Source organism: Trichosurus vulpecula, chromosome 4 (assembly GCF_011100635.1).
Source record: "Trichosurus vulpecula isolate mTriVul1 chromosome 4, mTriVul1.pri, whole genome shotgun sequence".
NCBI classification, from domain to species: domain Eukaryota; kingdom Metazoa; phylum Chordata; class Mammalia; order Diprotodontia; family Phalangeridae; genus Trichosurus; species Trichosurus vulpecula.
Genome location: NC_050576.1, coordinates 439,404,762 through 439,546,282, shown reverse-complemented (window position 1 = coordinate 439,546,282; position 141,521 = coordinate 439,404,762). Strand labels below are relative to the sequence as shown.

Here is a 141,521-nt window from a genome sequence, read left to right as displayed (position 1 = left end):
GGAGGAGGAGGGGGAGGAGGAGGAGGAGGAGGAGGAGAAGGAGGAGGAGGAGGAGAAGGAGAAGGAGGAGGAGGAAGAGAAGGAAGGGGAGGAGGAGGAGGAGGAAGAGGAGGAGGAGGAGGAAGAGAAGGAAGGGGAGGAGGACGAGGAGGAGGAGGAGGAGGGGGAGGAGGGGGGAGGAGAAGGGGGAGGAGGAGGAGAAGAAGGAGGAGGAGGAGGAGAAGAGGAGGAAGAGGAGGAGGAGGGGGGGAGGGGGAGGGGGAGGGGGAGGAGAAGGGGGAGGGGGAGGAGGGGGAGGAGGAACAGCCATCTCTATAAGTTAACAGGAAAAGGAGGAGTCCGTGTCCAGACGTAAGAACAAGGACAGAGATTAACACCGGATGAGAAGAAAGGACCAAGGCCCTGCAAGAAATCACAAAAGCTTAACTCCGACTCATTTAAATAATGTTCACTTTGAAAGTTGGAAAGTGGATAAAGTAAAGACATTGATTCTGATTATCACCATTTCCCAGGAAAAGAATCCTACCTCCGATACTCAACAGCTCTGTGACCCTGTGCAAGTCAGCTAGATACTCAGCGGATAGAGCTGGTGGCCTGCAGTCAGGAAGGCCCGAGTTCAAATCTAGCTGCAGACACTTCCTACCTAGTTGGGTGACCCTGGGCAAGTCATTTAAGTCTGTTTGCCTCAGTTTCCTCATCTGTAAAATGAGCTGGAGAAGGAAACAGCAAATCCCTGCCAAGAGAACCCCAAATGAGGTCATGGAGAGTCGGACGTCACCGATTGGGTGACAGCCCCAGCTTCTTCATCTGTAAGATGGAACGAGATAATGCACACAAAGTGCTTCGTCAATGCTAGCTACTGCCATACTGTCCCAGGCCCAGGGTGGCCTAGCACAGGGACCTAGAGAGGCAGATGGCTTTACAGGTGAGGAGCAGAGAAAAGGCCCCACCACTCCGGACTTGGCTCTCTTGGCCCACACGCTGTAGAGGAGAGGTGACGCTGCCAGTAAGGCTGGGAAGACTGGCTGCAGCTGAGGAGGCTTAAAAAGCAAACAAAAGAAAGGATGGGAACAAGCATTTATTTAGCGCCGAGTGCGTGCCAGGCTCCAAGCGAGGAGCTCTACAAATATTACCAATCCTCATGACAATTCCCATTGAACCATTAAGGAAACTGAGGCAAACAGAAGTACCAGCGAGTGTCTGGAGGCCAGGTCTGAACTCCGATCTCCCTGACTCCTCTTCTGGTTGCTATCCCACTCGGAAGCCTCTGGAAAGGGGCCGATGCTTGGAACTCCGGTAACAAGGAGCCATTGGGTTGTCTGAGCAGGGGAGAGATGTGACCACATCTCTGCCAGAGGAGAATCGCTTTGGAAGCCTCCATGAGGGTGGGCTGGGTGGGGAGAGACTCAGGAAAGGGAGGCTGCTGAAATCATCGGGCTGTAGAGGGCCTGATCTCACTCAGCAGCTGGGTGACCACCTTAGTCTCCTGACACCAAACAGTGTCAGGGTTGGGGGTGGGGTGTCTTTCTCTGTTGACTTGATCCCTCCCCCTCCTTTCCTGGTCATGAGGGAACCTAGAGCTCTGGGCCTGGAGTCAGGAAGACCTGAGTTCAAATCCAGCCTTAGATCCCTATGCTAGCTGTGTGACCCTGGGCAAGTCACTTTTCTCATCTATAAAATGGTGGTGACACCAGCACCTCCCTCCCAGAATTGCTGTGAGGACCAAATGAGGTCATATTTGTGAGCTGCCCAGCACAGTGCCGGGCACATGGTCCACGCCATAGAAATGCTGCCGTTTACAAATCTCACCATTTACAAAATGAAAGAGCCGGACCAGATGGCTTCCGCGGTCCTCCGGCTCTCAGTCTCCAGCCCCAGGTGCTCAGGAGGGTGCAGCTAGGTAAAGATTCTGACCCTACAGGCTACTGAAACCCACGGACCCCCAGAATCACTTTGTTAAATAAAGTAAATTCTAAACTTCAGGTAGAGATTAGTAAAAAGAAAGATTTAATTTTGTTTCCTCTCCAAGATCACAGAGCCCTAGTTAATGACCCCGAGTAAGGGAAAGGATAGAGATGGAAAGAAGGACCTACGTCAGGAAGCCTCAAGTGACTCAGCTGAGGCACGGCGACCCTTTCTGAGGTGACTCTGACAGGTGCAAATCACAGAATTCTTCAGCTGGGACAGACCTCGGAGGCCATGGAAGCAAGTATGAAACGGGGCCAAGAATAACTAGCTCAATCTTGAGCTACACTTTGAAGCCCGGAGAAGCAACAATCAAAGAAGTGACAAGCAATCATACCGTGTGGCTGGAGCTATGATGGGTTCTGGGAATACCAAGGGAAGAAGGAAGCTTCCCTCATCCTCAGGGAGCCTCCAATTTATCAGGAGACACATCCCCGCACACATATAAATGGACAGATGGAGAGAGAGAGAGAGAGAGAGAGAGAGGGGAGAGAGAGGAGAGAGAAGAGAGAGGAGAGAGAGAGAGAAGAGACAGGAGAGAGAGGAGGGAGAGAGGGAGAGAGAGAGAGGGAGAGAGGAGAGAGAGAGAGGGAGAGAGGGAGAGAGAGAGGGGGGGGGGGGAGAGAGAGAGTGAGAGAGAGAGAGAGAGAGAGAGAGGGAGAGAGAGAGAGAGAGAGAGAGAGAGAGAGAGAGAGAGAGAGGAGAGAGGGAGAGAGGGGAAGGACAGAGAGAGAGACAGAGGGGGAGGGAGGGAGAGGAAGTCAGAGAGACAGAGACAGCGAGAGAGAAGAGGGAGGGAGAGAAAGTCAGAGAGAGAGAGTTAAAGATAGATGGATAGGTAGATACACGGATAAATAAATGAATATATAAACAAATAAATGAATGTAAAATATATGCAAAATATGTAGTCCCCAGCATTTCCTGTAAATGCAAAGCTCCTGAGTTTCCCTTGCCCCAGACTCGATCATTTGTAGGGCTTCATACAGATCCTGCCTGAGTTCTGAGCCAATGAACATTCCTAGCCAAGGCAATGAATCTATCTAATCTCTGCTCATTAATTGAGATGCAGGAAATAAAATGAAAAATGGAATCAGAAACCAGTTTTCTCTTAGGCTTAGAAAATCAAACCATGTCCAGGTATGTCATGGCAAAGGATAACATTTGAAATCTTCATCCAGGACAGTCCTGGCTGCTATCCCCATTGTCTCTGGGGATTCTCTGGGGACACCATTGTGTCCATCATCTCAGAAGAGTGCCAGTGAAGGGCTGGGAGGAAGGGGGCCATGGAACAGATGGGTTTGTGGACTAGAGCAGCTGGGTCAAGTGTCTTTGAAAACACTAGGACAGTTGATGCAATCAGCAGAGTCATTCAAGGTCCCTCCTCCCTAAATGTCACCAGTATTCCAGTACAGCTTGACACCAGATGGACATTGAAGCTTTTGTCCCTCCTCCCAGGCCCTGGAGCTCAATCACAGGCTGGTAGGTGAAGGCTGGTTGGGCACAAACTGCATTCCATAGAGCCCATCTTGTGCCTGCCTGAGCTCTCGAGGAGGACTTCCTGGTCATACTCAAGCTGTCACCACACAATACACCCACTGTCCCACAATCCCAGGAAGAGGAAGGTGATCCAAGAAGAAACTTTCAAGACAAAGAGAGGAGTGATGCACATAGAACAGGAAACCAAAGCAGTGACTACAACAAAGAAATGCAAAGAAGAATCTGAAGAAGCTGAAAGCAGCGTAGGTACAAGGACCAATCTTGAGCCCCAAGGAGAGATGAAGGCACATGCCTCCTTCCTTTCCCTGGGGAGGTCAGGGACTCTTGGTGGGAAGTGGGGCAATTGGAGCAGAGTGCTTGATGGGTAGGTTGGGGTCGGTGCTCTGGTTTTTTGTTTGGTTTTTTAACCTTTTAAAAAAAATTCTATTCATTTTTTATTTTTATTTTTTTGAAGAGGGAAGGCTCCCTGGCCATGGTGGTGAGAGTGGGTGGGATCTTCATAAAAAGTGGATATGCCTTAATTAACAAATAAATAAATAGACTGAAAAAAGTGGGCATTTAAGAGCAATACGTCGGGTGACTGAACTATGTCCCTCAGACTCATTAAATGCAGAGCTAGAAAAGACTGGAGGGGCCACCTAGGCCAACTCCCTTATTTTATAGATGAAAATTTGTCAGCCTTGGTCAGATGGCATCTGGAGGACTAGGCTTCATGCTGGATGCTGTATTTTAAAAGGGCATAAATAAACTATGGCCACCCCACCCCAGTCCCCAGTGGTAAAGAGGAGCCAGGTAAAGGAAGTGAGCCTGAAAAAGAGAAGCCTGGAGTGTTGGAGGGGCAGAGTTGGGGTGGTATGAGGCATCGGAAATGCTGTTGCCAGTGAGAGGGAGTACACCAGCCCGTTTGGCCCCAGAGAGCAGCACCAGGAGCTATGGGTGGGAGTGGAACACGGGCAGATCTCTCTGCTCAATACAGGATGTCCCAAAAGCCTTACTGAAGTTTTAAGCTTTAATAGTTTAAACTGTGCTAAAAAATTTGGGGACACTGCACAAGCCAAAGAAAAGACAACTTTCCAATAGTTAGCAAGTACCCTCCAGTCCAGTGAGGTGCCTCAATCAGCAGCGGCTTTCCCTCCAAGGTGGGGCCTACATGAAAAGGCTGCCACGAGGTAGAAGGAATTCTGCAGGATGGCTTGGTCTGGGTGGCCACTGAGCCCTTCCCAGAACTTGGACTCATAAATCTTCCCACCTGAGGGCAGCACTGTCAATGACTGACTGCTGAGGAGGGTTTGGCAGCAGTGGGCATGTGCTGGCATATGACTTTGTGCATTCCCTTACGTTTTTCTCCTGGGTGCATGACCCACCCCACTGGCTGATAAATTCCTCGAGGCCAGGCTCTGTTTTCTTTTTCTTTCATGTCTCTCTCACATTGCCCCAGAGGGGGTCTAGACCCAGGAATGTTCTGAACACCATGGGGGCACAGTCTGGCTGCCAGCTGCCTTACGGGCTGCTTGACCGACTTTGCAGAAGGTCAGAGAGCCCAGGCACCCCCAAGCAGGTGATCATTCTACCTGGCTTAGATCCTAAGGAAGGGGAAAGTGGCTCTGGAAGCAAGGGCTGATCGCTCGGAAGCCTACCAGTGAAATAGCCCCAGCATGGGGACTGGATCTGCCGGTTCTGTTCTCCATTTTTAGGAGAAAAGTGTTTGAAGCACAACCCACGCAGGAATGCTCTCACTCAGGAGCTCGTTGTAAATACTGTTTCTGGGAGGGAAAGGCATCTTGTGGTTGGTTGGCCTTGATGAAAGGCTTTATGTTGGTCCCAGAATGGTAAAAATCTTATCATGGAAAGGGGACTGCAGAGGCTGGGCATCGTTCCACAGAAGCTGCTACCTCCAAAGTCAATGATGGTCTCTCCGCCAAATCCAGCGGCTTTTTCTCAGTCCTCATTCTCCTTGACCGTCTTGACCTTTGACTGTGCCGATCACCCTCTCCTCCTGGAGACTCTCTTCTCTCTAGGTTTTGGGACACCCTTCTGTCTCTCTTGGTTCTCCTCCTTCCTCTCTGACCCCTCCTTCTCTGTCTCCTTTGCCGATCTTCCACCAGACCACAACCTCTAACTGTAGGTGTCCCTCAGGCTCTGTCCTGGGCCCTCTTCTCTTCTTCTCTATACTTTCACAGATTTAATTATCATCTCTATGCTGATGATTCTTAAATCTACCTCTCCTGCCCCAAACTCTCACATCTCCAACTGCCTGTTAAATACCTTGACCAGGATGTCCAGTAGACATCTTACACTTAATATGTCCAAAACCGAGCTCATTATCTTGTTGTTCTTTGGCTGTTTCAGTCACACCTAACTCTCAGGGACCCCATTTGGAATTTTCTTGGCAAAGATATTGAAATGGGTTGCCATTTCCTTCTCTAGCTCATTTTACAAATGAGAAACTGAGGCAAACAGGGTTTTAAGTGACTTCTCCAGGGCCACACACCTAATAAGCATCCTATCTGTGCTGGGCTGAACTCATTGTCTTTCCTCTTAAATCTCCCTCCTCCTACCTTACCTATTACTGTAGAGGGCAATACCCTCCTCCCAGACCCTCAGGCTCCCAACCCAGGAATCACCCTGGACTCCTCACTCTCTCTCAACCTCACCCCATCCAAGACTCATCAGCTTCACCTCTGCAGCATCTCCCCCACCCCTCCACTCCAGTCCATCCTCCATTCAGCCACTAAAATGATTCTTCTAAAGTCCAGGGCTGCCTAGGTCACCCCTTACTCAATAAACTCCAGTGGCTCCCTATCACCTCCAGAATGAAATACAAAATCCTCTGGCGTTCAAAGACCAGACCTCTTGTACATTATTCCCATCTTAGTAGTCTATGTTCCAGGGACACCAGCCTCTTTGCTGCTCCTCACACAAGACCTTCCATCTCTTGACTGGGGCATTTTCTCTAGCTGTGCTCCATGTCTGGAATGCCCTCCCCTCTCTCTGACTCCTGGCTTCCTTGGCTTCTTCCAAGTCTCAGCTGAAGTCCCCCCAGCCTCCCTTAATCTTACTTAAAGCATTCCCTCTGAGGCAGTCGGATTAACCTCCAGTCTGCTCTGCAAAACACACCACACACACACACACACACACACACACACACCACACACACACCAGCACCACACCCACAAACGCTCGCACACACACATACACACGTACATACCACACACACAAACATGCGTGCGCACACACATACACACATATACACACACCACACATACACACACCACACCCACAACCACATGCGCGCACACACATATACACACCACACACAGACACACACACACACCAACACCAGCACACGAAGGGGTGGGTATCTTTTTGTACATAGCTTTTTGCCTATTGTCTCCTTGTTAGATGGTGGACTCCTCGAGGGCAGGGACTGTCTTCTGTTTGTCTGGTTTGTTTTTGTCTTTGTTGGCATCCTCAGTGTCTAGCATAGGACCTAGCACACAGGTAGGTGCTTAATAAATGTTGACTTAACTGAGTGATTGACAGACTTAAGGTCCACACTGGTGTTAAACTCCATTAGGAATCCTATATAAGGATCCCCACAGGCTGACTTAGAAAACCACAGATGAACATTTCCTATATTATATTAAGGGGCAGTTAGATGAATCAGTGGATAGAGTGCTGGGTCTGGAGTCAGGAAGATCTGAGTTCAAATCCAGCCTCAGACACTTATTGGCAGTGTGACCCTCTTCACTTCTGTTTGCCTGAATCCACCAGAGAAGGATCTTTGCCAAGACAGTCCCAGAGACAGCAGGATGCACTGGGCGCCAAAGGGTTGGGGAATCGACTGAACAACATTATATTATGTTTTTAGGTGTTCTGTTAAATATTTCCCAATTACATTTTAATCTGGTTCTGGCCAGGGGTGCTTCGAGGCTCACTAGTCCCCGGGGGTGTGCCTGACCTCACACTCTGAGTCCACACAAGCCCAAGGCCAAGGCTCTAACCTGTTTTGGGTCTCAGACCTCTTTGATAGCCTGATGAAGCCTGTGGTCAGACCTTGCTCAGAACCGTGGTGTTAATTGTATAAAGTAAATATAAAAGATTTCAAAGGAAACCAAATGTATTGAAATACAGTTATAAAAAAAGAGATCCGCCGATCCCTGGTTAATTACTCCTGTACGTGAGACATGCCAGGAAGTTGGCTGCCTAGCCTCTGTAGAAGCATTTCTAGTAACAGGGAGCTCACTACCTCACAAGGCAGGACTGTCCAAGCTGCATTTCCAGTTCTCTTTGCCCTGAGTGCACTGCCTGGCATCACCTACCTGGCACCTGGAGGCTCTGGGACCATGCCTCTCCTCCCTGACGGTTGAGCTATTTAATCGACCTTCTCCAAGCCTTTGCTGTTTTTCTAGATGGCCCTACTCGTCCTTCTCCTCTGCTCATGCTTAGCACCTCCTGAAGCCCACCAACCCAAACTCTGGGCAGTCAAAGGGACCCCAGCAGCCTCCTGACCCAACCTGCCCACCAAAGGACCCCCCACTACCCCAGCAACATGCTAATAAGGCACAGTCAGAGCTTTTCTGGGGGCCTCATGGTTAGGAAGGTCTTTCCAACATCAAGCCCAGCCTGGCCCCTTGACCACATCCACTCATTGTCCCCTGTTCTGCCCCTGGGTCCAGACAGAACAAACCTAATCTTCCCTCCTGTGACAGCCTTCAAGGTCAGGAGCAGGTTCTCACCTCTCTCTTGTGCTTTCTCCAGGTTCAGCAGTTCCTTCGATGGATTCTTGTGGGTCTTTGCTGCCTCCTCTGTACACATTCCAGCCAATCAGTGCCCTTCTTAAACTGCGGAATCCAGAAATGAACACAATATTTCTGAGGAGATCTTACCAGGGTGGGGTGCTCCTAGAAGCTCAGCCCAAGATGGCATTGACTATATCAACAACTCATTTTACACGTGAGGAAACAGGCCAACAGCGTTAAGTGACTTGCCCAGGGTCACACAGCTAGTAAGTGTCTGAGGCTGGATTTGAACTCAGGAAGCTGACTCCAGGCCTAGCCCTCTGTGTACCATGGTGCCCCCTAGCTGCTTATTCTTCTCATTAGCAGACATTTAACAAAGCATTGCACTCAATTGTTATTAATATGTTTTTAATTTAATTAAAACATTTGTGGAAATTTGCTTTTTCTAATCATGTGTAAGTACCTGCATAATGTCCTCAGTTTCACCTCTAGGCCCATAAAGCCTCGTGTCTACTCTCTGACTCTTTCCCAAAAGCTTTTCGAACCCCTGCTCTATTCCACTTTGACTTAGAGTTAGAAAATTTCTTGACTTCTCGTTTAGCCCTCATGGGGAATCCTATGCTCCCAACACTCACTGGGGGAGGAGGAATCTGTACCCCACCCCCAAGCCATTGAGGCTGGGCAGGGAAGCCCAATTCTAGTCTCAAGTTTTAGTTGGAATGCATGTGTAGTTGAGTAATACCCAAAGCTAATGGAAGCAGGTGAGGCATCAACCCTCAACTTTCTTGCCCCTCCTCCTCTGGTCTTCATCACAGTACATCTGTCAACGAGGAAAACCCCTCCCTTGGATTCTGGCTGGAGCAAAACCTCCTGGCTTCCATCCTGGGAATCCCCTTGTGACTTCACAAAGCCTATCTTTTCTTCTCCAGGATGTGAAACTCTGCGTATTACCCCCTCTCCATGAATGTGTCATATCCCAGGTCCTCAGGCTCTAGTAACAAACCCTGCAGGGTGAGCCCACCTCCAACACCATGGACTTCCTCTGGCTCCTTCCTTCAGTATCCCCTCCACCCCCCATGTTCCCCAGCTGCCTTCAGGCTCTAAAGTCCAGCTCCCCAACTTCCTTCCTCTTCCCTTTAATACCCCAAACTCCTGAATTTCTGCTCCCATCAAAACAGCCATTCTGCGCCCCTGTTCCCTGAGGACTTGAATTATTTCTTGGTAACAATGATAGGATGGGAACTGGTTAATTAATCAAATTCAAATTAGCTAATGTTGACTGATGTTTAGTAGCCAAATGTACATATATCCTGATCTCAATCATAATCCCTGACATTGTATAAGGGAGATGGAGATGATGTTGTGTGGAGATATAAATGATATAAACAGAGATATAGACCTATATGTAGATGTAGATACAGGTGTAGATGTGTGTGCATGTATATATGTGTGTGTGTGTGTGTGTGTGTGTGTGTGTACGCGTGCGTATGTATAGACCTAGATATAGACATATTTGTACACGATATAGAAACCTAGCTATAGGTACAGATGGGGACAGCTGCATGCCACAGTGGATCAAGGGCTGCCCTGGAATCAGGAGAACCTGAATTCAAACCCAACCTCAGACACTTCTTAGCTGTGTGACCCTAGGCAAGTCACTTCACCCTGTTTTCCTCAGTTTCCTCATCTGTAAAATGAGCTGGAGAAGGAAATGACAAAACCACTGCAGTGTCTCTGCCAACAAAACCTCAAATGGGGTCACAAAGAGTTGGACGGGACTGAAAAACAACAACAGATAGATGTAAACACAGACTTGGGTATAAGTAGAGACAGAGGTATACACACTGATACAGACACAGACATAGATACAGGTCTAGGTATAGACACTGATACAGACATAGACATAGATATAGGTCTAGGTATAGACACTGATAAAGACACAGACATAGACACTGATACAGACACAGACACAGATATAGGTCTAGGTATAGACACTGATATAGATGCAGACATAGATATTGATATAGACACAGACATAGATATAGGTCTAGGTATAGACACTGATACAGACACAGACATAGATATAGGTCTAGGTATAGACACTGATATAGACACAGACATAGATACAGGTCTAAGTATAGACACTGATATAGACACAGACATAGATACAGGTCTAGGTATAGACACTGATAAAGACACAGACATAGACACTGATACAGACACAGATATAGGTCTAGGTATAGACACTGATATAGATGCAGACATAGATATAGGTCTAGGTATAGACACTGATAAAGACACAGACATAGACACTGATACAGACACAGACACAGATATAGGTCTAGGTATAGACACTGATACAGACACAGACATAGATATTGATATAGACACAGACATAGATACAGGTCTAGGTATAGACACTGATACAGACACAAACATAGATATAGGTCTAGGTATAGACACTGATATAGACACAGACATAGATATAGGTCTAGGTATAGACACTGATACAGACACAGACATAGATATAGGTGTAGGTATAGACACTGATATAGACACAGATATCGATATAGGTCTAGGTATAGACACTGATATAGACACAGACATAGATATAGGTCTAGGTATAGACACTGATATAGACACAGACATCGATATAGGTCTAGGTATAGACACTGATATAGACACAGACCTAGATAGAGATATGGACCTGGATAGAAAGACATGGAAATGGAAAATAAATTTCATTGTCACCACACTCTTGTCTTCCTCTTGTGCCCATTTCACAAATGACAGACTGAAGCCCAGAAAAGTGAAGTGGGTTCAACTGAGGTGATAGGACTGAGCAGAAGATCAGGATCTCAGACTCAGTTATTTGGGTCTCCAGGCCCGGAGCTATTGGACCACACCGAAGGGTGGGAACTTCAGACCAATATTGGGGCACCAGTACGTCATACTGAGGTGGGGGGAGGCAGCTGCTTACATCTCCTGCACACAGAACCAGGCCCAGAGGCACAACCTCAGACCAAGCCGAGCAAGGAAGGACAGGACCTGTCTTCCTGGAGTCTTATCACTGGTGTGGCAGTGCGGGACTTGAAGCTGTGAAAGCCCAGGTTCAAATTCTGCCTCTAAGGCTCATTAGCTGCCTGTCCTTTTCCCTCTCAACCTCCAATTCCTCCTCCCTAAAGCTGGGGCAAACACCCCTGCTCATCTCCCCTTTAGGGCCAATCACAGAGCTAGAGTTAGAAGTGACCCCAGAGTCCAGACTCTCTATTTAACAGACGAGCAAATAAAGCCTCAGACATAGCAAGTGACATGCCCAAGGTCACACAGGTGGTGAGCAGCACAGGGAGCAGGAACCCCCTGTCTGTGACTCCAGAGGAGGCTCAAGGGAAACAGGAGAGCTAGATGATAGAGATGGACAGATGGATAGATAGACAGACACAGAGACAGATGGACAGAGAGATAGACAGAAAGGCAGACAGATAGATAAGCAGACAGAGAGAGAGACAGACAGAAAGAGAGAGACAGACAGAAAGAGAGAGACAGACAGACAGATAGATGGACAGACAGAGAGACAGGCACAGAGAGACAGACAGAAGGATAGACAGACAGACAGAGAGAGAGAGAGACAGAGACAGACAGAAAGATAGATAGACAGATAGAGAGACAGAAAGGCAGACAGATAGACAGAGACAGACACACAGATAGAGACAGATAGGCAGATAGACAGATAGAAAGACAGATAGACAGACAGATATATAGATAGACAAATAGACAGACAAAGATGATAGATACAGCATGTATTAAACACTTACCATGTCCCCAGCATTGTTCTAAATGCCTCAGATATAGGTACAAGCCAGCAAGACAGCCTCTGGCCCCAGGAGACACATTCTAATGGAAGAACATGATACACAGAGGGGACTTAGAGGATAAGAGGAGGGGATCCTCACACCGGGAAGCAGAGGCTTGGGCCCCAGGAAGAGAAGGCCAAGCTCCCCTACCCCAGCCGAGGGATCCAGGGGCAGTGCCTGGGTTCCTGGTGGGTTGGAGGTGGGGGGTGGTCTTGGCAGATAAGACTTGGCCTGGAGCAGGTCAGAAAGTGGGTACTTTGTAAACCTAAAAGCCCACTACAGTAGTGGGTGATCTGTGTTGTTATTGTGATTAGCTGGGGATGGGAGGTCCTGGCCAAAGGCCTCCATGGAATACCCCAGAATGCGGTAAGAGCAGGGGGTCCCTCAAGGCAGGCCACTGGCTCTTTTCTCTTGGACTCCACTTCCTTGTGTGTGTTCAGGCAGAGATCTTTGTGAGGAATGGTCCTGTCTCTGAGCCCTTGGGGGAAGGGGGTGAGGAGGCTCCTCCGGTATTCCTCTTGTGTCCTGGCTTCTTCAGTCCCAGCCAGTCCTGAGCAGGGTGTCCTGTAGAGACCTTGCCTGGGTTGTGCAGGGCCTCTCTCTCCTCAAGGCCAGAATGGAGCCCACCAGTAGTACACTGAGAAATAAGGATGTCTGACCCCAAGGGAAACATCCCAGCCCGGTCTTTCTGATTCAGGGAATGAGAATAGAACAGTTAGAGCCCATCTCCAGCTCCAAAAATGCCAGGTACCACATTAGCCCCCACAGGCTTGGCACTAAAGGGCTGGTTCCTTGTTTGGCTTGGGTTTTTAAATAAAGACTGAACTGACTTTTCCTTCAGAGGAGGTCACCGCCCAAGAAACCCCATGTCCTGCCTTGAAACAGCCATGGGAGCCAGGCAGGAGCATGCCCAGAGGGCCCTGTATGACACCTCTCCATGCATTCTGGGGGTGGGAGGTGCCTGGGAGAGAAGGTTCTGTAACTGATGCTGGTCAGCTAAGCGGGTGGTGATCATCTGTGAGGCTTCCTTGGCCTCTTTGTCTTCAGATGCTCAGCTTCTCTTGACCTCATTTGGGGTCTCCTTATTCATATCATCCAATGAGCCACAGTGCCATAAGGGGAGAGATCAGTGGAGGGGGTCTTCTCCCCTCTGAGACCATATGGTCCTGGGAAAGCCCCTTGCTCCGTGGCCACAGCTTCTGTCTTTTTCCTTTTCAGGTGAAGGAGATTAGAGTCTCTGACCTTGTGAGTTTGTAAGGTCAGGAGAGCGTCCCAAGCCAGGTTTTACAGCCAGCACAGCATCAATGAGCAAGGAGTGACCTTCTGTCCCCAGGCAGGAGAAGTGAAGAGGAGAGCTGATTCGGCAGTGGTGGCCTCTCTGGACATAAACAGTCCCACGGAGGAACGGAGCTAAATTCTGAGCCTAATTCCCCCACCCTCACACAGATCCAGGTAGCCTTGGGAGGGATTACAACCCCAAAGTGTTGGTAGACGTTTGTACACTTGTTTTTACTGTCTCTCCGAAGTAAATATCCCTTTGTAAAAGCTCGTTCCTAGCCCCTAGCAATGACGGGGGACCCAGCTAATGGGGCCCAGGCTGGTGGCATTGCAGAAGAGACCCCTTAACTCCTCAGGCTTACTGGAGAGGCAGATATAGCAGCAGCCTGGCTCTAGGAGAGAGGGCTAGTTCACTCACTGTGTTGGTAAGCAAAATGGGCTCTTAGCACTTGGCCTTTGTTTCCTTTGAGTAATTCAGTGTATTTCATTGAGCCTTACTAGGTGCTAAGCCTCAGGCCCAAACCCCTATTAGGTGTGGAACCTATGTGGGTGTGGATTGGTGACTGGGGTGGGGCTGGCTAAGGGGAGGTGTTAACTCCAGAGCCATGCCTGTCTTGAGTCTTACTAAGTGCTAAGCCCCAGGCTCTAACCCCTATTAGGTGTTAACCTAACCTATGCTGATGTGAACCTCTCAGGGTCCTAAGGGGAGGGGCTAACTCAAGATCCAATCATAGCAGCCTAAGTTCTGGTCATTCAGATGATGTTTGATGATGTCTGAAACCCTATAAGAAGAGAAGACAGAGCCATTTGCACAGGGCTCTCACTCGTGGTGGTGCTGAGGCGGAGACTCTGGGCAGCTGTAACTAGGACCCCTTCAGCTTGTAACCTGGATGCTGAGACTTTGTTAAACTCTGGTAACTATGTACTGGGATTTGAATCAGACAAGGTCTGTCTGTCCATGTTTGTACTTTGTATTTATTCTGAAGTTCAGGGTGCTGGATTTTTCCCCCTGAACTAAGTGAATGATATTTGTATGCTGAATTAAAGTAAGCTTGTTAACCCCTTAACGTTGCTTTCCTTACTAAAGCAGATCAAAAGAACCTGTGCTTTTGCAGTGTGTTGACAGCTTTCTGGGTGCTGGGCTTATGTTGGTCTTTCACCCCCACAACAGCTGCCAGCCAGATTGTTGAAACACTCACACACACCATAGAATAATGAAATGGGTCAAAGATGACAAATTTGCCTCACTCTGCATCCAGCGGCCTTATCCCTCTGGGTGAGGGGCATAGTTTGTACCCTCTCTGCCTCATTAATGTTCTTTCCCTTAGAAGGAATCTAGAAACTGGCCTCCCCAACCCTGCAAAGGATTGATCCCCAGTCTTCAAAGGAGCCAGGCATTCTTGACCTAGGGTCTGGGCACTTAGCCTTTTTCTATTTTGATGGCTGCATTGCAATACGATTATCTTCCTTTGCAATCTTATGTACTTAGAAGCATGACGGAGAGACTAGGTCTTTACCAGCCTGCCAAAAGAAAAGGCGACAATCTCCTGCTCTATATGACCTGGAGAAGGCATTCTAGCCTGGTCCTTGGCATAGGCAAGGTAGGCAGCTGCCTCTTTGGGAGGACTTTAGAGGTGCCAAAGGGCCCACATATTCTGACCAAACTCAGGGAAGTTTGGAAGCTTCCTATTTCCACCCTTTGATGTAATTAAGATTTAGTAGAAAGAGCCTTGGATCTAGGAGTCAGTGTGTCCCTGGGCAAGTCACGTAACCTCTGAGTTTCATGTTTGTTTCTTCATATGTGAGACGGAAACCGCTTTCCCCTGCCAATTGCAGGAATGCATTATGGTCTCCTCTGGAGAACAGTCAGGTGCTTGATGTGTTAGGCTCATTATACTTTCACTAGGACAGCTCTCTTACAGGGAGTGGTCAAATTAAATTGAGCACAGGAGAATATCATGTTGAACATTAAAAATTGTTTTGACTTCAACTCTTAGATACCACATCTCTCCTGTCAGATTGGCTAAAATAACAAAACAGGAAGATGATAAATGCTGGAAAGGACGTGGGGAAATTGGAACATTGTTGCATTGCTGGTGGAGTTGTGAGCTGATCCAGCCACTTTGGAGAGCAGTTTGGAACTATGCCCAAAGGATATTGACCCAGCAATACCACTTCTAGGGTTGTATCCCAAAGAAATCACACAAGCGGGAAAAGGACCCATATGTACAAAAATATTTATAGCGGCTCTTTTTGTGGTAGCCAAGAATTGGAAATCAAAGGGATGCCCATCAATTGGGGAATGGCTGAACAAGCTGTGGTATATGAAGGTGATGGAATACTATTGTGCCATAAGAAATGGGGATGATGCAGACTTCGTAACAACCTGGAAAAACCTACATGACATAATGCTGAGTGAGCGGAGTGGAGCCAGGAGAACGTTGTGCACAGCCACAGATATATGGATTCCGTGAGGACCAACCCTGACATACTGCGCTCTTCTCAGCAACCTAAGGGGCAAGGACAACTCCAGGGGACTCACGATGGAGAATGCTATCTTCATCCAGAGAAAGAACTATGAAGTTTGAATAGAGATCGAGGTGCACTACATGCTCGCCTTTTTTGGTTCTCTTTTGTTTTTGTTTTTGAGTTGGTTTTTTTTTTTTTGGTTCTGTTTCTTCTTTCTCATGATTCATTCCATTGGTCAAAATTCTTCTCCACAGCTTGACTAGTGTATAAATTAATTCAATGCGAAGTTATACATGACAGTTATATGAGATTCCATGCCGTCTTGGGAAGGGAGGGGGGAGGGAGAGGAGAAAATCTGGAACTCAAAACTATGTAGAACCGTGTGTGGTAAACTAAAAATAAATAAATAAATTTTAAAAAAATTGTTTTGACTTAAACTAATTTTCACAGATGCAAGAAGCAGAAATGGTCTGAGTTTGGGCTGAATACACACACATCTAGCAGCCCTGTGTGGGAGAACTGACCTCTTGGGATTGGTGTACCCCTAAAGTAGATGGAAGATCATGACCAAAGCCAGTGTGGACCTCCCTCCAGGCTCAGCCCAGCCAGGGCTTGTGGCAGCTGCAGGAGCAGACACCCATATCCAGAGGGAGGAAGGTGCTCAGCTTGTGCCCAGGCACTATCTCCCAGCATGCTCACAATGGTCCTGTGAGTAAATACTACAGACTTTATAATCCCAACAGTGAGGTCATTGATTCCCTGGAGAACATCCAGAAGATGGCAATGAGCGTGGCAAAGGCCAGCGAGCTCTTTTAATACAAGGGTAACCCTGATTGAGATAGTCTTTCTCATAGACCATAGCCCTTCACTTTCTTAGAACCTGGGTAGAGAATCGATCAGGAAATGAACCAGTATGTAGTTACAGTAGAGTCAGCTAGTTAAATGCATTTCAAAGAATACCTGGCTATCATCTCTATAGAGCTTCACAGATGTCTCATTTCACCCTCACAACAACCCTGGGAGGGAGGTATGGCTATTATCCCATTTTACAGATGAGAAAACTGAGGCTGGGAGAGGTTAAGTGTCTTATCCAGCAGCAGGATTTGAACGTGGGTTTTCCTGACTCCAAGTCAAGCATTCTTTCCACTTCAACACCTAGCTGCATGCATTCAACAACTTAGGATATGCCAGGCATTGTGTGCCGAGTATCAGGGATACAAAGAAAAGCAAAAACACAATCTCTGCTCTCAAGGAGCACCCAGTCTAATGGTGGAGAAAATATGCAAACAGCCAGTACATCAAATAAGAGGCATACACGAGTAGGTGGGAGGCAAACTCAGGGGGAAGGTACTGTCCATGGTGGAGGAGGGGGCCTGAGGAAGGTTTCTTGCATTCTAGAATTTGGGCTCCATCTTGAAGGAATCCAGGAGGCAGAGCATTCCAGGCATGGGAGACAGCCAGAGAGAATGCTGGGAGTCGGGGGACAGAGGGTCCTGGTGGAACAGCCAGGAGGCTCGGGCAACTGGACTGAAGAGAACATGAAGTGGGGGGAGTCAAGTGTGAGAAGACTGGAGGGGTGGAAGGGGGCAGAGCAGGTTAGGAAGGGCTGGGAGTACCAAAAGGTTAGTGGATGTGACCTGAATAAATATCCAGCAAAGGAGATGGAGGGGGAGTGGTCAGAGAGGCAGGGGGAGAACCAGGAGAGAATGGAGGGTCCTGAAAATCTCGAGAGCAGAGAATATAAGAGGAGGGAATGACCAACAGTCCAGAAGGATGAGGACTGGGGAAAAGGTAAGAGATTATTGGGAACTTTGGAGACTTGGGAAGGCTGATTGCAGAGAGTTTAGAAGAGAGAAGAGAAGAAGGGAGGAAAGGAGCTGCTGATCTCAGGAAGCTTGGCCGGGGAGGGAGAAGAGGCATGGGACAGTTCTTGTACAGTCTACAGAATGGATAATAAGGGATCATGGCTAGGAGTCGCATAATTGGTTACCCCCAATGGCCACAGAGAGCCTTCGAGTGCGGTGGGGTGCTACCATCGTGGATCTTGCCTTCAACCTCACTCCCATGTAAGACATTGCTTATTGCTTCTGGCCCCCCAGCTCCACGACCAGTGTTCTTGGGGACTGACCATGGCTTATTTGCATGAGGGTCCTTCCTCTCTGTGAAGGAGGCTCCTGCCCATGGTGTCCTGCCCTGACTCCTTATAGCAGCGTGGAGTAGTAGGAAAAGTCCAGGTTTGATCCCGGCTACTGGCTAGGCTCCCTGGACTCCAGCTTCCTCATCGGTAAGATTGGGGCAGGGGAGGATTGATGCCTAAGGGCCCTCCCAGCTCCAAATCTAAGAGCCTGTGTATGGTAGAGAATTGAATTGGAGTCCGAAGGCTTGGATTTAAGCTCTTGTTGTAGGACTGACTGCGATCTTGAGTGAGCGTCTCTCCCCCAGGTCTCACTTCCTCCCAGGTGAGGGAGGAGCAGACAACCCACCACAAGAGGCTCAAAGGAGATGCTCTAGCAGGGAGGGAGGGCTCATGGCCAGCACCTGGTTCAGAGGCTGTTGGGGAGCCCCCAGGTCTCTGGCTGCCCCCCAATACCCAGGAAGGCTTAGAATTCCCTGAGAATCTCATGTGCATGGACTAGTCAGAGCAGGGAGTGATTCCTGGGAAATGTGCCAATGGCATAAACAGGTTTATGAGCCACACACCTACAGAAAATACATTCTGATCCTTAACTCAGTAAGCCAGTGATGAGCGAACATTTGGTTGAGTTTACATGGCAGAGGAAGAAAAGACATGTTTGAAGTAGGGAGGAAGAGGAAGAGAAAAGATTTATCACAATGGGGAGGAAGAAGAAACAATCACATCTCCAAGGGTAGGGACTGAGGCTCCTTCAAGGCTGTAGCCCCTCAGCTCCGAGCACAGGGGCTGGGACTCAGGCAGAGCTCAATCAAGGACTTTTTATTTTTAATTTTCTAACAGTATTTCATTTTTTCCCAATTACATATAAAGGAAGTTTTCAACATTCACTTTTATAAGAGTTTGAATTCCAAACTTTTTCTCCTTCCCCTCCCCCTTCCCCAAGACAGCAAGCAATCTGATATAGGTAATACCTGTACAATCATATTAAACATATTTCCACATTAGTCATATTGTGAAAGAAGCATCAGAACAAAAAGGAAAAACCAAGAGAAAGAAAAAACAAAACAAAATGGTAAAATTGGTCTGCTTCAATCTGCATTCAGACTCCATAGAACTACGAACATGGATTTGGAAAGGATTTTAGGTCAAGAGTCCTTTGGAATTGCCTTAGGTCATTGCATTGCTGAGAAGAGTCAAGTCTATCAAACTCGATCATCGCACGCTGCGGCCGGTACTGTGTACACTGTCCTCCTGGTTCTGCTCCCCTCACTCAGCATCAGTTCATCCAAGTCTTTCCAGGTTTTTCTGAAATCTGCCTGTGCATCATTTGTTATAGCACAATGGCATTATATTACATTCATACACCACAGCTTGTTCAGCCATTCCCCAGTTGATGGGCATCCCCTCAACTTTCAATTCTTGGCCACCACAGACAGAGCTGCTATAAATATTTTTGTACATGTGGGTCCTTTACTCTTTTTTATGATATCTTTGGGATAGAGACCTGGTAGCAATGTTGCTGGGTCAAAGAGTACGGACAGTTTTATACCTTGTTGGGGATGGTTTCAAATTGCTCTCCAGAATGGTGGGATCAGTTCACAGCTCCACCAGTAACACATTGGTGTTCCAATTTTTTCACATCTTCTCCAACACCAATCATTCTCCTTTTCTGTCGTATAGCCAATCTGAAAGGTGTGAGGTGGTATCTCAGAGTTGTTTTAATTTGCATTTCTCTAATCAATAGTGATTTAGAGCATTTTTCCATATGGCTATGGATATCTTTAATTGCTTCATCTGAAAACTGCTTGTTCATATCCTTTGAGCATTTATCAGTTGTAGTCTTATAAATTTTACTCAGTTCTCCCTATGTTTTAGAAATGAAGTCTTTATCAGAGACACTGGTTGTAAAAATTGTTTCCCAGCTTTCTGCTTCTCTTCTAATCTTAGTTGCATTGGCTTTCTTTGTGCAGAAACTTTCAAATTTAATGTAATCAAAATTATCCATTTTGCATTGCATAATGTTCTCTATCTCTCCTTTGGTCATAAATTCTTCCATTCTTCATAAATCTGACAGGAAAATTGTTCCTTACTCTCCTGATTTGCTTATAGTGTCAGTCTTTATATCTAAATTCTGTCCCCATTTTGACTTTATCTTGGTATATGGTGTAAGATACAGATATTGGTCTATGCCCAGTTTCTGCCATACTGGTTCCCAGTTTTCTCAGCAGTTTTTGTTATATAGTGAGTTCTTATCCCAGGAGTTGGAGTCTTTGGGTTTATCAAACCATAGATTACTATAGTCATTGACTACTATGTCTTGTGTACCTAACCTATTCCACTGATCCACCACTCTATTTCTTAGTACCAAGTAGTTTTGATGGTTTCTGCTTTATAATACAGTTTGATATCTGGTTAAATAAATTTTTTAAAACCTCCTGAGCATAAAGTCAAGATGCTTAGCCCTGGAAGAGATCTGAGGCTGAGGAGGCCACGTGGCACGTAAGTAAAGATCTACCCCGACAATATTCCTCAGTAGTGGCCAGCCAGTCTGGTGCTACTGGTGCTGGTGCTGCTGCTGGTGCTACTGGTGCTGCTGCTGCTGGTGCTACTGGCTGCTGGTGGTGGTGGTGGTGGTGGTGGTGCTGCTGCTGCTGCTGCTGCTGCTTCTGGTGCTACTGGTGCTGCTGCTGCTGGTGCTACTGGCTGCTGCTGGTGCTGGTGCTGCTGCTGCTGGTGCTGCTGCTGCTGCTGCTGCTGCTGCTGCTGCTGCTGCTGAAGAATACTGTATTTGGAATCCAGAGGCCCTGAGTTAATGGCTGGCCTTGCTCCTATCAGTCTAAGAGGCCTTAGGCAGGTTACTTGACCTCTCTAGACCTGTCTTGTCTTCTGCAAAATGAAGCGGATGGATTGAATGAGCTCCAAGGTGTGTCCTCTAGATCCTGGATGCTGTGAGTGACTGATGGAGGATGGACTGGAGAGAGGAGAGACCAGAGGCAAGGGCATTTCGACAGTCCAAGTGAGAGGTGATGATGGCCTCAAGATGGTGGCTATGGGAGCAGAGGGGAGGGAACATATGGGAGTGTCCAGATATTAGGAGACTCCCATTTTCCAGAGCTAAGGTCCCCCAAGCAGCTGCTCCTGAGCTTGGCATAACAACAATCCTTTGTGCTCACCCTCTGGATGATCTCAGCCATAGCAAAATCCCAGAATCGTTTCATATAATTGTTGCATCACTTTGACCAGCACTGAGTGTTCTCTGAGCTCAGACAAGCACCGGCAGTGCCCATGTTCTGGCCATGAAGTCCTGCTATGTCTGTAGCCCCTCACTGTCAGGGCTATGGCTCACTGTGTAGCCTTTTGTGTAAGTGTTGAGATCTGGCCACGATAAGGTGGGTCCCATACTAGGGGTGAGGCGCATGAGTCCTCACTTGCAAGCCGTTGCCCTCACTTTGAAATTAAACTTCTGTTTGATTCTTGACTCTCCCATCTCTCGCCTGCTCTGTTCAGCCCCAGACACCCACAGGTTTGAGGCCAGTTTGGTCCAGTTGACAAGAGAGATGTCATGGAGATAGAAACAGCAAGATTGGAGTATGAGGTGAAGGAGAGGGAATCCTGAGAATGGCTCCAAGGTCATGAACCTGGATGACCAGAAGGAGGGCAGTACGATGCCAAGAACAGAGAGGTCAGGAGGAAGTGCACATTTGGGGAGAAGATGACAGGCTCCATTTTGGACATGCTGAGTCGGAGATACCCACCAGCCGTCTGACAGCTAGAGATGTGGGATGGCAGCTCTGGAGATGGAGAAGCTAGATGTGGACACCACCTGCATAGAGGTGATGATTGAACTGATGGGAAGCATCAGATGAGAATGTATGGGAGCTGGGTGGGGTAGATAAAGAAATAATATTTATATCTCTGTGCTGAATGTCATTTACAGACCCCTTCACTTTCACACATTCAACCAATTATCTTTGATCTTGACAACAGCCCTGTGATGGAGCCATCTACCCATCTATCCATTCATTCAATGAGCATTTATTAAGCACTTGGTTTTTTAAGTAATGTGTTTGGCACAGTTTCTAGTAATATTAGGTGCTTAATAAATGCTTGGTGACTTGACCTGTGTCAAGCATTAGGGATACAGAGATTAAAGTGAAATAGCCCCTGCCCTCAAGGGGTTTATGTTCTATTGGGGTGAAAACACATACTCTAGTAAGTGAGTTTTAAAAATATGTATGGTGTTATTTCACAGAGGCACAGAAACCATTTCAGATAAAGACATATTTAGATAAAGAAAGTTCCATTCAAATAAAGAAGTTGAAGCTAGGAGAGGTTAGGTGCAGAGTAGTATCACCTCTGGCTTCATACCACCAGCCGGTCTTTCCTCTGTCCCACACTCCAGTTTGTCAGAGAATAGAGTCCTAGACCCAGATGTTAAAGCACCTTTATTTACAGGTGAGGAAACTGAGGCCCTTCTCAGTTGTTATTGTAGAAGCCTGAGGTGTGCAGTCAGGGCTGATGTAAGCCAGGCCAGCCACACCAGCAGTAAGCAGAGCAGGTGTGACACAGGACACTCTTCTGTAAATCCCAGGCTGTCAGGGCCCAAGACTGGAATGGGAAGGGCCCATCTCCAAGGAGCGGCCCCTGTGGGCTGCCACTCTAGAAATGAGAAACAGGAAGCGAAACCAGGTCCTGAAGCTGTCACCACCTAGGGCACGATGGATCCAGTTCTGTGGGCACAGCCCACGCCCTCTTGTTACATCCATGCTGGCTCCCGGGGACTCTGGCCTCACTCACACATTCCTCCTTGGCATCCCAGGCTGGCCTCACCCAGGGCCTTCCTGTTCCTAGGCCACGTTAACCCTGAGTCCTGCATGGGCATCTTAGGGAGCCAGAGAGCTCCAGGCTGGGTGCCCAAAGCTGAGCTCCTCCAAGGAGCTTCCAGAGCTGGTAATAAGCACCTGCCGCTGAGGCTGCCAGCCTTCCAGAAGGTGCCAGCCTGCAGCCGTCCACAGGAACTAAAAATATATTTGGGATAGAATGAAGGATGACTCATCCAGGCTAGGTGTCTCACAGAAATAAATGCCTGCTGACGAATGATTGATTGATTGCTAGCACATTTAGAAAGGCCCTCTGGTCTAGACAGGCCTCGTTTGATGCCACAGACAGCCTCCTAAAAGACTTCATTAGAATTTGTGTAAAGTCAGTTTTGTTCTAAATGCTCCCAGGGGAGCACGCATTGGGCTGGATTGAGCTCGCCCTCTCAGACGTGTTTCTTCTTACTCCCACTAACACCCTCTGGCTTCCACCCAGACTGCTATGCTCCCTGCTCCCCAACTCATCCTTCCATCGGTCCCAACTTTGCACTTTTGCACTGAATGTCCCTCATACCTGGAATAATCTCCGGCCTCTTTTTCTTTCTTTTTTTCTTCATGAGAAACATATTTATATATTAGCCACATTGCAAAAAAGGGGGGGGGGGGATAAAGTGGAAAACAATAGACTTCAATCCTCACTCAGAGTCCATCAGTTCTGGAGTGGAGTTCAATCTCTGGAGGTAAAGAACATTTTTCAGCATGGGTCCTTTGGAGTTTTCTTGACTCATTGTATTGGTCAGAGTAGCTGAGGCTTTCACAGTTGATCATTACAATGTCACTGTTACTGTGAACAATGTTTCCTAGTTCGGCATCAGTTCATACAAGTCTTCCGAGGTTTTTCTAAAGCCATCCTGCTTATCGTTTCACAGTAGTATTCCATCACGATCACAGACCACAACTTGTTCAGCCATTCTCCAGTTGATGGCCACCCTGCCAATTTCCAATTCTTTGCCACCACAAAGAGAACTGCTATAAATATTTTGTATATATGGATCCTTGTCCTTTTTCTTTGATCTCTTTGGGATACAGCCCTAGCAGTAGCATTGCTGGGTCAAAGGGTATGCACAGTTTTATAGCTCTTTTGGGCATCATTCCAAATTGTTTCCAGAATGGTTGAACCAGCTCACAACACCAACAGTGTCCCTATTTTCTTTTTTTTTTCAGTGTCCCTATTTTCCCACATCCCCTCCAGCATTTGTCATTTCCTTCCTCTGTCATGTCAGCTGTTTTCTACTTGGTGTGAGGTGGTACCTCGGAGCTGTTATAATTGGCATTTCTCTCATCAATAGTGGTTTGGAATATTTTTACATGACTACTGATAGTTTGACTTCTTCTTTTAAAATCAGCCTTTTCATATCCTTTGACCATTTGTCAACTGGGAAATGACTCTTATTTTTACTTTCACTTTTTAGAATTCTGGACTCCCTTCCAGCAGAGCTCACCTGCACTTCCCGTAAGAAGCCAACCCTGGTCCCTTCACATGGGAGTGTTCTCTGTCTCCTCAGATCCCTTGGTATTTATGTATCCCATAGGATGTAAGCTCCTGGAGGGCAGGGGCTGTCTTGCATGATGCTTTTTGTAGGATCCTCTGACCCCTTAGCCCAGTACCTGCCAGGCAGCATTCCAGGACCATAGGTGCAGAAGGGGCAGGGATCTCAGAGGCCAACAAAGTCCTTTTACAAATGAGGAAACTTGTCAGATTGGCTAAAATGACAAAACAGGAAAATTATAAATGCTGTAGAGGATGTGGGAAAATTGGAAAATTGTTACATTGGTGATAGAGTTGTGAACTGATCCAGCCATTCTGGAGAGCTATTTGGAACTATGCCCAAAGGGCTATAAAAATGTTCATACCCTTTGACCCAGCAATACCACTTCTAGGGTAGTGTCCCAAAGAGATCACACAAGTGGGAAAAGGACCCATATGTACAAAAATATTTATAGCAGCTCTTTTTGTAGTAGCAAAGAATTGTAAATCAAAGGGATGCCCATCAATTGGGGCATGGCTGAACAAGTCATGGTATATGAAAATAATGGAATACTATTGTGCTCTGAGAAATGTGGAAGACAGGGACTTCATAATAACCTGGAAAAACCTACATGATATAATGCTGAGTGAGTGGAGCAGAACCAGGAGAACATTATACACAACCACAGATATATGGATTCTGTGAGGACTAACCCTGTTAAACCTGAAAATTTGGTTGAAGGAAACAACAGAGCTAGGTGATAGAAAAATCCATGTTGTTTATTATTTTCCCTTAAAGCATAGCGGAGCTAGCTTACTTGTACGTACAAGGAGTCAGAGTATAAACTCTGGCTGCCTGAACAAAGCAATGAGAAAACTTATATACGTTATTTTAGCAGAGCTGGCAAGCCTGTATGACCTCATTTTTATGACCCCCATGTATGTTTAACCATGATACAAGAAGAGGATTTTCCTTAATGGAATAGATTGTAAATACAACAAATTAGATAGTTGTCAAAGTGTCAATTGGATTTGTAGCCCCAGGATCTCTGTGTTTAATTGGCCATTAACATTCCACCACATAGTATATGCCCATAAAATATTAAGATAAGGAAAAGTCACATAATTCAAGATAGTGTCTGGGCTCAAGGTTTTCACCCTTAATGGCCATGGACAGAGCAAGAAATGCTCCATCTGGATTTGTTGATACAAGAGAACAAAGAGACTGTTAGGATCAGGCTTTTCTTCTGGTTAAGTAGTTCAGGCCCTGAGTCTTATTTAAATTACAAAAATGATATAAAATAGTATAATATTTTCCACAACCCTGATGGACTTTGCTCTTCTCAGCAACACAAAGTGCAAAGAAAACTGCAAAGGACTCAATGGAGAATGCTATCTACATCCAGAGAAAGAACTACGGAGTCTGAATGCAGATTGAAGCATACTCTATGCTCTCCTTTTTTTTCCCCTTTGTTTTTTCTTTTGTTTTTCTTTTGGGTTTTTTTTTTGTTCTTTTGTTCTTTCTCATGATTCATTCCATTGGTCATAATTCTTCACAACTTGACTAGTGTGTAAATAAGTTCAATGCAAAGTTAGACATGGAAGATATATTGGATTCCATGTCATCCTGGGGTGGGGGAAGAAAATCTGGAACTCAAAATTATGTAGAACTGAGTGTTTTAAACTAAAAATAAAAATTCTCAAAAAAAACCAAAAACAAGTGAGGAAGCTGTGGCCCCAGATGTCACAGGGGGATCTGTGTCAGTAGAAGGTGAGCTCCTTGTGGGCAGGGACTAGCCCCAAGCCCAGGACAGAGTACTCCCATTATCCCGGTGCTGTGGGAACCTCGTGGTTCCTGCCCCAGCCTCTGCTCACCTTCAATCTCGCACCTCCAGCTGCCTCTCAGACATCTCCAACTGCACGCCCAGTGGATATCTGAAACTCAACGTACCCAGACCTGGACTCATTCTCTTTCTCCCTGCACCTCCCCCACCCTTTCCTTCTCACAGTGGAGGGCACCCCCTCCTCCCAGTCCCTCAGGCTCCCTACCTAGGAGTCATCCCGGTCTCCTCACCATCCAATATGGTGCCATCTCTCCAATAGCCCCCTCCTTGACTCTGCCCCTGCCACCCCCTGGTGCAGACCTTCCTCACCTCTTGCCCAGACTATGACAATGGCTCAGGGCTGCTTGCCTCAGGGCTCTCCCCACTCCAGCCCATTCTTCATTCCTCCGCCAAAGTGATTTTCCTAAAGCCCAGATCTGACGCATCGCCCCCCTACTCAGTAACCTGCAGGGGCTCCCTCTCGCCTCTCACATCAAATACAGAATTCTCTGGTTGGCATTCAAAGCGCTTCACCACCCTTCTTGCACCTGCCTCTCTCAGACATGCTCTTTGCCTCCTTGGGCTGTCCCACTGGCTTCCTTCAAGTCCTGGCTGAAATCCTTCCCAGTGCCTCCCCTCTGTTAAGTCTGTCCTCTTTGTCCTGTATGTCCCTTGCTTTGTAGATGCTTGTTTGCATATTGTATCACCCATTACATTGTGAGCTCCTTGAGAGCAGGGACCTCTTGCTTCTTTCTGTATCTCCAGTGCTTAGTACAGTTCCTGGCACACAGTAGATGCTTAATAAATGTAACAAAAATGGGCCCCAGTGGTGTAGAAGGTGGAGCCTCAAAGGGAGTCTGAACGGACATCTCCAGCCTCTTCTCCCTCCACCCTTTACCAAGGGAGACTTTAATCCCTGGCAGGAGTGGAATTGGGAGCTTGGGCCCAGGGGCCACCACTCTGCTCCCCTCAGAGAGAGGGGCTACCGGGCTACAAGTGACTCCATCTGCTCCCTTAAATACTGTTAGGCAAGGGCCTGTGATCAGGTCCAAGCTGACTCTGATTGATTTGTCATTATTTGGGGGAGGCAGGGAGAGGGCCCAGGTTCTTACTCAAGTTGACCCATTTCCCACCAAAAACCAGTCCCACAATGAGCATCCATAGTGAATAATCAAGAAGCCCATTTATCCAGATTGTGGTGAAAGAGAAATCAGAGAAGACACACGGGGGAGTGGAGGCCAGCAAATAAAAGGGAAGGAACTCTCCCACTGGGAGCAAGGTAACTCAGCTCCACTGAGTGAAAGAGGACAGAGAGAGGGAGGGACAGACAGACAGACACAGAGACAGAAAGAGAGACAGAGAGAGACAGAGAGGAGAGAGAGAAAAGGGAGGGGGGAGAGAGAGAGAGAGAAAGAGAGAGAGAGAGAGAGAGAGAGAGAGAGAGAGAGAGAGAGAGAGGGAGAGGAGAAGAGAAAGACAGAGAGAGAGAGAGAGACAGAGACAGAGACAGAGACAGAGACAGAGACAGAGGGAGAGGAGAGACACACAGAGAGAAAAGAAAGAGAGAGAGAGGGAGGGAGGGAGGGAGGAAGAGAGGGAGAGAGAGAGCCCTGGATCTTAAACTAGAGGAAACTCCCCAGTCTCTAGGGATCCAGCTGGGGTTATAGAGACATGATGCCACTTCTGCTTGTCTCCCCACCGACCATGTAGGGTTGCCCTTGTCCCTGCTTTGTCCTGAAGAAGACTTGAAGCTTGACCAGTTCCAAAGGGGCCTGGCCCCCAAAAGTCCCGAAGGGCCTGAAGAAGGCTGGAGCCAACCCTGGTGCAAGGCCGGGCATTCATGTTCACCTCCAAGGAGAAAGTCCATAACAATGGGCTTTGGCCCAATATTGACTGAATGAGTGAGTGAGACTCCTTGCATCCAAGGAGATCAGCAGCTCTTTGGTGCCAGACCATCTTGAACGGTCTCCTGGGGTCCTAAGAGGTAAATCATCTGGTCCATCAATGTCCGGCAGGGCTCTGACCCACCCCAAGGCCACCTGGACACTGCCTTCAAAGATCAGCCCGAGGACTTTCCCAGGCCTCCCTGCCCCCTGCCAGCCAGTGTCGCCCTTCTCAGGCATCTTGTCTGTGCCTGGTGTCTGTGTGTTGTCTCCCGCATCAGAGTGTAAACTCATGGGGAGCAGGGACTCCCTCCACCTTTCTTGTATCCCCAGAACCCAGCATGATGTTCAGCACATAGTAGATGCTATTAAATGCTCGTTAACTGCCTGCCTCCATCATCCTGTCTCTAACTGGGATATTGGAGGCTCTCGGGAACTGCTGAGTTGTACGACATTGTAGCAAAGGCATCCTACAATGAATCCTTTTGTAAAGGGAGAATATTTTTGGAAAGCGAATCCTTTAAGGATCCCCCTTGTCATGATTGTGGATGCTCTCTCTCTAACCTGGTGCCCACTGCACCCCTCTCTGCCTTAGAGAAAGAGCTTCAGAATTCTCTGAGACCACCTGAGGAGACCCTGGCTGATGAAGTGAGCTGGGCTCCTCCTGTGATCATAGGGAGCTGTCCCCTCCCCCCCACTCCCTGCTCAGTAGGACCTTTGAGAGCCCCCAACCCCCACAGGGGGCTTCATGAGAAGACAGTTGAGCACAGTCATCATTTTCTGGTTTTAGGCTCTGATTTCCCCACGTAAGGCTTTCTTCAAGGCAAGCCCCTCCTGGGAGGCCCTGGATGCTCTGTCTGGGTGGCTGCTACGTGAGGGGGATGGTTAATAGAGGGAGACCTTCTCTCCACTTCGAATATTTGGGAAAGGTTTCACCACCTGTGCATTCCTGCACATGTCGGGGGATGGTCAGATGTCCCAGAGGCCCAAAGAAATAGAATCCCTTGTACTCTCTTCCATGTTGTGCATCCTTCCCATAACATAAATGTGAGTCCAGGCTTGGAGGTAGCATTAACTATGCTGCCCAGCTTAGACAGCAAACAGCTGGACCAGAACCGCTGGCCTTCTTGTGGAAGAATGACAATGCACCCATATCTTTGACCAGTGAACTGAGGCCAGTTTCCTAAACTTGGACAATTCTGTAAAAGTGCGGAATTAATGAGCGAGAGAGTCAGAACCAGGACCCACAAGCTTCTCCCAGGAGAGGCATCACATCAGGCATCCACAGCCTTACCCCACCTAGATACCTGATTCCACAGGTCTATGTGACTCACTGATTTAACTCACCATCCTGGGCTGAGTCACTAACTTCTTCTGGAACTTCAGCTGTCTTTGTTCCTCAGTTTGCCCACCTGTAAAATGAGATAATAACATGGCCCCATTTTAAGGCATCTTTGGGGACTTATTAAAGATGGTTAGTCTGCTTTGAAAAAGCTAAGTGGAGTAATAATTAACTCTTACCACTAATGGGCACCTTGGGTGCAGAGCCTGAGCTCTGAATGGGCTAAGGATGAAGATTAAAGGACAATCCCAGATTTTGATCCACCATTTTATAACCAACCACAAGGATGTGCTTCTGACACAAAGCAGTAAGAGTCAGCTGGAGTTTGCTGAGGTCCAGGTTTTTGCCTGACCCTGGGCCAGGTGAGCCCATGGGGGCTCTTGTCCTCACCTGCCATGGCCATCCCTCTCTTCTGCCCATTCCCAAGAGCCAGCCCCTCTGTGAAGCCTTTCCCAGGAGCTCCAGCTGGCCTTGCCCTCCTCCTGCCCTTCCTCATTCTGCATCCCTCTGCCTGGATCATACATCTGAGAGCCAGAAAGAACAGCAGAAGCCTCGTAGTCCAGGACCCTCACTTTAAACCAGAGCAACAAACCCAGAGGGTACAGTGACTGCTCAGCTCACAGAGCTCATAAGTAGATGAACCTGGGATTTGAACCCAAGTCCCAAGCACTCAATCACATTGAATTCAGTACTTCTTGTAGCCCACCCTCCTTCATGACCCTGCTGCCATTGTCATCTCCTAAGGAGGCTAGGTGGTGCTTGAGGGCAGCAAATCTGCCGCCATTTTGTGGGCGCCACCACTGAGCTGAGGCGTTCTGGGCATGTTCCAGGTATTCAATGAATACTCTGAGTAGAAGGAAAAAAGGAAGGGAAGAAGGGAGGGAGGAACATTTATTAAGTGCTCACTGTGTGTATTTAAAGGCTCAATACATGGAGGGATCCGAATTCTAAGTGGGCCAAAGCTCTGACTTTCCAGTAGCAGTGTTTGGCTGTGAGGGTCGGATTAAAGGAAAAATGAGCACTGCTGAGTTTATGCTTCCAAGTTGTGGTCCTGAGGAAGACCTTTGACAGTGGCTTGGACAGCAAGGAGATTAGATCAGTCAATGCTTAAAGAAATTAACCCAGGCTATTCATGTCAAATACAGAAGCTGAAGCTTAAATACTTTGGCCACATCATGAGAAGATGGGACTCATCAGGAAAGATGCTGATGTTGGGAAAGATTGAAGGCAAAAGGAAAAGGGGCTGGCGGAGGATGAGATGGACGGAGAGTGTCATGAAGACAATGAACACAAACTTGAACAGATTTGGGGAGGTAGCGGAGGATGGAAGGGCCTGGTGTGCTGTGGTCCACGGGGTCACTAAGAGTCAGTCATGACTGAATGACTCAACCACAATAATAACGAAGAAGAAGTAGAAGCAATGGGTGGAATTTGCAAAATGGCTGATTAGGCTTGATATCAGCTCATGGGGAGAGCTGTGCCCAGGCGAGAGTGGCTCCTGAGGGAGGTCATGGACTCCCTGTGGCCCAGCAGAGGCTCACTTTGCTGAATTGTAGAAGGGATGATTGTTCAGCCCCTCCAGACACCTTGGGGGTCCTCTCCAGTGCTTGGGGACCCTCTCCAAGGGTCAGTAACTCCTCAGTGTTTTGGAGAATCTCCAAATTGAGCGGGACATTTGGAATCCCAAGCAATCACTCCACATTGTCCTCCAGGTGCTCACCACACAGGTGGAGAGAGGCTAGTCAAAGAAGCCTGGAATTGAGGAACTTTCTTAGAACAACAAGAAATGGACTCTGCCAACACGTGACTCTCCTGAAGCCCCTCCTGCCCATCCAGGTCATGCTGTCTACACTGGCTGCTTAGAACCACAAAGACAAGCTCTTTGTTGCCTGGTGCCTTAATACACCCATTATCTGACATAGCTTAAGTCTCTGCCTCAATGTAGCCTTTTCTGAAATGGGTCCAATAGCGTGCCTTTGCTTCCTGATGTGTTCTAAGACTTAATTGGCTAATTGAGGTTTACAAAGTGCTTTATGGAAATCTTCAGTGACTAGTATGGAGATTATAACTAGGGTGAGGCTGCGCACCTCTGGGTCAGGCGCTGACATCCTCGGGGGCAGATAGCCTCACTACTGTGGGGGAGGAAGACTCCAGCTTCCTGGCAATTCGGACCCAAGGGAAAGAAGAGATAGGAATAGAATTCACTGGAAAGGAGCTTCTTCATGTGATCTGGGGTAGAGGGGTAGCAAAGATAATGGGGAACCACCTAAAGAGAAATAAAAGGTCCTTGAGGCACATCTTCCAGGCCACTCTGGCCTCTAGAGGGTTTTCCTTTTCAAGAAAGGAACGTTTCTCTGCATCTCATTCCACCCAAGGAGAGAGGGCATTTCAAAACCAAATGCCAGGTCCCCTTGTGTCTCGTCATCGTGTTTCTCCCCACAAGAGCCCAATAGCAAATTCAGGAGGACCCATGGTCAGCTGACATTCTAGTGAGACTGAAAAGACTTGTTTCAGGTTCTGACGGAGGCTGAAAATGGCCGAAAGCACTGCGGGTTTTCCCCAGGATATGGACACAAATAGGAATGTGACCGTGAACATGAAGAGGAGGAGGAGGCCTTGTCAAATTTCAAAGCCTTTTCTCTCCCTTTTAGCCCTTCAAAAGGATTCAGATGTCAGCTGTGCTTCACCCTGATTTTCAGTATCTGCCCAGCAGCCTCTCACTGGGGATCTCAAAGCACCACAAAGCCTAATTAATAACTCGGCAGCATCCTTGGGAATCACTTTGGGGATTTCCCTTTCAGACAAAGTGACTGAAGTGTCAAGAGCCCAGAGACCAATCCCAGAAATCCCTCCCCTGCTTCGATGGGGGACTTTTCAATCATATTCTCCAGTCCCTAGCGAGAATGGAAACCTCCCAGCCAATGGAACAAAGCACAGCAGAATGGCCAGAGCAACAACTCTTTTGTGATTTCCCTGGCCAGAGCCATCCATGAAGTGGCTGACAAGCAGGGAGCTGCCTGCCACACAGTCTAGGAGGCTAGGCGCTGAGCAAAGGGCCTTCATCTGCCTACCTCAGCAACGCAGGCCGGGAAGTGCTCATTGGTATGCTGGGGTGCTTGATAAGCCAGGCCTTTCCTGGGTATCAGGAGTGTGAAGGGGTAAGCCCAGGGATTTTTAAGGTTTCACCCAGTCTAACCATCCTGTGGAACTCTGGTGCCTAGAGACATCTCTAAGTCTTACGGATAAAACCCAGCATAGCCTCATATTTCTTTTAATTTTATCCCAGAAAATATGAATCTTATACAAATCATTTTCTTTTTTGGAGTCTGGTTTTCTGTAAGGCAAATCAAGAAGTCACCAAGCATGGATTAACCATCCACTATATGCCCAACATTATGCTGAGTGTTTGGGACACAAAGAAAGGCTAAAGAAGATGAAGAGAGAAAGAGGGGTGAGTTCCAGGGCAGCTAGGTGGCTCGGTGGGTAAAGCACCGGCCCTGGAGTCAGGAGGACCTGAGTTCAAGTCCAGCCTCAGACACTTGACACACTTACTAGCTGTGTGACCTTAAGGAAGTCTCTTAACCCCAATTGCCTTGCCTTCCACCCTGCAAGAGAAAAAAGAAAGAAAAAGATAGGTGAGCTTTAGGTGTCTTTCAGAATTAGCTAGTCAGTCAATAAACATTCATTAAATATCTACTCTGTGCCAGGTACTGTGCTAAGCTCTGAGGATATAAAAAGAAAAAGAAGCAAAGACAGTCCCTCAGGGTGTTCACAGCATAAGCAGGGAGATAACATGCAAACAAACATATACAAAGCAGGCTCCATATGGATAAATAGGAACTAATTAAGAGGGAAGGCCCTGGAATGAAGTAGGCTTGGGAAAGTCTTCCTGTAGGAAATGAGAGCTTAGTTGGGGCTTAAAAGGAAGCTGGGGAGGTCAATGGAGAAGGGCGAGCATGCCAGAATCTGAAGATGGAGGGTCTTGTTCATGGAATAGCCAGGAGGTTCATGTCACTGGATTGAAAAATATTTCTAGGAGAGTAAGGTGTAAGACAACTGGAAAGGTAGGAGGGGCCGGATTCTAAAGGGGTGATGAGGCCCTGCCCTGGAATGAGAGCAGAAAAGAGAACATATTTGAGAGATGTTGCAGAGGTGAATCAACAGACCTTGGCAGCAGGTTGGATCTGGGGGTTGAGAGATAGTGAGGAGTCTAGGATGACTCCTAGGTTGGGAGCCTAAGGGACTGGGAGAAGGGTGTTGCTCTCTATAGTAATAAGGAAAGGTAGAAGTGGGAGGAAGGGTTAGGGGGAAAGAGAAGGAATTCTGTTTTGGATACATTGAGATTAAAATGTCTACTGGGCATCCAGTTTGAGATGTTTAAGTTGGAGGTGCAAGGCTTCAGGTCAGCCGAGAGATCGGGGCAGGAAAGGTAGATTTGAGAATTGACAGCATAGAGATGGTCATTGAACCCATGGGAGCTGATGAAATCATCAAGTGAAGTGCTCTAGAGAGAGAAGAGAAGAAAGCTCAGGACAGAACCTGAGGGCCAACCATGGTTAGAGGGTGTGATCTGGAGGAAGATCCAGCAGAGGAGGAGCAGTCAGAGAGGGAGGAAGAGAACCAGGAGGGAGGTGCACCTAAAAGAGAGAGAGAAGAGAGAATCCAGGAGAAAAAAGGGTAATCCACAGTGTCAAAAACTGCTTAGAGGCTGAGGAGAATGAAGATTGAGAAGAGGGCATTAGGCAGAGCCAACATGGCAGAGAAAAGTCAGGAAGTTGCCTGAGCTCTCCCCAGTTTCCCTTAGAAACAATATCAAATGAAGCCTTCTAAACAGATCCTACAGTGACAGAACCTACAAAAGGATGGACTGAAACAATATTCCAGATCTAAGATAACTTAGAAGGACTTCAGGAAAGGTTGGTCTTATTTGGGTAAAAGGAGAGTTCAGCCCAATGCAGAGTGTCCAGGCAAGCCAGTGGGAGGCTCTTAGTCACAGTGCAGATCAGCGACTGAGGCCCCTGGGTCCTAGCTCAGCAGCCTAGTAAGACAGCAGGCCAGCTGTGAGGCCTCCAGCCCCAGCACAGAAGGCAGACTGCCAGCCCAGGAAACCATGGCACAATAGGCACAACTAGGCCAGGTCACTCCAGCGCAGTGGGCAAGCCACCAGCACCAGAGGCCCTGGTGCAGAAAGCCAGAGACAAGGCTCCTGGACCCCAGCACAAGAAGCTTAGGACAGTGCTCCCTGTGCCCCAGGAGCAGAGCTCAACTTTATAAGTCACAAAACAGGCTAAACATGGAGTAAAAAAAAACAGAAAAGAGATGTGGCCATAGAAAACTACTGTGGCAACAAGGAAGATCAAAACACAAACTCAGAAGAGGACACCAATGTGAAAATGCCTACATGCGAAGCCTCAGAGGGGAAGATGAATTGGTGTCAGGCCATGGAAGAGCTCAAAGAGGATTTGGAAAAGCAAGTAAGAGAAGTAGAGGGAAAATTGGGAAGAGAAATGAGAGTGATGCAAGAAAATCCTGAAAAACAAGTCAAAGACTGGCTAAAGGAGACCCCAAAAAATACTAAAGAAAATAACACCTTAAAAAATAGACTAACCCAAATGGCAAAAGAGCTCCAAAGAGCCAAAGAGGAGAAGAATGCCTTGAAAGGCAGAATTAGCCAAATGGAAGAGGAGGTCCAAAAGACCGCTGAAGAAAATACCACCCTAAAAATTAGATTAGAGCAAGTGGAAGCTAGTGACTTTATGAGAAATCAAGAAATTTTAAAACAGCACCAAAGGAATGAAAAAATGGAAGACAATGTGAAATATCTCATTGGAAAAACTACTGACCTGGAGAATAGATCCAGGAGAGATAATTTAAAAATCATTGGACTACCTGAAAGCCATGATCAAAAAAAGAGCCTAGACATCATATTTCAAGAAATTATCAAGGACAACTGCCCTGATATTCTAGAACCAGAGGGTAAAATAGAGATTGAAAGAATCCACTGATCACCTCTTGAAAAAGATCCCCAAAAGAAAACTCCTAGGAATATTGTAGCCAAATTCCAGAGTTCCCAGGTCAAGGAGAAAATATTGCAAGCAGCCAGAAAGAAACAATTCGAGTATTGTGGAAACACAATCAGGATAACACAAGATCTAGCAGCTTCTACATTAAGGGATCAAAGGGCTTGGAATATGATATTGCGGATGTCTGTGGAGCTAGGATCAAAACCAAGAATCACCTACCCAGCAAAACTGAGTATCATGCTCCAAGGCAAAATATGGATTTTCAATAAAATAAAGGACTTTCAAGCTTTCTCAGTGAAAAGACCAGAGCTGAATAGAAAATCTGACTTTCAAATACAAGAATCAAGAGAAGCATGAAAAGGTAAACAGGAAAGAGAAATCATTAGGGACTTACTAAAATTGAACTCTTTTGTTTGTATTCCTACATGGAAAGATAGTGTTTGTAATTCATGGGACCTTTCTCTATATTAGGGTAGTTGAAGGGAATATACATATATATAGACAGAGGGTACAAGGTGAGTTGAATATGGAAGAATGATATCTAAAAAATAAAATTAAGGGGTGAGAGAGGAATATATTGAGAGAGGGAGAAAGGGAGAGATAGGATGGGGTAAAAAAGCAGTTCTGGTGGAAGGGAAGAAGGGGCAGGTGAGGGGGAATGAGTGAATCTTGCTCTCATGGGATTTGACTTGAGGAGAGAATGATACACACTCAGTTGGGTATCTTACCTCACAGGAAAGTAGGGGGAAGGGGATAAGAAAGGGGGGATGATAGAAAGAAGAGCAGATTGGGGTGGAAGTAGTCAAAAGCAAACACTTTTAAAAAGGGACAGGGTAAAGGGAGAAAATTTAATAAAGGGGGACAGGATAGGATGGAAGAAAATATAGTTAGTCTTTCACAACACAATTATGGTGGAAGTGTTTTGCATAATGATACATGTGTGGCCTACATTGAATTGCTTGCCTTCTTAGGGAGGGTGGGTGGGGAGGAAAGAAGGGAGAGAATTTGGAACTCAAAGTTCTAAAAGCAGCTGCTCAAAAAAAAGTTGGTTTTGCATGTAACTGGGAAATAAGATATATAGGCAATGGGGCATAGAAATCTATCTTACACTACAAGGAAGTAAAGGGAAAGGGGATGGTGGGGGAGTGGGGTGACAGAAGGGAGGGCTGACTGGGGAATGGGGCAATCAGAATATATGCCATCTTAGAGTGGGGGGAGGATAGAAATGGGGAGAAAATTTGTAACTCAAAATCTTGTGGAAATCAATGTTGAAAACTAAAAATATCAAATAATAAAATATGAAAATTAAAAAGAAGAATCTTACCAGCAATGACTAAGAGAGAGACCCTCCCTGTGATTGTCACAGGACAATCTTTTCCCTTTACCTTTATAGAGATGGACAATCAAGGCATCCTTGAACTGCTGGGGGATAACCTTCTCTTGCCATATAACCCCCCAAATTTCAATAATCTTTTGTATGAGCAATGGCTCTCCCATCTTGTAAACCTCAGCTAGAATAGAATCAACACCAGGCGCTCTGCCCATGGGAGAGGGCCTAATGGCGTTCAAAACCTCTTCTTCAACTGGAAATTTGTCTAGAGAGGGATTGACTGCAACCTGAGATACCCACATACATATGTACAAGCAATATATGTGGATAAGCTTAGATGTGTACACAGGTACATATGGATATATACACACACCCACATACGTATTGTGTACATGTATATACACGTATATGTGTACATGCATGTATGTTATATAAAATGAATATAATATAAAACCATGTAAAATATGAAATGAATACTTGATAATAAAAAAAATGACTAAAGAAATAATTCCTTAAAAAATGCAGTTGGCCAAATGGGAAAACAACTCCTTAAAAGTTGCTGTTGTTGCTTGTCCTTTATTCTCAAAGAGGACCATGAACTGGTCAAATGGAAAAGAAAATACACAAGCTAACTGAAGGGAATAACTCCTTAAAAATCAGTGGAAACCAGTGACTCTATGACATCAAGAATCAGTCAAACAAAATCAAAAGAATGAAAAAATGGAATAAAACATAAAATACCTCATTGAAAAATAGATCCAGGAGAGATGGATTATTGAACTGCCTGAAAGTCATGTTCAAAAAAAGAGCCTGGACAGCATCTTTCAAGAAATTATCAAGGAAAACTTCCCTGATATCCTAGAACCAGAAGGGAAAATAGTAATTGAAAGAATCCTCTGATCACCTCCTGAAAGGGGATCCCAAAGTGAAAACTCCAGGAATATTGCAACCAAATTCCAGAATTCTCAGGTCAAAATGAAAATACTGCAAACAGCCAGAAAGAAACAATTCAAATATCAAGGAGCCACAGTCAGGATTACACAAGACTTAGCAGCTTCTATACTAAAGGATTGGAAGGTTTGGAATATGATAATACAGAAGGTGAAGGAGCTTGGGTTACAACCCAGCAAAATTAAGCATAATCTTTCAGGGGAAAAGACGGATATTCAATAAAATAGGGAACTTTCAAACTTTCCTGATGAAAATACCAGAGCTGAACAGAAAATTCAATCTTCAAATACAAGACTCAAGAGAAGCATAAAAAGGTAAAACAAGAAAGAAAAAAAAACATGTTATCCAATAAACTTACCCTGTTTACATCCCTACATCGGAAGATGATACTTGTAACTCTTGAAAACTATATCTCTATTAGGGCAGTTAGAAGGAGTATGCATAGACAGAGGGTGTGGGTTTAAGTTGAGTTTGATATGAAGATATAAAAAAAATTAAGGAGTGAAAAAAGAGATTGTACTGGGAGAAGAGGAAAAAAGGGAGGCAGAATAGAGTAAATTATATCACTTGAAGGAATGCAAAAGTCCTATTGCAGTAGAGGGAAAGAAGGGAGGGGTGAACATGGTTTGAACCTTACTCTCATCAGATCTGTCTCAAAGAGGGAATAACATATACACTCAGTTGGATATAGCAATTTATCTTACCCAATAGGGAAGTAGGAGGGGAAAGGGGAAAGAAAAGGAAGAAGGCATTGATACAAGGGAGACAGACTGAGGGAGGAGGTGGTTGGACTAGAGGAGGGCACCGAATTTGTTGAGGAAGAGATCATTGGTAACTTTGGAGAGAGCAGCTTTGTGGAATGCTGAGGCCAATAGCCACATTGTAAAGGGTTAAGAAGAGAATGAGAGGAAATTTTAATGGAAGTACCTATTGTGGAGGCCTTCCAATGAGTTCATCCACAAGGGCACATAACCTGGGCTTGCTGACTTCTGACACAGAGACGCTCCTGAGAGACCTTTAGGCAATATCCAGTTTCTTTAACACAGAGCCCTCTACATCTGCCACCATGGGGGTTGGGGTGACTTCTTTTGATTGACTGCCAGCATGTTCAAAACTAGCAAGACTGAGCCAATGGTTCACTTGCTATGGATCACATCAGCAGCTCTTGTCTTCTGTGCCTAGCAAAAACACCAGGAATTAAAATGATGACAAGGGAAGGACCTTCTTCTCCTGCTCCCACTCTTCTACCTCCACTCAGAAATGGGTCTGGGATGTTAGTTTCTCTTCCATGTTGTTTATCCTTCTCAGTTTCAGGGTCCTGAGATGATCCCCAAGGGACAGATTTCGATCCCTGTTGACCTCGGAGCCAGGTTTACAGGCAGGAGGCTGCAGCAAATCAGCCCAGCATGGGATCCCTGAGAAGCCAGGGTGGCTGGGACTGAAGGTCAAGGGGGATTTGGGACTTGGAACTGGGACTACACTTGAACTGCTCTAAGCTCTGAACCTAATCCCCTTCCGCACCCCAGACATTCAAACGGTATAAGCAGGGGGAAGAATTGTACTTTTCTCCACAAGTCTGTGGAGAAAATTTGTATATTTGTGATTATGAATTCAGAAATAGGTATTTCTTGGTCAAAAATAATCTTAGTGATTAATTAGAGGTGGGGTACAAAAGCCCACCCCCTTACAACTGAGACAACACCACTAGGGGCTGGGGCCATTTGCAGAGGGTTTAGGCAGACACCAACCCCTTTTAAAGGCACTGGAGAACCCTAGAAAAAGAATGAAAATCTTGCCTACCTGTCCTTCAAGTAAGCAGAGACCAAAGTGGCCTTTGTTTCAGGCAGAAAAGACACAGGACAATAGCAGAGATTAGAGAATCAAGGGAAGGTTTTATTCTGGATGGAGAAGACAGGAGTGCTTTTGTAGGCAGCAGGGAAAGAGCCAGTAGATAGGAAAAGATGGAAGATAAGTAATAGATTGGGATGACTGCGGGAATGATTTGTTGGAGGAGACGGGATAGAGTTGGATCGTTTGAACAGGTAGAAGGGTTAGTCTTGGCAAGTAGGAGCGCTACCTCTTCATGGGTGACAATGAGAAAGGAGGAGATAGTGGCAGAAGGCCTATCAGGGATGGCAAGTGAGAAAAGGGAGCAAAGGGCCTTCTCATGGTGAGTGGCCTCAATTTTTTTCTGTGAAGTATGAGGTGAAATGCTCAGCTGAGAAAGTAGGGGGAAGGGGAGCCATGGGAGATTAACACACCAGAAACCTAGGATTTCGAATGGAAGCCCTGGAGCATTAACACTCTAGAACCTTCCATATGGCTGAAGAATTGACCGTATCAAGGCGGCAGGTGTATCTCACTCACCTCGCTTCAATTCCATGGAGAAGCAAAGTCCAAAGCTCAAGTGCCCGTATCACACCTGGTCTAGCAACAGATCAGGCAGAAATTGGAAATCAAGTCCCAAAAAATTGAATTGGGACAGAATACACACACATACTCTGAAAACCATGAAGGACCTTACATGCTCTCCAGCCTCACCCACAGATGACCAGTAATCTGACCTAAAAAGTACCCAGCAATGTGACAAAGTGACAATGTGACAACAGCCCATGGGCTGTTGGGTTGGAGGCAGGAAGACCTGAGTTCAAATTCTGTCTCAGATATGTAGTAATTGTGTTTCTCAGCTTCAGGTTCCTTATCTGTACTATGGGGATGGTAGCAGAACCTCCCTCTCAGAGGTATTACGAAAATCAAGTGAGATATACCATATGTAAAGGGCTTCACAAACCCTCAAGGGCCATGTAAGTGCTGAGGATCTGACTCAGCCTTGGAGCCCTTCAATGAGGGAGAATCAAGCGGTATAACCGAGGCATGACCTCTTGTGCACAAAACGTGAGTTCCACAAAGAACACATGTAGCAAATAGAAAATAAACCCATTTATCCAAATCAATAGCAAACAGAACTCAGAGAAAGTACACACAGGAGCAGATAAAGCAGAGAATACACAGAGCAAATGAGCTCTCCCTTTGGGCTCGACCGAGAGAGTGTCCCAAGAGGCTGGCGTTGTGAGCTGGGGGCGGGGACACGACCAAGAGGCGGGTCAGTTTCTTCCCTTCAGGGACCCGAACAAGGTCTAGAACCACCTGTCTTCTATCTTGCAGCCAGAAGCCAGGACATCAGATTTTCCATCTCTTAAACTTTCACCAACGAGTAATTAATCTCCATCAGTGGAAAAAGTCCCATTACACTTGTATTTATGCTTTTAGCACAGTGCCCAGCACTTAGTAAATGCTTAATAAATGCTTGTTGATCGACTCACTGATTTTTGGTCTGTTAATCCGACCTCTCCTAATGGCTAAAGTCCAGTCTACCAGGGCCCCCAGTACCAGGTGCCAGCCGCCTGACCTTTCTCTGCTCGGAAAGGCGGCTTTGATCCTGGACTAGGATTTCTAGAGGCAGCCAGGTGGCACACTGGATAGCGTACTGGACCCGAAGTGGAGAAGACCTGAGTTCAAATTTGGCCTCAGAAAAGTCCCGACTGTGTGACCCTGGATAGGTCACTGAACTCTTTCGACCTCAGTTTTCTCATCTGTAAAATACCAATCGTCACAACGCCTCCAAGAGGATCACATGAGGTGCAGCCCTCAGAGTGCTACATGAATACTAGCAGTTATTAATTACCTTCACATTTTTCTCTCTTTCTCTGGACCAATTTCCCCACCTTCGACCTGCTTTTGATATCACACCACTACAATTCCATCCATCTCCACCCCCCATTAACCAGAGGCTTGCTCCCCAGTTCACAGAGGAACCTGGCCTTTCCCAGACCCCAATCTTCCACCTGCATCCTCAGCCCATCCTCTGCCACATTGATACCTGTCCTCCAGCCATTGTGGCCCCCTCCTCCAGGGCTTAGCACTCCTTACTGCCATTCCTGGAAGGAGGGCCAGCTTGAGACAAGATTCCCCTCCCCTTCCCCTGCCCCTGCCTGTTCTCAGTGGTTCCTCTCCACTACTCCTGGGTGACCTGTGCCCCAGTGCCCCTGTCTGCTGTCCAAACCCCCCACTGCTACATTCCTCCAACATGAGACCCACTCCAGGTTCCAAAATTAGGTTCTCCTTGCGAGTCCTTCCAGGTTCAATGATCTCCACCAGGCATGAGAAAGAAAACATTCTCATTAATGCTCTCTGAGGCACAGCATCCAGAATGAGGGAGTGGTGGTGGGCTGAGCCAACAGCACACCAGGTCTCAGATGGAAGCCTCTGTCAGGATGGAGGAAATGTCCTAATAGCAGTTTAACTTGACTGGAATAAAACAATCTGATGAAGAAGCAGAAACAAGCAAATAAAAATATCTCAAGTGTAGGATTGGGGAGGCATCAACAATTCATCTGAAAAAAGATCTGGGGAAAAGCTTACTTCATGTGAGTCAACAGTACGACAAGGCAGCCTTAAAAAGTCTGACCCACTCCTCGGTTTTATTCCAAGAGGCAGAGCATCCAGTCCTAGGGAGCCCTGAGGCCCTCTGTCCATCCTCTGCCCTGGTCAGAAATCTGGAGGGCTGGGTTCAGTTCCAGGAGCCATGTTGTAGGAGGGACAGTGACAAGCTGGAAAGTATCCAAAGGGGGATTAGAATAGGAGGGAGACTGAAGGAAATAGGATATCCAGCTGGAGAAGAGAAGACTTGAATGGGAGCTGCTATCTGTCTTCAGGTATTTAAAGGACTATCACTTGGAAAAGAAATTCAGTGCAGTGGATACAGAGTGCCAGGCCTGGAGTCAAGAAAACCCAAATTCAAATGCAGACTCAGATACTTCCTACCTGTGTGTCCCTGGGCAAGTCACTTAGCCCTGTTTGCCTCAGTTTCCTCACCTGTACAATGCGGATAATAACGGCACCTGAATCCCAAGACTGGTGTGAGGACTGAGTAAGATAGTGATTGTAAAGTGCTTAGCACGGTGCCTGGAACTTAGTGCCACATACATGTCAGCTATGAGTTATGATCATCCTTATTCTCCTTCAAGTCAACTTGTTGTCTCTTTTGTTCAGTAGTTTCAGTCATGCCTGACCCTTCATGACCTCACTTGGGGTTTTCTTGGCAGAGATACTGGACTGGTTTGCCATTTCCTTCTCCAGCTCATTTCTACAGATGAGGAACTGAGGCAAACAAGGTTAAGTGACTTGGCCAGGGTCATACAGCTAGTGAGTATCTGAGGTCAGATTTGAATTCAGGCCTGACCTCATGCCCAGTACTGGATTCACTGTGCTACCTAGCCACAGTACTAAGCTCCTACTGTGTTCCAGGCTCAGTGATAAGCTCAGAGGTTACAAAGAAAGGCGAAAACCATGGTCCCTTCCCTCAAGGAACTCACAAACTAATGGGGAAAACCAGAAGCTGAAAGCCAGGGGCATGTAAGATACCATAGGTAGTACATGGCAGGTAATGTCGGAGGGAAGGTGGAGGAAGAGGGCAAGGGGGGACCAAGAAAGGGCCCTGGCAGAAGCCAGAAGCAGGAACAATGGCCAGAAGGTGCTCAGGCAGACCTCTGGCCCAGGGCTGCCTTGGGGGCTGGGAAATCCTCTGAGCAGGCACACTTCCAGGCCTCCTGTGTCCGTGAGCTGCTAGGAGGAGACCAGAAGAACAGTCACCCCCTCTGTGGCTGAACTTGATTGGGTGGGTGCCCCCAAGCATCCATCCTGCACAGAGAGGGTGAGAATCAATATGGCAGCTATCTTGCCTAGAGGCCTTTGATGTCTCTAACAATGCACCCCAGGCGGCCACCCCTGCTATGGTGCTGCTGCTGCCCCATCTCACAGATACAAAAACTGAGGCTCAGGAAGAAAAAAAGACTTGCCTAGAGTCATGCAGTCTGGATGGGGTTTGAAGCCAGATCTCTCCTGACTTGAAGGTCATCAGCCTTTCCATTCCACTGAAGCTCAGTCCACCCTGGCGCAGGCGGACAATGAAATCAGAGAGTGGGGGATGCTTGGCCAGGGGGCATGAAAGGAGTACCCCTGAGTCATTTAAGACTCTCTCATTTAAGGCCCCTTCTCTCTCAGCTGCCTGTGAGCCACTCATGCCCAGACCTAAGGAGGGCAGACATGGCCAGGTCTGCTTTCTGGTAATAGAGATGACAGAAAAACCAGCCAGATTCAGTCATAATTAATATTTCCCCTGAAGTGGCTTTTCAGTCAGTCAGTAAACATTTATTAAGTAAGTGCCTACTGTGTGCCAGGCAGGAGACAAGCCTACTGAGGAAGGTGGAAGGCTCGACAATGATGACCAGGAAACTCCCATGATGCCCTGCAGAGCCTAGCAGCAGTTGGCCTTTCTGTCACCCCTCTTCTGTGCCTCCTCCCCAAATTAGTCTGCAGAGGGTTTGCATCTAATGTTCTACATGCTTGTGATTTGTCACCATATAAGGTCCTAGAGGGCAGGGGAAGTTTTGGTTTTGTCCATCCCCAGCACCCAGCATGGTTCCTGGCACATCGGAGGGACTTCATAAAGGCTCATTGCATAGACGAATCAAAAAAGGAGCTCAGAAATGATCCCTCCAGGCCCTGAGAAAATGCCTGTTTCCTGAGGCTGTTCTGGATCCTGGGGCTCCCCTGAGATCAGAGCCCTGTGGTATCCAGGAAGCATCCTTCCATTCCAAGGCTGGGATGAGCAGGATCTACAGGAGGTCTGGGAGGGGCTGAATGGTAAAGGGCTTGAGGCTGCATCCCCGCCTGTCCAGGGCCAGGGCAGCCAGTGCCTGTGCAGGCCACCCAAAAAGGTTAGCTCTTCTCAAAGCTAAACCATTAAAATGGAATTGCATTCTTCTAAAAGCCTGAATAAGCTCCTGGCTGATTCTGCTTGAAGTTTTTGTTGGCAGAAAGCCAGGATAGTCTGGATAACTCACTCATTAGCTCGCCACTCACGAGGGCCAGGGACCATTGCCAGCTACTGCCAAGGGCCACTTTGGCCCCGAGTCCACCTCATGCTCCCTGAAAGCGAGATAAATGGGCAGGCATGAGTGGACCTGAATTAACATTCCCATTTATACACACACACAAACACACATTCTCTTTCTCTCTGTGTCTCACATACACATACTCTCTCACACACACACTCATACACACACTCTCACAACCACACATATAGTCACATACATACTCTCACATACTCTCACAACTACATACACACACTCTCATAACTGCACATACACTCACAAACACACTCTTACATACTCACACACTCTCCCAACTACACACACACACACACAACCACACACACACACTCACACACCCACTCACATGCTCTCAACTACATATGCTCACACACTCATATGCACTCTCACAAATACATACACACACTCACACACATACTCATACATACAGATTCTTTACCTTTGGTCCAGGCTAGCCCTGGGTTGCAAAGACCAGACTTCTCTCAGGAGCACAATCCTTCCTCCCCACATTCAGCCCTTCAAAAGCCCAGGCTCCCTGCTACCTTCCAGGAAAAACTTTGTCCTCAGGGTTGGTACAGAAGGGCTCTGCCTGTGCCTTCAGATCCCACCCAGTCATGCCAGCTGGAAGGGAGTAAGGTAGGGAAACACCAGTAATCTTGACCACATGCTGCCAAGTCTCTGTCCCAGCCCTAACCCAAGGAGCCCCAGAAGGGATCAGAAGAGACAAAATCAGGTTCGTGACACACAGAAGAAACAAAGCAGTTGAAGTCCAGCGGAGGCAGCCCCATCTCCCAGCAGGAGGTAAGGGAAGAAAGCTGGAGTTCAGGACAGAGGTGCCATCCTATGCAGCTGCTCTGGAGACCTGGAGTTTGGGATATGAAATCAGCACCACTTCAAAACTGTCTAGAATGTTCAAACTCTTGATTGGTCTCCAATCTCTTCCCTCTCTTGTCCCTTCTCCATAGAGCTGGCAAATCGATATTCCTCCAATCCAGATTTGATCATGGCCCTCCCATTTTCAAATATCTTCAAAGACTCCTTGTCTCTAGAATAAAAAACCAAAATCTTCAACTTGGCATGTAAAGAAAACCCTCAGAAATCCAGCTCTTACCTGTCTCCTCAGGGTAGTTTTCTATTCCTCTCCTCATCGCATCATAGTATAGAGAACATGCCTGCCAGATACTGGCTCTTCGACCCTGGCCAGCTCACTTCCCCTTTCCCTGTTCCAGGCCACACCCTCTTGAAAACCACCAGAACCAGATTAAAATGTCCTTGGGAAATACTGAACAAAGTAAACAAAAATATAACAGAACACAGATAATGCTGATATATAGTTTTCTAGTTAATTTGCCCAGCAGCAGATCCTGATGTCCGGTTTAGGGGCTTTCCTTTCTGTTCGACCCAGGCAGCTCCCAAGACTGTAAGTGACAGAGAAGGTTGGGACCTTCACTGGCAAAGGGAGTTTCCTCACATGGGATGTTTCCTTACTAATCAAATCTCTGTACCAGGGATAGCCCCTGTCCCTTTTCCTGGCTCGTTTGCAAATGTTCTCCTCTAGTCAAACAGGCCAGCTATCTAGTCCCTATACAAGACCTTCTGGAACATGTTCTGTCCCAGACTCTGCCTTCCAGGATCCTCAGCTTCTTCCAAAACACATCTTGGGTATTGCATGGACCCCCTACTTTCTCCAGGCTGTTCAGAACATAGAGAGCCTGGCCTGGAGTCAGAGAGACTTGACCTTAGACACTTAAGACCTGAGCAAGTGACCCTGGGCAGTCACTTCACTTCTGCTTGCCTCACAGCCCCAGCCTCTCAGGGCTGATGTGAGATCATACGAGGTCATATCTGTAAAAATAAATGCCGGGCACACACTAGTGTCTGTCATCCCTGTGACGTGACCAGATGCAGACTTCACATTCATCTCTGCTCAATGTCATCTTCCAGGATTCATTCCAATGCTGTACGAAGCCTGTCAAGGTCCCTTTGGTCCTGGTTCTGCCCTCCATTATGTCACCTCTCCCTCCCAGCTGGGTGGCATTTGCAGATTTGAGGAGTTCATCATCGCTGCCTTTAGGCGAGCGTTTGATAAAAGTGTTAAACAGCCCGGGGCCCAGCCTGGATCCCTGAGGCTCTCCTGGAGACCTTCTGGTCCACTGACCACTGTCCAGCCTTCTAGCCAGCTCAGCATCAGTGGCTTGGATTAGAGTCCAGTCCAAATCTCTTCATCTTCTCCACTACAACAGGGTGAGAAACTTTAGCAAAAGCCCTGGTAAAATCTGGGGAGTTCTCTCCACAGCACTGGAAAGGAGTGTAGTCTATTAGACCCGTTTTTGGAAGAAACCCGGCTGGCTCCTGCTGGTCAAGGATTCTCTTTCCAGATCTTTATTCACCCGCCGTCTCTCAATGATCCATCTTAGGAGATTTCCAGGAATTTAAGTCAAGTTAACCTCCCGTTTTGGAAAATCAGGACAATGGCCCTTCCCCAATCCTGTCTGGCCTCTCCCATATTTCATGAGCTTCCATTGGCACTGGCTGAGAAGGAGTTTAACTATCATAAACATCTCAACTGCATGTCGACCCCTGACCCAAAACATGATTTTTGCAAGGATTATTCAGTCCAGGCTGAACATGAAATAGACATCCCCCTGTGCATTTGTAGCATCTCCCTCCATAGAACTGATGCACCTTGAGAATGGGGACAGCTGTGCTTGTCTCTGTAGCCCCAGGGCCTCATCAATATCTGGCACACAGTAGGTGCTTAACGAAGGTTTGTTGATTGACCAATTGAACCTCTGCTCCCAAATAATTCCTTTTCCTTGGGATGAAAGAGAGTCTATCATTAGACAGTTATTCCTTTGGATCACAGAGGCTTTTGCTTTTGCAAGGCTCCCTGTCAAAAGACAAATACCCCAGAAGAGGTTAACACCTAGAACAGTTAGTTCCTAATACCTGGAAAAATGGATTGGTGACCCATATGTTGAGATCAGGAGGACAGAGAGTGACTCAGGGTGAAAGGGATTGGGAGAGAATGGCAGGTGCTGGCTGCCTTTAAGGGGGAGCTGTTTACTAGCCACAGAGGCACCCCCAAAAGATCTGGGGATTGTTGTGTTCAACAAAGTCATGAGGATTCCGTGGTGTGAGAGCAAGAAAGCCAACAACATCCTGGGCTGCATGAACAGAGGACCGGTGTCTGTCGCAGTCACTGGATAGCTGCTGAGGGAACAGTCCCACAGTCCTCTGCTCTGACCAGACCACATTTGGCCTAGCAGTCTTGCACAATTCAGGGTACCCCATTTTAGGAAGGACATTAGTAAAGTGGAAAGCAGGGTGAGAAGCCAGGAAATCAGGGTGATCCAGGAAAGAGAAGCCTGGGGGAAAGAGGGAGGGGGCAGAGGAAGGGGACCACGTAGCTTAGGGGGATGATGCTGCCTACCTTACAGAGTCATTGTGACCCTCAGATGAGACAATCAATCAAGTGGCATCTATTAAGTTCTTACTATGCACCAGGACTTTCTAGAAACAATAGTGAAACAGGCCCTGCTCTCAAGGAGCTTCTGTTCTATGGGAAAACAATATACACACAGGTTGGTCAATATAAAGTCAGTGCAAGAGAGGGTGTTGATAGAAAGTCACTAGGGGGCAGCTAGGTGGTGCAGTGAGTAGAGCACCAGCCCTGGAGTCAGGAGGACCTGAGTTCAAATGTGGCCTCAGACACTTGACACACTTACTAGCTGTGTGACCTTGGGCAACTCAACCCCAATTGCCCTGCCTTCCCCCCTCAAAAAAAATCGGATCTGAAAAGCAATAATGTGAAAAAAATACAGTCATTAGAAGAGAGGGCATGCAGGTGGGGTGGCAGGAGGGGCTGCAGCAACTGAAGGAAATGGGGGATTCCAGGTGGCTGAAGTAAGAAGGAAGGGCACCCCAGGAAGCGGGACAGCCTGGGCAAAGGGGTGGACCAAGGCAACTGGAGCAGCTCTCATTATCATGAAAGTGTTTGAAGGGCTGGGCTAGGAAGAGGGCTTAGCCTTGCTCTGCTTGGCCCCAGAGGAAAGAGCTAAGAGTAATGGGGGGCAGTGGTGGAGGCAGGCTCCCACTCCCCACAAGGAAGGAGGATTTCCTAATGATGACAGCTGCCCCACTGGGGGAGGGGCTACCTCCAGAGACAGGGGTTCCCCCCTCAGTAGAAATCTCCCAGTAAGAGCCAGAGAAGCCTTTGTCTGGGATGCTGCCTAGGACATTTTTGTCCGAGTTTTGACAGGACTAGATGCCACTGGGGTCCTTAATAAAAGACACATGAGACACTTTCACTGAGGAGCTAAGTCTGGCTTCCTGGCAACAAGCCTCGATCTGCTCTCCATCCATGGTGAAGGATCAAAGGAAATTCTGTCTGTAAAGGGCTTAGCACAGTGCCTGACACATAGGAGGTATCTTGGTCGGGGCCAGGTGGCCTTCATCTTGCAAGCAGGGTCCCAACCCAGGAGGGATCTTCCCACTGCCTTTTGCTCAATGGGGTTGCTTCCTGTCTTCACTTTCTCTGTTCATGTTTGACATCCCCCCACCCACTGCCACCCAGCTGGCTGTGTTGTCACTGCTTGGGCAAAAAGACCAAAGCAAGGGGAAGTGCCCTAGGAAACGGGTTTCCCTAGCAGGGTTGGGCTCCAGGGCCCTAACAGGTCACCCCAACAGCTGAAGCTTCTCCAGAGACTAAAGGGAAAGACCTAGTAAGCAAATCAGGACTTGTTCTGACATGAGCCTGCAATGGCCACCCAGGGGCTGCTAAATGCTCAGGTAAGGATCCCTGGTGGCACCAGGCCATTGGAGGCTCATGGGCATAGTGATGAGTGAGGAGGGAAGACATTAACAGGAAGAGATAAGGAGAGAAATCTGCAAAAGACCAGGAGAGAAAGAAGCAGCCAAGTGACCTCTCTTTGCAGAAGACTTTGAGGAGAAATATGAGCGGGGGGAGGGACTATCTTAGCCAGGGGCACCAATGCATCTCTGTGGCCAGAACAAGGCGCTGGAGCTCAGGGTCTCCCAGTTCTGGTTACTCCCCGATGTGTCAAGACCATGTTAGGCCTTCATTAAATGCAAAGTGGGGATTAAGTCATCATGAGAAATGAGGGGGGGGGGATGGGAATCTTGACTGGAAAGTTGGATAGAGTCACGTCTCTCTAAGAGGCCAATGGCAAGGTTACCGAGATCCATATGGTAGCTCTCCATGCATGAAAAGCTTTTAACACAAGCCCTTCTGGGCTGCATTTGCAGGTCTAGAACACACCATGTAACAAACCCTCCAGGTACAGGGCAAGAGCCCCCTGCCAGGTCCCAGGCCCTGTCAGTGCAAATGCCCACGCCTTATTATAGGGAAAGCCATTCACTCCTGACACTCCAGCAATTGCCTGGGATTGTCTCTCCTAGTCCCAGGCATGAGGCCAGTGGCAAATCTCTTGCTTTTGCTCACTAAAGAAACTCACCCATTCCTGGCAGGGAGAGCAGATTCCTGGCTTTGTGACCATGTGGTCATTCTCATTGGTTTCAAGTTGTGGTAGAAGTCAGGGGGAAAGCTTCGCGCTCTGTAAGACAGTCCAAAAGCTCTGTAAACATGATGCTGTGACTTATACTCCCCAAATGATCTGGAAAGCTGAATGATTCCATGGGCTATGTGGGCCAGGAATTGTCACAATGACATTGAGGAACCAGGCCAGCCTCCACTCTGGGCTGCTGCAGCGTGGCACTCCAGAGAGTGCTCAAGGGCTCTCCAGCCCAAGGCTCTAACTCCAGGAGCCAGGGAGAGACTCACGAAAGGACTGAGAAGTAGCATTCAGTCTTGGCCAGCAAGGGGGCAAATGGACAATTGGCCAGGGAACCCCTGCCATGGCCACCTTCAGGCAGCACTCAAAGGAGCCCAGGTAAGAGGTTCTGTTCTCCTTGCTTGCTGAGTGAAGTGAGCAGAACCAGTAGAACATTATACACAGTAACAGACAGTGTGTGAGGACTGATTTTGATAGGCTTAGCCCTTCTCAGCAATGCAAGGACCTAAAACACCGCCAAAGGATTCATGATGGAAAACGCCACTCACGTCCAGAGAAAGAACCAAGGAGTCGGAATGCAGAGCGGAACAGGCTCTTTTCTTGTTCTGTTTTGTTTTGTTTCTCATGATTTCTCCCATTCATTGATTCTTCTATACAACACAACTAATGTGAAAATATGTTTAATAGGAATGTATATGTAGAGCCTATGTCAGACTGCAGGCCATCTTGGGGACAAGGAGGGGGAGAAAATTTAAAACTTGTGGAAGTCAATGCTGAAAACTAAAAATTAATAAATTAATTAAAAAGAGGTTCTGTCTTCCCTTTGAGCCTCCTCCTCCTTTATAACTCTAGCAACACTGTCCCTGAAGGCCAGAGATGGCAGAAGCACTGAGCGTCTTACTTTCAGCATTCCTCTGCAGGGGGGTTTCTTAACTGGGGGGTGGAGGAGTGTCCATGGACTTGGTTAAAACAAACAGAAAGGCAGAGAGATAGAGACAGAGATATGATTATATTTCAATAGAATTGGTTTCCTCTGTAGTACTAGATTTTTGTCTAGTTAAAAAGATTATTTTGAGAAGTATCCCGAGGCTTCCCTAGACTGCCAACGGGGTCCATTAAGAGGCCATGGCAGGGAAACAGAGAGAGGCTTTGGCTAAGGTTCTCCAACTTTTTGCCCCCCTCACCACCACCATGCAAGTGAATTCACTTTGCAGGTGTGAGTGCACACGTGCACACAGCTATATCTACATGAAATAAGAGTTAAGCAGCATTGAAGAAAGAGCATTGGACTTGGAGGCAGGAGGACCTGAGTTCAAATCCAGTTTCAGACACTTATGAGCTGTGTGGCCCTGGACAAGTCACTTGACCACTGTCTGCCTCAGTTCCCTATCCATCAAATAGGGATGATGATAGTACCTGCCTCTCAGGGACTGAATGAAGATCCAATAAGATTACAGAGGTAAAGGATTTTGGAAACATCAAAGTGCTATATCTAGCTATTAGAACAAAAAAGGCAGTCAGCACATATCCTACGTGTCAGGCACTATGCTAAGGAGTAACACAAAAGCAGCTTGGAAAGCCTGGTTGCAGTCAGAAATCTCCTTCTGCCACTTTCAGATCAGTGAGATGAGCTATTCAGGTACCTTCCAGACACCCCACCTGGATGGTTCATAGGCATCTCAAACTCAACATGTCCAAAGAGAAAGGTGCCGCATTCCCCTCCTTTCTTTAAGGTTCTCTATTTTGGCTAAGGGCACCACCACCACCATTCATCCAGGGACCCAGAATGGAAAATTCAAGGTCACCCTCAACTCTGCCTTTTTCTTGAATCTTTGTATTGATTCAATTGTCAAGTTTTGTCTAAACTGCTTCCATGTCTCTCATAAATAAATGTCTCTTTCATTCTCATATGGGGTCCATAGGATTTCTCTGGGCTCTCTATGACACATTCCTTCTCAGGAAACTCACCTTGGGAAACCTCATTATCCTGAAGATTGAATCTGCCTGGTGCTCACATCTCATCCATCCCCTCTGCTCCCCGATGCACCCTTTGACTGGAAGGGAGGGGCCATGGGCTCTAGAACCTTCACCTAAGGAGGGGGCTCAGCACAATCTTCTCCCCATTTCTCACCAGCTCTACTGCTTTGGGACGTCTTGGGACATCATCATACCTTCTCTTCCCCCTCCTCTCCCCAGGTGTGTGTGTATGTGTGTGTGTGTGTGTGTCTGTGTGTGTGTGTGTGTGTCTGTGTCTGTGTGTTGTCTTTCCTCATTAGACTACAAGGTCCTTGGGGGCAGGGACTTTCCTTTTTCACTTGCATTTGTATCCCCAGCACTTAGAGTGCCTGGTACACAGTAGGCACCTAATAGATGTTTTATCTGGCTGAGCCCAGCTCAGTCCCAGTTACCCCTTGCCTGGATTGTTTGCAATGGCTTCCTGCCCTCCCCCCTCTCCACTCTGTCCTCCACTCAGCTGCCAAAATAAACTTCCTAAAGCACAAGGCTGACTGTGTCACTTCCCTGCTCAGGAAACTACAGTGGCTCCCTTCTGCGTCTCAGCTAAAATGCCAGCTCCTTGGTGGGTAAGTTCTGCACAATCTGGTTCCAACCTAGTTTTCCAAGTTTATTTCATGTTAGTGCCCTTCATGCACTTGACATTCCTGTCAAACTAGCCTTCCTGTGGTTTGCAAAACTTTTCATCTCTTGCCTCCAAACTTGTGCACAGGATATGCCTTCTGCCTTGTATGCACTCCTTCCTCACCTCTGCCTCTTAGAATCCTCAGCTTCCCTCCAGCCTTAGCTATCCTATCACTACCTAAGCACGGCCTTTTCCTAATACCCCTGCCTGTTAGTCCTCTCTTCCTCCTCAAGTTATCTTCACTTCACTTCTCTGCAGTATTGTCTCTCAGTAGAATGGAAATTCTTTGTGGACAGAGCTGGAGTTTTTGTGCCTGTCACAGGGTTGATACTCGAGAAGTATTTAGTAACGTCACCAATGTTCTCATTTGTCTAAGCCCTTAGACTGAGATACTGCCTTGTTTATTACTTACTACCAAGAGGCCACCTGGATATTCTTTTGAGTGAAGTAGAAGGTGCAATCTAATTATCAGCCTGAGGAACCACCCCCTTCCCCCATCACACACAAAGCCTAGACTTGGCACCTTGGCCCTTTCAGCCCCAAAGCCCAGGAGCAGAGACAGGGTGAGGGACAGGGAAGGGAAGGGTAGGGACAGGGAAGGGAAGGGAAGGGAAGGGAAGGGAAGGGAAGGGAAGGGAAGGGAAAGGAAGGGAAGGGAAGGGAAGGGAAAGGAAGGGAAGGGAAGGAAAGGGAAGGGAGAAGGGGAGGGAAAAGGAAAGGGAAGTATTCACCTATAAGGCCCAAGAAGAATGGAGAGGCACTAGCTAAGATAATGCTTCTTGAGAGGAGTGGGAGACAAGTGTGTCTGCATCTTGCTTAGCTGCTCCGCTTCCTTGGCACCTCTTTCCCTCTCCTCAGGATTATATCCCATCTCTTTTCCAGGGAAGCACGTGAAGCCCCCTGAGGCCACCAGCTCCCCCTTGAGCTGAGCCCATGGTTCATGGACACCACAGCCTGGAGTGTGTCCTGTTCTTTTGCCAACAGTAACCAGGTGTGAATCGTGTTGCTTCATCCTCCTATTCCAGAGGTCCCTTTGGATAACAGCCCCCTCTGGTCTGCAACTCTTATTTATAAGGGAGGAGTGTGGGGGTCACCTCCCTCTCTGTTCTGGGACCCTGGGGATGGGCATTCTCAGAACATACTTGGAACAGTCATTCCCTGAGTCTTTCCTGAGCCCCAAGGCACATCAGGCTGGACAATGTGACTTCAGAGCAGGAGGGGGGGCAAACCTGAGGCCCCAGCTAAAAAGGAGAAGAAAGAGAAGAGAAAAAACTGCCACAGAAGACCCAGCTTGGACTGTGTCTTATTACAACACCCAGCTGAGCTGCTGTAGTCAAAAGAGACATCTGTTGGGAGTTTACAAGAGAAACAAACATGCAGAAAGCATGACAAACTTTGAAAAAAGCAACAACCAGCAAACTTTCCAGTAACCCCTTCTCTACATCAGCAGCCCTGTGAGAGGGCAAGTATTTTCTGACTGCTGAGTCCATGAAAGGTCTGTGGCTTTCCTGAGCCACCTGCCCCCTCCCATGATGCACTATGAAACTTGAAATGTGTCTTAGTTTCCCTCTCTGTCTGCCCACTGTTGCAGCCAAGTGCCTATCCTTAGAAGATTCCTCTGACTCTAAGGTGTCTATCTCTCTACTTAGCAAGAGGGGAAGAGTCAGCCTTTCCATTTAAAAGCAGCAGCCCTCTTCCAAATAACCTCAAAAGCTTCTGGGGGGTGGAGAGGGAGGAGACAAACCCAACTTGCTGCACAGCCTCCAAACGAAAACAATTTCTAGATCAGAAGGAAGGTATACAAGTGGCAAGGTACTTGAATAGGAAAGGCAGCTGGGTGAACAAGGATCAGCCAGAGAAACCCTCCAACAGCCCCAGGCCTTGGGCTGGATTCCCTCACTGGCAGCTGCAGTAACAGGTAGGGAAGTCCCACTCCTACCTCCATCCCTCCATGAGGGACCCTGTGGAAGGGCAGGAAGCCCACTGAGTGGCTCAGGTGGACACTCCAAGATGCCTCTACATCACTTTCTCAGGCCACAGTTAATACCAGTGAAATTCATTCATTCTCCCCCTTCCTCCTGGCCACCTTCCCCCCCTCACCCCCCAGCAGTGGAGCAGATGTGTCCTTCTGTTAAGTTATCCTCTTTATTATCTCCACTTATGTGCAAACAAAATCAGAACATTGCTGTTCTTAAAAAATAACCAAGTGTTTTAGACAGTTTTCTGTATGTACAAGGGAACCACTTTTTTAAAGTTTCCTTTTGCACAGCAAAAGATTATAAACGTCTAGATCTGAGAACACCGCTATGTACAAAAGAGATGTCTGCAAAAATACTTCACAACAGTGCAAAAATATTTTACACGAGATCATGGAACGAGAGCTTTCTGGGGACGATGATTTCTTTTTTTTTTTTTTTTTTTTTTAAGGAAAACTCCCTGTTAGATATTGGATTTCTGTACTGTAAACAAAACGCAACTTTTTTTCCTTTCATCTCCCCCAAGACAGTTATTTAAGGAATTTGGCAGATTTTCAAGGGTCTGAGTCTGAGGTAAACAACCCAAGCTCATGCACCAAAGAGAAGGTGGGGGAGGGGGAGAGACCCAAGATCACACACACGCGCGCACAAACAGAGGCACACACAGGTTTGCTTTAAGAGATGGAAACAGACGTGAAAATGACCCGAAAGCTCCTGGCCCTTACATTACTGGCTGGGGAAAGGAAGTTAACCCCTCCTATGTCGGTTCCCCAGTTACCGTGAAAAACAGGAAATTCTCAGTCATCCGGAGATGACAGAAGCCTTCTCTAAAACAATTGTGTGTTCTCTCTTCCCCCTCCCATGCCTGATTGCCTTCTCCCTTAGCTTCCAGATTCTCTCTCTCTCTCTCTCTCTCTCTCTCTCTCTCTCTCTCTCTCTCTCTCTCTCTCTCTGTGTGTGTGTGTGTGTGTGTGTGTGTGTGTGTGTGTGTTGCTGCTGCTGGGACATGACAAGGACAAGAAGATGGAGGAAGCTAGCCAGCCAGGACCGGAGCAATGACAGGCAGACACAGAGTGATAGGCAGCCAGGGAGATAGGCAGGGTTGTTTACAGAGTGATAGGCACAATCATTTCATCATCATCATCATCATCATCTCTCTCTCTCTCTCTCTCTCTCTCTCTCTCTCTCAACACACACACACACACACACACACACACACACACACACACACACACTCTCCTTCCCTCTCCCCATCACAAACAAGCCGGAGGAAGTTGGCGGGTCCCTGATCCAGCTCACAGCCAGGCCTCCCGGTGCGTTCTCCCACCACGCACGGCGCCCTGGGGGAGAACCAACCGAACAGGGCTTTCCGCCCAGCCAGGCCAGCACCGCCTTGTCCCCAGAAAGAGGAGGCCAACGCCTAGGCGTCCGTTGGCCGCTGACGCCTGCTCGCTCTCCTAGCCACTGCCGCCGAGGACTCAGAGGACCGGTGGAAGGGGGCTGGGAGGCGCCCCGGCCTATGCACAGCGCCCAAGCAACCCGACGGGGCGTGCACAGCTGGAAGCAGGAGCAGCAGCCAGCAGCAGCAGCAGCAGCGGACCTGGGAGCGGTTGGAGGGGGGAGAAAGCAGCAGTGGTGGCGGCGGGGGGGGCGACTGCAGTCCAAGGTCGCCCCAAACAGCAGCCTACATCGAGCTCAGCTCTGGCCGGCCTCCGGCCCGACCTCATCCAGTCCGTTGGCAAGCCCTGGCGAGCCCCCAGCTTCCTGGCAGCCGCTCTCTATGGAGCTCTCGCTGCCGGTGCTCTCGCCCGACAGCAGCCGGGTGACACGCAGGTCTGCCCGAAGGCTCTGCACGTCGTTGCCGATGCTGAGATCGCCGAGGTCGCTGATGAGCCGGGAGAGCTCGCGCTTCCCGTCGGCCGAGCCGGCTAGTAGCAGTGCGCCGGGGCGCCTCGGGTCCAATGTGTCCAGGAGGTCCCCACATTCCAAGGGCGAGGCTCCGACGTGAGGCTGCAGCTGCGCCTCCCCGTCCGTCTCCACATCCTCTCCCTCGCCGTCCAGGGTCAGGTCCAAGTCCAGGGCCAGGTCATCCTCGTCCTCGCCGTCTTGGGGGTGGCCGGGCTCCTCCTCCGCATCGCCTAGGAGATGCTCGCGCTGCTGCTGCTCCTGCTCCTGCTGCTCGCCCAGCAGGTCCTCGGTGATGGAGCCCAGCTTGGGCGCGCTGCGGCTGCGCTCGACGGGCGGCTTGTAGCAGCTGGGCCCGTTCAGCAGGAGCTTTCGAAGGGGCACCAGAGGGATGCTCTGCTCGCCCACCAGCTGCTGCTGCTGGTGGCGCGCGTCGTCGCGCCGCTTGAGTCTCTTGAACTCGGCCAGGGCCGTGGCCGACGTCTGATAGAGCAGCAACGCCATGGCCTTCGCCTTCTCGGCCTTGGACACGAGAACGGCGTGGCAGCGCAGCATGACGGCTTTGTGCTTCAGCTCGTGCCGGTAGATCCAGGCGAAAACCTTGGGCAGGCGCGGGTCGGCCACACAGTAGGTGACCCGGTGCAGCAGGTAGAGATGGCCCGGCCGTTTGAGCGCCTGGTCGTCGGCGTGCACCATGCGGATGCCCTGTGCGCTGATGGTCAGCTTCATCTTGGTGCCGTGTTTGCCCGCCTCGCTCTTGCCCCAAATCTTACCCACCGCCAGGTCGGTGCAGCCCTCGCCGCGTGATTGGATGGTGGTCGCGTTGCCCAGGTAAAGTACAGTGTACGTGGGGTCCTCGCTGGTGATCTTGACCTTTTTCCTCTTCGACTTGAACATGCTGCCCACCCGGGTGAGGGCGCTCTCTGGGCACGCCTTGGCCAGCGACGTGAGCGCCGAGTAGTTGAGGCTCACCGCATAGCCCTTGGCCTTAGCCGCCTGTTTGGGGTCCTCCTCGATCAGCTCGAATTTGTTTCTCTTCCACGGCAGCATCTCCCTGCTCTCGGCAGCTGGGGTCCGAAAGGCAGGCGGACTGGCCGAGGAGTCAGGAGGGCCGGGGGGCAGGAGGCCAGCTGAGCTTGCCCTCCCCCCTGGACAGGGGGAGGGAGGGATGGGAAGGACGCTCGCGGGGGGCTCTGCCGTCCGTCAGCCCGGCCCCTCTTTACCGCATCTTGGCCCTCAGGAACAAAAGAGGGCCCCAGGCTGCGGCGATGGGGCTCCGTGAGGCTCCCGTCGGCTCGCGGGACAGGAGGGAGGCATGGTGCTTCTGCCCTCCCTGGCTGCTCCGGCGGCGCGGCACGGAAGGGTGCTGGGCTGCGTGCGCTCGGCTCGGCTCGGCTCTGCTTCACTCTCCGGGGCTTGCGGACTCAGCTCAGCTCCTCTCGGCTCTGCTCTGAGCCTAGCCCAGCTGGGCTGCGCTGCGCTGCCGCCCGGAGTTCGGCTGCGCTCTCCTCCGGGGTCTGGCTGCCGTACTGGGCTCTCTGCTGTACTCCCCTCCGGGGCTGGGCTGGGCTGGGCTGGACTGGGCTGCTCTCCCCTCCGAGGCTGGACTGGGCTTCTCTTCCCTCCCGGGCTCCGCTGGTCCCGAGCTGCGGTGCCGGCTAGCCTCTCCTCCCTGCCCTCCTGGCCGCCTCCCTCCAGCTCCACCGCGGCTCCGCTGCGCCGCTCCCGGCTCCCGCTCCCGCTCCGGCTCGGGCTCTGCTCTGACCTCCTGCGCTCCCCCCGCTCGCCTCACATCCTTGTGGCCGGGGAGGAAAATCGGCGGTAAATATAGGCTGGCGCGAACCATTGGGCGGCGAGGACAGGGGTGGCCGCGGGAGGAGTCCAACCCGCCGCCCGCCGCCCGCCGCTGAATCAGTTTCAGTCCCCGGCGCCAGCCCTAGTGGTTTCTGGTCTCTTAAAGGGACCTCACCCGAGCATTTCTGCAGCTGAGCAGAGGACGAGAGAAGCCGGTACTGGCCGAGGCCTGTGCCCCATCCCAGGCCCCCCAACAGGCTCAGAGCCCCGGCTAGGCTAGCACGGAAATGCCCCAGAAGGGGGAGCGGGAGAGCTGCCCTCAGGCCATCTGGATTCGAAACTGGCCAAATGCAAACAGTCATCAGGGCCGAGGGAAGCTCTTCTGGCCAGATGTTGGCGATGCGGCCGAGCTGCACTTGGAACGAGGAGGCGGGACGTGAGAGCTGCGGCCCAGGCCCGGACCCGAGGGTCGGTCATGTTCTTGCCACTAATTTGGACCTGAAAAAGAGGGAAAGGCAAAAGGACGAGGAATGATGCACTCTGGAGGCGAGAAGTCGAATGCTGGACAATTCTGTTGGAATCACTTAACGGTCCAGAGCTTACCCAACCCTGTAATGGAACTCTATGTTCTTTCGCTAGTTTACACCAGCTTTAAGCCTCTATGTGGCCCATTGGAGAAGTCGGGGAGAGCTGATTGGGACCCCTCAGACACCAGCCGCGTGCCACTGGCCAAGGTTTAACTCAGCAGGTCTTCATCAAGCACTGCCTTCTCCGGGAAGCCTTTCTGGATTCTCCCTAACCTAAACCCACCCCCCACCCCCATGCCCAACTACTAGCGAAAGGAAATTCCTTGAGGGCAGGGACCGATTTCTTTTCCTCTTTATATCTTTAGGGCCCAGCACACAGTAGGCCCTTAACTAGTGCTTGTTTATTCGATTGCTAGCTCTCAGGGAAGAAATAAAAAATGACACCAACACACACTACAGCTGGCCAGCCACTCATCACCAGCTTCTTTCTCCTCCATGAAGATTGTGTGGGGCCCATTTGCTTTTGGTGGGACAGAGATTCTCATTTGGGATAGATGTGGACTCTTGCTCCTACTCCAAGTGGCATTTTTCACTTGCTGGGCAGAGCCCCAGAGGCTGCCCTTCTCTCTGACGACCCAGTTTTGCCTCACCGAAGTGAGAGTAATCAGCCAACTGGACTGAATGGCCTAGCCTTTCGGGCCTCCTCACTTCCCTTCAAATCACTCACTTGCTTTAACCTTGTTCTGCACAATCAGACTAAGGTTTCCTCAGCAAAGGAGACCGAAGTGCTGAGATAAGGCCACTGGACTTTGTTAATGTGCTTCCCCTCTACCCACCCCAGCCCGTTTGTTCTGGAGGAGGGCACCTCACTCATTACCTAATGTTTACCCCAGGGTCACTTCCTTGGAGGCAGCATGGTCAGCGTCCCCTGCACAGCTTCACTTCTGTGCACCACCACCTCTTAACTTTAGTCCTCAAAACCTCAGACCGGCCTAGGTTGCAGAATAATAGGAGAGGTGGGGTGGGGTGGGGTGCTCACCTTCATATCCAGTAGATTTGGTTCAGCCCAAGGAGAAGCTTAAAACCAGCTACTCAAAGTATGCAGCACAGGGGTCTACACAGTGGGCTGTGGATTTGTAATGAGGCCAAAAGAAAAATCCCCTGACAGATCCTCCCCACCCCCACAGAGGACTTCCCTGATACCCCATTGTGGACCATGCCTTCTCCTTACTTGTGGACATTATGTGGACAGAGCTATAATTTCCGATGCCAAGGCTGCCAAGGCTTGAGAGAGACACAGCACAGTAAGACCACAAGACTAGTTGATGCAGTGTGGGAGAGGGCTAGGCCTGGGGTCAAGGAGGCCTTGGTTTGAATCCCCCTGGTGAGCTATGGGCAAATGCCATAATGTCTCTCAGCTTCAGTTTCCTCATCTGTACAATGGGCATAACGCAGCATCTGTCTGGATGGATTGGTGTGAGGCTCCAATGAGAGCACTTTGCTGTATAAACATTATCATTATACCAGTTTCCCAAATAGAACTCAGGCAACTGCCTGCTGGCCCTGCAGCAAGTGTGAGATGGAGTTAGGGCCTCAATGAGAGGGGCACTGGGGGTGGAGTGGGTGGCAGTGATGGTTGTTCCTAGTATCACCTCAATGTGTATTTGTCATTTAGGATCTGGAGAAAAGGTGATGGATTTCCTCATTTGCAGGCTGCTTTCCTCTCTATAACCTAGTGAGGTAGGTGGGGCAGGTATTGTTTTCCTCACTTGACAAGTGAAGAAACTGAGGCTCAGAGAGGAAAAGAGACCCATTTAGATCATACACTCCTTCCTGGAGTCAATCTCCTATTAGTCCAATTTTCCCTCCTAATTCAGGCTAGCAAGAGAGGAGCTTAAGTACAGCTGCTCTCCCGGCAAAATGTTTCATATCCTGGGGAAACAGCTATAGATAAAGGGCTGGGCAAATGATCCCAATTCCCTGGGCCAGAGAGATGAAGAATTCCTTCCAGAAGCCTGGGGAAGGTAGCTAGATGGTGCAGTGGATAGAGCAGCAGCAGTGGAGTCGGGAGGACCTGAGTTCAAATCTGTCCTCAGACGCTTGACACTTGCTAGCTGTGTGACCCTGGGCAAGTCGCTCAATCTCCATTGCTTAGCCAAAAAAGAAGTCTGGGGAAGGGAATAGGCAGTTTATTTCCAACGAAAGTGAAAGTGTGTCCCTAGAGAAGGCCTTTGAGAAGCTATTTTTAAAAAGAAAGCATGCCTGCAAAGACTTCACTGCAAGGAGCTAGAAGCCAGGCACTGCCCACTCTGGGCCTCACTTTCCTCATCTAAAATGGGTTAGAATTGATCACCTCTAAGGTCCCTTCTAGCTCTTAAGTTCTGTTGTGGGTCTTTGGAAAACTCCATATTAATCTGAATAAGTAACTACATAAGAAGAGGGCCAATAGAAATTCTGAGAATGACTGGCTGAGAGACTTTGAACTAAGCCACATCTTTTCAAATCAAGGCCGTATGCCCAATTAATTCATATTTCTAAGGTCCCTGGAGATCCTTAGGTCTCCAAGAGAATAGGGAGTAAGGAAGAGAGGAGGGGAGAAGGAACACACACCGACATTAGTTACACCTGCCTGGAAGGAACCACTATCTTGGTTTCCCAAGGTGGCCATGAAGAATGCCCCCTTAGGGGGATGCACCTGGGGCTGAGTGGCTAGCCTGCTACTACTGAGCCCCCATGCTACTGCCTCAGTAGCCCCCTCCACTCTGTTGGCACCTGGCCTCCCAGCTCACTTTCAGCCTCCCACAGCAGTCAAGGCCAAGTTCACAAGGTTCCATGGTGCCCCTACCTTGCAAGGAAGGCTCCAAGATGGTTTTGTGATCCTTGCTTCAGGTGGGGAGGCCAGGCTTGCCTTGGGCTGGGGCTGGGGATCCATCTCTGCCATTTGGCCCTGCAGGGGTGAGGTCGAGGGCGGCCAAAGAAGCCAGTGTTCAACTGAGAAACCCAAGACTCTGTTCTGCAAGTCAGGCCCTCTGCAGCAAGGAACAGAGATTCCAGGAAATCAACAGGGCCAGGCTAGCCTGTGAGAGACTTCCCTTTGTCCCCACACCATCTACTGGCTTTAATCAGAACTGCTGAGCAGCTGCCGCCTGAGCTGAGGCTTTGATGAGAGGTGTAGTTGAGGGAGACCATGTCTGGGTCTTTTCTCACATGACATTCCCCAATCATCGAGGTGGGCACCAGACCCTTCCCCCATTATTTCCAAAGGGCACCAAAAGCACAGGATGTCCCAGCCAGAATAGGCCATGGGAGGAAGCTGAAGCCCAGAGACAGGAAGTAGTTCATCCTAGGTCACACAGCTAATGAAGGAAAGCCCCAGGAGGGGAATGTAAACCTCCTCCTTAGTCCTGGTCCAGTCCTCTCCTCAACCCCTGAGGGCAAAGCCTGATTTCTTGCAGGCTTGTGTTTTCCAAGGATCTGGATGTTTCTTGAATGAGTTATGAACGAATGAAAAAGTGTTTATTAAGCATCTACCAGGCACTGTGCTATTATTCCCTACAATAGAAGTGATGCCTTTTGTTAAATGGCAGTTATCAAAGTTCTATCTTTATGGAATCACTATGTTGTTTCACTTCTCCAAAAGATGTTCAACTACTCCCTGGTATGCTCTTAAACTGGGTATCAGAAGCTCTCCCCAGAGCTCCTTCTGAGAGGTTCCTTATGTAGGCAGATTCTGAATGAGCCTGGACATGCTAAGGCCCCAACCCTCTGATGCTGGAACTGTGGCCACCGCTTCATTCATCCCCCCCTAAAGGGGACAGAAGTGGGTCAGAAGGAATAGGAGAGAGGTTTCTGCATGCCGGTCAGCACAGGCCCCAGAGCCAACCCACACTGTGGCAGGGAATATAGGTCTCAGGGCTGAGACAAGGACAAGGTGGGTACAGCCCTGGCTGTTGCTGATATTGGGGACTAGGCAGCTGGACAGGCTCAAGCAGAATGCCTGTCCAGAAAGAAAGCTGGGACAAAACCAGGACCATGATGTAGTGTTCTAGCAGGTTGGTGAAAAAATGAGTAGCATTGCCTTCAAATTAACAAGCATTTATTAAACACCTAGTATGTGTCAGGTACCAGGCTAAGTGCCAGGAACAGAAAGACAACAGAAGACAGCCCTTGTCCTCGAGGAGCGTAAGTGGGGGACACAACATGCAAAGGCCTAGGTCCAAATAAGGCATACTGGATCGACATAAGAATTACATTAATTGTATTGATTATATTATTATATTACTAGGAGGGTTATATTATGGGTCGCTAGGGGGCGCAGTGGAGAGTGCCAGATCTGGAGTCCGGAAGACTTTTCTTCCTGGATGCAAATCTGGCCTCAGACACTTTCTAGCTGTGTGACTCTGGGCAAGTTGCTCAACCCTGTTTGCATCAGTTTCCTCATCTGTAAAATTATCTGGACAAGGAAATGGCAAGCCACTTTAGAATCTTCGCCCAAAAAATCCCCAGCCCCAATGGGGTCACAAAGAGTCAGACGTGACTGAAGGACTGAAGGCAGGACAACCCAAAAGGCTTATATTCATTAATATGAGGATTGGTCTCTGAGGGAAGGCCCTGGCATTAAGGGGCGTCAGGTGAGGCTTCTTGGAGAAGCTGAGGCTTTAGCTGAGACTTGAAGAAAGCCAGGAGAAACAGGAGGTTTGATGAGAACGGAGGGCGTGCCAGGCATGGCAGGCCAGCCAGTGAAAATGCACCCAGATGGAGCATTTCTTGTGAGGAATGGTAAGGAGGCATGCACCATTGGACTACAGGGCACAGGGAGAGGCGGAAGGTGTGAGGATACTGCAGAGGAGGAGACTCTTCTTGTCTTCAGCCTTTGAATGTCAGTTTGGCTTCTTTCTGAGGGAGGATAATGGAGTGGAATGCTGAGATTCTGGGCTCCAGAGTGACTCAACCCCCTGCCACATGGACTGAACTAGTTTTTCCTAAGGCCCAATCTTAACTAAGCTAGGTTTTGTTCCCCCTTTCCTTAAAAGTCATTGAAACTGTCCGTAAGACATAATTTGCCCAGGGCACTCATGCCCAACCACTGGCATATTTCCTGGTGACTCAGGAGTTCTTCAGGTTTCCAACTGGCAGACCAACTTGGCCAACACACAGGCAGGGAATCAATGCTGTATCTCTGCTAAATATGCTCTCCCTGCTGTAGCGAAGTGGGCATGATCTTGTTCACATTAGATGGTCTCCAAGTGTCTATAGCATTCTAATTCCAGCCCTGAAGCAAGAGATGAGGCTGAATCAGGTCTGGCCTACAACTAGCCTTTGAGTTTGTAAGTCCTAGGTTCAAATCATACTCTGCCACTTACCAGCTGGGTGACTCTGGGCAGATCATGGTATCTCTGGGAGCTAATCTCAAGTTTCTCAATTGTAAAGTAAGGATAACAATATAGTACCTTTGGAGCAGTCAGCCTACTCTGGGCACTGGAAAGGAGAACAGGCTCATGGAAATCAGCAACACATCCCAGAGTCCCAGAGACTGCTGATGACTCATTTGCCTGAAGAAAACTTGGTAAGCTATTCTCTCTGCCTCGGATAGTGAAGAAGGAAGAGGCGGAGGAGGAGGAGGAGGAGGAGGAGGAGGAGGAGGAGGAGGAGGAGGAGGAGGAGGAGGAGAAGAAGAAGAAGAAGAAGAAGAAGAAGAAGAAGAAGAAGAAGAAGAAGAAGAAGAAGAAGAAGAAGAATTTAAAGCTCTTTCTCTGTTATAGTTTTGAGTCCCCACCCAGAAACACCACTCTAGTGAAATGCTAGCATTTTAAATCTCTTATGTGCTCCCCAAACATCTTCTCAATGTTATATTCAAACAATAACACTGTTTGGCCATGCTAGAAGCTAACAGCTTTATCAAAATTGTCAGGAAAATCAGAAGAGTAATAAACTTCCAAAAAACAGAGTAAGCCTCCCTTGGGAGGGGGAGGGAGAAGGAGAAGGGGAGATCCGAAGCAGAAAAGGTGAACTTGTCTTCCTGGGAGGACATCACCACCTTCTTCCATCTAGAGCCCAAAGGAACTTCAGCAAAGCTGCAGCCACCCAGAGGCCCCATGCATTCGTTATTCACACTTACTACCTTGGCTCCAGGATCCAGAGCTAAGGACCTCAGCTTCCATTTCTGCAGTCTCTCTTATCCACTTCTTTTCCCACAAGTCCAAAGGATGGAAAGGGCTAGTTTATGAGCCTGAGTCAAACCCTCCATCCCAAGGTTAGAGCAAAATGCTCCAGAAGTCAAAGAGGAGGAGGAGGAGGAGGAGGAGGAGGAGGAGGAGGGGGAGGAGAAGGAGGAGGAGGAGGAGGGGGAGGAAAAGGAAGAGGACGAGGTGGTTGGGAGATTTCTCCCAGAAATCAGCCAGTATCCATTTCAAGCTTTCTGATCTCCTTGGCGACCACTGCCCAGAAAAGTCCTGGCCAAGATGGCTCAACACCTACTTCTCAAGGATGTTGTGAGGCTCCAATGAGATAATAAACGGAATTTGGCTTAGCAATCCTAACAGCCTTGTCAGTGAATATTTCTTCGAAATTTCTAAAACTATTGAGTCAGAACAAAATCCGACCATCAAAATCAGATCCGTGATGAATGAAGCTAAATGGAAAGAGTGTGACATTAGATACAAGTCCCTTCCTCTGACCCAAAGGTCCCTCTGTTTCTGACATCCCTTCAGGGGGTTTGCTGCCTTTAAGGAATTCCCCTCTGGCTGAACGAGTTGTGGTATACGATTCTGATGGAGTCCTCCTGTAGCACACTCCTGTAGGAAATGATGAGCTATGCAATCTTAGAAAAGCATGGAAAGATTTGCACCAAATAACAAAGAGCCAAAAGAGCAGAACCAATGAAACATTGTATACATAATAGCAATATTGTTTTAAAACCAACTTTGAGCAAATAGGCCATTTTGACTATCATAAAAAACCCACATTAACAATAAAGGGCATGTGAAGAAAGCCACTACCTATATCCAGAGAAAGAAAGATCAATAGAAATATGTATAGAATAATTTTACATATATATGCTTGTCTGTGTCTAATGGTGTCCATCTCTAGGGCAGGTTCGGGGGAGGGAATAAGAAAAGGAAAAAAAAAACTTCCATGATAACTGTGCTGTCTATTTAAAAGGAATAGCAAGTTGTACATAATAGATTTGCAGTTTCATGTGCAATCATCCTTTTTATGGTACACTGTTATGGGAATGCTTGTTTTTTTCCATGAATTAAAAATAAAATAAATTAAAAAAAATAAATTCCACTCTCTGACATAATGTATAATCCTCCAGTATCTGTAGCAGTACTGGGGGCCAGGGACACAGCCAAAGTGAACCTCCATATTTCAAGGGCATTTCTCTCTATATTCTTGCCCTTCCACCTTCATTCTTCCTTTTTCTTTCATTAACCTCAGAGCAGCATGGAAGGAGCCCCATTCCATTGAATCCTCCCCCAACAGAGGCCTGGACAGGCAGTGAAGCTGCTGTGAGAGGCAGGGGTCTGCAGAGGGAAGCAGCAGGGAACAGTAGTCTGAGACAACTCATAACTGGGATGGACAAGCACCTGGGTCAGTGATAACCTATCACAAGGGTCATTCTAAGTAATAATGCATTAAGACAATATCTTAAAATGTTATAGCTATGGTATTAAAGTGTTCTCTTCCTTTCTTTGGCTCTGCTTCCCACTCCAAGATGATAGGTGTTAGGGTTGGAAGAGACCTTCAACATTATCTACAATCCAAATTTTTCATTTTAGAGATCAGAAAACTGAAGCTCCAAGAGATAAGGGCTTTGCCCAAAGTCACACCAGCAAGGGCATTGCTGGAATTCCAGCCCAGGTCTTCTGACACCAAGGCCAGGGCTTTGCTCCTGTACCTGGTCAAGCCTGATGGTCACTGCACATGGACAGTGTGGGCCTGGATTATAGTGAAGGCATCATGCAGAGTTACATGACATCACTCCGTCAATAGTCCTCAGATGTCTTTCTTTCTGCTTGCATTTGTATTCCTGGGGCTCAGCACAGTGCCTGGCACACAGTAAACACTTAATGAATGCTTGCTGACTCTTGACTGACTGAGCAATTCTGAAGGTATGTGACTTGGATTTGCTCACAATCATCAAGAGAAGATGCTAGGTGGATTGTGGGTAGCGTTATGACTTGGAGTCCCAAAATGTTGAATTTTAATCCTGCCTCATGCCCATACTGGCTGTGTGACTCTGGGGAAGTCATTTAACCCCTTTTAGCCTCAGTTTCCATATCTGTAAAATGGGATACTAATAGTGCCTCCTTTACAGGGTTGTTGTGAGGATCCAATGAGACGACATATGTAGAATGCTTTGTGAATTCCAGTGCTATGTTGTTTGTTGTTGCTGTTGTTGTTAGCTGCTGCTGCTGCTAGGGTCAAGTTGCCATCACCTTAAGCGGCCTCAGAGGACTCTTGCTGCAGTGAGGAAGATCTGTGCTCAAGGTCAGGCTCTGGAGCTGACAGCGACAACTATGCAGAACAAATTGAGTCAGGGCCCTCGTCCAATGATCTGATTTCACTGAAGCCCACTGCTGTCACATAATTGCTGTTTGGGATGACTTCTGGGATCTGTGATTGTGGCCCCTGACACATGCTCCTCGAGACCCTGGGATTGCCTTCCTCATATCTCTGTTGATTCTGACCCAATGCCTCCCTTGTCCCCAGAACCTCCTTATGAACAAGCAGGCCTGCTTCCATGTGAGCCTGCCCTAAGCTGTGGGAACTTTGGGCATTTGCCCTCATCTGGGTTCTAGCAGATAAGGACAACCACCTTTTGCCCAGGACTCAGAGCTTCTTGAGATCAGGGACTGACAGGGGTTTTTGCCTTTGGTTGTATCCTTAGTGCTTGGCACAGTGCCCACACAAAGTAGGTGCTTAATAAATGTTGACTGACTTATTTTCTTGTTGACGGTCATGAATGACAGCTAATATAGTCACTGAAGAGTGGGTGGTGAATAAAAACCAGGCAATCATAGAGAAGTGAGGAAGATTTCCAGCAGATCATAAATGTAGAGTAAGAAGGAACACTGGAGACATCTAGTCAAATGAAGAAAGTGGGGCTCAGAGGAGCGGCTTGTCCAGACTGCAGAGGCAGGATCCAAGCTCTGCACTGACTCCAAATCCACCACTTTCTTCTCACATATGACACTGCCCTTTTAGTTCATAATGCTGAGTGCTTGAAAATCTTCGGGTGAATAGAGTTCAATGGATACTACAGTTGATGTCTTTGGAAGGCCTTTAACCATATGGGGGAGTTTATGTTTGCAACTCATCTGTGAATGAATGAGTCTCTACCCATTCTCTCGATGGACTGGTTGAAGACAATGGAAAGCTAGTGAGGCCAGTGAGGTCACAGCCAAACCCTCACTGAGGCTGCCAGAGTCTGTTGTCCTGACTCGTCACGCCAGCAGCTATAACCAAACAGGAATCTGGTGCCATTCACAATGAAGACAGAGTGGAAGGAAGGATTCGGATCCATTTCCCAGTTTCAGGATATATCCTGCCCCTTCTAGAACACCAAACAGATCTCTTATCTTGGAACAGGGTAGAGGGTGCTGACAAATTCTGGCTGGGAGGGAAAAGTGAAAAAGTATCTTTCCTGAGGAGATGCCAGGGATGAGACAGCTCAGGTTTGGCACTCTCCCTGTGATTTATGTCTGGGCAGGGATCTTAGAGCTTCTAAGTCAAAGGCTAATGGAGAAGTATGGAGGCAAAGAGGTAAGAAGCCCACAGAAGAAGGAATTCATTTCAGAGAGCTGGATGTTGGGTCTTGGGCCCAGGAGAAGTGTTGGTCGCAGGAAAGACCTGGCCCTTGAGCTTAAACCATGGCAATGGTTACCTTGCATTGGGGATGGCTGCTACATCCAGTGGTGATGTGGAAATAGAGCTGCCCAGTTATCAGCATACAAGACCAAGGATGTCTTTCAGTGCAGGGACAAAGGGATCAGGTGAGCTTAGCCAGGACTCTGCTCTTCTCACTCTTTTGTCTGAGGAAGACCCAGCAGCAACGGCCACCAGAGAGATACCAGGGCTGCAGAAGGACCCTGGTACCTCTGGGGAAGGAGCTTCTGTTTGAGTCACTGCTGAGTCTGGAGACCCCAGAGACGTGGTACCTGGCTGTCCTACTATCCCAGGCCCAGGCCAGCTGAAGACTTCAGGAGATAAGCATCTGAGCATCCGGGCTGCCTGCTCCTTGGCTATCTGCCAATTCTAACAAATCCTGTCTGCCTCCCACCTGGTTTCCCCAGTTTCCACTGGACTAGCTTTTCTCCTGTTCTTGCCCGCCTGCCCTCAGTGAAACCGTCAAGGAGAAGACGTTTGGCCTCAGGGCCACCTAACCAGCTTCCTTCAGTGGCTTTCACCAGTACCCCAGGCCCCAGCCAGGCTGCTCCAGATTCTCCTACAAAGGAAGAACCATTCAAGGATTGATTGAAGTTTTCCTATGAGCCAGGGACTGTGCTAGGGGCTCCAATGACAAAAAAAAAAAAAAAAAAAAAAAAAAAAAACAACAGTCTTTGCTGGAGCCTTCAGCTTGCTAATGTTGTTACATTCTAACAGCTAGCACAAATTCTAAAGTTGTTACAGTGGAATAACCCTAGAACATATTATGTTGTTACATTATAACGACTAATATAACATTTTAATATTGTTACATTCTAACAATCAGTACAATATTCTAATGTTACATTCTAGCAACTCTTCTTATTTTGTTATGTTCTAATAGTAACACTCTGTGGTTGATTCTAACAGCTGTTTTAAGTGACTATAAACAAAAGAGTCCAGAAGGATGGGGGGGTGGTGGAGGCCGGGATGTGGCTGAGCAGAGATTAGGAAAGCTGGGAGTTGCTACTGTAGACTGAAGCAGTAGGAACTCAGTGTGTTAGTAGGAACTCAGGGCTTAGCCTGAAAGATTGAGTCTCTTGGAGTTGGAAGTTCAGGCTCTAAGATACAGGGAGTATTGGCAACCCCTTCCCACCTCCAAGCCCCACTCAAAATGCTGATATTTAGGGCTAGTCCAGTACCTGCCCCCAGGTAATTCTTGTTGTCCTTAGTCATCAATTCTGTCTGACTCTTCCTGACTCCTGGATGGTTTGCCATTTCCTTCTCCAGCCCATTTTATAGATGAGGAAACAGGCAAACAGGATGAAGTGACTTGCCCAGGGTCACACAGCTAGTAAGTCTGGGGCTAGATTTGAACTTAGGTATTCCTGACTTCAGGGCCAATGCTCTGTCCACCATGCCACCCAGCTTGCTTCCAGGACCCGGTCATAAAATCATAGATTGGAAAGCTGGCCAGAGGTTATCTGGTCCACTAGAAGGGGCAGAGGAAGTCAGGAAGACCTGTTCCAATGTTGCCTCAGACACTCGCCAGCTTCCCAACCCCAGACAAGTCAGAGCTTTCAGGCTCCATTTTCTGCTCTGTAAAATGGGAGAGCATCAACCTGCCAGGGTTGTTGTGAGGATCAAAGGAGAGCTGTGCAAAGTGCTTCGCAATCCTCAAGATCCTTCAGAAGTCCTGGCCATTTTATCAATGTCAGTGTTACCTCATCCATGCCACTGAGTTAGAGGTGGAGAAACAGGTACAGGGAAGTGTACTCAGTTCCCCAAAGTTGCAAAGCCCTCCTTGAGCCCTCAAAGCAGTGGGAGATGCCCTGTGGGGGTTTTGGTGGGCCAAGGGCAGGAATGGCGTGGGGTGGCTGATTGTAATCAGCAGTGGGTGAGAGAGTGTTCCAGTCTATGAGATCTCAGGAGGTCAGTTCACCATCTACAAGTAAGGGTCTACAATGTGCCAGACACAAAGAATGAGATAATCCTTACTCACAAGGAAATGACATTCTAATGGGGGAGACGTGTGTGTGTGTGTGTGTGTGTGTGTGTGTGTGTGTGTGTGTGTGTGTGTACACACAGGGCAAATGTAAAGCAAAGGAGCTAGTTTGGGAGGCAGAGGAATCCAGAGTGGCTTCATGTAGAAGATGGTGTCTAAGCTGCATCTTCTGAAAGGTGAAAGTTGGAGATAAGGAGAGAGCACATTCCAGTCATGGGGTATAGTCACTGAAAAGCACAGAGATGGGAAATGTGGCTTGTGTCAAAAACATACCTCCAGCACTACTGGTCTTTGTCAGGTTTTAAAAGAGGGATAAGAACTGAACCCAAGAAGATGGGGAGTGAGTGCATCCCAGGCACAGGGAACAGCCTAGGCAAGGTAACAGAAGTGTGAGCTAGAAGACTGGAAGTGTGTGGAGGGCAGCTCTGCTTGGATATAGACCCTCTACCCAAGCAAGCATTCTGCATAAAAAGAATGGTGAATTTCCCAAAAGGATAGGTGTGAGCCTTGGGAGGGAGGAACAGCTAAGAAGTATAAGCTTTAAGGCTTGCAAACAGCCTCTCTGTCTGTGTCAATTTGGAAATAGCACAGCTATTTAACACTCCATAATTAGACATTGCATTGTATTCAAAACTTGTGGTCTGTAGGGTGGTGCAAGCCTAGTCACACAAGCACAGGCCCAAAGCCATCTGTGCAATAAGTACTCACACACACACAGCACCAGATATAGGCGGGGCTTCGAGCTTAGGATCGGACAGTATTGAGGCCCTGCCTTAAAGGTTCTCTCCTGTGGAGTCAAAAGGGCAGCCTATACTATACTGGACATCTCCCAGGGTCCTGCCTGCCTCAGAAACATCCTCCTCCCCCCTCACTGGCCATATCCTTATTCCTCATCTTGAATTCCTTCCATTAAAGTCCTACTTTTTGGTTAGCCATCAAAACTTAGGTCTCTACTGGGGGGGTGGGAGGGGGAGAGAGCTGTTGCATAAAGACCTCCTTGGAGGTCTTCAGCCAAGGCTGGATGACTCCTCTCCCAGGGTGTTGCTGGAGGAGTTTGCCATCGAGTCAGATTGGTGAGTCTCTCAGAAGTCCTGCCAGAGGGTGGTAACCTGTTCCTGAGGAGTCACTCCTTGATCAGGCTGTCAGTAAACAAACATTGATTAAGTGTCTGGGGAGAACTAGAATGGCTAGTCATCGGCTTCATTTGTGGGCAGCTTGTCCACCAGATCCCTAGGATTGGTTCAGCAGGAACTCTAGGCTCTTCCTTTCACAAATAAGGCAACTGAGGCCCACGGTTGTGCCTCAGACAAAGCCAAGGCAAAAACAGCCACCAAAACAGTGACAACTAGAGTTCACGTGGCGCGTTGAGATTCACAAGTGCTTTACATATGCTTATTCATCTGACAAGTATTTTTTTTTGGAGAGGGGAAGGCAGGGCAATTGGGGTTAAGTGACTTGCCCAAGGTCACACAGCTAGTAAATGTGTGAAGTATGTGAGGTTGGATTTGAATTCAGGTCCTCCTGTCTCCAGGGCCAGTGCTCTACTTACTTCACCACCTAGCTGCCCCACCTGGTAAGTATTTATTAAGCCATTACCATGTACCAGGCCCTGGTCTGAGTGCTGGGAATACAAGTACAATCCAGGCAAAAAGAAAGACAGCCCCCTGCCCTCCCTTGAGAAGCTCCCATTCTACAAGAAGACAAAAAACAAATGGGAGCTGAGAGGAGAAACATGAAGGAATGAATTGGGCAGGTGACCCTGGTACTTCCTGAAAATGGACTTCCCTGGGGGGAAATAAACAATCAGAGAGAGGGATCTTTTGAGGGCAGACAGTCACCTAAGCAGTTGGTAATAGAGTCGGGAGAAGGCTGCTGTCTCCCCACATGCTGCCACTCCTAGGATCCTGCAACACACTTCATCCCAGATCTCTAACTGCACGGTTCCTCCCTACCGCCACCCCCACCCCCGACTGGGCTGGGCTGGGAGAAGACTATGGGGTGGGGAGGGAGGGGTGCTGCACATCTCCGATATCGAATCAGTATTTTTGGCATTAATTGTTCATAGGCTCCTGCGGGGCTAAATGAAAGAATACAAAAGGCTTCGGTCACACATTCTAGGTAAATAGGTGAAGAATGTGGGGGTGGGGCAGCACAGACCTGAACCCAGAATTCCAGGCCACTGGGGCCATTGGCTAAGACTCGTTCTGGGTCAGTGGTATAATTTTAGTGAAAATGCAGAAAGCTGAGTTGCTGAATCATCCGAAAGAGGTGACTTTCCTCCAAATCACTTTAAGGAGAAAAGAGGCAACAGTCCCCAATTTCTCTTGCATACAACATCCTCTCTCCCATCTCCACGCCTTTGCACTGCACCTTCTCCCTCCACTCCCCCCTCCCAGCCCCATGACTGGAATGCTCTCCTACCTAGTCTCCACCTTTTAAGCTCCCCTGACTTCTTTCAAGACTCAAAACAAAAGGAAGAAGTCAGAATTTATTCCAGCACTTGAAGGTCTGCGCCACATTTTACCAATATTGTTGAGTGTTGAGGGAGCCAAGGTCCAGGAACCCCACAACTGGAATTCCCAGACGGGATCATTGAGGTACTGCTAGAGGACCCAAGTACTGGAAAGGCTCAGGGCCGTCCAGAATGAATTCATGATTGCAAGCATTCTTCAAGTCAAGTCGGCAAAGATTTATTATGCTTTACAGTGGGCAAAGTTCTTAGGGAACCTGTAACATTAGAAGAGTGCAGAGAGAGCTTTTATAAGACATTTAGGGGTAAAACGGGTCAATTAGGTGTTTTGGAGTGGGATTAGGCAGTGGTTAAGGGGTGGTCAGTTCTTAAAGAAACATGTACTTTTTGCATCTTCTGGGCAGGCATATTACCCAGAGTTCACTGGGAAACAGCCCAAGGAGGGGCTACTAGGGGGTGTGGTTTTGACTGCAAAATGGCACTAAGTTAACTAGCAGTCAGGGTTGACTGGGAACATCTACGTGGCTCTCATCAAATGTCTTGTTAGACAAAATAAATGTAAGTATACATTTGACTATATGTAGGATACATATCAGTAAGGTCAGTAAGTAGTGAATATTGTCATGACCCAGTGCACTGCCAATTATCAGTACACAGGGAGTAGATAGACATAGCAGGGAGTAGAGATAAGTGTGTTGCTGGGGCATGCTGCCCTTGAGCTAGAGAGACAGTATTCTGAGGCTAGGGAGAGATGTGATTTTAGAACTGGATGTGGTTTTGGAATTGGGGTTCAGGCATAGGACCCAAGCAGAGGCTGTTAGAATTAGGGTCCAAGCACAAGTACCCAAGCACCCCGTAGATATCGTTTCCTTGGATCCTCACAACATCCCTGGGAGGGAGGTGCCGTCATTATCCCCATTTAACAGATGGGACAACTGAGGCAGACAGCAGTTAAGATGTTACCCAGGGTCCCCCAGCTAGGAAGTGTCAAAGGCTGGATTTGAACTCGGTCTTCCTGAGGCAGGCTGTGGTTTGCATTTTCAGCACAGTACAGCACACGCTAAATAAAGCTTTGTTGAATGACTGACTGACCCTCCTCCAGGCCTCGGTTTCCCCTCTGTGAACAGGACCCCGGAGGCCATAGTAAAGGAGGTGCTTTGCAAACTGTGGCCCAACGCAGGGCAGGCCAGGAGTGATGATACCATGACGATTTTACATTTTTAATCACTGGGAGTAATTTTAAAATAATCCCATTTTCTCAGTTGAAAGTTTGGACGTCATCGCCAGCGCGAAGACAACAGGAGAGCTTTGCCCCCACCTCCAAGCGGCGAAAACTGAATCGGGGTCACGTGGCAGACGATCCACGCTGCTGCCCCGCCTCCCTTCCGCCTCCTTCCGGATCCTCCCCTTCCGTCCGTCCGGTCTTCTAGGCGGCCCCTTTCTGCATATCGCTCATGTTGCTGGCCGGACCCTTCCGGCTGAGCACTATGTGGGCTGTACCATTACACCTCGGACCGCCAGACGGACGGGTCTATAGTCCCGGTGACTCCTCGGGAAGCGGCTAACCCCACGTGAGCGGGGACACATCCGTGAGGGTGGAAAGGCTCTGGAGGCTCCGACGCCCCACCCCCTTTCCATCTCGCTCTCTCTCCCCCCCCCATTTCCTTCCCGCTTGGACTCTTCCTCGCGTGACCACTTCCGCCGGCGGCCGCGCATGCGCAGAAGAGCCTCCGGAGCCGAGGCCCAGGGTGCTTGCGGACCCCGGTCCCACCGGCGGCCAGTGGGACGGACATGGGTCGGAAGCGGGTGCCGGGCGGCGGCGGGGGCGGGGGCGGCCTGGGTCGGGCCCTCATCAAGGAGCGTAACCTGCAGAACAGGGGCCAGCGGCGGCGAGACACGTGGGTGAGCCCGGGTCGCGTGTGGGGGGCGGGGAGGGATTCGAACCCAAGCCCGGGCTGCCGGACTCGTCCGAGACCCGAGGGCCAGGGCCCACGCGTGTTGGACTCTGACGCGGGGCCTGCTCCTTGCCCAGCTGCACACGAAGGAGCTGGACGATGGCGGCGCCTGGGGCCGCCCCGACCCGCGCTCCGTGACCGAGCCCACGGCCCTCGAGGACTTCCTGGCCACGGCCCAGCTGGCGGGCACCGAGTTCGTGGCGGGTACGTGCAACCGGGAGCGGCCTGCTGTGGGCAGGGGCTGTGACGGGGTGGGGGGCCTTGTCCACTCGTGACGCCCCCAGGACCCCCTCCTTCTCCCCACGAGCAGAGAAGCTGAACGTCCGCTTCGTCCCTCCCGAGGCCAGGACCGGGCTCTTGTCCCCCGAGGAGCAGCTGCGGCTCCGGGAGCGCCAGGAGGAGCACCGGGGGGCGCTGCGCATCCCGCGGCGGTGAGGACCCCCTGCCCCTGCGCTGGGGGGGCGCCACGGCTCCCTCTGCGCCCCACCCCCAGGTGGCTCCCGCCCCGCCCCACGGAGGTGATCCTCCCCCTGCCCCTGCACTGGGGGGGGCGCCACGGCTCCCTCTGCCCCCCACCCGCAGGGGTGCTCCCGCCCCGCCCCATGGGGGTGATCCACCCCCTGCCTCTGCACTGGGGGGGGCGCCACGGCTCCCTCTGCCCCCGCCCCACGGGGGTGATCCACCCCCTGCCCCTACACTGGGGGGGGGGGCGCCACAGCTCCCCCTGCCCCCACCCGCAGGGGTGCTCCCGCCCCGCCCCACGGGGGTGATCCTCCCCCTGCCCCTCTCTCTTCCCCCCCCCCCCACGAGGGGCGCCTCTAGCCCTGTACTGGGGGGTCGCAGGCACTCCTACTGCGTCTCGATGCCCACTGCTCTCTGCTCCCTGCAGACCCCGGTGGGACAAGGGCACCAGCGCCGAGGGCCTCCAGCAGGCTGAGAGAGAGAACTTTCTGGAGTGGAGGCGGGGGCTGGTGCGGTGAGTCGCCTGCTTGGGGGAGTGGGGGGGTTTCTATTAGGAGAGCTGCCCGCCCCCCTCCCTGGTTGTTAGGTGGGGAACCCTCTGGAGGTGCCCCCCAAAGACCGAAGGACCCACCCTGGGGAGCTGTGCTCCCTCTTTCCAGGGGCTCCCACTTCTGTGACTTTGGGGAGGCTGGGTCTGGGGGCTCCCATCCCCTCCTCAGCTCCACAGTCTCTGGCTGTCCTGGCTGGGGGGGGGGGGGGGGTTGGTGCTGGATAGGACCCTGGCCGGAGCAGAGGGAGCTTCTGCCCTCAGTGGCCCGGCATCCGAGTGGAACCTTCCACCCTGTGGGGAGTGACCATCCCGGCAGCCGTGGTCACCTTTTCCTTTTAAAGTCAGGCTGGAGGAGGAGCAGAACCTGATTCTAACCCCCTTTGAAAGGAACCTGGACTTCTGGCGGCAGCTCTGGAGAGTCATCGAGAGAAGGTGAGTCTGGTGCCCCTCCAGCGGGCACAGGTTCATGGCTGGCCCCCCAGGGAGAAGAAGCATCTCCTGACTTTGTGTCCCTAGCGTGGCCACATATAGCAAGTGGTTCTGCCTTTTCCCTCACCTCTGTCCCCTGGGATCCCACGTTCCAAAGGCCGTCTTCTCTCCTCCATCTTCTCCTTCCTTCCGTCTGCTTCGGGAGTGTCCCAAGTGGGCCCGGTTCTTTCCCTGTCCTCACTTCCCTTGTGCGAATATGAGCTCCCTGATGCCTGGGACTGTTGTTGGTGGATTTGCTTGGTCTTTCTGTCCTGAGCCCGGCACTCAGTAAAGGCTTGCTGACTGACTGACTGTGACTGAAAAATCCAACGTGCGGTGGCACACCCTGCTCTCTCCACGTCCCTGGGCTGATTTTTAAGAAGAGAGGGGGCCAGGGTATTTCAGGTCCAGGAGTGGGTTTGTGCGTTGAGGAAAGGCTGCACACAGCCCCATGCAGACGGAAGCTTCTGCAGCCAGTGTCTTCTGTTCAGTGACCCAGACCCCTGGGCTCTCCGCCCCCTTGGCAGGATTCCTGCGATGCATCATTCATCCCCAGGCCCTGGACCCTGGGGGAGCCAAGCAGCTGAAGCCTCAGGCCCCTCCTCGGTGGTCCTTGTGACAGAGGGTTTGTCTCCGGGGCTTTGAGGTTGGTTTGGTCTTTACATGGTGGGCAACAGAGGAAGATAGACCCAGAGGAGGAAGCAGTTCAGCTCTTGGGAATGTCGTGGAGCTTAGAGCCCTGCCTCGGGCTGCCACCCAGGAGAGCCTTAGTGGCGTCTTGAAGAGAGGCAGGAGAAGGCATCCCAGGACCTGGGTTTGAATGCTACATGATCTCGGGCAGGTCAGCATCTCTGGGCTGAAAATGGTGCCAGATCCTAACAAGGCACAGATGGAGGGCCGGCCCTCTCCTGCCCACTTCTCCCTCCCAGGGCCTGGAATTTCCACCCACTGCCTTCATAGGCCAGGAGAATGATCCCTTCAGATTGTCTCATTGTCTTCATCTCTCAGTATTTGACAGTACTTAGGTTAGAGAAGCCTGCCTTCTGGAGAGAGGCTGATGAGGACCTGGTGTGGACCTCTCCAGTCCTTCCATGTGGGCATTTATGTAGCTCTTACTGTGTGCCAGGCGCTGTTTAAGCACCTTACAGTGATCTCATTGATCCTCACAACAACGCGGGGCAGCGGGTGCTGTATTCATCTCCATTTTACGTTTGAAGAAACAGAAGCAGATTAGGGTAGGTGACTCACCCACAGTCACCCAGTAGGGATTTGAACTCATATCTCCCCAGCTCTCTGCACACGGTGGCGTCCCCTACTGGCCTTCCCTGGCACCCTTCAGTGAAGGCTGTACCTGGGCTAGTCACATTGGACGCCATTACAATCAGAAGCTTTGTGGAGGGAGGGGAGACCAATTCTGGCCCCAGCGGTGATGAGAGGAGGGAGCGGGGTGGGGGGTGGGGGGCCTCACCCTGGAAATAAATGACTCCTTGGAGCCCCGATTGTCCCCTCCCTCCATGACGTCCTTGCCCAGGAGCTGAGTCAATGGGGCCCGTGTTGGCTTCAGTTATTCTTCCTGGAGGATGTCACTTAACATCCTCCAGTGTAAACAGGCAGGAATGGGCCCTGGGCCCTTCCCTTCAAAGGCCGGCACAAGCTCCGGGGGTGACAGGGGAAGGAGTACTGAAATGCATCTCTCTTCCTCCCTCTCCTGGAGTCACCACCTGCAATAAAGAACCAGAATTGGACAAATGGAAAAGGAAGTCTAAAAGCTCGCTGAAGAAAATGATTCCTTAAAAATTAGAGCCAGTGGAAGCCGATGACTCTGTGAGAAATCAAGAAATTATGAACCAAAACTGAAAGAATGAAGAAATAGAAGACAATGTTGAATACCTCGTTGGGAAAATAAATCCAGGAGAGGTCATTTTAAAATTATTGGACTAGCTGAAAGCCATGATTTTAAAAAGAGCTTGGACATCAAGGGATTGGCAAGGAAAACCGTCCTGATGTCTAAAAGCAGAGGGTAAAATAGAAGTTGAAAGAATGTCGCCTCCCAAAAGAGATCCCCAAAAGGAAAACTCCCAGGAACATTATAGCCAAATGCCAGAGTTCACATGTGGGTCAAGGAGAAAATATTGCAAGCAGCCAGAAAGAAACAATTCAAGTATTTTGGAGAAACAGGATAGCACAAGATTAGCAGCTTCTACATTAAAGGATCAGAGGGCTTGGAACTTTGTATTCTGGAGATCAAAGGAGCAAAATTGAGTGTAATCAATTGGGGGGGGGTGGAACTGACATTCAGTGACATAGAGGAATTTAATGCATTCTTGAGAAGCCAGAGAGAAATAGAAAAATTGACTTTCAAATGCAAGCCCCAAGAGAAGCATGAAAAAGTAAATAAGAAAGAGAAATCATAAGGGAATTATTAAAGTTGAACTGTTTACATTCCTACATGGAAAGATGATATTTGTAACTCGTGAAACCTTTCTCATTTTTAGGGTAGTTAGAAGGAATATATAGACAGGGCACAGGGTGAGTTGAATATGAAGGGATGATATCTAAAAAATAAAATTAAGGGGTAAGTGTGGAATGTACTGGGAGAAGGAGAAAGGGGGATGTAGAAAAAGCAGGGGAAGGGGATAATGAGGGGAGCTGATAGAAGGGACGGCAGAATGAGGGAGGGGGTAATTGGAAGCAAACACTTTTGAGGAGGGACAGGGTAAAAGCAGACAATAGACCTAATGGGGTGGGCTAGGCTGGAGGGAAATTTAATTAGTCTTTCACCATATGACTATTATGGAAGTGATTTGCATGATGACACATGTATAACCTATATATAATTGCTTGCCTTCTCAATGAGGGGGGGTGGGGAGGGAGGGAGGGAGAGATTTTGGAACTCAAAAGTTGTAAAACATTGAATGTTAAAAATTGTTTTTACATATAACTGAGAAATAAGATATGCAGGCAATGGGGCATAGAAATCAAGCTTACCCTACAGGACAATAGAAGGGAAAGGGGGGGAGGAGTAATCAGAATGCATGCCGTCTTGGGGTGGGGGGAGGAGAGAGTTGGGGAGATAATCTAGAAATCAAAATCTTTTGGAAGTGAATGTTGAAAACTAAAATAAATTGAAATGTAGGAAAAATAAAATGGGAAATCTGTAAGCTCCTGGGAGGTCCTCTCAAGCCTGCTGTCAAGAATCACAGAATCAAATGGGGTGTGTCCAGTGGGTTGTAAAACCACCTTCCACATCTGCTACCCTAGACAGCGGCTCAGGGCAGCCTGTGGCTCCAGTAGCAGGCCCTGCCCTGCCCTCCCCTCATGTCCCTCTGTTGAAGGTTGGGTGGCCCAGCTCCATGCGGTCACTGTCTTTTTGCTTGTTTTCTAGTGACGTCGTTGTTCAGATAGTCGATGCCCGCAATCCCCTCCTCTTTCGATGCGAGGACTTGGTGAGTGCTGCTGGGCAGGGGGCTCGCTCTGGCGGGAGCTGGGAGGGCCTTCTTTTGATAACTTCCTTTGCCTAGGCTCAGGTTGGTCAAGGTAGGGGCCGGTGTTAGGGCAGGTGGGCTCTCTTCATCAGCCCAGACACTGCAGAGCAAGGAAAGGCGGCACAGGCCTGCTGAGGGTGCAGCCGCTCTCAGACATGAGGCCAGCCTTTCCTCTGGGCTGCTACAGCTCTCTTTGACCCAGAACAACCAGGGCTGTTCATCTGGCCTGGCACCTGCTTCTCACTGGCCTAGAAGAAGCACAGGGATGGATCTGTGGGAGGATCCCCAAAGGTCCCAGGTGTCCTCAGGGTTCAGGAGGGTTGCTGTTGAACCCTAGTAAAGAGACTCAGTGGGAGTGGATTCAAGTCTCGCAGCTTCCTTTACCCAGAGTCCTTTGGGCTGTGGCAGCCCCGGCAGGCACATGGGGTCCTAGCTCACTCCTGTCGGCTGGTTGGTAGCTGCCCATCAGCCCCTGGCTGTTGGTTTAGAGCATAAATGGGCACAGACGGAGCTCTGGTGGTTGTGTGCGGCCAAATCTAAAGGCAGGTCCTGCTCCTGACTCCTGGGTCACCTGGACCTCTGTCTCCTTCCCAGCAAGATGGGCTCTCACCCTGTGTCCTTATTAAAGTTGAACTGTTGACATTTGTATCTCATGAGACCTTTCTCTTTTTAGGGTAGTTAGAAGGAATATATATTTAGACAGGGCACAGGGTGAGTTGAATATGAAGGGATGATATCTAAAAAACAAAATTAAGGGGTAAGTGTGGAATGTACTGGGAGAAGGAGAAAGGGAGAGGTAGAAAAAGCAGGGGAAGGGGATGGGGGGGGGGAGCTGATAGAAGGGACGGCAGAATGAGGGAGGGCCTCTCCCCAGGATGGCTTGGAGGAGGTGACGGTGGTACCGTGGCAGGGTAGAGCCTCAGCGTTCGTCCCGTTCCCTGGGAGCGTTCAGTGAAGATACCTCCCTGTCTTGACTTCCTCCAAGCCAGCTTTGTTTTCCTAGGAGTGTTACGTGAAAGAAATCAGCAGAGAGAAGGAGAACGTGATTCTGATCAACAAGGCAGACCTGTTGACTGAGGAGCAGCGAGGAGCCTGGGCCAGATTCTTTGAGCAAGAACACGTGAAAGTGATTTTCTGGTCGGCTCTGGCCGAAGGCGACCGGCTGAGCGCGAGATCGAAGGTAGGCGAGACACCCGTCCCCACGTGCGCGGGTGGCGCCTGCTTCTGTCGCAGTTTAGAGCTCCCTCGGCAGAGGGAAGGCTCCCCCTGCGCTATCTGTGCCCCCGAAGAAACTCCACGGCCATGATTCTTCGAGGTGGCCATTCACAGCAGTCAGCACCGTTACAAGGGCTGTAACTGAAGGCAATGACCTGGCCATCCTTGGTCAGGAGCTCTTTGGACTTCTCTTTTAAAGCAAAGAGATGTTTAGCAAAATGGGTCAGCGTGTAGTGCGGTGGGTGGGGCACCAGCCCTCGAGTCAGGAGGACCTGAGTTCAAATCCGGCCTCAGACACTTACATGTACACACGCACACACACTCTCCCTCTACCTTATTCTGACCACGTGTCATCCCCTGTACCTCCGCCATCTTGTCCCCCCACCCCCTCTAATATCTTGCCCCCTAGTCTTCTCCAGGCTGAATTTCCCCATTTCCTTTCACAGAACATTTGTGTAGAGGTTGGTTCTCAGGCCACTTCCTGGTCCCTAAGGGATTAATTTGGGCCTTTGTTGTGTTTTAAAACCACATGGTGGTTTCACAGCCAATGCCCGGCTCCTTTAATGTGGTCATTTGCTGATGGCTATTGCCATCAGCAAATGAGTGAATGAGGCCCACCTTCTACAGAACCTTTGGGGGAAGGATTTGGAGCATCTCAGCTGAAGAACACGTCTTCTTAATTCCCCCTCGTTTCTCAATCGTCCCCAGGACTTTTCTTTGTCCTTTGTCTAGAAGATTCATGGAGTTTTGGGGGCTTGGGTTTTTTTCCATTCATGTGAAGGCTGTTGTGCATTATCTTTTCAGTTTCTCTGGGTTTTTTCCTTTGGCTAGGAGCCAGAAGCTGAGAATTCAGAGGGGGCAGAAGAGTGGGCAGATGAGTCTGAAGATGAGCAGAGTGGTGTCGGTGGCTCCGAGGCCCAAGAGGATGGGACTGAAGACAACTGGATGAGCGAAGGAGGTGACAGTGAGTACGAGGATTGTCTGGAGGACGAAGACCACTGGCAGACGTGCTCTGAGGATGACGGCGGCAGCGACCTCGAAGCAGATTTCTCCAGCCAGAGCTGTGGGGAGAACAGGGCCGAGGACAGCCTGGAGCAGGAGGCGTGGGGCCCGGCCAGGGATACCCAAGTGCAGAATGACAGCCACCTGGTGGAAAGGCAGGAGCTGCTGGACCTCTTCAGAGCGATGCATTCTGGGAAGAAGGTCAAGGAGGGGCAGCTCACCGTGGGGCTGGTGAGTGGCAGGATGAGCCCATCACAGGAAGGAGTGGGAGGGGAAGCCCTTCTGGGGGGGGGCCTGCTCCTTGACCAACATGTCTGGCTCCCAAGTGGCCCCAGGACACGGGGCTAGCTAAAGGCCTTCCCTAGTGCAGCCTCTGTTTCTAGCTGAGGGTTTGCCAAGCACTTCCTTCCCAGTGGCTTGTCTGGGGCAGCGTGGGAGAGTGGCCGGAGGGCCAGCCAAGGAGCCCTGGGCTTGAATTCCCACCTCAGATGATGGCTGCGTGACCCTGGGCAAGTCCCTGAACTGCTCTGTGCCTCAGTTTCCCTTGTTTGTCCAGTGGCACATGGGGAGTCATCACTCTAAATCTGGGCCCTGGGGTCCTGCAGTCTCCGACTTGCCCATCCCTGTCCCACCAGTAGTGAGTGCCTGGGGTGGGATTCAGACCCACATCTGCTGTCCGGCCTGACCTCACAGTAACTGTCTTGTTCTGAGAGTTGGTCAGTCAGAAAAGTCTTCCCAAACTATTGGGACAAGAGTGAAGGACACCCCAGGCAGGGCAGGCCGGAGGGGGCCTGGATGAGTCCCCAGTCATCTTGTAGAGGTGGGTAGAATGGCATCACCAGACCATCATTCACTAGTGCCCACTCTGCCAGGCTCTGACTACGCAGAGACTAGAGTGAGACTGTTCCTGCACTCGGAGAGCATGCCTTCTGTTGAGAGGCAGCATGTACATACACAGGCATACAGAATATATGTGCACCCCTCCCCAAAAATACATGGTGTAGGGGAGAGCAGTTACTAAGAGCCAAGGGCAACAGGAAGGGCTTTGTGTAGAAGGGGTGATATTTCAAGGGATTATGCACATCCTAGGCAAGGGAGGGAGGGAGGGAGCTCATTCCAGGCCTGAGATCACTTATGCCAAGGAGTGTGAGGTCAGGTGATGGACTCGGGGGGCAGGCAGCCAGAAGGCCAGGCCGACCCTGTCAAAGAGTGCGTGAAGGAAATTCATGTAGAATAGAGCTGGCAGGTGAGTTTGGGAATGGTGTGTTGGTGAATGGATGAGCATGTCTGCCCCAGTAGACAGGTGGGTCTTCCTCTGAAGCCCAGGCAGCAGCTGGTGTGTTTGCCCATGGGTCTGTGGACATACAGGAGTGAGTGTGAAAGGACTGATGTCTCAGGCACCCTCGAGACTCCTGTGTCTGCACGTCAGTCAGCATCAAGCACGGTCCCCCCCCCCCGGTGCCAGGCCTGGGAGCCGGGCACAGAAAGGCCAAGGGTCTGTGCTGGGCTTTGGGGTGTCACATGGCTTCCATCTCAGGTAGCTTCTCTCTCCAGGTCGGCTACCCCAACGTGGGCAAGAGCTCGACAATCAACACCATCTTTGGGAACAAGAAGGTGTCTGTGTCAGCCACTCCTGGGCACACCAAGCACTTCCAGGTACTCCTGGGGGCTGTAACCATGGGCCCTGAGCCCTGCTTTCTCCTGGGCAGGATCCAGGCAAACCTTGGGCTTCTCTTTCAGACCCTCTATGTGGAGCCTAGCCTATGTCTGTGTGACTGTCCCGGCCTGGTGATGCCATCCTTTGTCTCTACCAAGGCAGAGATGATCTGCTGTGGGATCCTGCCCATCGACCAAATGAGAGACCATGTCCCCCCTATTTCTTTCATATCCTTTCCTTGTTGGGGGGATTCAGGTGTTAGATGGGGGCGAGTCCCGTCTGGCTGCTGACACCCAGGAGTGGGGGATGTGCAGGCTCCTGTGTCTACAGGGGCAGGAGAGGCCTGGAGCCTTTGAGGGACAAGAGCCCTTGAGCCTGTATCCTCCATGTCTGCAGGGCAGCGAGTGGATGGCGGCTCTCAGGACGCTTCTGTGCTCTCAATCTGGGGGTCACATGCAGCCAGGGCATCCCCCCAGAGGCATCATGGGGGATCTTCCCCTGGGGCCTAACACAGGGTCTCTTGTGAATGAAAAGTTAGGAGGCAAGGGCCCGGGACAGGCACAAAGATCCAGTTTGGTTCCTTTACAAACTTACATTTGCCAAAACATTCCAAGACATGTCCTAGAAGCCACCTATGGGATTCACATCATACGGCCCCGAGAAGATGAAGACCCTGATCGACAGCCCACCTCAGAGGAGCTGCTGACAGCTTATGGAAGTGAGTTCTCTGGGTGTGCCTACACGCATGTGCACACGTGTGCTCATGTGCCGAGGGATTAGGTGGGAGGAGCCATTCAGAGCTGCCTCTGGGCCTTGGCCCAGGAGCTCCTGGGGGAGAAGGAACAAGGATGGGCTTTGGACTCCCAGGCCCTGGGTTCTAGTCCTGACCCTGGCGAGGTCATGCAGCTCCATCAGTCACAGAGAGGGCGCCACGGCATAGTGAAGGAGAGCTTAGTGCAGATGTTTCATGTTTCTCAAGTCCTTTGAGGATCTTTCAGGCTTTGACTTTTAATATTGTGCATCAGGTTTTTTTCTATGAAAGTTAAAGTCAGTTTTTGATAGGAAACAGAAAAAGAAGCCTGGGAATCACACCTATGCCATGTCAGGCCCCACACCTTTAGCCTCAGGGCCTCTGCTCAGGGGCTTGGCATGCCATGGGCAGCTTGCTGTGGAGGGAGCAGGCTGCTTCCTGTGCCCCCACTGGGGCTGTCCTAGTGCCCTGATGCTCAGAGAATACTAGGGAGCTGAGTCCGAGGGAGGCCCACACCCTACCGGGGCTCAGCAGCCTATGGGAGGGTTTCTGGCCTGTGCTCTTGCTCCTGATCCCCTTGGGTCTTTCTCTCAGGCATGAGAGGGTTTATGACTGCCCACGGACAGCCTGACCAGCCCCGAGCTGCCCGGTACATCCTGAAGGACTATGTCAGGGTAAGTGTGGTCTCCTGCTCATACTTCTCTTGGGGCCGCCTGTCTGTCTGAGGACTTTGAGGGTCTGGGGTGCCAGCAAGGCCGTGCTGACCTCCCCTTCGTCACTACACACAGAGCTGGGTGATGAGGGGGCACTATTCCCAGCTGCTTCTGGGGTGGTCAAGCCGGAAATCCATGGCCTAAAAGAGGAGAAATGTGCTCTGGACCCATGAGTTAGGGCAGGCTGAGCCTTGGGTGGGGGGTTAGTCTAGCTGGAGCTTGGTAATTAGGCAGGGCAGGTGATTTTGCTGGCCTTGGGCTGTGTTTCTCTCAAATTCAGGGTCTGCCATTGTCACATGAAATGCTGAGGTGCCCCTGGGCCCTGGGTTGGTGAGGGAGAGCCTGGGCTGGCTGGCCTTGAGTCCTTCCCCCTTCCCTCAGAGGGATGCTTGGGATGGACATTTGGGTCTTGGCTTCCTCTGCCGATCCCTCCCACAGTGACCAGAGGCAGTTCTGTTCAGAGGGGCCCACCCATCTTTGCTGTGCCTGCCTCAGTGACTTTTGTCGAGCTCTTGTCAGCCCCAGAGCCAGTCCTGACTGTCGTTCCAGGGTAAGCTGCTATATTGCCACCCTCCTCCTGGCATCAAGCCTGGGGACTTTCAGCCACAGCACAAGAGACTGAGGCCCGGTGTGGGGAAGCCAGAGGCGCAGCTGCCACAGCAGAGCCACCACAAGGCCAAGCAGATCGAGAATGTGGTCGACCGAGCGTTTTTTCACCAAGTAAGATCTCGAGTGGGTCTCCTGGTGGTGGTGTGCACACATTGAGTGCGGTGGGGGCTGGGGTGGGGTAAGGGTGCTTGTCTGGGGTTTGAGTGGGGGCCATGAAGCCGAGGCCAGCTATGGATTGGGTGGGTGGGGGTGTCGGCTCAAGAAAAGATGGAGCCAGGGATGAGACTATAGACCCAGACAACTTAGGCTTTTGCGAGGCCTAGGCCGGGCCATGGGGAGATTGTGGCTTTATCCTTGAGAAATAAAGCGTTTTTTTTTCAGAAAATGTGAGAAGTTGCTCTAGGATGGGCTCTTCTGCCCATTTGCTGAAGAAGTCCATTTTCCCTGTCCATGTCCCTGAGGGCCCCACAGCTCCCTTGATGGTGCCCACACACTCACCCATCCTGACATCTCAGGTGTGGCTTCTTGTTCCCCAGGAAAATGTGAGGGCGCTGACCAGGGGTGTGCAGGCTGTAATGGGCCACAGGCTGGGTGGCACCCCAGGGCCTTCTGCTACCAGCTACAACGGGGGCCCTGGGAAGCCCTGGAAGAAACACGGCAACCGGAACAAAAAGGAGAAGATTCGCAGGGTCACCAGGCACTTGGATGCGTGACCTCGAGCCTAGGCACCTTGAGATGTCTTGTCAGGCCACCAGAAGGAGCTACGGACCGAGGCCAGCCCTGTGCTCTCAGGCCAGGCCATTCTCCCTCCTGGCCCACAGGGCGAGGGGCCACTAACTCCTAGGCCCAGATGACCAGGCCTGGCTAGTGACCCTGCGATGGGGGCGGGGCTGCTGCGCCCCTGGGCTCTTGGTGAACAAGCGGATGGATGGATGGATGACAGCGTGGGTGAGATGGAGGGATTCGGCTGTGTCCACACAGGCACGTTCTCTGTGCCAGGGTCCCAGGGCCACAGGGCCACATCCGCACTCCCTACCCAGCAGTGGCATTGGAGCTCTGAGCTTGGTGGATCCCTCTGCTCCTACAGTGTGGCCTAAGCCTTGATGGAGGGTGGTTACTCGTGGAGAGGCCTCTCAGTTTGGGCCAGTGGTCAGCCCCAGAAGGTCCTGGGATAAAATCTGATCCTTTTGGATGGAGTTCCCAGCAGAAGCAGGATTGGATATCAGGTCCTATTCAGTGATTCTGTCCGGGGCTCCACCTCTCCCCAGCATGGCCTGCTGCCTCCATCCCTCCCAGGGTCTGTCCTCCTCAAGGGGTGCCCTCTCTTGTCACCTGCCTGGATTCTAGAGCCTCATCCCCAGGGCTTTTCTGGAGTCAGCCACACCTTGTTCTCCTCCTTGGAGGAAAGCGTTCAGCCACATGCTGCCTCAGAAAGGGGGCCTCATCTAGCAGAGGGCTGGGGTCTGGAAGGCTTGAGAGGGAATGGGTGGATGTGGGTCCTCCTGAGTTCACTTTCTTCATCTGTTAAGAGATTCTCTAGCCAGATTGCCCCTTCTCAGTCTCCTTTGTGGGCATGGCATCCATCTCCCGCTTCTCCCCTCCCCCCAATCTCTACTCTCTGTGACCTCTGCTCCTCTGTGTGGCCTCCAGACATCTCAGGCTGAAGTTGGGGACCAAGTTTCTGGCACCCCATGCCCCTGGTCCATCCCCCCTAGCACCTCACATCTTCCCCCATGACTGACTCCAATCTTGCTAAGTCACAAGAGGCTGCATCCCCCACTCTCTGCCTTGGCACTGGCCTTTTCTGACCCACTTTTTGGGCCCATGGTCCCCTAGTGGACGAAGGCTTCCCAAGGGCCAGGACCACCTTGTTTGTCTCTACCCATGGTGCCTTGCCCCATAGTAGGCCTGATCTTATCACTTCTTAATAAAGCGCATGCTGTGTCTTCTAGCTTGACTAAGTGGGGAGGGCATCTTGCCTCTCTGGCCAACTCAGAGTGGGTTGGGGCTGCTTCACCCATCCTAGGCAGGTGGCACTTTTCAAGGCACCTCAGTGTAGTAACTGCCCTCCCAGGAAAGGTCTCAGAGATGATGTCACTACTGAGAGCAAAGGCTGATGGAAGAGCAGCCAGGAATGAAAGGGTACACAGGGCCAATGGGAAGATCCAGGAGGCTCAGGAAGCCAGTGTCTATGGGGGTGGCAGGTTACTGAGCCTCCGCTCGGCTGCAAAGGAGCCTTGACAAGCGCTGAACCCAGCGCCCTCTTGGGGAAGGGGAGTGACAAGCACCTTCCACATGTCTCACTGGAGAGAAATCAGTGAGGCCTGGGTTCAAATCTCACCACAGATCACTGTAAATGTGCTGCTACCCTTGGTCACTCGCCTCTGGATCTCTATAAAGTGAGGATCTGAGTGACTTCTCCTGGCTCTTCAGCTCAGAATCTGTGACAGCAAGAGGAAACAAACCCAAGGAGGGCTCCAAGTCCCATGGGGAGCAGGATTAGGTCTTCAACCCAGGTTCTCTGAGACCAGACCCTGCGAACCTGCCACCAGGGGGCATGTCTAGGAATGAGTGCTTTTAGGGTGATTGGTTTGGCAGCACGGCAGTCAGCCAGAGAGACAGGGTGAGCAAGGTGATGCAGGGCCAGCTCGGTGCTGACTACGGGTCGGAGAGAGATGAGCTCGTTTCCTTTTCCAGGGTCAGTCAGCAAAGATTTCTTAGTCATGCGGCTACAGGGGCTAAGACAGGCGCCAGGATGCTAACGAGGCCCAGACGGGACCCGGGTGCAGACCCAGCCTCAGGTGTGCCCTGCTCTCTGGTGGCTGACGGGATGGAAGGGCCAGCGCTCGGGTGTGTGGCTGGGCTGGTTGTTTCAATGACTGAGGTGGCACTGAAGGCTTCCTGTGCGTGCTGAACGCAGGGATGCCAAGGACAAAAGCAAGGCTGGCAATGTTGGGCTTGCAGGAGATCCTAGGTGGTGTGGGATCTGGAGGGAAGAATGGGCGCCTTTCTAGCCCAGCCCGAGGGTGTCCCCTGCCTGGGTTTGAAGGTTTGGCATAAAGGAAGAGATCCCTGCCCTTGCCCATGTGGCCCACCCCATTTTGGGTGGCTAGTGATCATGAAGTGTTTCCTGACATCAAGCCTAAAGTTGTCCTTTTGTGGCTTCCACCCATTGAAGCCTAGAGGGAGCTGCAGGGACTATCTCCCACAACCCCTCACTTCACAGATGAGGAAACAGCTCCACCGTGTTTTGGTGGAGGCAGGATTAGGAGTTGTCCCAGGCCTGCTGGCTCCAAACCCAGCACTGTCCCTGCTGCCTGAGGCCCTGTGTCTGTGACAGCCTTTATGCACCTGCAGACAGAGATGACGACTGTAATATCCATCTGATGCCCCCAGCACAGACCAGGCCTTCTGGAGCCATTCTGGATGTTTGTCAATGCCCTTTCTGATATGGGCTCCCCAGAGCTGGAGGCAGCCTCCAGGAGTGTTCTTTCCAGGCACTGCCTGTTAGCTCCTCTGATAACAGCATAGCCCATTCACATAAAGGGTCTCATTTGATTCCCTTAACATCCTTGTGTGGATGTGCAGGAAGGACTTGAACTTACCTCTGGGCTCAGTCAGCCTGGTCCAGGGCTCTTCCCTATACCTTGCTGCCTCTCCCCATGTGCCACCCACCCCTACCTGGCTAGGTGTCCCTCTCGGTGGCTGCTGGAATTGGAGCAAAGTTTAGAATACCTGTTGTATTAAAGAACATTTCCTAGTCATCATTCTCCACTGGAGATCAAGCAAGTCGAGTTTTCTCTTCACCTTAACTATTTTTGAAGGAAGGTATGGCCTCTTAGACATTTGATGCTTAACTATTGAGCGCCTGCTGGCTGCAAAACACTGCCCAGGGAGAGTGGGAAGTCAGAGGCAACTGCCCTTGCAGGGAGGTGTCTCACCGAGGGAGAGTCTTGGGCCCCTGCAGGCACAGCTGGAGAGCTCTCAAGCTGACCCTTGGCATGAGCAATGGGAGAGTCTGCTTGGCTGGACCACTGGCATCAAGGGGGCAGGTGCCCAGGCTGCTCTCCTGCAGATAATTAGCCCAGAATGATTGGAATGGGGAAGGTTACTACTAAAAACAATGGAATTTGTCCTTCTGAGGTGACTGAAGCATCTCAGAATGTGGGAGTCCCTGCAGAGAGGACACCACACTTCAACCAGAAGGGCCAGGAAAAGGGATTTCCCCCCTTTGCAATGAGTCGGTCTTTAATTTAAAAAAAAGGGGGGGTGTTACTCATTTTGAGCTTAAACACAAAAAGGCAAAAAGCCATTTCCATGTGCACACGCAGCACCACATAATAAGCCAGGAATTTCCATTTCATAGTGTTTCAAAAAAACCCACCATGTAATAAATGCACGTTGTTTTCAAAGACGTCCTGCTTTTCTGTGCTCCCTTCTAGGTTTATATTTTGTTCTCTGTTGTGCACTTTTTTTCTCCCTCCCTCCCTGCCCTAGAGAAGGCTACCATTGGTACAACCATGCTCTGGCTGCAGAGAGCAGCTTCCTATGTAGTGAATTTGAGTAATTCTAATACTCAAAATCACTTCGTCGTTCTTAGAACAATTTTGCTTGTACCATATGTGTCGTTCTCTTGGTTCTGCTCATTTCACTCTTCATGTGAGTCTTTCCATGTTTTTCTAAAACCAACCAGCTCTTCATTTCTTATAGCACAGTAGTAGTAGTCCCATCACGAGTCAAGTGAGTTCCCGGAGGGTGATTACCAGAGATAGAAGGGAGGGATAGGAAGGGAGACTAAGGTTGAATATCTGAAAAACAGGAAGTGATCTGCTGCCTGTAGATGAGATGGGCACAGTTGCATTCCTGGGCAGCACCCAGCCCTTGGCCCCTCAGGAGGCTGAATGAGAAAGTTCCAGTCACTAACCTTTGACACCCTAAAGGAGACCATGAGGTTTCCCCCAGTACAAGCTCCCTCCTGCTTTTGGCCATTCAGAGAATTCTGGCTTCAGGAGAGAAACTATCTTGTAGGGAAGGGGGCCTGGAACATCACCAGTATTGGGGGGAGGGGAGGGAAAGAAGCTGGAGCCTCAGCAGTTTGGGGGTGTGGGAAGTGGGGCAGTGCTACTGGAGGCTCTAAGAAGTCTTCCAAAGGAGGAGGAAGCCAGTTTGGGCTTTTGAGTGCTCCACGTGGCTGTAGGTATGAGGTGGACCACTTCTCCCCTTCCCTTCTCCATGTTTACCCTTGATTTTATGATCCTACTAGGTGGTGAGCTCCTTTGTACCTTTTGTGGGTGTGATGCTCTATGCTCTAGCTCCAGTACCCCCCACCCAGCATGTGGAGAGCAGCCTTCTGCAGAAGGCCACCCCAGGAGTGGAGTGAGGGGTTGAGGAAAGAGGCCAGAGCCACCTGCAGGAAGCACAAGGAGCCAAGGAACTTGAAAGGATGCTGACTTTGTGGTATCACTCAATCCACAAGCATTGATTAAGCACCTACTGTGTGCCGGGTACTGTCCAAAATAGTGGAAACAGAAAGCAAGGTAAAAGCCTGCCCTCCAGGTGCTCACAGTCTGTTGGGGGGGGTGGGGCAGAGAACAATGCACCTGCCACTAAGTTCAAACAAGATGGAGACCATAAAAGGAGGAAATCATGAGAGGAAGGGCCCGGGCATTGTAGATTCTGCAGGACCCTTTCACACACACTCCCCATGCACCCCTGAATAAACTTCAGGCTCTGTAGCAATTACCTCAGAACCAAATCCCAAATCCTGTGTTTGGTGTTCAAAGCCTTTCCTAACCAAGGCCACTCCGCTCCCTTCCAGGCTTCTTAAACCTCTCCTAACCTTCTGTCTCCTGACCCCTGGCATGTCCTCTGGCTGTGCCCCCTGCCCGGCATGCCCTCCCCAGCCCCGGTTCTTGGCTTCCCTGGCTTCCTTCAAGTCCCAGCTAAAAGCCCACTAAAATCCTCATCCCTCTTCATTCTTGTGCCTTGCTTCTGTATGCTGCCCATGGCTTGTTTGCATGTTGTCTTGTCCCCGGCCCCTTCACACTGTGAGCTCCTGGAGGGCAGGGGCTGGGCCATTAGCTTTCTTTGTGTCTCCAGCACTTAGCACAGTGCCTGGCACACAGTAGGCACTTGCTAAATGTTTATTGCCTACCCAAGTTCCTGTGTACATCAACAGGCTCAGGCCTGCTGGTCTCCCTGATCTGGGGGTTGATTCACCAGAAGACCTTTTGCCAAACAATGGCCCTGAGGAGAACATCGCCAGGAAACACACTCATGATGGGAGAAATTTTTTTTATTTTCAATTTTGATGCCAGTTTTTTTTTCCAGGGTGTCTCTGATTTGTTGGCAGGGTGGGCTGTCTCTTCCTGCTGGTGCTTCCTGTGGGGGGAAGTGAGTGGGCCCAAAAGATGTGTTGAAGAACACAAACAAGCCACAGACATTAGAGCCCCCTGCTGGCAGAAAGGATGTCCCCAGACCCTGCCCAGTGGCCAGGACCCACAGGAGGCAGCCTCGTGATCAAGTGCTTCCTGCCAGGTCGTGTGACCCTTGTGACCCCATTTGGGGTTTTCTTGGCAGAGATATTGGAGTGGTTTCCTTTTCCTTCTCCAGCTCATTTTACAGATAAGGAAACTGAAGCAAACAGGGTGAAGTGACTTACCCAGGGACACACAGCTAGGAAGTATCTCAGGTCAGATAGGAACTCAGGAAGATGAGTCTTTCTGACTTGAGCCTGGTGCTCTGACCACTGCACCACCCAGCTGCCCCCTTCCTAGGGATACCTAATAGATGCTCCCCCACGTTTCCTTGCTCATTCCCTGCCTCTCCACTCATATGGCCATGTTTTTGCACTCCACCTTCCACAAGGATGCACGTGATACTCCTTTGCTCAGAAAGCTTCATTGGCTCTCTCTTGCCTCTAGGACAACACGCAAGCTCCTTTTGCTTGACTTAAATCCGTTCCCAACGTGTCTCCAGCCTCCCTTGCCAGGGTCAAGTCCACATGCATGTATTAAGCACTTTCTATGTGCCAGGCACTGTGCTAAGAGCTGGCCAAGCTGCTTGGTTAGTAGGAGGGAGGGAGGCCCTCAAAGGGGATGGTTGGGCCTTCATGCCCAGAGCCAGCAAGCAGCAGAGGAGCTACCAGGACCTGAACCCAATACTCCGATTCTAAAAGCCCAGCTCTTCGTCCGGCCACTTGGGGGTGAGTGAGCGCCTGCATTATCATTGCTAGAGGCCTTTCTCATCGTTTCCAGGCTTTTCCCAGAGTTTGGGAGCTGCTGTGTGGGAGAGTAACCTTGAAGAAATTTGAAAAGAGAAATGCCCCGGAGACGTCCTAGCTCATCCCGCTCTGCGGCCTCAAGGCGCCGGCGCTCCCGGGCTTGCCCACTAGAGGGCGCCACCTCCGCGCCCGCCCAGATCCCGAACAATAGGGGAAGCCGCAGGCAGGCAGCGATTGTTACAAAGTAACTCTTGCTCCCGCACGGACCATTTCCGAACCTGGCCGGCTGCCTGGCCGTCTGTCCTCCCGCCCGGCGCTCTGGCTGGCTCTCCGGCTGGGATCGGAGAAGCCGGGAAAGGCTCGCGTCCTGCCCGGTCCCTACCTCTGGGGCTGCCCGGCCAGAGCCAGCGCCCCGCGCCCCCCGAGGCGGGGGCGGGGGGGCTCCCGTGGCCGTGGCCGCGCTCCCGGCGCGCTGAGCCAAGCCGGCCACGTTGAGCCGCGGCTGCCTTCCCCTCGCCCGAGCCCTCGGACCCCAGCCATGCGGCGGAGGCTCTGGGCCCCGGGAACGCCCCTGGCAGCGGCCGGAATGGCCCCCGAGCCTCCCACGCCGCCCCCGCCGCCCCCGCCGCCCGTCCTGGGGGACTGGGACTACCTAGCCAACTGCTTCGCCCATGACCGCGTCTGCCTCTCCTTTGGCCTGTGGCTGCTGGCTTCCCTGCTCTGGATCGCCGCCCACGTCTTGTAAATGTGCTGGGGGAGAGAGGGAGCCGGGCGGGGGTGCCGCGGGGCGGGGGCGCCGCGGGGCTCACATGGGTGGGGGTTGGTGAGGAGGGCTCCTGCTGCTGGGGAGGGAGCAGAGGCTTTGTGGCCCGGGCAAAGAGTCAGAGGACCTGGGTTCGAATCCTAAGTTTGAGACCCCGGAGCAAGTCAGACCCAGTCTCGGGCAGCTTTCTCTCCTGGAAAAACCGAGGGGTGAGGGGTGGACTAAATGTCCTCCAAGGGACTTCTCTATCCGGCTCAGGGTTGTGGTCCTAAGGCGAGGGGAAGCCTGCCCTCGCAGCTGGAAAGCGGATGCTGCAAGGGGTGGGAACGGGAAACGGCTCCCCTGGTACCGAAACAGCCTGGAGCTCACTAGAAGCCGGACAGAGAGAAAAGTGGCGGCCGGCGGGGGAGGCCTCTTGGGACCGTGGAAAGCAGGCGGGGTCTGGGGTCCAGTGCCTCCGGGATCCCTGTAACCTCCTGGGCCTCACTTTGTGCCTCTGACGTTGGACCTTCAAGAGTCCAAGTGGATGATCCTTTAGCTCACCCATCTGGTGGAGATACTGTTTTCAGGAGAAAATTCAGCTGGAAAACCAAAGGGGAAGAAAAGAAAGGAAGCAAAAGGGGCCCCCCAGGCCTGTTCCCCCTTCCAGCCCCTGGAGATAACCTCGATTGTGAGAGGGAATGACCCTTAAAGTACAACGCCCCGCCCTCCTCCCCATCACTTCACATAGCAGGAGACAGACCCAGAGATGGGAAGGGACTTAGCCAAGGCCTCTTGCTGAGAAGTAGCAGGACAAGGACTCTCGTGGCTCCTGGCCCTATGCCCCAGCCTGGCCTTCTCCTCCTTGGGCTTTAGACTAAGGAGATGAGAACCAAACCAGATGCTCACAATTAGGATCTGTGTCAGGCCCTGCTCTCCGTGCCCAGTCTTGGACATGGGAGGCCCTGGAGGGGAAAACTGACTTAAAATAAGCCCGAGGTGTCAGGTGGCCCCCAAAATAGTATATGCATTTGGTCTGGAGACAAGTGGAATGAACGGCCCTAGAAGGCAGGGAGCTTGGCCAGCATCAGTGCTGCCAATGTGTGGCTGATTCCACCAGCTGGGCCTTGAGGACAGGGCAGCTCTTGAGGAAGTCCATGTGCCTGCTGCCCACAGATCTCAGATCCCACATATGCTTTGTCCTGATTTTTGACAAGTCTTTAACTGTGGTTTCTAATGCCACAGGAGAGGGAAGGTCAGCAGAGACAATGTGGGCTAGTGGGAGACCTGGGACCTCGTCCTGGCCCAGCTTGAATGAACTCGATGAACTTGGGGAGCTCACTTCTCTAGGCCTCAGTTTCTTCATCTGTAAAATGGAGGGTTTGGATTAAATGGCCTCTGAGGTCCTATCTGTGACAAGTAATTAAGTCTGGGCCAGGTCACTATCCAGACTGACTGATAGAGAGGAACCGATCAGATCCACGACTGGCAGGAGCTCTGTCCAGACCTGAGAAGTAAAGACTTGCAGGCCTGGCCACTGCCTCCTGCCCCATCTGCCTCCTCATTGGCCAGCCCCCTCATTTAACCCCTCAGGTATCCAGTGTTTTCAGTTCTCTCTTGACCGGTCTAGTTCACGAGGACTGGACAGCTCTCCGAAAGAGACAGATTCAGAAATGAAGGTGATATAAAAACAAAACTCAAAACAAGGTGGAAAATGAAAAGAGAAAGCACCTAAATTCATTAGTCAGTCAGTAAACATGCATTGAGGGCCTACTATGTGCCAGGGCCACCTGGGCTGGGGTTACTAGGAAAGGCAGGACAGGCCCCGCCCTGCAGGAACTCAGTGTCATAGGGGTTAGCAGCAGGCACTGACAAGCTATGCCAAGATAGCTTGGAGATAATCCATGGGGGAACGCACCAGGATTAAGGGGGACTGATGGAGCAAGGCTTCCCTTAGAAGGTGGGATTTCAGCTGGGCCTTGGGGGAAGCCAGGAGGCCAAGATGAGGAGGGAGAGCATTCCATGGGGGCGTGGAGGACCTCTGGGTGATGAAATTTCTTGTTTGCTAACATAGAGGATTGATCGATTGCTCCTGGTGAGCGCATTTATTGTGCCCTCCCTCTGAGACTACTTCCCGTCTCCCCTGTCCATAGCTTCACTGTGCCTGGTAGTTTGCATGGTGTCTAGAGTAATACTATACATTTCTGTAGCTCCTACCCTTGCCAGGCACTTTGCAAATATTATCTCATTTGATCCTGGCAACAAGCCTGGGAGGCGGGGGCTATTATCCCCATTTTACAGTTGTGGCAAATAGGGTTAAGTGACTTGCCCAGGGTCACCCAGCTAGGAAGTGCCTAAGGCCAGGTTGGAACTGGGGTTTTCCTGACACCAGCACCCTGGGCACTAGAGCACCTTGTGGGCAGGGACTGTTTCTATCTTTCTTTGTATCCTCAACATTTAACAGAGTATCTGGCACATAGTAGGCACTTAATAGATGCTTATGGACTTGACTTAACCCCTGGGTCTTCTGGAGGTCCAGGGGAGGGCAGCGACTTTCCCCATCACAAAGGTTGGGTGCGAGTGAACCAGGATTTAAACCCAGGGTCCTGACTCCAACCCAATGGTCTTTTTGCTGTCTCAAGTGCCTTGTCATTTTCGTGGGAACCACAGCTTTAATTTCACTAAAAATAATAATATTCCAGGGATAGTTTCAGAGAAGGGAGGGGAGATGGGGCTGGAGTGACAATTAGTGCCGCTGGTCTTAATGGATAAGCAGCATGCTTAGTGACCCCAGACTCTGTCTGTTAGAGGTGAGCCAGTGAGGGCCCATTTGGGGATCCCAGAAGTGCTGTGCTCCAGGTGCCCCCAACTAGGTGTGGCGGACCCCAGACCCAAAGGCAGGGCTCTATCACTCTTCAGATCCCCAGAGAGAGAGGGCCCAGGATTCCGGATAACAGGGAAGAGAACAGAGTTTGCAAAGGAAGTCAAGGCAGGGGTCACTGGTACAATTTGACACAAGCATTGATTAAGCACCTACTGTGCGGCTAAGCCCTGTGCTGGGCATGGGAAGGGAAAGGAATACACATTGACATAGCACCTACTATGGACCGGGATCAGCGCTTTACAAATGCCCGCCCTCTGACCCTCACAACGACCCTGCCAAATAGGTGCTATGGTTATTGTCCCCATTTCACAGTTGAGGAAACTGAGGCAAGCAGAGGTTCAAGTGACTTGCCCAGGGTCATACAGGTAACAAATGTCTGAGGCTGGATTTGCAGTCAGGTCCAGGCTCTGCTCCCTGTGGCACCACCTAGCTGCCTTGATCCAAAGACAAAGCAGGAGGCCAAGAAGAGGGAGAGAGACAGACAGACAGACAAACAGAGACAGAGAGAGGGAGAATGAGAGATTCAAAGGAGCCTGACCTAGCACCCTTGGGGGTCCTCTCTTTTTCAGTCTGTGAGTGAGGAAGGCTCCTGCCCGCCCAGAACTGCCCCGTCCCATGATAAACAAGGGCTCCCTCTGAGCCCCCAGACCTTCCCCTCCAAACCTGGTTCTGGGGGCCCACAGCACACCAGCAGCCAAAGCCCGAGGGCCATGGCCAGGCTCTCACCCATCTTTTGTTATGTCTGCCCTTCTCTCTTCAGGTATTTTTATTTGGGGTGCTGCAAGAAGTCCAGCCGGGACAGGTCTGTGCTGTGTGTGATTTACCGCTTTGTGGGCAGCCTGAGTGATGCTTTTGGGGCGTTGCTGTCCAAGCAGCTCCCCATCCAGGTAGGTGCCCTGTGCTCCCAATACCTGGCCAGGCTCTGCTGGACCCCATGTGAGCACCACAGTGGCCACCAGGGGTCAGGCGTAGGCTATACCAGAAGCGTTGCCTGCCTGGCTTCCCTGATACCTATTCAGGGACTCTTGTCTCTGCTCCCAGACAGACTCTTAAGGGAAGGCAGCAGGAGCCCAGCCTGCCTAGGTGGGGAGTTGGGGTCACCCAGTGCCTCCCAGGGGTGAGCCATGGAGTAAGAGCTAGTGTTCTGGATGTGACCTGTGTCTGCTCCATGTAGGGAGCCGGCCCCTGTCCCCTGCTTCATGTAGGGAACTCCATCTTGTAGGGAACCTCCCCTCCCCCACCCAGCACCTGGCCTGTGCTTGCTCCATGTAGGGAGGCCCACCCATCTATCTCTCTCCTCCCCCCACTACACCTGGCCTGTGCCTGCTCCATGTAGGGAGCTTCCCCCCCTCACCAGCACCTGCTCACAAGATTGAGATCCTAGGGCCTATGAGAGAACTTACCCGGGCCCCCTGGGCCAGTGTGTTCCCCGGGTGTGACTTGAACCCAGGATCCTGTCTACTGTAACATGGCTAATCATCCTGGAGAGCTTCCATGATGTTTTCTGGGTTCAAAGTGCTTTAAAAATGGCTCCTTGGGGATCTCTCCAGCTCCTGGTGTTGTCCCCATGTCACATATCAGGACACTGGTCCCACAGGGGCCATCTAGTGCTGCAGCTGGGGTTTAACCTTGGGTTCTTCCCACACCAACCTTGGCAGCTCTGGGAGGCAGCGGCTAGAGTGCGGGCCCTGGCATCAGGGAGACCTGTGTTCGAATTCCATCTTAGACACTAGCCCAGGAAATTTGGGGGGATCTTTTACCATTGTCTGCCTCAGTTTCCTCATTTTTACTGAGGAACCTCTCAGGGTTCTTCTGAGGAGCAAATGAGATGTTTGTAAAAGACTTTGGAAATGTCAAAGTGCAGTATAAATCCTAGCTCCTGCTAGAGGCAGCCAGCACCCCCAGAGCAGGGCTGGAAGCGGGTGACCTTGGGAGAGGCGGGGCAGGTGGATGTCCAAAAGGCAGTCACTGGCTCTGGCTCACTAAGTTGCTCCCCAGCCCCCTTCCCAACCTTGTCCTCCCTCCTGATCCCTGCCCCCACCTCGGTCCACCATTTTCCATCCTCAGTGCTGCCCTATTAAGTCAGTTCAGCTGGGATGGGCATCCCTTCCTTCCTTGTTCCTAGTTTAAAATGCTGAAAGAAAGGTTGTGTGACATTCGAATGCTTCTGCCTGGTTTTTAAAGCCCTTTGTAATCAGACTCTGGTGCCTTGTTCCAGACCAGCTTTGCTCCAAATCAGCTGACCTACTCTCTGCTCTCCATATAGAGCTTCATTTCCCACCCCCATGCCATTGTACTCACTTCACACGCACCTATGTATCCCTCACTTCAGCCTCTAGGAATCTCAGACTGTTTTTGCCTACCAGGTTTGGTGGGGAGAAGGTGGGAGGGCCTCCTCCAGGAAGCCTTTCCTGCTCCCCACCAGCAGCAGCCTCTTCACCTGAAAATGCCTTTGATAGGGACCTGTCACTGTGTTTGCTGTTTTCCCAATAGAGACAGTGAGCTCCCCAAGGGCAGGAGCTGCTTCACTTTTGTCTCTGTCTCCCCGGTACCCAGTTCATTGCTCACCGAGTTCAATTGAGCTAACGCTTTGTGGAGTGTAATGGAGTTGAATTACTGTGGACTCTCTACCGCCCCACCCGTTCCCACCTCCGTCGGCAGCTGCCTCTCTCCCCTGCTCTCGCCCCCCGGGGCCTTTCCTGTGGCTCTCAAACACATTCAAATCTCTTTCATCTTTAAACAAACATTTTGACTGGACCCTGCTGAGATCCTCCAGCTTGTTGGGCCTTCCTCTCCCTGAAGGCACACTCCCCGGGGGGAGCTTCACACTTTTGCCTCTCCTCACCGCTTTCTCAGCCGCACAGTCTGGCCTCTGACCTCAGCCCTCACCCAAAGCTGTTTCCTCCAAAGTCACCCTTGGTCTCTCCATTGCCAGAGCCTTGTTGGCAGGCTAGAAGGCCTCAGGTCCTGCTGTTCCACGGCCTTCCTTCCCAGGGTTTGTGGAGAAGTGACTTAGCCCGGGCGATCGTCGATAATGACGATCAAAATGAACATTCGCACGTAAAGGCGGCCCGGCCAGCTGTTTGGGTACACCTGGCCGGACAGGAACCGAGACTGTCTTTGCTTGACATCTGACCATCCTTGGTGAAAGGCCAAGGGCTTCGTCTAAGAGTCCACCCTGAGTCGGCATCTTAATTTATTGGTTTTTTATAATTTATGATGAATAATTTTAGGATTTTGTGAAAAGACACACACACACATGGTATATGTCTCTATGTGGCCATGGTGCTTTAACAAACATTACCTTCAGTGCTTCATAGGTTCCCAAAGTGGGCTATACTGTGCCCCAACCCCACTCCTGGGCAGTGGGGTGAGGGGTGCTGGAATTATGGGGGGTGGGATCGCCTTGGGTGCAATTGGGGGGCACTGAATAAAAATTGGGTTAAAGAAAGTACATTTCCAGGGGAGCCCTGAGTAATTTTTTTTAAAGGGGGCAGGAGGCTAGATAAGTTTGGGAACCTCCGCTTTACACCATTTAATCTGAGCTCCTGGACCAGTGGTGTCAAACTCAGAAAAGGACCCAAGGCTCCATATTGACTTAGAATACCTGCTCAAGGAGGTTTGGACCGAGTTTGATGCCTCTGCTGAGACAATCCTGTGAAGGTATGATCTCCATTTTACAGACATGTAAACTGAGGCCTCAAGTGAGTGTGTTTTTCCACACAGTTAGGAGATATCTCACGCTCTGCACACCAGGCCACTCTACCTCTTGAACCCACCACCCTCTCTGGACACACGGACCCTCCTCTCTCCCCAGTCCCCACCCCTACCCCCAGAAGCAAATGGCTGCTTCCTTCTGGTGCAGTTCCAGTTACCTCCCCAGTCACTCGATTTGAGCTGGGGTCTGACCTTAGAGGTGATTGCGTCCAACACCTGCATAAACACGGGACTGTGTTGGGGCCCATTTATTAATATCGCAGTTTTAGAAGTTATTGATGAAAGGTATGTAACCTCTGGGAAGACCTATGTGGGCTCTCAGAGCACTGAGAAACCTCTTTCTCCCTCAGGTCTTCACTGGTGTCTATCTGGCAGCCATTGAGGTGGTCAACCTCACTTTGCTTCTCTTCCCCATCTGTGGCTCCAAGATCAAGCCCAAGCTGGGTGAGTGCATGTGGGCTGTCACCTCTGCAGGTGGGGGGTGGTTCCCTGGCCATTCCTGGGCCTTTGGGGCCGACAGGCATGTGCCTGGGTCAGGGAGCGTAAAGGTCTGCCACTGTTAGGAAGGCCTTGAGGTGGCCATGGTTCTGAGCTCCAAGGCCAGGAAGTGTCAGGGCCCTGATTCTTGGAGGAACAGCTAAGGTTTCATGGAGGACAATCTGTGAGGTGACTTGCCAGGCAGAGAAGATGCTCCATGGCCCCCTTGGGGGGAAAGGACTGTGGTCCCTAGGTTTCTGGGCCCACAGAAAGACTGGCTCCTACCAAGGCCAAGTGGGGCTCATCTTATACAAGGGTGCATTCAGAGCAACTTTAAGCTACAATCCCCTCCCCCCTTTTTAGAAAGAAAATGTTGCTATTGAGATGTAAAGAAGGACTTAGGGTTCAGAAGAGGAATAGAATTCTCTGCTGCTGAATAAATTGATTAGTTTTGGAACAAGTTGGAACAAGTTGGGTGATACTCCCTTAAATACACTACCGATCATACCGTTACACACTAGAATAGAAATATTTTGTATTTTCCTCAATCACAACTAGAAAAAATTCTCTTAAGACAAATTTGTGCCGTGTCCATATTCAGGGAGTTCCAAATTCTCTCCCTCCCTCCCCTCCCTACTCCCTGAGGAGATAAGCCATCCGATGCAGGCTATACACGTGTAGTCGTGGAAAACATTTCCATGTGAGTCATTTTGTGCAAGGAAACTCAAGCCAAAAAAAGGGAAAGAAAGAAAGGGTGCTCCATCTGTATTCTACAAGACGCTGTCAGTTCTTTCTCTGGAGGTGGGCAGCCCAGCATCTTTCATCCTGAGTCCTTTGGGATTGTCTTGGATCATTGGATGGCTGAGCAGAGCTAAGTCATCCACCGTCCTTCATTGTGCAATGTTGGTCGCTATGATTGTGTGCAGTGTTCTCCTGGCTCTGCCCACTTCTCTCTGCATCAATTCTTAGAAATCTTTGCAGGGTTTTTCTGAAACCACCCTCCTCCTCCTTTCTTGCAGCACAGTAATATTCCATTACATCCATATACCACAACTTGGCCATCCCCCCAAATTCCAATTCTTGGCCACCACAAGAAGAGCTGCTATAAATATTTTTGTACATATGGGTCCTTTTCCCTTTTTTGTGATCTCTTTGGGATACAGCCCTAGAAGTGGTATTGCTGGGTCAAAGGGTAGCACAATATTATAGCCCTTTGGGCATGGTTCCAGATTGTTCTCCAGAATGGTTGGATCAGTTCACAAGGGAGGAGCTTCATGAAGGAAGAGGCAGGTGGGCAGCTCAGTGATTGGGGCAATAAGCCTGGAGTCAGGAAGACCCGAGTTCAAATCCAACCTCAGATGCTTACTAGCTGTATGACCCTGGACAAGTCACTCAACCTTTGCTCGCCTTAGTCTACTGGAGAAGGAAATGCCAAGAAAGCTGCATGGGTTCCACAGGGTCACAAAGAGTCAGACATTACTGAATGAGTGAACAACAGCAACAGAGATATGAAGGGATAGAGCAGAGCATGAGAGGTAGGAGGGAAGATGTCTTGTGAACAGCTGGGAGACAAGCAGGGCAGGCCCTGGGATTGGGAGCTTGGCCAAAGGGATCGATAAAGGAAGTGAAACCAAGAAAGAAAAGGTGGGAGGGTTGTCCCGAACCATCCCCTAAGTAAAAATATCAGACTCAATGACAGACATCATTTCTTCTGACTTGTTACTGGCCCAGTATTGAGAGAAATGGCTCATTAGATAACTTCTCCAAAGGGAGAAGTGGGGGAGGGTGTGTGTGAAAAGACAGCTCTTGCTAACTGAATTTAGGGTTAGGCTTAGCATCCTCCTTCCTGCTGACCAGAAACTGGTTTCCAATGTGCAGGATTAAAGATGTCCTGCTTCCTGTTCAGCTTCTTACTGGGTCAAAACTAAAAATATATGGACTTCACCATACAGGATGGAGGAGGGAGGAAGGTATGGTTAGCAGCTCATCTGGACTGTAAGTCAAGAAAACTTTTGGGATCTGAGGTCGGTCCCACTGTCTTCTGCCCTGGGCAGGTACCATTGGCAGTATTATATTCACTCCAGTGCCATATCTTAGGAAGTGTATGCAGAGCAGACAAACCAGGATTTTGAGGAAACTCAAGTCCCTGCCCAAGAGAAGCCAAGGACATTTAGCCTGGAGAAAAGGAGACCTAGGGGGCACAAGATCATAGATCTGGAGCTGTAAAGGATCTCAGAGGACACTTACACCAGCCCTCTCATTTACGGGTGAGGGAACTGAGGCCAACAGTCCCGGCTCTCATGGAGCCAATAAGGGCCTCTGCCCTCTACACAAACCTGCCATCTTCTCTGAAGGCTGTGGAGGGAGTCGGGACTAGCTTTGTTCTGCTTGGCCCTAAGGGACAGAGCAGTGGGTGAAGCTACAAAGAGGCAGATTTAGGCTACAGGTCAGGAAAAACTTTAGTGAAGAGAGTCGTCCCAAAGGGACACCCTTGGCTGCCTTGGGAGGTAGTGAGTTCCCTGTCCTTGGAAGTCTTCAAGCAGAGGCTGAAGGGTCCCTGGGCAGTGCAGAGGGGGTGTTTTGCTAGTGGATGAGATGGACAAGGTATCTTTGGAGGCCCCTTTGACTCAGAGAATACAGTGCTTGCATTTTACAGCCTGTGACTTCTCAGTGCCATTCTCTAGAAGTAAAATGGGGTTTGGGTGTTTGCTGCAGGTCGCTGCTCCCAGGAGAGGATGCGGAGGAAACTCCAGGCCGGCATGTTTGTCCTCCTTGTGCCCCTAGGGGTGGGTACTGGCTGGCTTGCCCTGGCTCCCCCAGCTCCAGCTGCCCCAGAATTCCATGGAGCGCAGAGAAGGCTTCTGGGAAGTGTGCTGCAGGTACCAAGAATGGCAAAGGCCTGGCAGGGGGTTGGTCCCCCCACCCCACTTCTCCCCCTTTCCACTCAGCTGCTGAAGGGATTTCCCCAAAGCTCAGGTCTAACCACGTCAGTCCCGCTGAATGAATTCCAGTGGTTCTGTCTTCTCAAGGACCCAGCACAGCCAGACTTCCTGCCACCCATCTGGTCTTTTTGCTCTTTGTTCCCCTCCATGGATCCAATAATGCAGCTGTGCTGGCTTTCTTGGGGCTCACCCAGCCTTTGCACTGGCTGTGCCCCCTCCTGGAAGTCCCTTTTCTCTCCTGTGCCTCCTGGCTGCCTGAGCTTCCTTCAGGATTCAGCTCAAATCCCCCTCCTGCAGGAGGTCTTTCCCAGTGCCTTCCCCTGAGCATGCCTTCCCCTTCCTAAGCGTTTTCATTGGCTCTGGTTATATCTTCTAGGCACTTAGTTGTTTGCATGTTATCTCTCTCCTCCACCCCAGAATGTGAGCCCTTGACGTGTACCCCCAGAATGTGAGCCCCTGACATGTCCCCCCCAAATGTGAGCCCCTGATGTGTCATCCCAGAATGTGGGCCCCTGACATGTCCTCCCAGAATGTGAGCCCCTGATGTGTCCCCCAAGAATGTGAGCTCCTGATGCTCCCTCCATAATGTGTTTGCTGAGATTTTTTGTTCCTTTTGGTTTTGTTCCCCAGGAGAATCCAGAAGCCCTTGGCTACCTGCTGGCAGGGGTTGGCCTGATTGTCTCTTGGACTTCCCGGATCCCTTCATTCTCTAAAATAGTAAGTGAGGGCACATCAGAGCAGCATCCTGGGTGGAGGGGCTCCCTCCAGGGAGACAATCTCTTCAGCCAAGGCAGTGGAGGTAGTGGCCCCTCCTTGGGGGCATTCAGCAGAAGTTGCTTCTGTGAGCCATGTATCTGCCCTGCACAGCTCTGGCCCTGAGGAGCTACAGGCCAGCCAGGGAAGTCACAGAACCAGTGGTCCAGTGGGGGGATGGGCAGGGGATCCTGTCTCTTTCACAGCTAGAGAGCTGACATGACAGAGCCCCACTGAGTCAGTGTGGTCTGATGCAACGTTGCCTGAGTGGCTTGCCCCCTGCTCAGGGCTAGATTTCTGCAGCTAAATCTGTGCTTGTTCTGGTGGAGATCTGGCCCCAAATGGTCTGGCCTCCTTCATCTGGGTTTGGTCTATCCTTCCAAGCTCCTTGGACTTCCAGTAAGGAGGGGCCCCTACCCAGGGGGATGGGGAATACGGAGCCATCAGGGACCCCACAGACCCTGTGGAACCCAGGAGGCAGAGGAGAGCAGAGAGAAGCTTGTTTCTTTGACAAGGACCACAGCAGACCCTCAGCCTCCTGACTGGCTGTTGCAGCCTGGATGGCTAACGGCGGCCCAGGAACACACTGGTCAGTCAGGACTAGAACAGAGGGGTCTGCCAGGTAGGTGGGCACCTCCTGGGTATCTCCCTCCCTCTTAGCTGTGTGCGGAGCAGAGCAGCCTGGCCCATCTCTGACCTGCTTGTCTGGGACCACTTTGAGTCCTCTGAATCCAGGCCAGGCTGAAATGAGGCAGTCACAAGCAGCCAGGCTGTACTAGGAGGCTGAGCTGGGCCAGGGTCATCAGTGTAATGCCTATGACTTCTTGCCCTGTATGAACTGGCGGCAGTGTCAGAGTCAAGGGGCCGGACTGTCTTTGGGAGACCCCTCCTGACCCCCAGATCTATGGAACTCTCACTGTCTAATGCTGGGTCCAGAGCAGGGAGGGCTTTAAGGATGCCCAGGATCATGGTCCCAACATGAGCAAAAACCTCTGTGGGCCTTTGGATGCAGCCTGACTTTCACTGACAGGAACATGAGAGATCAGTGAGCCCTGCAGTCAACAGAATCTAGTGGGACAGCCATGCTGTGTGGGGTCCTGGAAAATGCTCGGCACACCCATTCCAGGCCACCCTGGCCACCCCTTTCCACTCTTCCCACCCCAGCTCAGATAAAATGGCTTTCTTTACAGGAAGGATGTACAAAGTGCGTATGGACCTTGGGTCACCTGGAGAGGGAGTGTCTACCATCCTCCCCTCCTTCTTTCTAGGCTCCCTGCATTCTCCCCAGCTGGGCCAGCCTTTAGCTGCCCTGCCAGAGAGTGGGAAAACAGGACCAGGTCACCATAAGGTCGTTAAAGAGAGGGCTCAGTGTGGGGTTTGAGGACCATGGTCAGTGCCTCAGGAGGCGCTCAGATAGGGCACCCATGGCCTCAGTCTGGAAAGGCCACCGCATTTTACAGAGGAAGGAACTGAGGCCCCCTAGGGGAAATGATTGGACCCACTGGCTGGGAGCCTCAGAGTCGGAATTTGAACCCAACCCTCTGTTTCTAGAATACCTTGCTGCCTTGAGAGGATGATCACTCCTTTTTATACATTCAAACATTTCAGAGAGTCTCACATGAGAGCATTTGTATCAGGAGAATCCATGTGGTCTAGGGGAAAGAGTGGAGGGATTAGAAGTTGGGTTCAAATCCTACTTCCAATGCCTGGGAGCTATGCAACTGGGAGTCACGGAGCCACTCTGGGCATCAGTCTTCTCTTCTGTAAAATGGGAATGATAGGGAATGATAGAGAGCCCTCAAAAGCCTCCAGTGAGATAATGGGTGTAAGGTGCCCCTTGAAGGGCCATCAAACTGTCAGCTTGGGGCAGTGGCAGTAGTGGGGACAGCTTCATTGACTCAGGACACACTCAAGGGAGGGACTTTGGACTCGGGTATCCCACCTGCATTTGAAAACTCATGGCCCCCACCTGAGTGTGCCACACACTGGCTCTATATGCAGGGGGCATTTGGCTCATTGGCAGATTTGTGGATCCTTGGGAACCACTGGTCCAGAACATATGCCTTCTTTTCCAGGGGACCCCCAGCTCCCACAGAGCAGGGCAATTGGGCTGCCCCAGGAAACCATGAGGCAGCCAGGGCCTTCCCAGAAGCTGGCCCTGCCCAGGCTGATGAGGGCAGGACAGAGAATCTTTTCCTACCCTTTTCTCAGAAGGGGCAGTGAAGCTGTGGCCCCGCCCCTTTGGCTGGTTAGACAGCAGGAGAGCTCCCATTGGCCACTCCTCACCACTATGTTCCAGCAGCATTCTGCCAACCTTTCCCCTTTCCCCCTGAAACCGCTACACACATGGTGTCTTGTCTCTCTCTCCCTCCTCCCTTTCCTTTTCTCTCTCTCCCCTCTTCTCTCTGTCTCTTTCCCTTCCTCTCTCTCTCTCTGTCTCTCTGCCTCTGTCTCTGTCTCTTTGTGTCTCTGTTTCTCTCTCTCCCCCTCTTCTCTCTCCCTCTCTCTCTCTCCTTTCTCCCTCCTCTCTCTTCTCTGTCTCTTCCTCTCTCTCCCCTCTCTCTTCTCCCTCTCTCTCTCTCTCTCTCTCTCTCTCTGTCCTCTGTCTCTTTGTCTCTCCCTCTCCTCAGCCCAGATGGGATAGAAACATAGGCACCTGCCCCCACCCCCCAGATGCTGGAGATGCTGGATTGTTAAGCGTCTACTGAGTGACCCCAGTTTCCTCATCTGTGAAGTGAAGGGCTAGACTAAGGCCTTCAAGGTCCTTCCAGCTCTAGAGTGATAAAAATAGTGAGTGTTTATGTCTCGATTTAAAGTTTGCAAAGCACATCGCAGATCAGAGCTCATCTCCTCACAACAGCCCTGTTATTATCCTCGTTTACAGATGAGGAAACTGAGGCAGACAGGGTTAAGTAACTTGCTCAGGGTCACTCAGCTAATATGCGTCTGAGGCCACATTTGAACTCGGGTCTTTCTGACTCCGGACCCAATTGTCTTCGAGCTATGGGGTCAACCAGCTGGTGAGCCTATGAGTGGGGATAAGTGAGTCCATGAGCCTGTACACCCCAGGTGTGGACTCTCAGAAAAGAAAGGGGACCCTGGGAAAAGTAGGTGGAAAGGACATCGAGACCCCAGGCAGGTGCCTGTGGTTTCCATCTCTTCCCAGGATGTTTGCTGCTTTGCCCCCGGTGTGTGTCCCAACTTAGGGACATTGTGCAGCAGGTTGGGGGGACACTGGGTGTAGAGACAGAGACGTAGAAAGGTGAATAAAAGTGAGAAAGAGAGAGAGACAGAGAGACAGGGATAAAGGCAGAAACAGAAAGAGGAAAGAGAGAAATGAAAGGAAAAACACCCAGGATAATGGCAGATACTGGGCAGGCTGAGGATTCTGATCGGTTTGTTATTGTTTATTCTTCTTATCCCTCCTCCCAAAGAAACCCAGGGGAGCACAAGGAGGAGCAGAAAGATTGCTGTCCTCTCTCAATGTTTCGATCCCCAACCTCAGGCTTTCCCACTAATAAAGACCCTCGACCTGTACCTCATTTGGTGAGCAGACCAGGTACTGACCCCTCCTCCCCAAGGATCTGTAATGAAGCTCCTGAGAGCTCCCAGGCTTCCTGCACCTAACCCTCTTCTTGTTTTCTCAGTACCAAGGGAAAGCCTTTGCGGGTCTCCACCTGTGGGCCAGGGGCTTCTCGGCCCTGGCTGGTTTCCTCTACGCCTCTGCCATAGTGGCTCATGATCGGCAACCGGAATACTTGATCCGCGCTGTTCCCTGGTTCCTCATTTCCCTGGGGGCCTCCACACTTGATCTTGCTGTATCCTTTGCCTAGCTGAGCTCTCTCTGGCCCACTCCTTGCCCTTGTCCCTTTTGCAGGACAGAATTGTCTCCTCGCACAGGGGCCAGGGCTGGCAGGGCATAAACACACGCCCTCCTTGGGGATCTGTTAAGACAAACAAAGGATCCACCACCGTGGTCTGGACAGCTCCCTCCCAACTCTGCCCTTGGGTGGGGCAGGCTGGCAGCAGCAGAGTGGAGACACCCCTTGGTCATCCCCTGACCCCTCCCTGATTCCAAGAGTCACTGGTGCTGCATGTCCCTCCCTGGCCTCCCCCTGGGATCCCGAGAGCTAATGGAAAGGTCATTGTGTGCCGTCAATGTCTGCCTGTGCTACTGCCCAGTGACGCACGGAACACCTGGGGTTTCTGAGTATCGCCCAGGTGAGGCGTGCGTCATGACCGGGTGAGTCAGCCCTATTTCCATGGTACAGGCATGTGGATGTGTCTCCCTGTCCCGCCTCTGCTCATCTTGCCTTCTTCCTCTCCCTCCCCTTTATCTGAGTCACTTCCATTTACCTCCATTGCTGGCTGTCTCTTCCTCCCTTCCATCCCTCCTTCCTCTCTTCATTCCCTCACTCTCTCTCCCCTTCTATTCCCCTCTTTTTCTCTGCCTCTCCTTTCCTTCTCTTTGTATCTTTCTCTGTTCCTCTCTTCTACATCTGTCTCTTCTGTTTGTCTCTCTCATCTTTCTCTCTGTCTCTCTCTTTTATCTCTCCTCTCTCTTTTCTCCCTCTCCCTGTCCTGTTTTTGTTTCTCCTCCATTGCTTTCTCTTCTCTATTTGTCTCTCCCTCCTCTCTCTCTCCCTCTGTCTCTCTCTGTCTCTTCTCCTTTTCTCTTTCTCTCTCTGTCTCTGTGTCTCTGTCTCTTTCTCCCTCTCTGTCTCTCTCTCCCTCCCTCCCTCCATCTCTCTCTCTCCCTCCTTCCCTCTGTCTCTGTCTCTCTCTTTCTGTCTGTCTCTCTCTGTCTCTCCTTTTCTCTGCTCTCCTCTCCTCCTCCCGTTCCCTCCCCTCTTCTCTCTTTCTTTCTCTCTCTCTCTTTCGCTTTCCCTCCCTCCCTCCCTGTGTCTCTTCCTCCTACTTCTCTCTCCCTCCTTTCTTCTTCCCTCCCTCTCCTCTCTCTTTTCTCCCTCTCCCTCTCCTGTTTTTGTTTCTCTATTGCTTTCTCCTCTCTATTTGTCTCTGCCTCCTCTCTCTCTCCCTCTGTCTCCCTCTGTCTCTTTCTCCTCTTCTCTTTCTCTCTCTGTCTCTGTCTCTCTATCTCTGTCTCTTGTGCTCTCTCTCTCTCCCCCCTCCTTCTGTCTCTTTCTCCTACTTCTCTTTCTCTCCTCTTCCTCCCTCCCTCTCTCTTTCCCCTCTCATTGCCCTCCCTCCTCCTTTCTCATTTGCCATAGGAATCAGGGGGCAAGGATTTCCTCCTCCCTGTCCCCAGTGGGCCCTTGAGCTCATCTCTGACTTTGGGCAAACCTCCCAAAAGGAAGGTGTGAAGTTGAAAGACTGAATGATATGGCCAAGGTGGATTCTTTGCTTGACGTTTGATGGGAGCCACTCTTTTGGGGAGCCATCCATACTTAACTTCTGAAATCTCAGCTGATTTTCCTCTCTTGTGTGATGCAAAGCAAAATAAGGCGAGTGCTGGGCTTCTCCATTGAGGCCACGGAGCCCCCTGACACACAAGCTCTCCTGACATTCGCTGAAAGGGAAGAAGATGACAGACAGGAAGAGGTGGAGGAGGAAAAGGTCTCTTTCCTCACCTGGGGTGCAGGCGGTGGCGGGGGATGAGGATGTCTTATGCTGGCAGCAGGGCAGGTCTTGGGCCTCCAACCCTGGCTATGTAACCAATCACTGCCCTCTAATCCTCAGAGTCCCTTTGGGAATAGATCTTGGTACTTTGAGCTGCTCACAGGGTGAGGGGAGAGCCTGAGAACATCACTGTGTGTGTATATATGTGAGTGTGTGTGTGTGTGTACATATATAGTCACCATAACATGTCACACTTGCCCAGAGCACTAAGGTTCCCAAAGCACTTTACAGATGAGGCCACATGGGATAGTATGGCTAATTGGGCAGGCTGTGCTCCTCCTCGCCGATGCCTGCTATGATCCATGGGGTGGCTGGAGGCCTGCCAGCTCTCACAGGGATCTGGGAGAAGGAGCTCCTGGCTCCAAAGTGAGCCTCAATCCAGTCGTTCCCTTCACTCAGCAAGCATCCATTAGGCATTTGTCGCATGCCAGGTGGTGTGCTAAGTAAGCATTGGGGATACAAAGAAAGGCCAAAACATTGTCCCTCCCCTGAAGGAGGGTGCTTCCCAATGAGGGAGACAATGCATAAATAGCTGGGTATCTACAGGATGTGTAAATGGGAGGCAATCTGAAAGGAGAAGGCATGAGCTTGGGGGATTGGTGGGGAGGGACCAGGACAGGCCTCCTGTAGAAGGTGAGGGCTGGATGGGAGGGGACAGGGCATTCTGGTCATGGGAGGGGAGCCACAGCAAGAAGGCCAGTGAGGCCAATTGTAGAGTGTACAGAGGGGAATAAAGTGTGAGAAGACTGGAAATGTAGGAGGGGGCCTCAGGTTGGGAAGGGACAGGCATTTAGATAACACCTTCTATGGACCTGCCCCAGTGCTAAGAGCTTTACAATTGTTACCTCATTTGCTCCTCACAACAACCCTGGGAGGAAGGTGTTGTTATCATCTCCATTTAACAGTTGAGGAAACTGAGGCAAACAGGTTAAGTGACTTGTCACACAGCTAGTTAAGTATCTCAGGCTGGATTTGAATGCAGGTCTTCCTGCCTCCAGGTCCAGCATCTGTCCACTTTGCCACCTGGCTGCCTCTGAAGGTGACAGGCTTTCAAAGTCAAAGTGAGGGTTTTCTGTTTGATCCTGGAGGTGACAGGAAGCCTTGAGTAGGGGGGTGGGTGATGTGGCCAAACTTTGGCTGCTGAGTGGAAGCTGGACTGGAGTGGGCAGAGACTGGAGGCAGATGACTCATTGGTCTGGGAGGCCATTGAAATCATCCGAGAGTGAGTGACAAGACTCTGAACCGGGCTGGACACTGCAGGAGTGGGGAGGAGCCCAATATGGGGGATGCTGTGAAGGGGGGAGGAAGGGCATTTTGTAAGAGACTTGGACTGTGGGTGGAGTGAGAGGGAGAAGTCCAGGATGGTGCCTAGCTTGCAAGCTTGGGTGACTGTGAAGATGGAGATGCCATGGACAGGAATGGTGAAGTTCAGAAGAGGGAAAGGTCTTAGGAAAAGGTCTTGATTTCCATTTTGGTTGTGTTGGGTTTGCTTGCCTCTGGGACACCCAGTTTAAAATATCCAAAAGTCAGTTGGTGAATGGGAAGTTAGGACATTTGAGGGGGTGACAGTATATTTGCGGAAGTCCCTAGTGTGAGAGCAGGGATTGGCGGTGAGCCAGAAAGAAAAGGTCCTGGGTGGTTGATAGATAATGGCCTCCAGGATTTGGATTGGGAGGGACATTGAATACTGGGTGAATGAGAACCTCAGAAGGGGAGAGATCAATGAGGAATGGGGGAGAGGGGGAATCTAGATGTAACCACGGAGAGCAGGAATAGTCTGGCCCTCTCCCCTGCCATACACACACATACACACAGAGTCAGGAACATGACAGAAAGTGTCACCAGTCCTGGGAAGGGGGGCACAGGCTGCCATGTTAGCAGGAGAAAGCAGGAGCTCAAGAAGATGAGAAAGGGCAAGGCATAATGAAAGCAGGGTGGGGCTTGGGTGGGGAGGAAGCAGGGTTGAGGGGGGATGGAAGTGAGGGTTGTCCTGCCTGAGGATGGAAGAGCCAGAGCAGGGAAGAAGGCATTAAGCTTTTTCTTTTTTAATGCCCCAACTTAGCATTCTGTAGGATGAAATTAGGGCAGCTAAGAGGCACCATCGTGCATAAGCACCTGGCCTGGAGTCAGAAGATTGATCTTCCTGAGTTCAAATCTGGCCTCAGACATTACTTTGTGACCCTGGGCAAGTCACTTTACCCTGTTTGCCTCAGTTTCCTCATTTGTCAAATGATCTGGAGAAGGAAATGGCATACCACTCCAGTATCTCTGCCAAGAAAACCCCAAATGGGGCCAGGGAGAGTCAGACACGACAGAAAAAACAACTGAACAGCGACAAAGGAAGAAATTAGGACCACGCAAGGGAAAATGTGATTGATTTCAGAAAAATGGAAAAGTTGTTGAGATTGTAAATTAAGTGGATTCTCCGGATCAGCTCACTTTGTGTTCTTCCCTTTCAAGAATTCCACCTGGGTCCCACTCCACATGCTCCCCCACACCAAGTATCTGCAGAAGATGGCGGCCATTGGCCGTTACATGGAGCTGACCATCGAACACGTCCAGGAGGTAAGGGAACAGAGAGATAAGTGCCGCTGCCAGCACGTGGACCTGGGGAGGGATGCAAGGAGTGACTTGGAGAAATAGCTAGCCTTTGAGTGAGGGGACAATTGAGGAGGCTAAGGAACAGGTAGAGTGGAGGGTCAAAAGTAAGGAAGTCTGGGTTGAGATAGAAGGGAAGACGGATTTAGCAACTAAACTTATTTTGGAGGAGAAAGAGTGACTCAGCGGCCCATAAGACCGCAATAGATGATAAGGTCTGCACGTGGTGGTGTGAACTGGAAAGGAGACTGGGTGCAGGAGGCAGAGGGAGAGTCTGGAAGTGTCTGGGGTGGGGGCTACTCCCCCTTATCCCCTGGGTCTGTGCCCCAGGGGCCAGGAGAAGAGCAGCCAGCCTTGGAGGGGAGGCCAAAAGGGGTGAGAGCTTCTCAAGAAGCCCATTCTCAGTGAGCTCTAGAGGATGAAGGTGGCAGAGGGGGAGGCTTCGGATGAAGGGGAGTCTGTTAGCGGTACAAAGTTCCAGGGGGCGCCCTGGGGTGGGTGGGTAGAGGAGCATTCGACTCTAAAGTGTTTCAGGAACTATGCTAAGCACTGGGGTACAAAGGAAGGCAGAAATAGTCCCTGCCCGCAGGGGGTTCCTGATCTAATGGGACAGTTTGCCAACCACAGGATAAAGCTGAGATAAAGTGGAGACCATCTGGGGGTAGCACCGGTGTCAAGGGACATTGGGAAAAGCTTCCTGTACGAGGTGGGATCTTAGCTGAGATCCTTGGGAAATCAGGACAAAAAAAAGCAGGAAGAAGACTCCAGGACTGAGGCACAACCAGTAGAAATGCCTGGAGTCCGGAGATGGAAGGTCTTGATTGAGGAACAGCCAGATGGCTGTTGCCACTGGATCAAAGAGTACATACAGGGATGTAAGGTGTAAGAAGACTGGAAAGGGACCAGGTTACAAAGAACTTTGGAAGATATTTTTTTTTCCTGGAAGAGTTAGGGAACCTCTAGCATTTATTGAGTAAAGGGGCAACATGCTCAGACCTGTGCTTCAGGAAGGTCACTTTGACAGCGGAGTGGAGGATGGGTTGGAGGAGGGGGAGACTGAGGCAGACAGCTATCACCATAGTCCAAGCAGGAGACTGTGAGGGCATGTTGCAGAGTCAGAAGAGAAGGGGCCTTGGCGATAGTTTGGATGTGGGGGTGCAATGAGAGAGAGAGTAAGGAGTCAGGAATGACCCTTGGCGCTGAGAGTCCTGATGACCGAAGGATGGTGGTGCTGTGGACGTAACAGGGAAATCAGGAAGGGGAGATTTTCGGGAAATGGTGCCGAGTCCAGATTTGGCTATGCTGAATGTAAGACATCTACAGGATGTCCATCTGAGAGGTCCACCTCAAAGAGTTGGAGATTCCTGGCTATAAGAGAGAGTGGGAGAAGTAGGGCTGAGAGTTCTTATCCATGGGAGAGAGTGGCAAGATCAGGTGAAGGCATAAAGAGTCAGGGAGAAGAGCACAGGATCTGGATGAGGGCTGAGTTCACTATGGATGGGAGGGGAGCCACCAGCTGCCCCCAGGGGCCCTGGGGAGTGCTGGGCACATTAGGGCAGTTTGCCCTGGCAGGGAGTTGACCCCAGGAGGTGGCCATGGCAGCCAGGTGCTGATCATGTGAAGGGGGTGGGCATGAGGAAGTGCCCCTGCCATGTGGCACCTGGGGCAGAGCCGGGCCTGGCCTCTGCTTGTTCTGGCTCTGGTGGCTAAACCTACTGACCTTGTTCCCCTTCTGAGAGTTTTCCTACAGTGGGTATTGGTATTGGAAGGGCTTGGCCCCAGGAGCCCTGAAGCGGGATTGATCCCTGGCATGGAGCTCAGCCAAGGTTCTGGTGCTTGCTTGCTCTCAGGGGTCCCTCAGGCAATGAATGCAGCCTTGTTCATCCCTCAGGGACTGTCCAAGGTGCCAGGCCCTGGGCGACTTCAGTCACCTAAAGGCTGGTCTCACCCTGAGGCTCCTTCCTGATCTGAGGACAGGGCTGAGCAGACCACAGAGCACAGGGACCTTAAATCCTTTGAACACCCATGTGTTATCAGGAAAGGGATTGTCCTTTCCTTTCTGAGATGGGGGGAGGGCAGTGTGGTGCCACAGTCCATGAGAACAGTGATCTCAGTTGGCATTGAGGCAGCTCTGGTGGCCCAGTGGACAGCGTGCTGGACCTGAAGTCACAAGAGCCGGAGTTCAAAGCCTGCCTCAGACACTAACTGCATGACCCTGGGCAGGTCAGTTAACCCTGTCTGCCTCAATTTCCTCAGCTGTAAAATGCGGATAATAATAGCACCTACCTCCCAGAGAACCAAATGAAATAACATTTGTAAAGCGCTTTGCCCAGGGCTTGACACATAGTAGGTGCTTTATGATAAAGTCTTCTTTTCTTCCTGCCTTCCTCATTAGAAGGTGAGCTCCTTGAGAGCAGGAACAGAGTTTCGACTTTTCTTTGTATCCTCAGCACTCAGCCCAGTGCCTGGCACACAGTAGGTGCTCATCGACCTTGAGCAGTCACCTAACCTCTCCAGACCTCAGTTTTTTCACCTGAAAAATGAGGGTGCTAACCTAGGTGGAGGCCCCTCCCCTTTCTAAAGCTCTGGTGGTGTGGTCCTGGTCTGTTGGCACCAGCCATTCCCATGGGAGTCCCCTCCTGGGAGCAAATTGGCTCAGGATACCGAATTACCCCTGATAACACTGATCACAGCACAGATGTGGCGGGGGTGGGGTGGGGTGGGTGGGCTTGCTAAATCCCCTATGGGGAGGCCTCCCCTCCTGTGGAGGGGCAGCCCAGGTGGGTAGAGGTGCCCCGAGATAGGGCTGAGGATCAGAAGCAGAGCCAGAAGGGCCCTCAGCTTACAGACGTGGAAACTGAGGCCTTCAGAGCTTATGTGACCTGTCCATGGTCACACCATGTCCCAGGGAGGATTTCTAGATCATGGCAGAGACAGGCCTGATTTTACAGGGATGCAAACTGAGGATGCCCAGAGGGGCAGTGATTTGCTGCTAGAGGCCCAGCTTTTCAGTGTCAGAGGTAGGATTTGTGAATGACAGGGTCAGAGATGGACCTGGAAGGGCCTTCAGAGTCCACCGAAGCCACCCCCTAACTTTCCAAGGGAGGAAACTGAGGCCCAGGGGGAAAACATCTTGACAAAAAGTGGCTGAGCCCTGGGATGGGCTTGTGAGGAGGCCACCTCCAGATCCCCAGCCTGGGCTCAAGCAGAGCAGGGGTGACCCTGGGTAGGCCCAGTCAGGAAGATCCCAGTCAGAGTGGGCAACAGGCTGGGTGACCTTGAAGGCTGTCTCAGAGGGTCAAGAGAGCATACGGGGCTGGGTGTGGGCAGCTGCCAGGACAAGAGCTGGTAACTGAGCCCACAAAGCCGCTGAGTCACGGGCGCCTAACCTCCCTCCTTCCCCACCATGCCAGCTTGGGTTTCCAAGTCAGCATTGTGCCCTGGGGCTGGCCAAGCTCAGCTTTCAGGTGCCTCATGCTCCCTGTGAGAGCTTGCTTGGCATGGACTCCTTCCTGCTGCCCTCAGCTGCCTTGTCACATGAGCTGCCCCCGGGGCCAAAGGGAGAAGGGGGGAAGGGGAGGAGGGAAGGGGGAGAAGCAGGAGGTGGGGGGAAAGGAGGAGGAGGGGAAGGGGGAGAGGGAGGGAGTGTAGTGCAATGCAGTGGAGAGGGCACAGGACTGGGTGACACAGAACCTGAGTTCAAATCCTGGTCCTGCTCCTTACCAGCTGTAGGATTCTGGGCCTCAGTTTCTCCTTTGTAATGAGGAAGTTGGGGCCCTTCCATCTCATTCTCTGATTCCCCTACATCTCCAGCCCCATGATGAAGGTCCACCTTCCCACGGACCTCTCAACACTTTCCACGTCCATACTCTGTCCAGGTAGGCTGCAGCACCACGAGGTTACCGGGGGACGGCCAGACAGGCGTCAGGGACCCATTCCTCCAAGCCCCCCCCTCCCTGCTGGAGCCCCCTGCCTACCCCCCCATCCAGGTCATCCATGCCAAGGTGTCTTCGACCAGCTCCTCAGAGGTGTCTTCCATCAACTCTGAGCTGGAGGTAGGCAGGTGCCCAAGCTGGGGTTGGGAGGGGTGGGGGGAGTGTTCTTTGGCTCCTGCCCTTATTCGTTGGTCTCAGGGCCCAGGGCTCGCTCCCTGAAGGCTCATCCAGAGTCCCTCCTCCCATCTGGCTTTGTTCTGAAATGCTGGAGAACCCCTTCAGCTCTGGGTGACCTTCCAGACTGCAGCCATGATCTGTGGCCCTATACTGAGCTCCCTCAGACCTTCTTAGGCCCTTAGGCTGAGGGGAGCAGACTTCCCAGGGGAGTAGACCGACTCCATATCAGGGTTTGGGCCCCGCCCCATGAGAACAGGAGCCAAATGGGGATGCACATCTCAGGGCTGGGAGTGAGGGGGACCCTGGGTTCAGTGACTGCTTTGGGTAACCTGTTTCATGGGATGTGTGCACAAATGAGCGGGGGGAGGGAGAGAGAGCAGACGACAGGTGGCCCCTCCCTGGCATTCCTGAAGGGGAGCACCACAGGAAAGGGCCCAATAGGTCCCCAGGCCTTCTCTTGCTGGGTCACCACGGCTCCTGTTGTGCTTCCAGGAGCCCTGGTTGGGCTGGCTGGCCCCCACACCCTCCTAACCCTAGCCCAGGCTCCTGAGATGGCTGTGAGATTGGGCAGAACCGAGAAGGGTCAAACAGACACACAGCCTGCTAGCCTCTGGTCCTAGGGAAGTTTCGCCTTCACTGGACTGGTCAGTCCTGAGAGCCCTGTGCTGGCAGGACCAGAGCCTGGGGCATGGGCCCTGCTGGGGCCAGTCAGCTTTGCTAAAGTGGCCAGCTTCAAGCAAGAGCACCGGTGCTGGTCCCTTGGAGCAGTCCCCGTGGGATTGTGGCAGGCTCAGCAGAAGTCCAGCCCTCCTGTTAGATGGGGAATCAGAAGCCTCCTGTCCTGGGAGGTGCTGGGCAAACCCAGAGGAGCCTTTGGGCCTCTCTGCTTGGGGGATCCATCTGAGTGGCTGAGAAGGGAAATCTCTGGCTGGGGACAAGGAAGCAGACAGGCTGCCCCCTTCCCTTGGCCTCCCTTCACAGGAGCCTCCCCCATTGAGAGGAAGGACCTACGACCCCAGGCCAAGCCCCCTTCCTAGTGGATCTGGATGTCTCTCCTCGGGAAGCTCAGTGACCTCTGAACGAAGCCCACCTGCTGCAGGGGGGGGGCAGGCAGGAGCCCTCACCTGTACCTTTAGGTTAAAGTGGGCCCTGCCTGGACTTGATCCAAGGAGTGGGTCGATCATTTAGCCCTTTGGGCTTAAGTGAGAACATGACCTTGAGTCTCATTCTTCCATAGGGCAGCAGCCTGGCATGATGGTGAGCTCAGAATCCCAAGCCTCGAGTTCCAATCCTACCCTTGACATTAGAACTTTAACATGCTAGAGATGACTCAGAGGCCCCTGAGGGGGAAGTAGGTAGTCCTATGATTCCTTCTCTGTAAAAATCATGGTGCTTCTTGTGAGAGAAACAATTGAGAAAATGGGGCTTGTACTTGGTCAGGTTTACCAAAGACTGGCTGAAATGGGTGAGTGGGGAGCCTCTGTGTGAAATCCAGGAAGCTGACCTCCCTGGAGGTTTATTTGGTTATCAGCCACAAAAGGAGGACGGAGGACGTTGATACTCAGGCTTCTTTCTACGTGGAGATTGGGGGAAAGTGGGAAAGTCAATCAGTAAGCATTTATTAAGCACCTTCTGTGTACCAGACACTGAGCTGGAGATACAAGGACAAAGAATGAAGCTTTCCCTCCCTGGTGTTCTAAAGGTGAAGGTCCTGATCTTGCCATTAACCAGCTGGGCAACTTTAGACAAATGACCAAGCATCCTTATCTACAAGATGAAGGCCCTCACCCTCCAGGGCTGATAAGCCCCCTTAGTACGGCTCATTCACTAGTGGGCAGCAGGGAGCGAGGAAGCTGGGGGGCTCTGCTTCCTCATCATTGGCCCTAGCCTTCCCCACCCCACCTCTGTGATTCCAGCCCCCAGGCCCTCAGCAGGGGCATGCTGCCAATGGCCCCGGTAGTTGCCTGGGCAAGATCTCCACGACTGGGTTTCCCTGCTTTCTTGGGGCAGTTCGTTTGTTTTCGCCTTCCCTTTGGTCCTTCCTTGGAGAGGGCTCAGAGATGACTGAGCCCACAGTGGTTTTGGGTGCAGCCCTGGGGCAGGGGTCCTGAACATGGGCCTGAGGACCTTGGTTTGGGTCCAGGCTGGGTCCTGGTTTGGGTCCACGTGCTTCTGAAGCTCGACATCAAGCTTCAGTGGAATGAAAGCCCCTCGAGGGCAGGCTCTGATTTTCATTTACTCGAGCAGAGTAGTGTCTAATATGGATCAGCTCTGATGCCAAAACTGGGAGCCACCACATGGGCCCACTTCTCAGATGCCTCCTGGGGGTGGAGAGGAAGGTCTGGGCACAGACTGTTGAGCTCTGAATTTGGGGCTTCTCTTCACCTTTGCTGGCCTCGGGCACTTTGGAAGAACAGGGCTCCTGGGGTGCTGAGAAGCTCCACCTTCCTGGGTGGTTTTCTTCATCTTTTTTTTCCCCCAGCTGCTTTCTCATTCTAGAGGCTTAAATCAGATCCATTTCATCCCACGATTAATAACAAGGAAGCTAATGATTTTATGGCTCCTCCTCTGACCACAGGCTGATGGCCACAACTCTCGCTCGCACCTGCTTCCTTCGGCTAGTAGGTGCTCACCAGCCTTGCGCCTTCCTCCCCCTCCTCCTCCTCCTCTCTCTGGTAATGGTAAAACTAATCTAACTCTTCTCCATCTCTCTCCCTTCCTTCCGCAGCAGAAGTATTGGGAGGCCCTGAACTCGGAGCAGGTATGGAGATTGCTCCCTTCCATCTCCTCCTGGTGGCTGCCTCCCAGCAGATCTGGGGCCTGTGTTTTCTCAGACCCTGGCTGGGAGGGATTGGGGAAGGTCACATCAGTCAGTGGGGTCTGGGAGGTATTCTCATGGAGAGGTCTGCTCTCCCTCAGACCCTGCAGAGAGAAGGCGTTGACCCTTGTAGTAACATCCTTGGAAAGCAGGCCAGAGGAAGGGCCCAGGCCACCAGAAAGCAGTCCATCAATTGTGCCTTGCCTGTGGGCTGCCCTGCATAGATCCCTCGAAGCAAAGCACGGAAAGATTTGTATTCTTCTTGGGGCCTTTGGGAACGCTTGTAAGTAGTTTGGTATGGGGGACATCCTGTGAGGATATGCTCTCCACTGACCTGTGTCAGCTACTTATCTAATCTTAGGGTCTTAGATTTGAGTCCCCTGAGTGCTAAGTGAAGTCACTGGTCCAGGGTCATATAGCTAGGAAGTGTCTGAGGTAAGATTCAAATCCAGGTCTTCCTGTGCCCTGTCTACTAAGCTGTGCTGCCCTTTCACTCAGGTCCCACCCATCTCTGTCGTGATAGCTATTTCTCAAATGCCTGAAGATGGCTCCTGGGTCTACCCGAGTGTCTTCTCCAGGCTGGGGCCTTCAGCCCTTCGACATCCTGAGGAGACCAGGGTGGGATCCCAGCATCCCGGAATCCCAGGCATCATTTAATAATTAATAACTGCCCTGGGTAAAATGCCTTAGAGCGGACAAAGTGGCTTCCATGCTTTGTCTATCTCCTCTGAACCATCCAACACAACCATGAGATAACAATATAAAACCTGATGTTTACTGAGCCTCTACTATGTGCCAGGCAGTGTGCTAAGTAAATAGTTTACACATCTTATCACATTCCATCCTCACAGTAACTCTGAGAGGCAGGTGCTCGTATTATCCACACTTTACAGATGAGGAAACTGAGGCAGATGATGGTTAAGCAACTTGCCTGGGGTCATGCAGCTGGTAAGTGTCTGAGGCCAGATTTGAACTCAGGTCTTCCTGACTCCAAGCGTGGTGCAGGTACTTAACCTTGTTCTCTAGGTGAGGTGATCTAGGGATAAAGGTGCCTGAGGTCACACAGGTAAGAACTGTCAGAGATGGTACTCAAACTCAGGGTTTCTTGTCTTCAGGCTCAGTGTCTCTCGGCTAAGCTGTGGTAGCTCTTAATCTAACTACCTTGAAGCAGGATCCGCCCCCTCTACAAGCAACCAACCAATGGCCATGCAGCCATCTGCTGCATGTGCTCTACTGGCTGCCCGTCACACTCTGGGACAGCTCTGTTATCTGGTCTCCCAGCTTCCTTCTGCAGGGACCCTCCTTCCTTTCAATACCTGGAGAGCTCTGCCTCATCAGGCAGTTGGGGTGTCATCCTAGGGTCCTCATGCACTTCTCTGAGGCCTGACCAGTGCCTAGATAGGGCCTGAGAAGGACAGAGCTCCACACTGGCTGGTGAAGGGTCAGAAGGAGGAGCTGTGTGGGGAGGGGGCCGGGCTGCTGGGGCAGCTCCTTACCACCAATAGACCAGTGACTGGCTTCTGTCGTCTCTGCCCTCTCCAGCCAGGCTCACCAGAGGCTGCCGTTGGCCTTGGAGGTGAGGTCACCTGTGTGACCCAGGTTAGGGGCTGCAAAGGCAGCCTGGTGTGGGGCAGGGAGGGCTGGCCTTGCTGCCCACAAGCTGTCTTGTGCCCTTCTGGGGTCACAGTCACATTGGGCATTCATGCCCATGGATGGATGGATGGTTGGAGCAACTGTGATAGACAATTCTTTGACTTCCAATTTAGTCTTTCAAAATTCTGAAACTCCTGGAGGAGTAAGGGTCAAAGCAGCCTGAAATGAAGGAGGGCTGAGAGCCTGGGTTCAAATCCTGCCTCAGACCCTTACTAGCTCTGTGACCCTGGGTGAGCCTGGAAGCTTTTCAAGCCTTAGTTTCTCCTCTGTGAAACAGAGATGATCGCCTGGGGCCCACTTGTCTGGGAGGATCCTCCCGTGTTTTGTCAGGAGTCAGAAACTCCATCTGGTGATTGTCTGGGGTAAGGAACCAGCTCCAGCTCAAGGGGGAGGGACCATGTGGAACCGGGAAGACCAGGGAGGCTCCCCGGAGGAGGGGGACCTGAGCCGGGTCCAGGAGGAAAAGAGTCAGCAGCTCCACAAACACCAGGTGCCAGGCCTGTGCCATGTGCTAGGGACACTGAGAAAGACAAAAGCCTTGTCCCTGCTCAAGGGAGCTCACAACCTAAGGGGGAGGTGACTGGACCTGAGCATCATGGCAGGAGGAGGCAGGCACTGGCAGGTCCTGTAGAAGAAGGCAGGAATTCCAAGAGGGGGCAGCAGAAGATGGGAGTCATCAGGCCAAGATGCAGAAGGGAAGGCTGTCCAGGTAGGGGCAGCTACCTTGTGTAAATGCATGGAGGTGGGAGAGAATAGTGTGGTCAGGGGAATAGTTAGGAGTTGAGTCTGGCTGGAAGTAGGTTTGCAAAATTAGTAGTATGGAGGAAGGTGGGCAATATCCTCCAACATTCAAACACTTTTCAACACAGAGCATCACTGTAGACAGAAAGCAGACCTTGGAGCTAGAAAGGCCTGGGTTCAAGTCCTTCTTCTGATACACACCATGTGACCCTGGACAAGTCACTGAACCTCTTGGGAGGATTTCTAACATTGTACTGCAGAAGAGGTACTGGCTTGCATTTGAGGAGGGAGTTGCCCGTCTGGGAGTTACCCATCCAGGAGTTCCCTGTACCAATAACTGCAGGTCGAGACCTGATCCCTGCCAACCAAGCTCATCCTTTGTCTGTTTGGTGAATAAGGGACTAGCAGAATGAAGGTAGCTTTGCCCTGGATCTAAAATCTGGGGCCCAGGGATCAGAAGTCCTGTTGTGTCATGCAGTACCTGCATTACTGTGGGCAAGTCAGCTCTGCTCCCTGGGCCTGTTTGCTTCTCTGTAAAATGGGGGTATTGGGTGATTTTTCAGATCTCTTCTAACCCAGATCCATGATTCTTGGATGACTTGCCAGGGCTGACAAGGACAGCTTGCATGTGTTCTGTGTCCGGTTCCTTGTCTGAACAGCCCTGGGTCTGTTCCCTCTGCCTTGGCTTTGGGGTGGGCCCTGTACAGGCCCCGGTAGTGCCTGCAGGAAAGCAGGAGAGGGGAGGTTGCAGATGCTTCATGACCATGTGTCTTCTGTCCGTAGTGGGACTCTGAAGACGTGAATCTGCCCTGGAACAAAGGCAGTGTGGAGATGCCCAGGGCTCTGGCCCAGGAGTGTCCAGGCAGACAAGTCCACCCCACAGCTGATGCCCAGTGAAGCCTGGGGGCGCCTGACTGCTGGGAGACGCCGACTAAGTACTGTATCAGGGTCTCTGGGGGTGCTCTGCACAACCTGGCTAGGGATGGCCTTCATCAGACTTCACAATGCCCTGAGACTGTCAGGAGAGGGCAGGAATGGCTGAGGTAGAGACTCCCTGATGGAGATCACCTTGATCATGCACCCCATTGAGAAGGGCAAATCATGCCACGATGTCTGGGGAGCAGAACACAGATCCAAACCAAGCATGGGCCCTGGAGTGACTGACCAGAACTGTCCTTTCTTTGCAAAGAAGGTGACCACAGAGGCTGGTGGCCTAAAGGAGCCAGGCCCCTTCTCAGGTTTTGGTTCTTCATCTTTCCTTCCTTCATTCAAAATGACTGTAATTAATTTCTTAGCCTATGTTATGAGCTGGGACAGAGTTTCGAAGGCAAGGACCTCCAATCCTATTGGATGTTGTCAGCAAAGCCTTGGGTCTCCCTGCCCCGTCCATTGCCATTGGCATCATCATCATCCCTGGTGTTCACTGGCTCCCCAGCCTCTCTCCTCTCTCCTTCACTCTCCCATCCATCCATCCATCCATCCTTCCTTCCGTCCATCCATCCATCCCTCTATCCCTCCATCCATCCATCCATCCATCCATCCATCCATCCTTCCATCCTTCCATTCATCCATCCATCCTTCCATCCATCCATCCATCCATCCTTCCATCCATCCATCCATCCATCCATCCTTCCTTCCGTCCATCCATCCTTCCATCCTTTCATCCATCCATCCATCCATCCATCCTTCCATCCATCCATCCTTCCTTCCGTCCATCCATCCATCCTTCCATCCATCCATCCATCCTTCCATCCATCCATCCATCCATCCATCCATCCATCCTTCCTTCCGTCCATCCATCCTTCCATCCTTTCATCCATCCATCCATCCATCCATCCTTCCATCCATCCATCCTTCCTTCCGTCCATCCATCCATCCATCCTTCCTTCCTTCCGTCCATCCATCCATCCTTCCATCCATCCATCCCTCCATCCATCCATCCATCCATCCATTCATCCATTCAGCAGCATGTATTAGGTGCCTGCCAGAGCCAAGCACCAGGCCCAGGCCGGGGGCTGAGGGGCTAAGGAAAGGAGGTAAAAAGACAATACTTCTGCTCTTGAGGAGCGAGGTTACATTCTAATGAGGGGAAACAGAGAAGTCCCTATATGGTCTAGATGAGGTCATTTCATCATTACTGACCAGGTCTAGCAAGGGCCTGAGGCTGCCCTCTGAGACTCCGCTGGAGGGAGGCAATAGCTAGAGGTCCCAGAAGTGACCAGGGCGCCTACACTTGGGCAGCTGCAGCCTTCCTCCATCTTCTGGCCCCTGGGGCCAGGGCAGGAGGGGGCACTGTGCTGGTTTTTACCTGATATAGTTTTAAGCATGTTTGAAATGCAGGGTAGGTTGGGTTAATTAAGCACAATAGGCTGGCCTTCTGGGTTTCCTCTCAGAGTCCAGCTGAAGACTGTCAAATTTCACAGCTGTTTGGGGTCCCAGCATCAGCCTGTGACACGGTCCATCCGCACTGAGCTGAAACTGAGGGGCCCAAATGATAAACGCCAATAAAAGGGACCTACTGCTGTGTGTGTGCACGATTGCCATGTGCACAAGGGCAGCCTGTCCTGCATCTGAGAGATGGGTTCAAATCCTGCCGAGCAGAGGAAGAGGGAAGGAAGGGAGTCTGGTCCTGGACCTGCCCTCCTCTAGGCCAGTGGTTTGCAAAGGGGGCCATGTGACCATCCAACCAGAGGCCCTCCTACTGGTCTCATCTCCGGCACACCCCACTCTGATAGAGCAATACACCCCATCAACAGCCCAGGCAGGGGTCATACCCTAATTCTGCCCATGGCAGCTGTCCTCTCCACTCTGGGGCAGTAAGATTTCCCCTCACTTCCTGCTCCCCACATGTTTTGGTGGGAAAGAGTGAGTTGGCAAGGGTGGGAGGCATTGCAGGTGGCAGGATGTCATCTCTCCCCCAAACCCACCCCTCTCCTGAACATCCTCATTTTATTCAGCTGAAGTCACCCACAAACCCCTCTTTTCTCTCAGTCCTCCTCCTCCCTGGGCTCCCTTCGACACTGTCCATCACACTCCCTCTTCTCTGGGTTACTCCAGGTGATCTGTGGCCTATGAAAATGTTCCTAGGTATGTAGAGGCAGCCAGCGTGGTAGTAGAGAGACCACCGGCCTTAGAGTGAGGGAGACCTGGGCTTCCTGGCTGGAGGACCCTGGACAAGGGCCCCCTCTCAGGCCACTCCTGAAGAAAAGCCATCAGTCACAGAGAAGGCACATTTGACAGGAGAGCTTCCTCCTCCAGGAGTGAGTTCCTCATACTAATTTTCTAATCTATTTTAAAATGTTCCAAAGGGTTTCAATGGACTTTGAATTCATTTAGAAAATCCCTTTTATTTATAAAAATACGATGCCATCCAAGGAGTTTGCAAGAATAACACTGAGGGAGACTGAAGGGTGCTCACTGAATTTCCACAAAGATCTGCCTTTGCATGGTTGGTGTATAGGATTGAGAAATGGGTGTTGCTGAGCCAGTGGGGTGAGGCTTCCCTCTGAGTCTTTGGGCCTGCTTTTCATGGCCTCTGGCAGCCTTTGAAACCAAGGACCCCCAAATGACCCACTTAGACTCTGTCACTGAACTGCGCCATCTCAACAGGGTTAGACCAAGGCTGTCAAAAAACACTGACGTGTCTTGTTCCTGTGACTCTCGCCCAAAATGTCGTGATGGATCGCTTTAGTTCAGGATACTTTGGTGAGAGCAAAAATGCTTTTGTACTATGAATAAATACATTTTCCCACAGTATTACCTCACCTTTATTGCCTAGTTTAAATTTCTGTTTTGTGTAGGTTTTACAGTGCACGTAATCATTCGTACAGAAGTAGGTGTGTGTGGTTTATAAATAAGTGAAGATCCTTACTTTGTGTGAGCTAACTGGAAAAAGTTTTCCTGGGGTGGGGGGAGGAGTGTTTGCAATCAGAAACCTCTGGAGATAGCGATGACCTCTCAGAAGCTACGTGACTGTGCGGCAACCACCGAGCAAGGACCAAGCCAGATTCCTGACCATGGCCCTGGGCACTCCCTGAATCCCAGGGTGACCCCAGACCCAAACTAGCCCCACCATCCCACCTCCCCCTTCCTCCCAATTGCTTGTTATGAAGGCTCCAGCTGCCAAATCTTCCCCTGTCCCCAGGGAGATCTTTTCAAGCTGCATTTGGCAGTCAGCACACAACGAAAAGTCTGGAGTTCAAACGCCAGTCCCGTCACTTTCCCTTTCAGATGACCTGGGTTTAGTCTGTAGCCATCTTGTACATATCTGGGTATCTACACTTTCTCTCACTAGAACGCACACTCCCTGAGGGCAAAGACAGACAGTATTTTGGCCTCTGCTTGACTCTCCAGTGTTTAACAAGGCTTAGCACATAGTAGGCACTTAATAAATGTGTGTTGACTGACTGACTGACCTTAGGCAAGTACTTATCCTTCCTGGGTCTCCATTCCTCCTCTGGTGACCTCTGAGGTCTCTTCCAGGTCCATGGTGACCCAGTGCCTTGAGTAGATATGGCCCACAATCTACTTTGCTCACTTGTCAGAGCCTAGAGTTCCAGGGGCAGATTCAATATTGGAGGGAGGGGAGGGGTGGGAGTGTTCTAATTCACATTTATCCAGCTTAAAAATGACCTCACCAGCCCCAATTTCCCTCCACTCTTTACACTGACCCTGGGGTTGGGGGAGATCCAAATCTCTGGAGTCTGTGTGGGGGCAGCTTCCTGGGGAGTCCAAGAATGTGTATGACCTAGCATCTATTAAGCACCTACTGTGTGCCAGGCACTGTGGATGGAGCACTGAGCCTGGAGTCAAGAAGTCCTGAATTCCAACTGGCCTCAGACTAGACTAGCTCTGGGCCTCCATCTCCTCCTCTGTGGAATGGGATAATGATCTCAGCACTTCCCTCCCAGGGACCAAGTGACAAAACATTTGTAAAGCTCTTTACAAATCTGTATTAATGCTGGTTTTCATTGTCATTGTTTGTCTGCCAGTGGTGTTGGCCCCTGGACTCCAGCTGTTCTGGGACAGGGCCGAGGAGTCGGCCCCATCCCCCCTCTGAGGGCTCAGCACCACGGACAAGGGCAAGATCTGGGCAGCTGACTGGAGGTGCTCTTCTGAAGGATCTTTTCCTACTGAGCCAAGGAGTGAGGAAAACCCCAGCCCCACCCCTACTTGCCACCCCCACCCCATCCCCGTCGAGCAGAGTGCACAATCAGGGCACCCCAAGAGGCCAATGACCTCAAGCCGAGTCCCACGGACCCCTCTCTTCCACCTCTCTGGGTACTTGGAAACACGAAGACCTGAGTTTGAATCTCGCCTCAAACAGTGACTAACTACGTGATCTCAAGCCAGTCGCTCATCACTCTCAGCCTGTTTCCTGATGGTTAAGTGGGGGTAATCATAGCATCGAGTTCACTTTAAGGGGCAAAGGAGATGGTGTAGGTCCCATGCTCTAGAAATGCTGGCTGTGATTCTTCCCTCCTGCCCACAAACATGCCTGAGGCTCCCCTATCCTGATAAAATCTTCTCTTGTGCCCTCTGTCCCTCTAGCATCCTATATCTCATTTGTTCTTTGTGGTCAAATTCCTGGAAAAGGTGCCTCGTCTTATCCTCTTACAGTCTGGCTTCCAACCCCATCATGCCACTGAAGCTCCTCTCCAAAGTGACCAATGACCTCTTAGTCACAAAATCCAATGGCTTCTTCTCCATCCTCATCTTTCCTGGCCTCTCTGCAGCCATGGACCCTGTGGATCACTCTCTTCGCACGAGGTCTTTGGGACACCTCACCCAACTCTTTCCTGGCTCTCCTCCTCTGTCTTCTTTACTGGGCCTTCATCTGTGTCCTGCTTCCTGCCTGTGGGAGCCCCCATGGGCTCTGTCCTGAAGGGAGCGGGGCTGCAGGAAGAAGAGGGTGGGAAATGCCCAGATTCTGTGGCTCTGCCTGAAATCAAAGAGGGCAAACTCAGGGCAAAGTAGGAATTCCAATTCTCCAATTCCAAGACTCCCTGACTTCTGAGCAGCTCATTACACGCCTAGCAGAGTAAAGAATGCACTTCAGCCTCCAGGTATGTGTCAATGCCTGCTCAGAGTGTCTCTACCCTCTTTGGGTTCTGGATCACCCCTTGGACCCAGGCCTCAAACAAAACAAAAGTGCAGCATTGGGGAACAAGGAATGGGACTAGAACCTGGTGCTGACCTCACTGGAGAAGGACAACAGCGACGAGGGAATATCTCATTTGTGTCGATATGTTCTCTAATGCGATGCCTACAACAACCCCGGGAGGTAGGCCCTTTATTATTGTCATTTCACAGTTGAGGGAACTGAGGTTGAGCAACATCTTAGTGGCCATTGAGGTCTGCTCACACCCCCAAGGAAGTCCTGCTACAACCCCCTGCTTGCCCACCTGAGGTGAAGTGACTTGGTTGTGGGAACGGCGACACCCCCACTGGGCGGCCCGTTGTGGTCTGGGTAGGAGGGCGCTGCTCTCCCTCCTCATGTCCCAGAGCCACAACTTGGTGGATGCTTAGGCTGAGCAGATGGCCTAGCCTTCCCATGCTGGCCACTGCTTGATACATGGTTCCAGGAAGGCAGGAGGGTTGGGCAGCAGATTCCACCCCCTGAGCAGGCTGGGGCGGCCATCTGGAGTTAGCTCTGGCTGTGCCGCTGCCCACTGCTGGGCAGATGAGTGCCCTGGCCCCTTGTGCAGCTGAAGGCTTCAGGATGGGCTCAATGTGGGGAGATTATCCCCGCTTCCATTTGACACTGATGTCCAACTTGGGACCTTCGATCCTTTCAATTTTCTGAGCTCACGGTTTGCTTTGTGTTTTCAGCCTTTTAAATGTGACAAAGTGATGCAGCTAACCTGGGGAAAGCCTCCCTGCTTCCAACCCTCCAGCGGTTCCCTGGAGTTGGCTTCTTATTTAGGCTTAGGGACAAGAAAGGGGAGAGGGGAGCTGGATTCCCCATTCTAGAGACAAATTGATCCCTCCCGTTGGGAGCCAGGAGACTAAAACTCTGAGCCCATAAAAGTGCAGCCTGAGCAAGACTTGGCACCATCTTGTTTCCTGGCTGTACTGGTTTACCCTCCTGAAGGAGCCAGGGTTTCTAGGGAAGCCCCACCTGCCTGGAGGGAGGGGCAGCAAGTAGTGTAAGGACAGCCAATCAGCCAGCTGCCAAAAGCCTTAGAGGACGATTGATTGGCAGCTCAGCCTGCCTGTATCCAGTCACCACCTGCTATCCACATGTCCCCACCATAGAGAGGTCATAGCGCCAAAAAGAAGGATGAGTGTGACCTTGTTACCACCTGATCCAACTCCTAGACTGGAGCAGCTGGGGCTGCCTCCTAATCCTCCCTTCAGAACCCTGTGGGCTGGCACTACCTCCACCCCTCCTAGAGACCATGAATAAGACTTCCCAAAGGAAGCATTAGGAGGCCTAGCAGCTGAGTCACCCATGACGGATGGAGCCAAAGCACCTGGAAATGTGCACTCCAGGACAATGGGGCCAGGGGGACAGAGGGTGACCTCACTGAGCCTTTCTTTCTGTGCTGACCGGACACTCCCTCCTCTGGCCCACCCCTACCAGCATACCAGACAGATGACCGCATGAGCTGGGGATGATGGCAAGGGCTCGCCTTCCCCCCTTCTTTGGGGCCGAGAGGCAGAGCACAGGGAGCCAAAGAATGGGCCCAGGGAGGTCTCCAGGACCCTTGCCCCTCCCTCGCTTAGCAGCTCCAGGAACAACTGGGTTTGGGGCCACTTGTTCCCCTGCTAACTCCCTCCTGCATCAGCCTTTCCCACTGACATCAGGCTGGAGCCCTGCCTCTCCAGGCTTCCTTCTGGGGAAGGTAACACGACACCCGTGTCTTCTCAGAGGATGGAGGCCAGCCCGCTGCCTGTGCCTGGAAGGCCTGGGCCAGGCTCCAGATGGCATCCCAGGGGACCTCAGCCCCAGGGGACCTCAGCTCCCAGTGATGTCTGTCACTAGCCAGGTTTGCAGACTGATGACAAAGAGTTCAAAGTCCTTCACCCTTCATCCCCAGCTAGGGATCAGTGTGGGCTGCCAGCCGAGAGCCAAGCCTTTCCCACATTCTCATGCCCTCTGACCTCTGACAGGACCCAAGGCTTGGCTAAATACTTGAAAACTCAGACAATAGCCTGGTCAGGGCCGCAGGAGCTCCCAGTGGAGTGAAGCTTGAGATCCTGTGTTTGCCTCCACCCAGGTCAAACCAATCTGTCAAAGGCCATTTTCCTTTGTGTGGCCTGAGCCCCTCAGCCTCCTCAGCTGATAAGATAGGGTCTCCGAGTACAATGACCCTTTCCGGAGATACAATTCAGATGCTTCTCAGAAAAGAAACAGCCTCCCAAGGAGCCTGATGTTGGCTTTTCTGAGCCCACAGAAGTGTAGAGGGTCTTGTCCTGCTCAGGAAAGAGAGCCACGAAGGCAGATCTGTGCGTGGATGCCCACGTGCCTGTCCACACACAGTTCCTAAGCTTTTCATTATCCACAATGGGCCAGGCACTGTCTGGAGACACAGAAGCAGTGCCAGCCTCCCGTAGCTGCCATTGTCCCAGGGGAGACAATCGATCAGGAAGCATCTAGGAAGGACCCACTGGGAGCCAGCACAGAGACACTAAGGCAAAGACCCAGAAAGTCCCATCAGAGGGGACAGAGGCAGAGGAGGAAAGCTCTTTTTGGGGCAGGATGATTACTTGGACATGGGGCTCGACCCATTTGAGTCCTAGATCTGACACCTATCAGCCATGTCACCTTGGACAGCCTTCCACTCTCTACACCTCAGGCCTTTCCTCTGTGAAATGAGTAAGGGTGGGATGTGAGACCAGAGATGGATAAAGTTTCCTTCTTCCATCTCTGACCCTGTAAGGATGGGGATCCTGAGTCCTGGCAGAAATCCCATCGCCCATGCTGGATGACCAAGACCCCTGGTGACACCAATGTTTGGGGAGCTGCATTTAAGATATTGGGTGGCATTTGGGGGTGGGGGAGGGTGAGATTTAACTCGATTGAATCTTACCATAATGTGTTAAGCAGTGATGCCTGTTGGACTTGTCTGGAATCCTTGCTCTCTGGGTGGCTTAAGCTGGTGGATCACTGGAGCTCTGGAGTTCTGAGCTACAGAATACAATTGGGTGCCAGCACTAAGCCTGGCACCAAGATGATGAGCCCCAAGGAGCAAGGGGGGGCACCCAGCTGCCCAAAGGGAAGCACACTGACCTAGAGCAGCAGCAGGATTAGGCCCACAAGTGTCTGTGCACAAGCAACCTGGGCCAGGTAGGGAGACTGGGTCTCTAAAATAAAATTGTATTAAGGACCCATCGTGTGCCAGGTTCTGTGCTCGGCAGGTACAACGTTTAGATGACACTGTCTCTACATGCATGGGAGCTCCAACACAGACATAGATAGCTCCAGCAAAACATCCCCCATGACCCATAAGCACTGCTGGAGCCCTGAGATTCTGTGACATCTACCTGTCTTCCCTCTCCCAGACTGGCTAGACCACCCAGGGGCAGCAGAGACTGCAATAGGCCTGAGTGGGAAGGAAGAATGAACAGGGTTGGGAGGCCCATTGGGAACATTCCAAGGGCACCGGAGTCCTCTCAAAATGAGGCTGTTTCGTTTGTCACTGTGAGTGGATCTGTGACCCCCAAGGCCCACCCTTGTGGATCCCAGGTTGGAATTCTGCAAGAAAAGGGATCAAGGTGCTCACACCCTTCGACCCAGGGATCAGCTCTGACTCTGTGCTCCCGGAGGCCAACGACAGACAGAACAGCCTCCCAGAGTCCAGAAGAGTCATAGGGACAAGAACTGGAAAGTAAACAGGTTCTCATTGGCTGAAGATGTTCCAGCAAGTCGTGGTGTATGAAGGAAAGGGGGAAAGCATCTATATAACACCTACTATGTGCCAGGCACTGGGCTAAGTGCTTTACAAAGATGATCTTGTCTGTCCCCCAAACAGCCCTAGGCATAGGTACTGTTAGGATCCTCATCTTACGGTTAAGGAAACTGAGGCAGACAAAAGTGAAGTGACTGGCCCAAGGCCATACCTCTAGGAAGCATCTGAGGTTGGATTTGAACTCAGGTCTTTCTGACTCCAGGCTCAGGGTTCTATCTTCTGCTCCCCTTAGCTGCATATGAATACATTGGCATGTAATTGAATGAAATGACCTGTGAGGGATTCTGGGAAATGTGGCAGGATTTGTATGAGCAGACACAGAGATGAAAAAGCAGAAGGGTAAAATCCCCAATGACTGAAGAAAGCTAAAGCCTGAGAGACTGAGAAACCCATAATAGTCCTGGGAGGAGATAAAGGAAATGGAGTGTTCTCTTCACAGCAGAGATGTGGGGGAATACTGGGGTGGAATGGTGCATACATTGTTCCATGTAGACTCTACGTCAGTTGTCTTCCTTCATTACAAGGGATGGTTCAGTTCCTGGGGCATGATGGTGGGGATATTAATATCTAGGAATAATTTCAATATAAAAAATATGACATCAATTGAACATATTCCAAACAAAAGACAGAAAGAAAAAAAATGAACAAGAGAAGGTGCTTGCATTTCACCCTCCTGAAAAGTCTGTTCAGCAGCTTCTGATCTGGACTGTCTGCTGAAAGGTCTGGTCTGTGGGAAATCTGTCCCATTCTACTGCTCTCAAAGCCTCAGGGAAGGTTCCCTATCCTTCCCTGGAGGCTCTTTTCTCCTCTCTTCCCCTCCCCTCCCCTCCCCTCCCTTCTTCTTTCCTCCCCTCCCCTCCCCTCCCTTCTTCTTTCCTCCCCTCCCTCCCCTCCCTTCTTCTCCCCTCCCCTTCCCTCCTTTCTTCTTCCCTTCCTTCCCCTCCCCTCCCTTCTCCTCTCCCCTCCCTTCTTCTCCCCTCCCCTCTCCTCCCTCCCCTCTGCTCTCCCCTCCTCTCCTTTCTTCCCCTCTGCTCTCCTCTCCTTTCCTCTCTCTGCCCCTCTTTGATCTCATCAGTCACTGTGGGCTCAGTTAGCTCTGCCTCAGGTTCCCTCACCTGGAACTTTATCCCTAGTCTCTCTCTCAGAGTACCAAGTACTTGCTGGGCATCTCCTTTCCCTCACATCCAATTAGTGGCCCAGACGTTCAGTGACTTGCCCAGAGTCTGTGGCAGGATTTGAGCTCAGATCTTCCTGTTCTTGAGTCTAGCCCTCTATCCACTGAGCCAACATGTGTACTGTTATGACCAAAAGCTTTCAGCAGCTCTCCACTGCGTGCAAAATTTAGAATCAACTCCTGAACCTGGCATTCAAGGCCCTTCTCTTCCAGCATCATCTGCCACAGCTGTCACATACTCCAATTTGTTTATTTAACATATTGGTGCCCTTTAAAAAACAATTCTGTTTCTTCTTCATGCCCCCAACACCAACACCCACACCCTCCCTTGTAGCAAAGAAGTCTAAACCAGCAAAGCAGACCCATTCGCTGGTTCTATCTGGCAACAGGCCCTGGGTTCCACCTGCCCAGAGACCATCACCACTTCTCTGCTGAAAGGAAGCACAGAGGGAGGTCCCCTTTACCTTCCCTGCCAGCTCCCCAAGTCACCAGCAGTCACTGCATCATCTCATCAGAGTTCTTGGGTCTTTCAGCCTTTCAAGATCACTTTCCCCCACCTTATTGCAGTCACTCTGCAGATGGTTTCTTTCCTTGGCTCTGTCTACTTCACTCTTCATCTGTTCATATGAGGCTTCCCAAGTTTCTCTGAAAGCTTCAGTCATTGTTTTGGGATGATCAGATTTCATTCCACCTACTGCCCACAATTTGCTCAACCATCTTTCATTTCCTGGAGACCCACTTTGCTTGCAGACTTTTGTTACTATAAAAGCTGATGATTGAAATCTTTTTGAACAAAAGTCTCTTCCACTATCTTGGACGTGGAAGATGTATGTGTATGTGTATGTATGTCCGTGTGTGTATATATGTGTGTGTGTCTGGCTAGAAAAATAGGTAGATGGATAGATACACATACACACACATTCAGAGAGAGAGAGAGAGAGAGAGAGAGAGAGAGAGAGAGAGAGAGAGAGAGGAAGGAGAGGGATAGAGAGAACCATGGAGAGAAAGACAGCAACAGAGAGACCCAGAAAGGTTATCATTCAGTCCAAGAGCATAACTACAAATTCTTTTACAAAATGATCGAACCAATTCACAGCTCCACCAACAGTGCATTAATGAGCCTATCTTCCCACAGTCCCACCAACAATCACTATCTTTTAATAGGTATGGAGTCTTTTAATTTGCAATTCTCACTATTAGTGATTTGGAACATTCTTTCATTTTCATTTCTCTTTTTGAAAATGGCCTGTTCGTATCTTCAGACCCTTGCTGCTGGGGGATGGCTCTTGAGTTCTCATATGTATTTCAGTTCCCTGTACAGCTTGGCTATCAGACTCCTTTCTAAGATATTTACTGTAAAGTCGGTGGGTTTTTTCCTGACTCTACAGCTTGTCCTATTTGTCTAGGGACGCTGATTTTGTTCATGCCAAAGCCTGTTGATTTCATGTAATCGAAAGTCTCTGTTTTATCATTTCTGATCATCTATCTTCGATTGTGTAAGAAAGCTCCTTCCACAAATCTCTTTTCCTGTTCTCTAGTTCTCTCTTGATGTTGTAGGTCTGTTTGGAGCTTACCATGGTGAGTGGTCGTGGTCATAGAAGCCTAATTTCTGCTCCACAGCTTTCTGGTACTCCCAGCACTTCTCACTGAATGAGAGGCTCCCATCCCCAGTAGTTCCTTTTCCTGGGTTCATTGAAAACTAGGCTTTGGGTGATTTCCTCCAGGTCCTGCTCACTTAATGTGCACATTGTGCTTTCTAGCCAAACTGAACTCTACCAGCTGCTCTCATCGCATCCTCTCCTATCCCAGTGCCTTTAACCACATCATCCCTCATGCCTAGAGCAGATCTCTTCATACTCCACAATCTCCATTTGGTGGTAAAATCTTTCCGTTCCTTCAAGTCCCAATTGAGACATCCCTCCAGCCCTCAAGTAACGGGGATCTCTTGTCTCTCATTGTCTCTCTCATTGCACTTTGACCAGATCTCTTTTTTGCACTGATTTCATCCTCCCAGGAGTCACAGGGGTCACAGGACACCCTTTCCCTCAATTAGAGTCTAATCTCCTAAAGAGCAGGACCAAAAAACATTATCACAGAATCTCAGAGTTGGAAAGGACCTCAGTGGCCACCTCACACCTCACCAGATTACCAAATGACCACTGGCAGCTTAGTGTAAGGGAAACCTTCCTAACAATCAGAGCTGCCCAGGAGTGAAATGAACTGAGGCTACTGGGTTCTTCCTCTTTGAAAGTCTTCAGGCAAAGGCTCAACGACCACTTAAAATGCACATTGTAAAGAAATTCATGTTCAGTTGAGGGTCGGCCTTGTGGGGGGAAATTATTTTACCTACATCTAAATTTTAGCTTCCAGCCCTGGGACCTGCTGCCTGATGGCCAGGACTGCCATTTCTGGAAGGCCCCTTCATGCCCAGCTGAACCTACACTGCAGTCTGCTCCACCTCTTCACCAACTTCCCTCTCTCCTTTCCGGTCCTCCTTGGTATTTGGTCTTCCCCTTTAGGCTGTGAGCTCCTTGAGACAAGAGACTATCTCATTGGGTTTGTATCCTTGGTGTTTAGCACAATGCCTGCCTTAGAGTAATTGCTTATTAAAAGTGTTATTTATCTGTCTACTTACGTATCTAGTCTATCTGACCTGCTTTCCCATATCCTTTACTGTTTTATATCTTATAACCTGACCATTGTCTAACTCAATATACGAAGAGGTTTTCTGCGTTAGAAACAAGAGAGGATCCATTTGACCTGTTTCTCTGGAGAGAAAGGAATAGTTCCTTGTTTTTCTGGTGGTTTTTGGATACCTAAGGTCCCTATCTCTGCCTTGGATTCCTATAGACGATGTCTTTCAAGAGATGGGACCCCATCTCCTAAACAGGCATAACTGTTTCCTTTATCGCTCAGGCTCACCAATGTTCTTATCTTGAGTGAACAATGGCATTGTATGATTTCATCCCAAATCCACTGCTCTTCCTCAGTTCCCAGAATTGTAGACTCCAGTAAGATCACTAAATGTATCTTTGAGACTCTCCTCTCCCTGATTCTGATCTCACCTGCTACCCTTCCCCCATTCATGCCATAATCCCCTGGATTTCCGGATTGTATAAATATAGCTAAAGTGGCCATTGCTACCTTTGGATTCTCCCTGAATTCCTGAGTTGCTCAGCTGTGAGAAGTACTCTCTGAACAACTTGCCAGTTAATCAGAGGGTAATCTTGTTTGCGTCATGACAGTTGAGATCATCTCTGAGATTCCTTCCAACTCAGATTCTGCAGGTAAAGAAGCTGAACTTTGACAATTCACTTATCTGGGGCAAAAGCCTGCTTTTTGAGAAAAGCAGGCATTGATTAATCTGAGGCAGGAGTTGCTAATACTTGTAACGGCTAATACTAATACTTTTAATTGCTAATACTAATAATTGCTTTTATCTACATATGACTTGCTGAGAGGACAGAGTACAGAGAATAACCTGTGCTTTTTATTGCCACTCAGGAAGAACAACGACAAGAAGTACAATTAAAAGGACAGGAGGAACTTGGCTCTTTATAGCCAACTACTGCTAAGAAGAGGAAGAAACGTTGGAATAGAGTTCTCTGAATTGTATTTGTTATTAAGAGATGGAGAAGATGAAAAAGAATTTTGCCAAAGGACCCAAGTTGGAGGCTTTTGCCAATTTAAGAATAAATACCATTGCCTTTTCCTAAAAGAGTATGATACCACTTTAGCTGAAGGCATCATCAAAGCCTGAAACTGAAAGTGATGGACACCGTAGTTGCTGTTGAGAAGCAAGCTCAATTGAGCAGTGGAACAGCTTAGAAGGTGCATTAGATGCAGGGAGGGGGAGGGAATATTTTGAATGAAAAAAAAAATCTTTGTTTCAAATTTCTCAAATAAGGGTTTAATATTCAAGATATTTAAACTACTAACAGATACATACAAAAGCCATTCCCCAACAGCTAAGTGGTCAAAAGATACAAATGAACAATTCTCAAAAGAACTGTAAACTATTAACAACCACATGAAAAGATGCCCCAAATGACTAATAATAAGAGAAATGCAAATCAAAATAATTCTGAGATTTTGCCTCATATCCTATAAATTGGTAAAGACAGTAAACAACAGTCAGTGCGTTCCATAAGAAGGGTTTAGCCCCAGAACTCTCATCTCAGTGATACTCGCTGCCCCTATGTCCCTTCCCCCTGCTTGGAGGGTGAAGGCTCTTCCCAGACCCTCCATGTAAGGACGGTACCCACCCCAGCACTCCTCTGAACTTTTCCATCATACTCCCAAGTTACCAATCTTCTCTCCTCACTTCCCTTTTGCTTTCCTTTTATACATTTTCTTCCCCCTTAGAATGTCAGCTCCTTGAGGGCAGGGACTGTCTTTCTTTTTGCTTATGTTTGTATTCCAATGCTTATCACAGTGCTTGGCACATAGTACACGCTTTATAAGTACTTGCTGACTGTCGAGTAAATTAATACAACTGTTTTGAAAGCAATTTGGAATTATGCAAATGAAGTGACTAAAAGGTCCATACCCTTTGATCCAGAGACTCCACTAATAGGTTTATACCCCAAGGAGATCAGACCCCCAGATCCTCCAGAATATTTATAGCAGCACTTTTTGTGGCAGGAAAGAATTGGAAACAAAGTAAAAGCCCATCAAATGGAGAATGAACAAATTGTGCTACATGAATGTAATAAAATATTACTGAGCTATGAGAAAAAATTAATATTTAGAATACAGAATAGCATGAAAAGATTTACATGATCTGATACAAAGTGAAGCAGAGCCAAAAAGAAAAAAAACAACATACGCAATGACCAAAACAATCCAAATGCAAAGAACAATGATACAATGTTACACAAAACAACGATACAATGTTACACAAAACAACGATACAATGTTACAAAATTACAAAGAACAAACATGATCCCAAAAGAAAGGAGGACACAATTCTACCCTATTCTTTGTAGAAGTGGGAGATCTGCAGGTGTGATACCTTACAGCTCTTTTCAGATCTTTTCACTTATTAATCAATTTTGCTGATTTTTTTTCTTCTCTTTTCCTTTAAAAATGTGTTATATGGAATGGCTGGCTGGGAGGAAGGAAGACACTGGGCAAAATGTGGTGATGCAAAAAAGTTATCAAATGGATTTATATTAAAAAAAAAAAAGAAATGGAGCCATAGAGAAGTCTCCCAGCCAAACAATTTATCCAGCTCTGAGGCCACAGCCAGGGAGGTGCTAGTCCCACATAGTGCAGATCAGCTCCGTTTAAATAGGGGAAACTTTTGTTCTCAAATGTTCTATGCTCATCAAGGAGCTTTAATGGATAATCCCTGAACCAGAAAGAGAATATGGAAGCCTACAGTTTGAGAGCTGCAAGTTTCCCTGGGTGTACGTATTCCTAAAATGTATGCCTTATTACCCTGGGATTTAAAGAATGTACCCATTCTTCATATGTTCACTATGTGCATTGGTGAGAGAATATAATTCAGGTTTATGAGTGGAATGTCACCTAAGTATTATGTATTTGCTGTTCATTTGAGTGAATATTTTGGTTAATGTTATTTGAATAGTAGTGGCTGATTTATTAGTGGGAAGCATGCTAGTAGAGGCTCATAAGCTATAGGATCAGTAGGCAAGGTCACCCACAAGGGTTAACCCTAAGACTGAGAGAGTGTAGAGCAGTCACCATCCTTCTGGGAAAACCCTAACTTGATATTGTGGAGGCAGAGTGAGTGGACATGAGCCATGGAGAAAGAGTGTGTGTCCCTGGGTGGGTGTGGGGTGCGGGGGTAGGGAATGAATAAGGGAGATGCCATATTGTGGGCTGGCTTGTACCAGGCAAGCGTTTGCATTTGTAATCATTAGACTGGCTTGTAACAGAATACCTCTGAGGCTTGTTGACAACTTAGATATTTTCTCTGAGTGTTCACGGCCCCACCCATTTTCTCTTCCCACAACTATTTCTGCCACCTCCTCTCTTCCCCCTTCTCTTTTGCACTCACGTCCTTTGAAGCCAGAATGAAAGACTTTTTCAAGCAGGAAGAGACCTTTGGGATACATCTAACCAAGAGGCTATGGCTAGTAAATGGGTATTTACCGGCAGATCTCCAGGTTGGCTTCTCTCTTCCCAAATCTCCCCTCAAGAAAGAGCCTTGCCCTCCCAGTGGCCAGAAGAGAGTAGAGCAGGGAGAAGCCCCGTCTCCTCTGCCCAAGCCACTCATGGACTTAACTCTAAGCTCTCCTTCATCCCCCATTCCTGTTTAGAGACTTTACCTGATTGATGACCATAATAAGCATTCAGAGAAATTAAGGCCAGTACCTTCTCACAAAAAGTCTGGGGACCCCTGATCACTTTACATATCCTCTCAACTTATAGATGAAGACCTTGAGTCCAGAAAGGTCAAGGTACACAGCCAGGGTCTGTGGCAGACCCAAGATGACAACCGAGGTTTCCTGACCAGCAGTACTTCGTTCCTTAAGTTGAATTAATTGGTCATGCTGGCTTACACCACATGATGGACTTTGAGGGAAGTAAGGAGAGGCCTTCCAGCCTTGTGGATGACCTTTCATCTAGAGGTTGGAAAAGTATTGGCACACTCCTTCTGAGCACAGGAGTGTTTCAACAATTTGGCTAGCAGCTACTGTGGCTGTGCAAAACCAATAACAACCAGCACACAGAATGCTGCAAGCCCAAGTTCTTAAGCAAAGCAATGTTAAGGGGTTAACAAGCTCAGTTTAGTCCATCATACAAATATCATTCACTCAGCTCAGGGGAAAAAGCCAGCACCTGAGCTTCAGAGCAAATACAAACAAATTAGAAACATCCACAGACAGACCTTGTCTGATTCAGATCTCAATGCACAGTTACCCCAGTTTAACAAAGTCCGAACGTCTGCGTTTACAAGCTGGAGGGCTCTTAACTACAGCTGCCCGGAGTCTCCACATCAGCGCACTGCCAAGGGTGAAAGCCCTAAGCAAATAGCTCTGTTCTCTCTTTTTATGCACTCTTTAGCTGTCATCAAATGTCATCTGAGCAACCAGAACTTAAGCTCTTACTATTGGACCCTGGGGGCTTCTTGCCCACATCGGCTTAGCACCTAGTAGATTGGGGTTTTGGGCCTTCTTGGGAGCAAAGACATAATCAGACCTCCCTTCATTGGCCCCTCCTGGAGCCCCACCTTAGTTACCAATGCAAGGAGGCAGGATGCAGGTATCATTTTTTCAATGAAGAAACAGGGTCAGAGAGGTTAAGCCACTTGTCTCAGGCCACACAGCAAAGGGAGCCCATCACTCAGCAGCTACCTCTTCTCCTTTGAAGTTCATATCTTCCACCCAGATCACATTCACCACATCTGTATCTGTCCCCACCTTCCTCTTCACTTGCACCTGCCAGCTTCTCTGTTTTCCCCAAGACTCAGCTCAAATCCCACTTTGCCATCCATTTAGTCTTTCTGTTTCCCCCAACCCCTGCCCCTGGCCTTCCCCCCACTCTTGCTTCACTTTTCTTACTTCACTCACAATCTTGACCCTATCAAGTTAAGGCAGCAAATGCAAACTCCATCCAAAGTAAAATGCAAGTGAAGCTTAAAGAGATTCTTGGCTCAGTAAGAAGGCAGATGAAATTTAGTTTCACATTGATAGTAACCATCCAAAGGCTTTTTATGGGTCGAAAATCTGTGGTAAACATCTACTATTCAGTGCTGATGGAGCCACGTTGATAGTGATAAGGACCTGGTCCTACAGAGATGGGCTGAAAGTGTCCTCGACTGTTGTCAATCAATGCTGAAGGTCACCTGACAAGATAAGGCACTGGACACAGAGCCAGAAATTCAAACTCTTACTATGGAGAGCTCACCTCTGATGGGCTAGCCATATTGTTTAAATGCCAAAGGCACGCTTGCCAAGAAGACTATTTTATGGAAAACTCACACAGGGC

At 50.3% G+C, this 141,521-nt stretch overlaps 3 protein-coding genes across 3 annotated transcripts; 2 read left to right on the top strand and 1 right to left on the bottom strand.

The window, feature by feature from the left end:
- Nucleotides 1-55,918: 55,918 nt before the first annotated feature.
- FAM43A (family with sequence similarity 43 member A) lies at nt 55,919-58,331 on the bottom strand. The gene has a single exon (XM_036753723.1). The coding sequence runs from the start codon at nt 57,690-57,692 to the stop codon at nt 56,433-56,435; it is 1,260 nt and encodes a 419-aa protein (XP_036609618.1). The 5' UTR covers nt 57,693-58,331; the 3' UTR covers nt 55,919-56,432.
- Nucleotides 58,332-75,099: 16,768 nt separating this feature from the next.
- On the top strand, nt 75,100-90,589 carry LSG1 (large 60S subunit nuclear export GTPase 1). Its single transcript, XM_036757120.1, has 14 exons — nt 75,100-75,210; nt 75,341-75,467; nt 75,574-75,694; nt 76,153-76,239; nt 76,621-76,707; nt 80,129-80,189; nt 81,232-81,408; nt 82,275-82,676; nt 84,000-84,101; nt 84,186-84,329; nt 84,697-84,820; nt 85,448-85,527; nt 86,116-86,286; nt 86,712-90,589. The coding sequence occupies exons 1-14, from the start codon at nt 75,100-75,102 to the stop codon at nt 86,886-86,888; spliced, it is 1,971 nt and encodes a 656-aa protein (XP_036613015.1). The 3' UTR covers nt 86,889-90,589.
- A 3,272-nt stretch (nt 90,590-93,861) lies between these two features.
- TMEM44 (transmembrane protein 44) lies at nt 93,862-126,238 on the top strand. The gene is made up of 10 exons (XM_036753312.1): nt 93,862-94,138; nt 97,784-97,910; nt 101,091-101,184; nt 103,933-104,096; nt 104,790-104,876; nt 108,560-108,730; nt 110,340-110,489; nt 113,013-113,117; nt 119,991-120,023; nt 123,258-126,238. Exons 1-10 carry the CDS (start codon nt 93,936-93,938, stop codon nt 123,369-123,371), a joined length of 1,248 nt encoding a protein of 415 aa, XP_036609207.1. The 5' UTR covers nt 93,862-93,935; the 3' UTR covers nt 123,372-126,238.
- Nucleotides 126,239-141,521: the final 15,283 nt, after the last annotated feature.

What these genes read in the sequence shown, in the direction of transcription:
- TMEM44 (XM_036753312.1), top strand. Translation starts at nt 93,936, where the DNA reads ATGCGGCGGAGGCTCTGGGCCCCGGGAACGCCCCTGGCAGCGGCCGGA. An exon ending in CCAAGCAGCTCCCCATCCAG is followed by an intron (nt 97,911 to 101,090) that starts GTAGGTGCCCTG and finishes TTTCTCCCTCAG; the next exon opens with GTCTTCACTGGTGTCTATCT. An exon ending in CAAGATCAAGCCCAAGCTGG is followed by an intron (nt 101,185 to 103,932) that starts GTGAGTGCATGT and finishes TGTTTGCTGCAG; the next exon opens with GTCGCTGCTCCCAGGAGAGG.
- LSG1 (XM_036757120.1), top strand. Translation starts at nt 75,100, where the DNA reads ATGGGTCGGAAGCGGGTGCCGGGCGGCGGCGGGGGCGGGGGCGGCCTG. An exon ending in GCGCTGCGCATCCCGCGGCG is followed by an intron (nt 75,695 to 76,152) that starts GTGAGGACCCCC and finishes TGCTCCCTGCAG; the next exon opens with ACCCCGGTGGGACAAGGGCA. An exon ending in TCCTGAAGGACTATGTCAGG is followed by an intron (nt 85,528 to 86,115) that starts GTAAGTGTGGTC and finishes CTGTCGTTCCAG; the next exon opens with GGTAAGCTGCTATATTGCCA.
- FAM43A (XM_036753723.1), bottom strand. Translation starts at nt 57,692, where the DNA reads ATGCTGCCGTGGAAGAGAAACAAATTCGAGCTGATCGAGGAGGACCCC.